Source organism: Magallana gigas, chromosome 9 (genome assembly GCF_963853765.1).
Source record: "Magallana gigas chromosome 9, xbMagGiga1.1, whole genome shotgun sequence".
Lineage (NCBI taxonomy): Eukaryota > Metazoa > Mollusca > Bivalvia > Ostreida > Ostreidae > Magallana > Magallana gigas.
The window spans coordinates 542,963-662,337 of NC_088861.1; the positions used below are offsets into that span (position 1 = coordinate 542,963).

Consider the following 119,375-nt stretch of genomic DNA (forward strand, 5'->3'; position numbering starts at 1 on the left):
AATATCAAAGGAAAACAGTTAGTCTGATTAACAGCTCGATTTGTTTGAACTCTTCCGCTGTGGACCGGAAGTGACGGAAGACAAAATGAAACCGGTTAAACACATCTTCAATCAAATGTCTATCATCCATGAAAGTTTCGTGTCTTGATCAATTATAGTTTCTGAGATCTCGCGGGTACAAATTATGTTTTAAAAAAGCTACCTGAGATGATTGAGATGTCTCACCGGAAGTAGAATTTTTTTGTTGATTTAACATCGCATAGATGACATATGTAAGGATCTATACTAATATCTTTATTTTACGGAAAATAAATTAAATACGTAAAAACAAAAAAAATTGAAGTGCTTCCGGTGACGACTGGAAGTTACGACGAACAAAACAAAAGTGTTTAAACACATCTACAACTATAGGTCTATCATCCCTCAAAGTTTGGATGTTCAAATCTTTATCGTTTCTGAGATCTCGATGTGACAAGCTTTTTGTCGCGGGACAGGAAACGGACGACAGGAAGTCGATTTTGAAAAAATGAAAAACACGCCTCGAGATACGATCATTTTCTATCACTCCTGAAAACTTGAAGTAAATCGATCCAGCCATCTCTGAGATATCTTGTGGACAAAAAATGGGAAAAAAATAATAATAAAAAACATTACAATCTCTATAATGTCTTCCGTTGGAAACGGAAGACCTTAATAAAAAGAAACATTACAATCACTATAAGGTCTTCCGTTTGAAACGGAAGACCTTAAAAAAAAAGAAAATGTACATATATGTATTTTATAATACTTAAATTATCATATTAGGACGATAATATACATATTAACCATAGCAAACTATTTCTATACTCTGTGGATTTCTTAAGAATAATACATAGTTTGTTTAATCGTTTCTTATTTCTCAAACTCAGCAACTGAAGAAGCTTGAAGCAAGAAGGCTTTGACCAGTAATATTTTCTTATATTAATACACCGTAAATGACTGTACTTTGAATATTCTAGAACGAAGAGATATTCATCTTCAATCCTATTAAGAGTACAAAATCTACAAATGCGACGCGACCGTACAGTTTGATTGTACCGATTTTGTTCTATTGCTAGTCTATGTGCAGACAATCTATATTTTGTCAAATAGTGAACAATATTTTCTGATATACATTTCTAAGATAATACTTGAGACCAAAAGGGTCGTACAAATATTCGTATACGTAACATTTAGAGGAACATGAAAAGAAAGCGTCTCTTTTCTGGATAAGGACATCACATAGTCCTTGCTTAATATCTAAAATCAGTTTTCTTTGATTTGGAACACTCTTAGTATTAGGTTACAAAATCGATTATGGACACGTTCAACGTCTTTTCCTGTATGAAAACCCCACACCTTGGTGTCGTTATTAAGGACACTGGCGACATATGTATCAAACACTTTTAGTTTTGATTCAATATTCAAAAAAAATTCCTTACATGTTTTAAGTATACCAAACATGCATTTGCTAACTTGTTGAGCCAGTATCTTCTGTGTTAGATTAAATTTACAATTAAAACTTAAGGTCATGCCTTAATAACTGAAGCTATTTACCGGCTCCACCGATTGCTTATTATCTGTAACTTTTAGGTAGTTTTGATCCTTTTCGGAATAAAACAACTTTTGTTTGAGTCACATTTACATCAATATTCAAACTCTCACAGTAAATATGCAAATTATCTAAGATAGTTTGAAGACCCTCCTTAGACCCAGACAGTAAAACAGTGTCGTCTTCGAACATCAAAAGAAACAATGAGATGTCTTAAGTTGAGTAGGTTCACATACACTCTTAAGGAGATCAGATTCGAAGTCGTTGATATACAACTAGTTTTGAAAGGTGTGAGAATTGCAGAGGACAGATATGTGTGAAGTAATGACATCAATTATGTTCAGCTGACCGGAAAAATAGCTCCACTTCGAGATAAACCATCGAGATTACCGAATTCGAGATATCAGAATGTTTATATAGAGAAAACGGTCGGGACCGACTAAAGACTTCTACATAAGCAGAGTATTCGAGATTACCCATGTTCGAGATACCGATATTTACCTGTATATATTTCTTAAGGTTTTTACTTTATCGTACGGAACACTTACTCTTTCCTCGCAACAAGATCTGTCAAGTATTCAGTATGTAATTACAAATAGACAAAAAGATATCAGGAGCATTTATTATGCCACAGATTATAAGTGTTAATTTTAGGGAATGTATGCAATTTTGATTTGTTCAATATTTTATTTTTTATCAGAACAACAATTGCGCAACAATAAAGTTTTACACAACACTGACGCAGTGTGTGATTTGAATGGAGCCAAACATCTCTATGAAGCTTGCCGAAATGGACAGGACAACATTGTACAACAATTACTAGGGGATGGAGCAGACATTAACTTGTGCATAGAAAACGGAGCCAGTCCTCTCTCTGTAGCTTGTCAAAATGGACATGACAGCACTGTACAGCTTTTACTGAGAAATGGAGGAAATATCAATTGGTGTAAGAAAAATGGAGCTAGTCCTCTTTTTTTAGCTTGTGAAAATGGACATGATAGTACTGTTAAAATTTTGCTTAGGAATGGAGCCGAAATAAATTTATGCCAGGAACATGGAGTTAGTCCTCTCCATGTAGCTTGTCAAAACGGATTTAACAGCATTCTACAGTTCTTGCTGAGTAACGGAGCAGAAATTAATTTATGCATGGAGAATGGCGCTAGTCCTCTCTATGTAGCTTGTCAAGAAGGACATAACAGTACTGTTCAGATCTTGCTAAGTAATGGAGCTGACATTAACATTTGCACAAAAAGCAAAGCTAGTCCTCTATATGTAGCTTGTCAAAACGGACACGAAAGCACTGCAAATTTCTTGCTGACTAAGGGAGCAGACATTAACTTGTGCATAAAAAACGGAGCCAGTCCTCTGTTTATAGCTTGTCAAAATGGACATGACAGTATTGTACAGTTGTTACTGAGATTTGGAGCAGACATTAATTTATGCTCGGAAAACGAAGACAGTGCTCTGTATATAGCTTGTCAAAATGGACATGATAGTATTATACTCCTCCTTCTTGATAAGGGAGCAGACCTTAATGTGCGTAGCGATGACGGAGCCAGTCCACTCTATATTGCTTGTCAAAACGGACATTATGACACTGTATATCTCTTACTTACCAATGCTGCAGACATTAATTTGGGCACATTAGACGGAACAAGTCCACTTATCATAGCTTGTTTTGTTGGAAATGATGATATTGTACAGCTTTTACTCTGTTATGATGCAGACGTTAATTTGTGCAGAATAGGGCAGGCCAGTCCTCTTTTTACAGCCTGTCAATTTGGACATAAACGCATTGTAGAGTTCTTACTGAGCAATGGAGCAAACGTTAATCTTTGCGAAGAAGACGGTACAAGTCCTCTGTGTGTAGCTTGTTTTGATGGATATTTTGAAATAGCACAAATCTTACTTGAAAAAAGTGCAGACGTAAATTTGTGCAGGAACAATGGAGCCAGTCCACTCTTTATAGCTTGTCAAAAAGGACATGACAACACAGTGCAACTTTTACTAAGTAATGGAGCAGATGAGAATTTATGCATGGAAAACGGAGCCAGTCCACTCTTTATAGCTTGTGGTAATGGACATGACATCACAGTGCAATTTTTACTTAGTAATGGGGCAAGCGTCAATTTATGCACGGAAAACGGAGCCAGTCCACTTTTCATAGCTTGTCAAAACGGACATGACATCATAGTGCAACTTTTACTAAGTAATGGGGCAAGCGTCAATTTATGCATGGAAAACGGAGCCAGTCCACTCCATGTAGCTTGTCATAACGGACATGACAGCACAGTGCAGCTTTTACTTAGTAATGGGGCAGATGAGAATTTATGCATGGAAAACGGAGCCAGTCCACTCTATATAGCTTGTGATAATGGACATGACAGCATAGTGCAACTTTTACTTGGGGCAAGCGTCAGTTTTTGCTTGGAAAACGGTGTACTTTATATACGCTATCAAAAAGGAAATGACAGCAAAGTGCAACATTTACTTAGTAATAGGGCAGATGTGAACTTATGCAAGGAAAACGGAGCCAGTCCACTTTTTATAGGCTGTCAAAACGGACATGACAGCATAGTGCAACTTTTACTTAGTAATGGGGCAGATGTGAACTTATGCATGAAAAACGGAATCAGTCCACTCTATATAGCTTGTCAAAACGGACTTGACAGCATAGTGCAGCTTTTACTTAGTAATGGGGCAGATGTGAACTTATGCATAGAAAACGGAGCCAGTCCACTCTATATAGCTTGTCAAAACGGACAACATAGCACTGTTAAGATTTTACTGTTAAATGAAGCTGATATAAATGTATGTATGAAAGATGGAGATAGCCCTCTTCATGGAGCATGTTATGATGGACATACTAGCATTGTTAAAGTTTTACTTAACAAAGGTGCATACATCAATTTAAACAATATAAGAGAACTAAGTCCTCTTTTTATTGCCTTTCATGGAAGACATTACAAAACCGTTCAATTTTTACTGAAAAACGGCGCGGACGCTAGCCTTGCTAATGGATGTGGAATGATACCTTCTTTAATAGATTGGTTCGATGAAAATGATAGAACCGTGCAATTTTTACGGCGCGAAGACAACATCATCAAAAACATTCATGATCCAGATTCGTTTTTTTCTCTGTTTGTGTTTTGTCAAGTGGAAAATGCGAAACGAATAATTTATGAACTATTCCGTCTTTAACTATGCTTTCATATGTTTACAGTCAAGTCTTCATATATATGCCAATGAAAATAAGAAAGCAGATATCACATTGAATAGTGAACTTATGATTGGACTACTTTATAAGATATAACAATCATTGATGTTTCCTGTTGAATTATGATTGAAAAATTTGGTTGTCGATATTTCATTTTCACATATTTCAAAGTGCATTTCGCATATTCATATGAAATAGTTTAATCCATAATTGTAAACATCAATATAACTTATCGCCTAATATCAACGCACTTTGAAAAAAAAAGATTTGGGGCCATACTCAAAGCGTTTGGAAATCCCAAATTCTACCGCTCTACTTTTTGGGAACAGAAGGGAGTGGCAACCAGATAAAATTTATTTTATTCATTCTGAAACATGTCATTATCATATTTGCAATATCCATGAACATAAAACATACTGGAGTAAACGTATAAGTACTGAAAAAGAGAAAACATCAATTTTAGATGTGATACAGTCTTTGACTCAACAACAGTTTTCCCCATGATATGATGCAAAATATTTATATGTCTAAGCATAATCCATTTTTAGAATTCGAACCAACAAATCATTGTATTATAAAAAGAAAGAGAGTTACACGTACAACTGTTAATTAACTGTATATTAAAGCATTACCAACTCAAAGTTAGCATTAGGTTATCCAGATATTTATTTTCTTAAAATGTTGTGCAATTTTGTTTTTGTCAAATCCAAATGTTTTGAACAAAGTATTAGGAGATCCTTGCTAAAGGAGTACATTTGCAGTAAACATATTCACTAAGTAAAAAGATTTTTTTTAAAATGGGAGGAATGTTCACGGCTAAGTACAATTATGTAATTCAATTCATTTTCTTTTTTTAATATCTATCTTATATTTTTTATACTTTATCTGCTAAAATATTCATCTATTGCTCTGCAAGTGTAAATTGTTAAACCACATGAGCTTATTAGAAAACTTTTTTCAGGAAACTGTTAATGTATGAGCTTAAAAACCCACTCTCTACATAATTAATCATTGAGCTAAACTAAGTAAAAATAATGAATATTTTTGCTAGTTATTCTCGAAATTTAAAAGAATTTGGACCGAACCCTGCAATTTTTTTTTCAAAGTGCGTTACAATCACCATATCAACGTCCTATGAAAAAACTTAAGTGCCAACTCATTGCCAAAATGAAGGTGGAATAACACATCATCACAAAATGACTGACCTTTGATCGAAAGAACATTTCGTTTTATTAAAAGGATTTTATCGACGGCAACATGCAACTTACTCAATAGCTGAGTGTATAAAGTGTCGGGCTTGTTATCCGTACATCTCGAGTTGGAATCTAACATGGCTTCTGGTTTACTGTCAGCCGAGAGTGCACGGATAGTTTTCGTGGAGGCGAAAGTTAGTTGGTTTGTGAACTTATGTAAGTAGTAAAGCTAAGTTGAATAATTGTATATATCATATTGTACATAAGTTGTTGAACTATATTTCAATAAGCATTGAAATCAACAAAAAGCATGATGCCTGCAACGTTGAGTTGCGGCCATGAGGGCTGATCACAAAATTACCCAAACAATATAAAAAAAAACTACCGCCGTGAAAACACAGCAACTTTTCATGCATTAGATGGGCAGATTAAACCCCATAATATCATCAAGTTCGTACATGAACATTTTGGAGCTGTATCTATGTTCGCGTTAGTCCCAAGATCAGGAAATTTATATGAAATCGCCTTAGACGGTTGGGCCCCTCTTCAGTATCTTTTAGAAGGAATAAAAATAGGAGACAAAACATATGAATGCAGAGCAAAAGTTCAAAACTCAATAATGGCCAGTTTTCTACATCTCCAGCATACATTGAAGATCATGAAATTGAAGATGCACTTCAGTCAATGAACATTGAAATATTATCTCCAATCCAACGGCGATATTACCCTGGAACAAATATCGTCGATGGACAATTACCACTAAATATGCAGACCTCACCGTACACAATCAAATTCAGAAAAGAATACTACAGAGTTATTCACAATGGGCAAATTAAAGTGTATTCGTTATGTTATTCGCAAGACCATCTGTTTACGGTTTGCCCTAAGTTTGTCTGCTTTAGATGAAAGAACAAGGACACTACTTAGAACATGTAGGGTGAAAAAGTGTTACGATTGTCCTGAATGGGGAGACGAGTTTTCGTGCGGGTCAAGTCAACACGATTCAGGAGATGACGGTTCTGTGAAAGAGGTAAGTTAGGAGAACGGCGCACAGCATTACGAGGCATAAGAGAGAGAATCGGAACCAGAAATGGAAGTAAACGAAACACAAAAGAAAGTTGAACCCAAATTTGATTCACAAGTGAAAGAAAATAGTGAAAAGATCAGTGAACCCGTTGATAGTGCCGATAGCCATCATGACCATACCACGCGGACGAAAACAAAGTCGAAGGAGAAAATTCAGAAAGTTCCGAGTCTTCAGGACAGGACGACGAAATCGTTAACAAAGAAAAAACCAAGAGAAAGGAGAAAGTAAAGAAAGGAAAGGCAAAAAAGATTCGATAAAATGAATAAAATTATTGTAACTTTATCACTCATATATCTGTAATGTTAGTTACGTTATGGAACTGTAATGGGTTATGTAAAATGAAAATGATATGTACATGTAGTTTATTTGTTGAAAAGAAATTTGATATTATTTGTTTACAAGAGACACATTGAAAAGATGAATTTATTGATAGGTATAAACATTTATGGAATGGTGATATTAATTACAATAATTATGACAGTTTGTCAAAAGGGTGAAGCATTTTGAATAAGAAATGATCTAAAAGAATATGTTGAATTTGTCCATGGTTTTGTTCGTAGATTTTTGCACATAAAATATAAAGATAATAAGGAAACATTTGATATGATAAATGTATTTGCACCAAACAAAGTTGCAGATAGATCATCATTTTTTAAGAATATTTCAGATATAATCCCAATGTCTAACAGTCTTATGATACTAGGGGATTTTAATAACACGCTCAGTGAAATAGATCGTTGTGGAAAAGCTGTCCATACGTATGACAAAGGTTATAAAGCACTGTTTGAATTTGTGAATAAACATAGTGTTGATGACATATGGAGAAATAATTATAATTGAGAGAAAAAAATCTAGAAAAATGGTGATTGAAAATACACAAGTTCAAAGTAGAATAGACTATATTTTAACATCTAAGGATTCGAACAAGTATGTTAAAAAATATCTTTTATGTTGAAACTACTTTGAGTGATCATTCAATAGCTGTGCTTTATTTTAAAAATGATGATTCTGAAAGAGGTCCTAGAATATTTATTCTAAATAATTTAATTTTTAGTGATGATATATACAAAGAAAAATTTGTAAAATCGATGGAAATAGAAAAAGATTGCATATTATACGACACATCACTATTAGTTTGGTAGGATAATTTAAAATGCAAAATTAAGAAGTGTTCTCAGAGTTATAGTGAAAGAAGGGCTAAAGAATGCAACAACGAATATTTTACTCTACAAAGCAAAATAAGGTTATCTGAGAATATTGCAAATTGAGAAAAAATAGATATTGAAAAATTTGAAGCGTTGAAATGTGAACTGTCAGAGTTTAAATTAAAAAAAATGCAGAGATGCAATTTCAAGGTCAAAGCCTCAATGGGCCAATGAGTCTAATAAATATTTTTTGAATTCGGAAAAAGTTTGACAAAAATCAAATTCAATTGAAGAATTAGTTGATGATGATGTAATTTGAAATGATACAGAGGCGTTACAATGAAGCGCATTGAAGTGGTAAAAGTTTGTATTTGAATGGAATGTTCTGAACTTTGTATCAAACGTCAATTGTTATATAAGACACGCCCATTTTTTTTAAACGAGGAATGTACAATTCAATGTTTTGAAGTGTACACCGTTTAATACTATAAAGGTTATTTCATAAACAACATAAAAGACATAATTGCATATGATTAAAAAAACGGGATGCAGCTTTTGTCCATATTTCCAGGGTCCAACAAGAAATTTGACACCTTTTATCTCCATATGTTACATGTAACGCACCGGATCGGTTTTATGTCGATTCTAATACCCATTTTTTTCTTTCAAAATGAAAATGATTTTAGAATCATTTGCATTTCAAATATCAAACATAACCCAGTTATACATGCCAAAATGTTCTAAGATTCTATAGTTAATTCGGTAACTAATAGATAATGGCAAAAATAGAGTGACTGGTAAAGTACTATGGGGAGTATTTTCCCGAAAAGAAATTCAAAGTGCGAGCGTGTTAAAACCGCCTAAAAAATATGGAAATGGTAAGTCCAAGAAGGTACATATACATTGTGACGAATGCTATTTTCCTCGTTTCAAAAGAAATGGGCGTGACTTATGTAGCAACTGACTTTCAATACAAATGGTAGAACATTCCATTCAAACGAAAAAAATTACCACTTCAATGCGCTTCATTGTACTAGATATTCAAAACATTTTTATTTCTAAATTATACTTATTTGTCAATTTTAAAGATGAAAATAAGGAGCATTTTTAAATCATTAATTGATAAAAAAAAAAATTAGATGAGAATGATTTTAGTTAAAAATGTAAAAACTGTATCAACAATGAAGAAATTATAACAGCAGTTTCAAAAATGTCCAATAACAAAACTCCAGGCTCAGATGGATTAACTTTTGAATTTTACAAAATGATTTTGCCATATTAAAATGATATTTTGTTTAAATTGTACAAACAAAAGAATCGTTATCACACAGTATGAAAATGGGTGTTATTACTTTATTATACAAGAAAAGTGGAGACAAAAAGTGTTTGAAAACTTATAGACCTATTAGCTTACTTAATGTTGATTATAAAATTATTGTTATTGTTATGGCAAATCGATTAAAATGTGTTTTACCAAATATTATAATATCAGATGCTCAAACATATTGTATAATAGAAAAAGATATTGCAGATACTGTTGTTATTGTTAAAGATATTATTGATTTAGTAAAAATGGATAATTTAGAACGCTACATTGTTAAAATAGAACAAGAAAAGCCTTTGGTAGAGTAAGTCCTGATTATCTATTTGATGTTTTTGATAAATTTGGGTTGGACCTTATTTTAAAAGGTGGATAAAGATATTTTATCATGACGTTTTTATTGGTGTCCAATGCAATAGTTTTTAACAAATTACTTTCCAGTTAAAAATTCGGTAAGACAGGGTTGTCAGATATCTGCCTTATTATATGTTTTATCAGCAGAATCTTTGTATCATGCAATGAGATGTAACACAAATATAAAAGGAATACATATACAAATGTCTGACAAGGTGGCTTTAATGTTTTAACACGCTGATGATACAACTATGACAATATCTGATACAGGTTCTATAACAGAAGTTTTACAAGTTTTGAATTTTACGGGAACGCACCAGGTCCAAAACTTATTACTCAGAAATCTGAAATTATGTGTATAGGTTCAGGTTGTTTAAAAGATAAAGTGGAAACGCTTTTGATATTTCCGACACAAATATCATGGAAATACTTGGTATATTTTTGGTAGAAACAAGAAAGAATGTAAAGTTTTAAAATGGAATGAAAAAGTGCAAAAAATTAAACAAATTCTTAGTTTGTGGAGACAAAGAGATTTAACAATTTAAGGAAGGGCAGTTGTTATAAATACTATGTTAATGTCAAAGTTGTGGTATACATTGTCTGTTATATTTATGGCTAAATGGGCACGAGATTCAATACAAAAAGAATGTATTAATTTTTATATTGTGCACATAATGTTGAATGATATTTATCTAAAAATGTTATTATTTATATTTTTGTAGATCGAAAGATTTTTTGTCGAAACACATTTTTTAATATTATATGTCAAAGATATGTTCTTTATACGCAAATTCAGAAATATTTTTACTAAGATTGTTTAGTCAAGACTTACCTTCATTACCTCAGTTTTACAACGAAATGTTTAGCGCATGGTATATAATAGAAGATTAAGTGCTATTTAATAAAAAAAAAAAGAAGGTGACTTGTATAGTTTTTGTACTCCAAAAGTTACAAACATAGGTAAAATGTTAAAGCGGAATGATATTATGAAGGCATATCGCATATGAGGTTATACGCATTTTTTTTTACCAAGTTCATATATTGTTGATATTATTCAAGAGTATGACCCTGATGTACACATGTAAATGTACCGGCTATCAAGGAAAATTTCAAAAACTTTTCGAAATCATTCCCAGAGAATTTAATGGCCAGAATATGTAAAAGAAAATTTTCAGGAGATTCACAACACTGCTTTTCTTGCAGACTTGTGTGTAAAATATGAAAATCAAACTATAGTTTTTAGTACATGTACTGTTAAAATATTTTACAATTTACTGGTACAAAAATTGTTTCAACATCCTGTATCAAATATTTTTTGGGGAAAAAATTATTATTGAAGATTCTGATGTTTTTTTCAAAAGATGGAGTACATTATTTGAGTCTTATAAACCACCTAAAATTATTGAACTAGATTTTAAGCTGTATCACAATACAATATTAACATATGAAAAATTGTTGAAAATCGGTAAAACAGAATCAAGTTGCTGTCCAATTTGCTTATTACAAAATGAGGAAATTATACATTTATTTATTGGCTGTATTGAACTACATAAATTTATATAAAAAATGTGTTGTGTATCATTTAGAGACATAATTCAATAAAATAGATGTAAATATTTTCAATACCTTAACATTTGATGAGATGTTTTTCTCATCATAGTCAAAGGGCTAACAAAATGTAATTACATTTTTGTTAATTTCTTTTTATCAATATGTAGATTAAGTATATACACACGACAACAACTGTTTATTAAAAGTCAACAGAAGATGGATGTAACTAAATTTTGTAAATACAAGTGAAGACAATTTATTTCATACAATCATTATCAATTGTGTGTCAAGGAAAACTGAAAAAATATTTTCTCCAAATTATTTTTATACAGAAATCCTCTAGTTAAAGAAACGGAAGGTTTGTTGCTATTCATCTTTTTAATACTTGACACTTGACGTCCTTTTGTATCAATTTGTTTAATAGACATTGCTGTTTTTCAGAATTGATATGTACAGTATGTATAATGTTGAATATCAATTAAAGATAAAAAAAAAAAAAAAAAGTGTCGAGCTTGTTATCCGTACATCCCGAGTTCGAATCCAACAGGGGCTTTTAATGTGTTAGTTACTGCATTAAATTTTTTGGATATTCATTTTTATCCCCAAACTGCATCTTTTCCACTTATTTGACATATGTACGGTTTATTAAGGTCTTCCGTTTCCAACAGAAGATCTTATAGTGATTGTAATGTTTTAATAATTATTCATCATTATATTTTTCATAATCAAATAGTTTACTGTTAATTTTTGTGACTTTTTTCAGTTGTGCTATTCCATCTTAATGCTTTTTGGTTAATGTTATATAATTTACGTTGCAACAAACCAATTACTTAATATTCATGATATAAAATAAATTTGTGTTTATATTAATTACCTTTCTTATTTGTATTTGTGTCTTATGAATATTCAGTAATAAATGTATTCAAAACGCGTGATGGCGTTTATATTGTGCTCATGCGCCATGAAAAGGCTATGTGTTCACAGGAAATTGAACGTCGCAAATTTTAATTGAAACATATGGGGAAATAATCACTGAATGTAAATAGTTCCTCTCAAGTTTGCAATCTGTGCATGACGTTCAGTGTTCAATAACACACGCCAAACCTGATAACGGCATATAAGCGAAGTAAACTTCATCATGCGTTTTGAATAGATATACTATAGTAGATTGAATAAAGTGCTCAAACTCAATTACCAATTCGATGTCCTTTTTGAAAAATAATCGTTAGTTCATATCTATTCTATCTAAAGATGAGTTTTTTTTCCAACAAAGCTTCTGGCACTATATTTTTTATCCACTGATGCTTGCTAAATATCTAGTTGATATGGCTGTTCCATCTAGTATACAAATCATTGACAATAAGCGTATAAATGGCTTTAAAGTGACGATACAATGATATTCCATATAAATAATCATAAAGATAAATATAAGTTTTGAATGTTCATATTTGGATATCGTTCGTCCTATAACACACAAGGCGGTGCACTGTATTCTTTCAAATGTAAAAAAAAATGCATGGCTGGATATATGCACGTGGCCTTTATTCTTTTTGTTGCAGGATTGAAAATAAAATAATTGATTTTTTCCGTTTTATTCACTAACTATTATTGTATTAACCATAGATGTCCGATCTAAGGTATCTGCCCGCGAGGCATGATCAACTTCAATTTCAATTCTTTTATTCACTCAAGACCAGTTCACTGGTATTTGAGGTTAAAAATCAGTATATACAAATGTACACAAAAACGGTCAAGGATCACATGTACAGTAAAAGTGATAATGATAAAAAAAAAGTTAGGTTTACAATACAGTAGGTTGTAACGGTTTGTTTATGGAACAACAGAATTTGAAAATTTCCTAAATATATTTTGAACAGTTTTTTTAGTTTTTCTATATTAAAAGTATTCATTAGCTCGGTATATTTTATAATATTTGGGTTTTCATACTATCTCTTGGACAGAAGCATTTTTCTATCGATTACAAAATGTGTACATTCTAAAATATAATGAAATTTATCCCCAATGCTATTAAAGTCACACATTGTACATTTTCTTAACCTTTTTTCAATATTGTGCCATCTACCTGTTTCTATAGGGAATGGATGATTACATGTTCGTAATTTTGTAAACGTGATCCCTAGATCTGTTGGTAAAATCAATAAGTACCTACTAGATAGAAAGAAAGTGAGCGCACAAGATTGTAAGTTTGCAGGAATCCTCGACACGAATCAATTGGGATTTAAGGTGGCAGGGGACAGTTTTTTTGATACAATTCATTGTAGCCAAGGGATGCATGTCTTCGGAACTCTGTAACTAGAATTTCCTCAGTTCCCATTCAGCACAAATACCTTTAATTCACTCTTTATAAGGCCAATCACCAATTTCTGAAGAAAATTACTAATCAAAACCTGTAAAATTCTCTACATACTGGTTTTTATGAGGTTTTGACCCTTTCATATTTTGCTAATTTTTCATGATTTTTCAGCTTTTTAGACCTCCCCCAGCTAATTCCCTGCAGAGGGTTGACCTTCCGTACCGCGTGCATGTTGCGCTATCACATATCAGAAACTTACCGGTGTATAGTTTACAATGTCCCATCCACCTACTTTTCGTGTTATTTTACCTCCCGTCTGTAACTTGCAATTTCACTGTGTAATGTCAGCACAACAGTCATAGCCGCAGGTTTCGCATTTTACTTCTGATTCTCATGTACCTTACATAAGGGGCCTACGTATTGCATATCAATTTCAACAAGAGACACCCCTCTAACTAATGATAATCATTAAAAATCATTTCATGAATTTTAGCAACACTCATAAGCCTTCAAGTACAGCAACTCTCAATTTTACAAAAATATTGACCGGGTACTTTATTCGAAACTGTCCCTTGCTACCTTCATGTCTATAACCTCGAAAGGCTATGTACAGGTTTCAACAAAAATATATTAAGTTGAGAGTCGAAGTACATGGCTATTCCGGTTATTAAAAAACTCACAAAGCTTTCAAAAAATGGCAATGAGAGGTTAACCGATAGCTAGTTAGAAATGTTAATGCAAACATATTTTAACGAAGTTAAATTGTGTATATCCTAAAAAACTAATAATAAGAAAAGAATTTTAATAGTGTTCATACAGCAGATCTAGAAATCAATAACAAAAAATTAAAATATACCGGTATATTATAATTCAACATCATGTTATAATAACAAACATTTAAAACAAAAAAGTTAATTTTTTTTTTAAAAGACCACCAGTTGCATGGATTTGAACCCAAAACACTGAATGTATTGTTCACTAATCCAGGACGAAGCCACTGAGCCATGCGAGACTTGTCAATATATATATGCTCTATAAAGTACTGTTTGAAACAACACTGTCATATCAATAGACTTAGTTTTTTATCCTTCAAAAAATAATTTGAAAAAGTACATAATTAGTCATCTCTGGGTCATCTCTCGATCTTTTTTTAAAAAGCGACATTTTTAATGTTGAAAAATGTTATCTTTACACGTTTCAAATTTGTGGAGAGAAGACCCAGAGACAACAAAATCATTTAAAAACAGTTGTTTAAAATAAGTAGGATTTTGCATGAATTGCATCGTGTTGCTATATTTAGACCCATATTATAATAAAACCTTTTGCATTTCAAATATTTTTCCACTCTTTCCACATCCAACAGAAACCAAATAACGGTTATATTTCGAAAAATATTCAAAATTAATTGATGAAATTTTCACTCTCCTTGTGCGCCCAGATTCCTGCCGAATCTACATCTTATGCGCCCGCATTCTTTGTTTTAAATTTCTATTATAATTTATACATCTGATGAGTTATCTACTATACATCTCCAATCTTATATTAATTGATTTTGTAATATTTATAACTACATATTCTTTGATTTTCCCATATATAGGACAGCCAGCATGAGTTGAGTATATCATGTATACATTTTATCCATGATAGATGTATAAAAGATCCATTTTGGTAACATCTATAAAAATAACAATAGATTACACTAGTGAGTTTACAATCGTGGGCTGTCAAAACTTTCGCCCAGTACATTATCATTTTAATTTAAACAAAGAGTGACAATGGATACCTTCCAGTTTCTTGATACACCATACAATTTACAGTACTGGATTAAGAATCAATTTCAAAATTGTTAAATGTACCTTTTCGTTCTGATCTTTGTATAACTGATGCTAGAAACAACGCGACGCGATCGGAAAAGTCAAACCAAATCGGTTTTAGTAATAATATTAAATCAAGAAAATGACGTTCCTCTCTGACACACGTCCTTCAGACGCACGCACATGCATGATTGTTTCTAACAAGGGAATCAGAAAAGATTCTAGGTGTGCTTGTTTGAAAAAAAACATTAACAAAAAGGCAATATTACTAAAACCGATTTGGTTTGACTTTTTCGATCGCGTCGCGTTCAACTTTTTCAGCTACGTCATACATAAACAATACCCACACCTTAACCACAGTTTTTTTATTGGTGGATTCAGCTTACCGCTGATTGGCTGCTGGTTAACTAAGACTAAATTATGCACGGACAGAACAACAACATATCAGAGAATGAAAAATTCACATGGGTACTCGTGACTGTCGAAATTGGGCTATTTTTCGAAAGTGTACACTTGTGATAAAACAATACATACGGTACATAACATATATAGCTGTAGCTCTGTGTATAAATTTTGGGTTAGAAAATATAAAGCTACAGTGCATACAATACTTACATGTACAAAAAAACTTTACGGCAATTTGCCGCGTATAAAAATAACACTATTTTTAAAAAATATTTACATCATACCATACCACATTTTGTGCAAATAATCCATTTAAATAATTCTTCATTTAGTTTACTACTGTTAATAATTGTAGCTTTACCCGCCCCAAACTTTCTCCTATTAAACAACCTTTAACCGTACTCGGAAAGCGGAACAAGAACTGTATTTTTTATGTATGTAAACAAACCAGTGTTCATGTATGGAGCGGGTGATCGGGGGTTCAGAGACAGGTAAAATAAAGAAATCTGCACTAAATGGTTTGTGGATATTTTAGTATATATATTTACACCGAAAGTGATAGGGCAACAGAAGAGAAACGAATCGGACACTTGCCTAATGAAGACGCACATGTACAAACCTCCTTGCACTCTCCACTTCCGTCTCGTTCTTTCACACCATCGTTCAATACTTTTATTGACTGTCGATTGCCGATCGAAAGGTGTAGAAATCGAGGAATTCATATATACCTATCACTTTGACTGGCAAGTTAGTAGGTAATACATGTGCATTATACATTTACGGTATTTACATGAAATGAACGCTTAGCACATGCAACTTTTAAATATTATATTTTTAACGCCGTACTCTGGACCGTAGCTTGAAGCTATGGTTTAACGCCCGTTTACAGAGAGAGAGAGAGAGAGAGAGAGAGAGAGAGAGAGAGAGAGAGAGAGAGAGAGAGAGAGAGAGAGAGTTTAGCACAGAATTTAAACATACGGGATAGTCGATTTTGAATGAATAATATTGGGGGGAAATAAACTGTTCTGAGAAATCCTTCAGCTCTGGCATTGCACAAGCGTATACTGATAACTCGGCCTAAAAATAGGAGTTAACCAATCATATAGTTTTCACACCGGCGGCGTGTATAATTTATGCATGACGTAGCTGACAGAAATGATCGTGACGCTATAGGAAAAGTCAAACCAAATCGGTTTTGATAATAACTTCACGTCTCACATAAAACGTGTATATGGTCCCTTGCTTTTTTATTAAAGATACCTATCAATTTTCTTTTCCATGCAGTTTCTGAATTTAACTTGTATGATAAGTTGGTCTTTCGGAAAAGAGCCGATATGCTGCGCCTAATGATAAATGCATGGAGCGCTTAAGTAGCCTCTACAAAGTATTGCACCTGAATTTTAATTAAAATAATTAAAATGTGAATTCTGTAATATCTAAATATAAGTAACAGACATATCCAGACAACAGATATGCGGACTTTTATTATACACGACAACGTTAAATTACTGGCCTCGCCGTCACCAACTTTCCTCAAGTCAATACTCAGCCTCAAGTCTGAGTTTTTACCTCAAGTTTATGCACTTTTCTTTTATGGATTTGAGTTGAGGATTGAGTCGAGTGATTTGAAAATTTTGGTGGTGGTGGGGCATGAACATTGAAATGCATTAAAAGTATGGATGAATAATATTTGTGACGTCATAGAGCTTATGACGTAACAATTAATATACCTACTTAAAGTTATCATCATGGCAGCGAATGGTTTAATAAACAAAGAAAAACTTAGAAAAACGCATCTTTGTTTCGGAAACGATTCCCCGAGGAAGATTTCTTCCTACTGGAGAGACTACGGTCCGGACACCCGGATCCCGTGTCCTCTCCCACCCATCGGTCACCGGCCTCAAACACCTGTGGAGGTAAGATACAGCATACTATGTAGATTCAAATTTTTTTGGTCTCAAATGACAAATACCGTATATATAAAAGTAAAACTCTAAAACGAGCTTGGTTTCATGAGAGTTTTATATTGTAAAATTATATATAGCTTGGACATTTCTGTTTATTGCTTAATAAAAATTAATATTTATTGGTTCGGTAGCTAGCCTGCTATCATTTTATATTTATTAGTGCAGTATTCGTAAAATCTTTGTCAGTGTCTTGACGTTTTAGTTATTATAAAATTATAGAAGATATTGTGTTTTCTTCTAATAATTGAAGGGATAATGATTAATATCTCTAATTTTTTTAAAAGGAGAACGATACTAGTAAGTTGAAACAAATTCTTGAGAAACAATGCAACGATATTCAAGTTCTTCGTGTAAATATTTGTCATGGTGTTCAGTTCTTTGAAAATATGTTACAATCCACAACAATTGACAAACTTGGGACAACTTTATCCGTTGTAACTACATAGAAAAGCATATATATCATGCATACTAATGCATGGAAGACTGTCCCTGTATCTAGCGTGCAGGTTTTGCATCTACGCCTGTACATGTAAGTATATAATAATTGTTCGTCTTTATCCTATCTACAGGTACTACCGGTCAGTGACTACAGCGCGGACAGTAGATTCCTGACCTCCACCAAACAGCACTACTCCCTCTATAACAAGGAGATCTCGGACAGGATCCGTCAGCGCTGTCTCCAGAGCTCTGATATCAACAAGGCTCTCCACGGGGGTAGGAGTGTCACTAACTACCAAGAGACGCTCCCCCCGGTCACCAGGCACAGACTGGACTACCGACCCCTTATCTTAGAGGCCGGCCCCAGCAGTCAGGGGGTCATTAGAAGAGTCAGGGACAGATCCGGGCCCATTCGGTAAGTTAGTCAGTACGGTTGGAGTTTTTGAGGGTTGAGGAATTCTTGCAGGTACTTGTACAATATATATCAAGGATGTTGGCGCAATAAGTATGCAATTTTTACAATTTTTAATGCTTAAGGTAGCTCGGGGGTCTACCTGCTTGTGAGAAAACCTACCTTGAAAATTTGTCCACGTGATCCATAGGTTTTATTGTTTTATTTCTAAAATTTATTTAAGATTCGTCTGTGCGGTAATAATGTTATCGTGTTTCAAATACAGTGTCATTAATAAAATCAAGCAACGCCATTTCAATGAAATATATAGTAAAATGCACATTTTAACCGAGAAATGCATTACAAAACTTTGCTCCAAACTTTTAAACGATTCAGACGAAATTAATCATACTCAACACAAAAACAGAGGAGATAATTATGAATCGATTCATAAAAAAATATCAGTATGTGTTCTCGGCCAATTTTTGTCAAAAAAAAATTTAAAGATTTAAAAGATTTCTCAAAACCTTATATTTTCATTACGACGTTAGCCTGACGTCATCATTTCCTTACTTCTTAGAACACCAAAATTGAAATGCATTTATTGACAAGACTATCTGTTTAACACATTTTAGAACATGTAAATGCTTATTAGACATTATTGTGAATGTTATCAAATGCAATTAATGTAAGGCTGTAAGATACAGAAAATTGCTAATTTTGTTTTTATGAATCAATGCAAAAAAAAAATGCCAGGCAACTACTGACATTATAAGTAAGTAATCGAATAAAACAGTTATCTCAAGCCAAAAGAAATTTAAGAATTTAATCGGTAGCACAAATTACGGAAGTTATAATTGTAAAAAAAAAAAAAGGCGAAGTTAATTAATGCATACATTCTATTTTAAAACATGACTTTAAATGGAAGATTTCTAACGCACACTCATTCTTTATCTTTATAAAACAAAATGTGACAATGTAATTGACATCTTTAAATTTTCAGCACTTGATATTATAAATCTTTGTATAAACAGTCATAAACCGCATATAAGCTTTTTAAAATATTTCCTTTTATACTTCTAAATATCTCATTTGTCGTTTTAAAATAAAATTATGAGTCTACTATGACGGTCAACTCTTTACGTCGATTCCTATTGTGACGTCAGCAAACCCGCGAGCTACGTTAATTATATCAATATGACTATTGCTTTAATTCATTATAATTCACAATTCGTTTGCGTTAATTGTGACGTACATGTGAAACAGGGATTCGCCGTGCAATGAAAAAAAAAATCATAAAACACACATGGAGAACCATTTATACAATCATGTATTTGTTTCGGTCAATGTAATTAAATATCAAAATGTGATAATTGGAAGCAAACCTCATCCTCCAGCGGTCATGATCATTTTTTTTCAGGTTCAAAGAATCTACCATTGCAACTGAAGCTATGCACGCTTTCCAGTGGCCAAAAGCTCACGCGCTGCCGCCATGGTTACAAAAAAGAACCGTTCATTAGTTCTTTTTAATCAGTACTACTATATTTTTTAAAACTGGGTTATTTCACAACAAGCTTAGTAATACATATCTTCATTTAATAATCGATACTTGTAAAAAAAAAATGCATGTAAATGACTAGAATTCAATATACATTGATTTACATAAATCCTCGTCGAGTCAGGATTTGCATTTCGTTTTTTTTTCTTTTTTTGTGATGACTGTGTGCATAAAACAGTTCTAATCGATACAACTCGTTGTAGTTTGTTTATCAGACATAACAAAACATACACAGACAATTTGTAGTACCCCTTTCAATAATAGATAACTAAGTCACTGTTTCCGATTGTTTCCATAGCTCAACGTTTTTTCGTAACACCTCGTCAAAGTAGGAATCGGTTTCGGCGTCGGCTGTTGGCGACTCGTAGGACAGAGATCTCGCGCGATTTAGCGTGATCGAGAAGGCTGGCGGGAAATGGCCACTGAGACTCAGGGAGAATAAACTGTCGTTGTCGTCTGCAGATTCCTCGGAAATATCTGGAAAAAATGTATCAACGATAATTGCAAATTTATCTCAACATTTTGGTTCAACTTACAATTGCATGTTTTTCCCTTTATAAAACTTGAACACATCGAACACTGCTTTCTAAACACGCAGTTATTCTCTCCTCGTTTCCACAAAAGATTATGGCAGTTCTTTATTCACTTAAATAAGTACATCCAAATATATTTTCTATTTTATTGTAAATATAATTTTCTTTATCTGGCATTGAATTTTAATTGATTTTCATGAATCACATCCTCCAGGAAACCTTTGTTTAGGTTCAATAGAGTATATAGTTGCTGCAATTGCCAAGAAGTCGACAAGAATCAATATAAAACCGCATCTTATGCAAAAATATCATTATGACTTTGCATGCGAACCCAGGATATGATTTACAATGCACAAACGAATTCGCGTATAAACTCTCGATAAATATCAGCGATTAAGATTGATGTTAAAGAAGTAACTGTGACTCATCAGTCCTCAGCAGCAGTATGATCTTTAATACGTTATGTATTAGAATCCTCCAATAACTATCGCGGTCAGTTTACAATATTGTCTTACAAATATTCTAAGATGTTAGGAAAGTAGCGAAACCCTAGATTTTGGTCATTTTAAAAACAAAGGTTTCGAGTCACAGTAATCTAGAATTTAAAGAGACCTCTCAATTGTAAATAGGCGTTGAGTGATAAACACGTGAAATGAATTTCAATCCCATCTGCTTTTGCCTTTAAACATTCTCAAAAAACTTAAACCATTACAAAACGATATTTCATGTAAACTTAAAGCAATTTGAGCTGCATTTTTCATGTTGAATTTCTTTTTTACTAAAATGTTTTTTTCTACTAAAATGACAAAAATATCATAGTTTTTAAATTTATGTTAGCCATATTTTGTGGAAAAGGCCGTTAAGAAGCCTTATTTGGAGCAAAATTGTATTATTGTCGTCCTGTACAAAAATTGATTTGCTTTAAATTCCTTAGAAGAGAAATATTTCCTTTGACAAAAATTTATGATTTTTTCAAACCTTATTTATCATAAAAGTTTAAGTTATATGCAAACTTATCATACTAGCAGGTTTTTGCAGCAACATAAAATTCTAGAAAATACAGCTCATATTGCTTTAAAATCTTAATATGTATTTTGTGCGTTTGTTTGTTTACGTTCTGGAATAGACTCCAGACAGCTAGAGATTAGACTTACAGTAACTCCGATTTCGAAGTTCCACAATAATTTACAAACAGACCTACCATCGAAACTAGAGGTGGCGCTACTAAGCAGACTTCCGGTTTGGTTGATCCTACAGTAGTATGGCACACTCTGTTGTCTGACCAATGGCGTTTTACGTATTTGCGGTAAGTCGGTTACAGACACATCCACCCCACTATCGGGGCTGACGTCAGACTTGGTGTTCTTATCCACCCTTTGGTAAAACGTTTGTATGACCTCACTAATCTGAATCAATTGTTTCAGCAGCTTCACATCCTGCTTTCGAAGTGCAACCTACATGTAAAATACAATAGTGTTAATATATTTAGTTAGGAGTTACTATACATCAAAATTCCATAATGAAGTTAAAGTTTCTCCAAGCTATACGGCTCATAATGCTTGTGTTTAGATCTTTGTTTGGTTTCTGGGGTGCAATGCGGATGAGATACAATTTACCATAATTATATCAGTGGCGTCGGAAGCAAATTGAAAGTGGGGGGGGGGGGGGGTAGACAAATCCTCAGAAATCTTGACAAACCTAATTCCCAAAATCATGAAAATCCTAATCCGGGGGGGGGGGGGGGGGGGGGGAGTTGTTACCTATGGTTCCAAAAAATCTCAAGCTTCTCAATATTTCAATCTTTTCAAGAACAAGAGGCCCATGGGCCACATCGCTCACCTGAACAACAGTTCCTTGTAACATTCTATTTCCTAGCATATGTTATTTTTATTTTAAACTTTTAACCCCTTTCTGGGGCCCCAGTATTGGTCTGGGGTTTATGGTTGGCTTTAACAACTACACTAGTTGAGGACCCTTGCATTGTATTCTCACAAACTGTAGCATTGTAGTTCTCAAGAAGAAAATTTTTAAACATTTTCGATATATATTTCTATGTTAAACTTTGAACTCCACCTGAGGCCTCAGTATTGGTCTGGGGGTCTTGGGGCCCCAGTATTAGTTCGGGGGTCACGGTTTTACCAATTTAGAATCTACAATAGCCAATGATGCTTGCATCTCACTAACTGTTGCAATGTAGTTCTTGAGAAGAAGATTTTTAAACATGTTCCCTATATATTTCTATGTTAATTTTGAACCCCTTCTTGGGCCCCAATATTAGTCTGGGGGTCACGGCTTCCACAATTTAGAAACTTTACAATTTGAGAATGCTTGCATAGTAATCTCACAAATTGAAGCATTGTAGTTCTCCTCCATTAGATTTTTAAACATGTTCCATCCTATCTTTTTATGTGAAACATTGAACCCCTTCTCCTGGAGCCCCAGTATTAGATCGCTTCTATAATTTAAATTTTTCATTATTTGAGGATCCAAGTAAAGTAATCTCACAAAAAATGACATCGTAGTTCGCGAGAAGATTTTTTAAACACATGTTTCCTATATATTTCTATGTTAAACTTTGAACCCCTCTTGATGCCCCAGTATTAGTCCGGGGGTCATGATTTTAACACTTTAGAATCTACAATTGCCAAGGATGTATGCATAGTAATATCCCAAACTGTTGCAATGTAGTTCTTGAGAAGAAGATTTTTAAACATTTTTCTTATATATGTTAAACTTTGAACCCCGCCTGGGGGCCCAGTTTTTGCCAGGGGGTCACTATTTTAACAATTTAGAATCTTCACTATACATACAAGCTTATGTATAAATATTGGCATTTCTGGTGCAGTGGTTCTTGAGAAGAAGATTTTAAAACAATTATCATATTTATTTCTATGTTAATCTTTGAACCCCGTTTGGAGCCCCAGATTTAGTACGGGGGTCATGATTTTTACAATTTAGAATGTTCACTATATATACAAGCTTTTGTGTAAATATTGGCATTTCTGGTGCAGTGGTTCTTGAGAAGAAGATTTTTAAACATTTTTCCAATGTATTTCCATGTTAAATTTTGAACCCCACCTGGGGCCCCAGTTTTGGTCCGGGGGTCACGATTTTTACAATTTAGAATCTTAACTATATATACAAGCTTTTGTGTAAATATTGGCATTTCTGGTGCAGTGGTTCTTGAGAAGAAGATTTTTAAACATTTTTCAAATGTATTTCCATGTTAAATTTTGAACCCCGCCTGGGGCCCCAGTTTTGGTCCGGGGGTTACGATTTTTACAATTTAGAATCTTAACTATATATACAAGCTTTTGTGTAAATATTGGCATTTCTGGTGCAGTGGTTCTTGAGAAGAAGATTTTTAAACATTTTTCCAATGTATTTCCATGTTAAATTTTGAACCCCACCTGGGGCCCCAGTTTTGGTCCGGGGGTCACGATTTTTACAATTTAGAATCTTAACTATATATACAAGCTTTTTTGTAAATATTGGCATTTCTGGTGCAGTGGTTCTTGAGAAGAAGATTTTTAAACATTTTTCAAATGTATTTCCATGTTAAATTTTGAACCCCGCCTGGGGCCCCAGTTTTGGTCCGGGGGTTACGATTTTTACAATTTAGAATCTTAACTATATATACAAGCTTTTTTGTAAATATTGGCATTTCTGGTGCAGTGGTTCTTGAGAAGAAGATTTTTAAACATTTTTCCAATGTATTTCCATGTTAAATTTTGTACCCCGCCTGGGGCCCCAGTTTTGATCCGGGGGTCACGATTTTTACAATTTAGAATCTTCACTCTATATACAAGCTTTTGTGTAAATATTGGCATTTCTGGTGCAGTGGTTCTTGAGAAGAAGATTTTTAAACATTTTTCTAATGTATTTCCATGTTAAATTATGAACCCCGCCTGGGGCCCCAGTTTTGGTCCGGGGGTTACGATTTTTACAATTTAGAATCTTAACTATATATACATGCTTTTTTGTAAAAATTGGCATTTCTGGTGCAGTGGTTCTTGAGAAGAAGATTTTTAAAGACATGCACCCTATTTTCACTGTTTCGTAATTATCTCCCCTTTAAAAAGGGTTGAACCCTTTATTTTAACAATTTAGAATCACCTTTTCATAAGGATGCTTTGTACCAAGTTTGGTTAAATTTGGCCCAGAGGTTTTTGAGAAGAAGTCAAAAATGTGAAAAGTTTACAGACGGACGGACAGACAGACAGACGGACGGACGGACGGACGGACGACGGACAACGGGTGATCAGAAAAGCTCACTTGAACCTTCGGTTCAGGTGAGCTAAAAAGTGGGGGGGGGGGGGGCTGAACCCTCTTTTATGCTATGTGCCTAATGCCTATGTCTAACTTTGCAAAAAAAGTGGGGGGGGGGGGTGCTAAGCTACCCCCCCCCCCCTCGGTTCCGACGCCTATGAATATTGGCCACCCGAAGAATGAAATACATGTCGTAATTGCAGTTTATCCCCCCTAATCTCAGCGAGATTCGTCGAGACTGAAATTTTTTTGACGGACGTCTCTTCCGGAAGAGACGTCCGTCAAAAAAAATTCAGTCTCGACGGATCTCGCTGAGATTATATTCCCCCCCCCCCCCCCCCCCCCCGTGTATGGTATCAATTGCATTTGGGTGGACTGAGACAATGCGAAAGGGTTACTGGCCAAACACCTAAACACCTGTGACCAATGAGTTATGTGCTTTTATATACAAAATTTGCCACATTATGTAATGCTGAAAAAATTATACAGTTTTTTAATACTTATTATCAAGGAACAGACGGGTCTTGTTCAAACTAAATTTGAAGATAAATGAACTCTTGAACTGAAAATGTAACTTGATGAAATAAAGAATTTCAAAAGTAAACTCCTGTCAATTTACTATGATAAGGTACAGCTGTGTGTGTGTGCGTGGGGGCGTGGGGGGGGGGGGGGGTGATGTGATCATGTTATTTACAATTCGTGTTATTTTCATTATAATATATTATTTACATCTACCGAGTATGCTTAGTTATCTTACGAAAACTTAGTATAATTCATAGCTCTGTAGAACTAACAGGACTGAAATCTACATGCCCCGTTTATCGACTGGTCGCAACCAACATGTAGAGCGTCCTAAGAAAAATCACGGAATGCACGAAATAATCATGATGATGTCACACTCAAATTCCCATAGGAGATCGACGATTTGGCTGTTTCTTTTAGTAACGTACTAATGTATATTAACAATAATTAAGTTAATTTCACTTACTTTTCACAATCAATTAATTAATTTGTTAAAAGAAAGATGTAAATATAAACAATAAAGTTAATGCTTTCTTTGATGATTCATGCGGGTTATGAATGTACATAGCGATCATTGCAAAAAATGTCGCCACCTTCATATCCCGCATGAATCACCAAAGAAAGCATTTTATTGTTTAACTATAATATCTAAAAGACAAGAATCAAAATTTTGAACTGAATTGTAGAATGTACATGTATATACACATAGTATATATAGCACATGTATAACACATTATTGTGGACTTTCCATAGAATCGGTTTTGATGCGACATTTAATAAAACTCAGTCTCGGAGATATTTTGAACCAATTACATGGTTTTGAAATTAAAACAATAGTATCATCGATCAAAAAACATGCAGGGACACGTAAAGCAGTTAAAGGTGATGAAACCGTCATATATTTCTAAAATAAATAAGAAAATACACATTATATTTATACAGCTGAAATGCATATTTGTTTTTGTTCTTACCGACGGCTCTCTGTATACATTATGAAAAAAATGTTAATTTGCTTTAAACTATCAAAATAAAACGCAGTCAATGGTGACTGTAAACGCGTGATTTGTGGTTTTGGATACACCAGTGAAAAATTATGAAATATTAATTAATACACCCCACACAATTTCCGTAAAGAAATATAATGTTCATTCTTTTCAGTATAAAACACTAAAATTTCAGATTGAAAATCTATTAATTCTTGAATTATTTCGGCCAGTCATACAAACCATCGGACTTCAAAAGATCTAATCAATCTTGGTTAAAAAAGGGTTTTTATACAATGTTATGTACTTTTAGTCACAGAGTCAGAAAGTCCCTCCAAATAGCCAAACAATAATGAACACGTACATGATTGTAAAGGCACATTGTAATTTGTAAACACATTAAAAACTAATTATACTATTATAAATTAAAGTGTTTTACATGTATATAAAAAGGAAGTCCCGTTTTAAATCTAAAGTCTAATATATTACTCACCAGTTCCGACTTGATTTTCTGTAAACTACAGTTCACCCTGTCTACAATACACAGGTAATCCTTGGCCACACAGCTGACCGTCGCATCTTCCGGTGAACAGCTGACTTCCGGTCCAATGTCATTCATAGCGAAAATTCGTTGTTCATGCAGGGAAACAAAAAACTACTTGTTTGCCTCAATCAGTTGCTGGTATAATGTGTCACGCTGCTCCAACCAGATTCTTTTCGTATATAATCCTCATTAAGTTAGTCTGCCGTGTTCAACACGCAGCGGCACCCATTTTGTCTGTATTTGACATATCGCCTCCCTAAAAAATCAATACCAGCAATGAATGTATGCCTGAACGACCATCGATTTCATTCTTTTACGTGTACTTTTTTTTCCAAAGAGTCGAAGACAAAAGATTGGGCCAGGTATTATCGGGAGATCACACGTGAGTTGTGCTAATGGTGAACACAATTAGTGCGCAGCGAGGCGCCATTCGCTTTTAAATTATTAACTGCTTTTTAAAGTCTGATGATGGGAGTTGGGATAAAAGCTACGTTTCACTAGTTATCCGATTTTATCTGTTGCTTCTGCACATCCTGACATCGTTAATATAATTTGAGAGAATATTGTTTTCCGATTTTTCTGCACTCAACTGTGGTATATAATATAAACATCTGACATTTTGCGCTCACGATTTGGCCACACACTGTCTGAGAAACACTTTGGCGTTTTCAGCAACGTTAGCGATGTTGGAACAGTATCAAACGACGACTTTTTTCTTGATGAGCTTCATTCTCAGATTTTTTTTGGAATAACCTACAAACATGATTGTATTTACTCGCTCGACTTATTTTCCCCTGTTTTGTTACATTATTAGACAATGCCAAACAATGTATGAACGCGGATATTACAAAAACAAAATTCCAATTATATTTCACTGACAAAATCTTTTAAGACAACAAAATTGCTTCTTAAAAGTGAAACTCAGTCTGGTATTTATCCGGCGATATATCAATTGATTTAATTAAAAATTGATCTATTTTATTGATTGTCACCACTACATAGTTTTTTCATCATACCATGTATCATTTGAACATAATTATTTTCCTCCTCTTGTTTAGAAGTCAATACATGTTTGTGTGAAACATAAACGTCGTACGTAATCTATAAATCTAAATCAATATGACAAAAACAATACATGTCAGAATACATACTTCAAAGATTATTTGATGCAGCAGATGTTAGGATATACCGGAAATTTACCTTGGTAAAACTCGGTATAACCCAGACCTTTTGTAGAAACACAATTCTAGCCATCTTACATATATCACAATAATCCCTTAATAACCCATCGCTTCAACACATAATATCAACCGAAAATCTATTATTTTAAAATTTCACACTTTAAATGCGGTAAAAAAATCTTGTCTATATATTTTCCCCATTAACATACCTTTGGATTATCGTCGAGTTCAATCTCCCCTCTGTATCGGCCCGGTCATCTTTCAGTGTGACGTATATACCCCATAATGACTCCTCCTCGCGTTATGTACGTGAGTATCGGCGCTCCCTCGGTAGTTGATAAAAACACAGGGGTTAAAATCAGAGAGGGGAGGGACAGCTTATTGACACAGATCTTCTTGTCCCGTTAACAAAAGTCAACACACTCGACATCAGTGTGTCAATAAAGATGTTTACTCGGCTACTTCTGATCAAATATACACTGTAAATGTCATTGTTCTTTTCAGTATTGAGAAAGTCACTTTACCATGGATGGATAATATAATTTTAATAAATGTACAATGAGTTGATATACAGTCATAATTCAAGTAACGATACCATTTTCTATCAAATTAATGAAGTTCTAAAAAAAAATGTTTATCTTCCAATGCATGATGAACATAGAACCATTTTAACAAGTCCTTGGACTTTCGGTTGAACGTAACTATCTTTTTCTTGCGTCAAAACAAGTTAAAAATGACGCGTTTTCAAGCGAAATATGCACCGATTGCGTAGTCTTAGCTCAAAAGCCAGACAAATCTTGTCGATTTCAAAGAGCCATGGTTGAGTGGCCAGAAATGAAATAGAGAGGCCTACGTCACATTGCTGTTTGACACAACTACCCAAAGTCCAAGCTCCTGTTAAAATAGTTCTATTAACCAATATCTGTATCGGAGTATACAATAAAAGTACACGCTATTAACACCTAAATATCGAGGTACGTAAATGTACATTTCAATACTTTTTTGTACATTACATTCTTGTATTGCTCAATTTTCCGCGTGTTTTTAGAGAGAGTGAGATTTCAAAACAGAATTACTTGATTTCTCGCCCTCAAAATATATTACGTTAAACTTATCATCACAAACGTTATATTGTATTCTGTGCACTATATTTACAAAAATATTACTGTATACGCCACATAATAAGGTCGAGAAGATCAAAAGAAGAATTAATGGGTTATGTGATACTTGTCTAAATATGTATTCAAAAGCTAAGAGTAATTCTAATAAAAATTGAGAAGAAAAAATATTCAGGGTAGATAGTTTTCCAATTCACAATTCCAATACTGAATCTCAAGAACTTTTTAAAACGTGTATTATTTACCTTTAAAATCAAATAAAGTTTTAAGAAGTTTCTTTTTGGAGGACATCACCAGAGTCAGAAAATATAAGGTCAATATAATGTCTGAGGTGGATATCCATTCCTAAAACCAGTTTTACTTATACAGTTCAAGTCCTCTACTTCTAACCTATTACAACACATTTAAAATCTTATTTTCTCATGTTTTCTCAAATTATGTATAACATCTCCTTACAATTTATCTGACAGAGATATTTCTTTGTTTGAATTAATAAAACGGATTTTACAATTATTAAACAATGAATCAACAACAAAACAATTAATGGAACACAAAACCATAACGTATATAAAACTCAAACAAATAAAGTCAACTTTCTCAGATAATTTATTATTGTAAAATTTAAAATAATATTATATTCAATTTTGTATTGAACAATACAATAGATTAAAATTTTGTTTGCTATGTACTCTTTTTGAATTTGTAAAATTCTTCTGTTTATAAACTTTTTGACAAATGATATGTACCATGTTCCCTCTATAACAGAGGATCTCTTTTTATATCCAGTGTCTCTGATGATTAACACAGGTATCTTTATAATAAATAAATGTTAGATCCAATGACTATTTCAAACACAGCAATTGTTTTGCGACTAGAACAGATTTCTACACAATGGACAGGTCGAGTTGTGGCTTGTCTGAAACCATTTGTACTGAAAGGCAAGACAACATACTACGATTACTGTGAATCATGTAACTAATCTACATATAGGATGGATCGAATAGATAAATTAAACAAATAGATTCCTATTTGATCTTCCATGCATCCTAATCTCCTTATCCTCATCACAAAAAAGCAATAAACAAATGCAAAAACAAGCTCAATCTTCCCCATGCTCGGATCTAGAGGGACCCCCCCCCCTCCTTCCCTTTGCAAAATTCAAATTCCTTTAAATTACATTATAAAATTATCAAAAATATTTCTCAGAACCCCGCACCCCTCTTGACAAAATCAAATACCATCTGGATTCCGCTGGAAAAAATTTCTTGATCCGCGCATGTTCCCAATAAAAATATTGTGTGGTACAGCTCAAGAGAGACAACTCCTGACTTACCAGACAGGCTGAGTGGAACTTCTTCTTGCAGGTCCTGCACGACAGCCGAGGCAGCTGGAAGTTTGTGCCATGAAGCACGGAGAAACAGATCATACAGTCATCCACCCCCTCAAACCTCTTGTCTATGTTCCTCCTCCATATCCTCAGTCCATCCATGATGCTGCCATTCTGTACAAATTAACGAACAACCAACTCTTAGACACATGTAGCTCATACATCTATTCCTTCAAACTTCTACTTAACATCTACAGTGTGACTTTTATCATCCTTTAAGGTAATAGACACTCAGATTATACAAAAAGACATAAAATCTTGCCAGAGCTTTGTATATAATTATATAAATATATAAATTAAAAGTATAGTATACCGTTATTCTCTCTCTCTCTCTCTCTCTCTCTCTCTCTCTCTCTCTCTCCATTGTACCTGGTGCTGTAGGAATATGTTGAGTTGCAGCAGCCACTTGTCCCACTGCTGGGCGGTCACTCCCACTTTCTTCTCACTTGACACAGTGATGTTTCCCAGGGGGTAGTTCTGAGGGAGGGTGATGACCACCTCAATACACACCTCTTCCAGGGTATGGATTGCCACCACTTCACGGGTGGAGGGCCGGGTCTTTACCTGTTGGTAAATGAAGGAAGACTTACATAGTTGTATAAATTTATAGTTATCAAATCTTTATCATGTTTATCTACATATGAATCTTCATGACATTCATCAAATCACAAATTACAGTAGATTAAGAAACTAGGCAAATTACTGTAAAAACTGGCAAATCTAATACCTTTCTAATATGACATACTTCGAATTTTGAACACAAGCTTTTTAAAATTAATGTACTGTTTCTTTTGTTTTGATAGCTGTCTGATGCGATCTGTCAATTTTTTTTTAATTTCTCGTACATGTATATGTGTAGCTTACAGCAAATAATTTCTAGATTGGACATCCTTTCAGAACTCTTAATGTAAAAAGTTGTTAGAACTGCATTGAAAGTACTATTTTCCATGTTGTCACTTACAGTGAAATTCACATCCTTCTTGTCTATTGTATCCAGGGAAGAAATCTCCTCTGTACACAAAACAGGGCTGACATATTTACTGGTAAATCTGAAATATTTTTGCAATACAGAAGCATTTGCAGCTTATAGTAATCAAAAATAGCAACTGCCCTCTACCAATCAACATGCCTATATAATTACTCTTGTAGTAAGAATAGGCCAACAGGCCACGGCAGTCACCTGAACAATAGTGCAGAAATACTTAAATATTAATTTTTTCTGTCATAAAACATAGACAATGATGTAATCTCTGTATGTTGACATAGCTAACACCTACAAAAAGGTATAGTAGGATACGATATATGATGACACCAATCTTTACCTGTCGACGTAACTGACAGATTTCCTGTCCTGATCCTTCCACCACAGTCGTACCAGGGCGGGGGTCCTCTTGAGGGCGTCCTTATACACACTACAGGCCAGCTCACACACCTCTAACACACCGGGCTCACCTACAGAAAGGTATGGGAAGATAATAATTATTCAGATAAACATAATTTAAGAAAAAAGACGTTTTTTTCTATTCTGGACCTTTTAGAATTTCTTTCAAGTTGGATCATTTAGAATTTCCTTTCTTTAGTTTTAAAGATAGAAAACTTTAGTAACAATATTGTCATGATTCACAGAACTCTACAGTAACCTTTGATTGTTATATTTTGCTTGGATGGATTTACACATGCAGAGCTTGTTAAGAAATACCAAATATGAATCTCTATAGGTATAATGTATTTTTACATGCCTATATAAAAATAACTGTAACAGTTTTAGCTACTAATTAATTCATTGTCTGACAAACAATAATCTCACCTGATGCATAAAGACAGAAAGCTTTCTCAAATATGTTAGTTTTGTCCTTGTTCAATGGAATCTCTGGCATCAACCGGAAAATTACTGACATAAACTGGTCAATGCAGCCCTTCTCTTGTAGATAAGCCGCATACTTGGACCTTAACTGTAGAAAAAGAGTCACATATGATGTTACATCTATTGTTTTATTTGAACATATATAATTGTTTAAGAATCCCCTATAATTTCTACTTCAATTTTAACATTTCAATATCAATGAATACAAGAAACACTCATCGTCTGGTCATATTTAAATAAATCAATCATTTTAGAGTAACAAAACAGTGTGAAAACCTTATTCTTATATACAGTCATGTATGTGTAATTTATAAAACGGAATTCATTTTTCTAGTTTTATGTGATTATTATGAAAAATAAAATCATTTACTGCAACTTACAGTAATTTATCATGTTTCTGTCAAATATAGAAGAATTGTTCCAAATCAGTCTATAACTAGATATCATTAAGGTTTTCAGCATTCAAAATCAGTCTTGAAGAAATTTACACTATGCACTTTCGACTCATAATCCCCAGAAGAGTCAGATGTTCTATTTCTTAATTTTAACTAGAGGAAGTGGGTTTTCCTCTTATACCTCTGCTGATGAATGCCTGAATGAGGTCAGTAGGAGTTTCCATGACAACAGATATGCCAGTACATGTTGATAAATCTCTGAGAAAGGCTCCACAATAAACTTCTGGTCGATGCTGAGGTCCAGTAACACACTGCCCAGAGTGGTGGACTGTTTGTTCTGTATGATCTGCATCAGACAGGCAGGTGGACTCCTGTAATGGTATACAGTAATGTAAATAACATTGTAAACATGTACAAGTTCAGGCAAGCACAGTTAAATTGTCCACTCTTCATATTGTAGTTATATAGTCATCCCTCCCCTAGCCCCCCCCCCCCCCCACCCAAAAATAAAATGCACTTCTACCATCTCCAGTATAATTTACGCATCTCTCCCTATACTATATATACATAATACACTGTACATACAATGTACATATACCTAGTTTACCACTTAATTTTTAAATGTACATAAAACATGTACCTAAACATCTAATTTTCCATTTTAGATTTCATCATTGACTCTTAGTACATGTATATAGTTCTAACTTATACACAGCCATAGATTTGCATTGTATTTACATCAATCTATATTCACAGTACACATCTAGTTCCCTATCAACAGGAACTTAGATTTACTCACTGAATTATATACTTAATATGGTAATGTGCACACATTAATGACATTTACTTTGACGTCTGTTCCTCCTCTGTATCACTCGTCTCCTCCTTGTCATAACCAGGTAATTCTGGCATCACTCTGAAATAGTGAAACATGCATTTTATTATACAAAGTGGTCGTAAAAGATTTTTAGAAGAGCAATATTTTATATTTCATGCTTCATTAATTCTCTTCTTTTATCAGGTGTAATTTTTGGAGGGGATCAACAACAACAAAATTGATTAAAAACTTGTTTTGCAGCTGCAGTTTTACTTTAAAAAAAAACAAAACAAGAGCCAAAATGATGATAGGTATATTCCATGCTTGTAATTGCATTTTGATAAAGTACATGTACTGCATGGAGGTTGTTGCTTTACCTTCTGAGAATATGGAAAGCCGCAATCTGCACACTTCTGTGAGGGAACATCAACAGTGGCGAGATGTGGTTAATGAGAGACTGAAGAGTGTCTGGCAAGGGAGACAACTGATCTGCAATCAAGTAGGCGGGTAATTTGTGAGCAAGCACCTGCTGCGTGGGGCAGTAGGAGGCGGCACTGGCCACAGCCCTCAGTAAACTCTCCAGGATTCCCTTCAGGGGCCTCTTCTTCATGTTGTCTTTATACAAAATAAGTTAGCTGTTATGGTAAGCAATATGGCCACAAAATAAGCATTCGTACAATCAGTTTCCACAACCGTATTAAATATAAGTAAATGTACATGATACTGCACATGTATATCTTTAAATAATTCATAATACATGTATTTTGATTCCAAACCTTATCTTAAAAAATACTATGAAGATCAGTGAAATGGCAAAACATTTATAAAATAGAATCAGTTTTATATAAGATATGAAGCACAAAATTCTTTTTAACATTAGCTGGTTGTATACTTGTATGGTGTAACATATAAATGAACAGCATATCTCACCAGTAAGTCTATGGAACAGTGGCAGCAGTGAAGAAAATATCCCCTCGCTGAAGAACTCCTCCCACTCTGTCAGCAGGTTCTTGGGGCAGACATCTTGTCTGATTGGGAACACGTCCTCCACAGTGTGGGCGACCTCCGACACCAGCTGACACACAGACAAGGTGAATACCTGTACTGGGACCGAGCTCATCAGCTGCGACTCACTCTCATCTACAGACTATGATGAAACGAATTCCATGATATTTCATATTGATGTAATGTTTTTTAATAATTTTTAAATCTGATCCACGTTTAAATTTGATTTTCTTACAGTAACTTATACAGTAGTTCCTATATTTTTTTCTTTCCAAACAAATGTGCCTGTTAAAGCTTACATGCAACATTAATGTCATTGAAGATGTTTTTCTCCATAAAATATTAAAATTAGGGCTATTCACCAAGGTTGTCACTTTAAAAAAGATTATGATAGATTATATATTAAATCATGAAGCAATGGTGCTAATAGCGAAACAAAAGATAAATAGCAAGATTAAGTTTAGAAGAGCTCTGTTTAAAAATATAACATAATATTCAAATATCAAAGCTTCAATATAGGATTTTTTCTTTAACAAATGATAGTTTATAGGTAACCAAGATATGTTTGAATATTTATGGAAGATCTGATAGTGAATTTGTTGACCACCCAGCCATGATAATTATTTCCCTCTACCTGTATAAGACTGACAGCTGTACACAGTATGAAGTCCCAGGCCTTGTCTGATAACTTCTCGGGGAAATTTTGCACCGCCCTCTGTAGGAACCGGACAATTTCTACATTTGCAAGAACCCTAACTCCAGCCACATCAGCCAGGTTACTAGGAAAATAAACAAATATTTAAACATATAAATTAACTTCAAGTTAAAACTAAAAGTGTACTTTTTTTCTTAAACAAGTATAAATTTGTTTGGAAGAACATTACCTATATATTATTACAGAGGCACAAAATCTTCACATTTTGATTTCTGTCTTCATTTTTAACATTATCTAAACATTTAATTTTACACAACAACAGCTTGTAAGACCAGATCTGATTGGTTAACGGTCACATTTTAGTCTAATACCCACCATTCACACAGCAGCAGGTCGTCCATCTGATCTTTCCAGGTCATGATCTGAGTAAGGACGCTTGCACCAAACTCTAATATTTCTTCGTTTGCTTTACACCTCAGTATTGCATTAAAGACTCCAAGTGCTGATATTCCACCTTAAATGTTTGAACTAAATGTGTTAATACCATATTACAAGTCTAACTAACATCTGAATTCTTTATTAAACTGATTTAGGAATACTACTAGTTCATTCAATTTTCACCAGTCTGTATTTTTATAGTCACTGGGAAATTCCTTTGCTTTGTAAATCTTTTTGATATAGCTCAATGTGATATTTCCAATAAGAAAGAGTTTTTATGAAACTTTCTTTATAAAAATGTGTCTTTAAAACAAAATAAAAGCTGTTTTCTCCAAAAATTTGATTAAAACACATTTGAATTATTGTATGACCTTAGTTATGATTGGAAAGCAAACAACATGGTATTTCTGTTTTAAATGTATGAACCCTCCATCTTGCAATTCTAGATGTACAAACTTATGACCAAATTTTAAGTAGACAGTTATATACACACTCGGCTACAAAAAATTTCTTTGTCTCGCATTTCCTGTATTTACCATTGGTTGCCATGACATCTTGACTTTCACAGCTGATAATTCGGGCCACCATCACCTCTGCCAGGGAGGTGAGACCATTAACACTCAGATGAGGAGCCACTGTCTGTAGAATCTGTATGTTGGCCTCAGTGAGCTCAGAGAACCTGCAACACACAATAATGACATATTAAATATAGTTAACTGTGCAAGTTATATTTTTGTAAAATTATCAGCAAATTTGTAATTTTCCTTTAAAGCTGAACAGTAAGTAAATGTAAAAAGTAGGCAGGTACCATGTATTTGAATACAGTAGTAATATTCCTTGATTCCGTAAGTACAGTGAACAATGTCTTGTAAACACAAATGTATTGCATGAACATGTATATAAATAAATTCTTAACCTATTACATGTATTTAAAAGAGCACAAATATGTTAACTAGAGGTACTGTGAGCAAGCTCACAATTGATACCCCCCACTAAGAAAAATCAAAACTCATGTATTTTTTCTATTATAGAAAATATTGAATGAATCTATTTCATCGTCCATTTTCTATAAATAACAACTGCTCTATTTTTTAAAACTGTTAATGCTTATATGAGTACACAAACCAATTTCTATTCTTTAAATTCCATTTTAGTTCAAGTTAACTGTTAATGCATGAGGACATTTGCATCCTTATGTTAACAAACATGACTCGAATCAAAAGAAATTCCACATATCAAGCAGCCACTTTATATAAACATTTTGAATTATTGGTATACTGAGCCCGATTTTTTTTTAACAATGACCTTGAACTTCCTCAATTGACCTTTGGTCAAGGTCATGACATACTCTCAGGTTATAAGCATTCTAGATGTGAATTAAGAACTTCCAATATTTGTCCATTAGAAAGATATGGACAGGACACGAGTTTTATACTTTTCTGCAAGTGACCTTGGCCTTGCCCAAATGACCTTGGGTCAAGGTCATGACAAACCCTTAGCTTATAAGCAATCTTTGTGTGAACTGAGAACTTCCAATGTTTCTCCATAAGAAAGATATGGACTGGACAAGAATTTTGCACTTTTTTCTGCCATTGACCTTGACCTTGTCCAAATGACCTTGGGTCAAAGTCATGACACACCCTTAGTTCATAAGCAATCTTTGTGTGAAGTAAGAAATTCCAATGTTTTTCCATTAAAAAGATATGGACTGGACACGAATTTTGCACTTTTTCTGTTCTTGACCTTGCCTGAATGACCTTGGGTCAAGGTCATGACACACCCTTAGGTCATAAGCATTCTTTGTGTGAAGTAAGAACTTCTAATGTTTCTCCATAAGAAAGATATGGACTGGACATGAATTTTGCACTTTTTCTGCCAGTGACCTTGACCTTGCCCGAATGACCTTGGGTCAATGTCATGACACACCCTTAGGTCATAAGCAATCTTTGTGTGAAGTAAGAACTTCTAATGTTTCTCCATAAGAAAGATATGGACCGGACACGAATCGAACAGACAGACGGACGGACGGACGGACGGACGGACGGACAAGGTGATTCCTATATACCCCCCCAAACTTCGTTTGCGGGGGGTATAATAATTGTTTACCTTGCTTTCAAAATTATTATGAGCTTATCAGCTTATTATTTGCATTAAAGTAATTTACCTCTCTATTAAGGTGTAAACATCCACTTGGTCCTCAGAGTCTGACCATTCATCAGGCAAGACCTGACTCAAACACAGACTCAGCAATCCATCCTCTATACACCTGTAAGAGAGCCAGAATATCTCATTGTCACTTTCTTTCTTTCAATATCTCTAATATTTAATAAACCACAGTGATTTATTAATTGAGAAACCAATAAATAAACTAAATTCACATCCATCATGAAACTCTCTCAGCAACATGTACAACAATTTGATCAGTTTTAAGTCATTCCACTATTTAGAAGATTTCTGCAGTCAATTTACTGTAGGAGTAAATGTACGGTATTTATCATTATATCAGTACCTGTCCATGATGTAGTTTATGTGTGCATTTCTCTTTTCCCTTGGCATTCCTTGTACCAGGAGTTTTATTTTCTCTTGTAAAATATATATGCCACTCATTGTGTCAGTAAATCGGATTAGCTGAAAACAGAGTTTGAATTGAATTTCATCATAATTGTTCATATACACATGTACATAACTGGTATGAACAAAAAAGATATTAAATATATTTAAATATTGCAAAATTAATACAGATTGAATTCATTGTGGGAAAGAAGAAAAAAATAAATTAAATACATTTATATATAAAAATCTGTTGAGACATAGATCATTATTGGATAGAGTTTATTGTGGGAAAGTGCTGGTTGTACTATATTCCTGTTACCAAATCTTTAATTTTATAAATCTAATCAAGAGAAACCAGTAACAGAATTGTGTCCCATACCAGTCGTTTCTCCATGTCTTGGTACACTTGCACTAAGGATGTGCTTTGTAGCACACTGAGTAGAACCTCCTGGTTGTCATAGCGATGTGCTGACATCAGCAACAGCTCGGTATTAAAGAGAGTTGTGTACAGAGTCTGAATGAGATTGAGCGAGCTGTCTGGTCGGTTAGGAAACTCACAGAATGATAGACGTCCACTGGCCAAACAGAATTCTGCCATCTGAAAAAAGAAATAAACAAAGTATACATATGATGTTGATTAGCTTAATATTTCACAAATAATACATATTGCTCTTACTCTTTGTTACTCTTTGATACATGTATAACTGATATCAATAATCCTTAAAAACACACAGAATCTCATTTTAAGATCTATTTGGTTGTGTATTTAGCTGGGCATGAAGTCCAGAAAAACCCCATGATTTAAAATCTATATCTTATCCTTCACTGTGGTGAATTTGAACTTTGAAAGTGAAATTGAGGAAAACCAAAATGTGCATCCCATCTAAATATCTAAAAAAAAATTTGACATGTATATTTGCTTACCGACTTTGTCATGTTTGGCTGAGTTTTAACAAAGAGTTCACTGAGGTACACAGTGACTACTGGGTTCTCATCATCAGCGTCTTCACTTGGGACACTTCTCTTTATCACATCCAGTAATTTCTCAGCAGAGTGGAATAAACACTGAAATCTATATATAATAGATAATAAAAACGTTCTCCCATTAATATGTACATGTATAGACACCAACAAGCAATATCAATCTAGAAAATTCATAATACAATGTTGATAACCTGTATTAACAACAATGACTGGTATTCATGTCATGATCATTGAACATTTGATGCATACATGTATTCTAATAGCAACATAATATTGTGATTTAATGTGATTTTTTATAAAGCACAGACTTACGATGCCATGTTTTCAGTTTTGACAAGCTGTTTGTGTAGAACATCCTTGAATCTGTATAGAATAGAGTCCCCTGTAAGATATCCCCCTGTCTTCTTGACAACAGCACCAATCCCAGAAGTCCATGCTGTTTCTGCTTCCTGCTTTGTCGAATCTTTTTAAAATAAGATGCATACCGTCTGATATTCATTTTATTCATTAAAGTTTAAGTTATTTATGTCTTATTCTTGATACTAAAGTTACTTTTGTTTACTAACATTCCTTTTCAAATCATACAATGTAATTTTTCTGAAATGCAATACTGGACTGAAAATTTATATTTATGGATATGATTCACCATGCCAATAGCTGTTTAGACTGTGTACAAGTTAAGAGTACCCAATATTTGGAAGGACGGATCGGTGCAGATGGTGAACAGGGACAGCAGCAATTCTTCTCCTGCGTGTAGCATGCTGGAGTCCTTCAACACAGAATAAGATTAAAACCAATTAATCAAAAGAAAAACCCAGTACCTAACTATATATAACTAATATATAATATATATTAAATCTATATCCAGTTACATGTATCTATTAAGAAAAGAAGCTGAAATATAGTAGTACCATAAGAACAAGTAAAACATGGTTTTTCAAAAGATCATTCTCGAACTACTTCAGGTTGTTTATTTTACATTTACAAGTATACAGTATTTACATACAGTCAAACTTTGATATCTTCAACACTGATATCTCAAAGTGATTTGTAAGACCCAACCACTTATTTTTTTAAGTATTTTACTCTTGATATCACGAAAACTCAGATATCTCGAAGTTTTTAAACAGTCCCATCTAGTTAAGATAACAAAGTTTGACTGTAATAAATTTAAATATTTTTTTACCTTTATATGCAGTATAAAACTTGTGGTTGCCTTGGCAACAAACTTTACTGCAAGATCTGCTTGTTGTTTGTCCTTCTTTAGTTCAAGGTCAAGCAGTGACTTGTGGATGGTCTGTAGAATTCCATGAATTGTCCCTGGTTTCACTGTCACAGTTGAAAAAGCACATTGTTAACAGTGATCAAAAAGCAAAAGTTTACTTTCCTTGATGATTAAAGTTATTAATAACATAAATGTATATATATTCAAAATTACTATTAACAAAATCATATATAGCCGAAACTTGCAGCCCAAAAGCATTAACATACCGGTACTTTCAAATAATAAAGCCAAAACATTTTCTCATCTTAGTTTGAACCAAAATAATGCACTTTTATATAAATAGCAAATACTCAAAACAATGAGATATATGAGGATTTATGTTAACTTATCAGTATTAAAAAAGTGAACGAGTATAAGTACATCTAGAAGCTGGGACTTCCAACTCACTTTGACTGTCCATGGGATTGGAAATACAGATATTTAGATATAACGGTTCAACTGTATGCTAATACTGTACAGTGTAGTTTCCTTATTTTACTAAGTCCTTAATTCCATGAGTCAGTCATTTTACATCAAATTGCAAGATAAAAGCAAGATTTGAAAATCCTGAGATGTGCTTCTTGCAATTTTTAGCGAATATTAATTCCTCGCATTTAATTAGGAATCTGCAGCATTTCACAATGTAAAAATTACATATACATTGTACATGTATATGATATCCTTCTCACCTCTATCTATCCCAGCAGAGAGGACCAGAGTCAAGATATCCCAGCCCTGTTGTATGTGGTCCTCATCTGTGTTCCTCAAGCTCTCCTCACACACTGTGTGTGCCACGGCCATGACCTTCTCCCTGAGGACATCGCTGTGGAACCAGTTGTCTACCCCCACAGACTGCCTCACAATCAGTTGTCCCAGCAGACTGTAGAACACTGAGAAACTGCTAATTGTCTAAAACACAAAATATTCCTTTGTAAGAGTGTATCAGTGATTATTATTTGGATGCGTTTACTATGAAGGAGGCTGGGTGGTCAAAAAATTTCCATCAGATCTACCGTAAAAATTAAGGTAATCACTATAATTGTTTTTACCATAACTATTAAGTCAATGCAATAAAATTTCAAATTTTCTGAACTTTAAAACTTGAATTGTTTCCTGTGTCTTTATAGAGCTCTAATTCTCAAGGAGATTAATAATAATGTGAAAAAACGTCAATGACCACCTAACCCCCTTAAAGTATTGTTCATTTGCTAAAAGTCATTCTTAAACATTATTTCTGAAGTTTTGATAATTGAATATAAACTGGTTTATGAAAAAGTTCTAATCAATAATATCAAACCTTGCAGAGTTCCTTCAGCAATGTGTCTATCACAGATGTCTCAAGCAGAGGAATAAAGCTACATATAACATTTATCAACTGTCCAGAATCACTGTCTTTTAACTCTTGAGACTGGTGTAACCATGGCAAACAAACATTAAACACAAAATAACTTGAATGCGATTGGTCAGTAGATATGTCTCCATGACAACTTGCAATAATATCCTTAATGGTCTCCTCCTCTGGAAAAAATTCAATTAAAGCTGCAAACAGGTGAAGATTTTGCTTATCCTGACTTTTATGAGCCATCCCAAAGGATTTCATTGTCATCAAATGCACAAACTTCTTTGCTCCAGGTGTTAACTCTCTCCTCTCTGGCTTGCTGGTAGAGAGGGAATCCATACTTGGAGTCTCTGTAGTAGCAAATTTCACCTTCACTTTCACATCAGTCTTTGCCTTGAGGCTGCCCTGGGGGTATATCAGACACCTGACAAACTGGACCAATCTATCCGTGAGGTATCCCATTTCCTCGGATAGTCCTGATCCCAGTCTCTCGGACACACTACTTCCAAGGTCCTTCCAAAAGTTGGACAGAATGTCTCCAAACTCCTCAAAGTTGACCTCAGTCTCCATGGCAATCATTAAATTTCCTATCAGGCTGTACAAGGAGGTTTTATGGAGGGCTGAAGTGGCCTCAAACAATGAGGCATTGAGTACTCCCATAACCTAAAGAAAATTCTTGAAAATATAATACAGAAATTTTTCCAAATCCAACTTAGACTTTTGTTTAAAAAATCATTTCAATCTGTAAAAATAAGCCTGTTCAAATCTGTCAAGACTTTAAAATCATGTGTTCATTCATTCAAGAAATGACCACTGTTGGCTGTATAATATTGAGAATAACACATTTTATTTATCATTAATAACTACCGGTACATTGCTATATGTTGTCAACATTATGTTTTTCATATCAACACTAACTTTACATTAAATTTTTTGTCATGTGAAATAATAAAACAAATTGGTTACCTGATCAGAGATCATGATTTCTATAAAACCCCTGTCCTTGCTGGTTTTAAGGGTAGAATTAATCACATACTGAGTACATTCAAAGTACGCTCGCACCAAAGCTCCTAATTCTCCTGCACTAGACTGCACCTGTTCTTTACTTAATCTGAAAGTCAGTGAACCATAAACATTTTTTTTTCAGTTTAGTCATGCTTAATATCTTGGGTTTGTAGAAATCTTTTTAATGAAAAATTAATACTGACGGTTCAGAAACTTGCTACAGACTAAATATTAAATGTCAGAAAATCATATCCACGCCTAAAACATGATAGTTCGGTCTGTAAATAAGTGAAATATGGAAAATATAAACAAAAAGATCTAACTGATTTGAAATCAATAAATGGAAATAAAATAAAGTTACCCTGATTTCATGTAGTTGAAAAACTCAATGTAGAACTTGTTGTTCTCTCCCAGTAAGGTTTGAGGAACTTTGCTGAGAAATGGCAGGAGATCACCTCCCATCAATGAAGCATTCCCATAGCAACCATTTTCTAGATATTTCCTGAGTTTGGGCCAGAATGCTTTCTCCACATTTATATGCTGCCAACAGTCCTTTCAAACAGAAAATGGTGACTTTACTTTCATTTTGAAAATCATTGTAATGATAAAAGCCATTCAAAGACAAACTATAGACTATAATATCATTATAACAATAACACAAGGCACATTCAGCTGGACAAGAAACACATTTTGGACATACAAGTTGAAAAATAAAAAACTTTTATCAAAACCTATAATTTATCATATACATGTTTACATTCAGTTAGTTTGGTTGTTTACATTTAACTATGTGACTGTATGCATACCTGGTACATGTACTTAGAGATGAAATTAAATGTGACCCAGAAGATCTTGCTTTCTTTAATAAACAAACTTTATAAAGGTTGACTATCTTAATTTACACCTCAGCATGTACCAGTTCTATATCAGCAGAAAATGACTTAAACTTACAGAAATGATATAAGGTATACAGGGAAATATTTGCACCCGTTTTATTTTTGCCCTTTTTGCCCTCCTTGTCTATGGGCAAATTTTAGACTAAGCGAATTACAATGGCTCAAATTATCTCTTTTTAAACATAACTTTGTATGGGTGAATTCAAAACGTGGTGAAACTGTTTGCAAGTGAAGAAGGGCGAAAATAACATGGGGCAATAAATGACTCTGTATACAGTAAACAGTACTGCAAGATTTACAAAGGTAAAGACATACACAGTAGTGCGAGACTTACATCCACATAGCTGACCAGGGACAGAGCTGATTCCCACACACAGGGGCAGATAACTGCATCTGTCTCATCAATGTTGTGCAGGATGTGGGTGGACACTTTCTTGGAATGCTGGGTAGCGATGTCAGGAAGTGTCTGACACAGTCCCGCCAGACAGGAATAAACTGCAGCTCTAACCTAAACCAGAGAAATCAGTCTTTATCAAAATTGGTCTTTTTTACTTGACACCTATCTTTGATGAACAGGTAAAACAGTAAAGCAAAGCTTCTTTTATACATCATTTACCCTTTTGTATAAATCTTCTGAACTTGAAAACTTCCAAAGTTTAGTAATGACATTCAAATTGTACATATCACTTTTCATCAGCGTTTATTCTCTCCTACCTCTTCATTTTAAATCAAATGGATATCTACCCATTCAAAAAAAGATATGTAATTTTATGAAATCCATAATGTAATAATACATATGTTTTCTATAAATGTATATAGAGAAAAGTAAAAAACACCATACACTAATGACTTGTGATTTCCCATGTTTCCAAAATTTGGGATCCTTTAGTAGATTGTCCATAGTCTCCGACAGAGAAGAGATTTCATTGGATGGGAGAGAGGTCAGTAGTTTTCTGATGGCCAATAGCGATGAGGTCATCACCCTGTTGTATTTGTTTTCCATGTCTTCTTTTTCTGTAGTCCTTAAAAATAGTAATATCCATTTACAAGTAAATATAAATCTAAATCAATCCCATGTTAGATAATGCACACTGCAATAAGACAAAATCAATATTTATTTATTCCATCTCTTATTTTCACACTGAATATTAAATGTTTTTTTATCTTAAATCATTCTCTTAATTTTGTTATTGTTGTTGTAGTATAAGGACTCTTACTTCGGATCGCTTAATGAGGTTGGGGTCTGTCTTAATATGTTGTCGATAAGAAACTGAAAATCAGAATAAAACCAATAAAAACTTATCAATTAATTAATTCTTCAGGAAATATTCAGCACATATTCACATTTCAATCAACACCAGAAAAATTCATGTATATTGCATATGTAGAAAGCTACATAAATATTTGCCATTTTAAAAGGCAGAGCATTAATTAAAATACATGTACACTCACTACAGAAAATAGCACAATCTGGACTTTATTTACAGCAGATAAGAGAAATTATAATCCAATTAAAAGTATATAATGTCAATTAAATCCACTATATTATGAAGTCCTCTTTGAGGAACACACGTGTATATGTATATTACAAAGATTTTTAATTATTTAAAGAGATAAATGTGAAAGAGCATCAATTACAAGGAACATGAATAATTTAGACCAAGGAAAGATTTAAAGAGAATTATATACCTCTGCAGATTCCTGTTTACAAAATACCAGAGCATCCACCTGTTTGACCGGAGGGAAGGCGGTCTGGAAGGCTTGCTGGGCGGCAGAGGCTACCGTAGGGTAGGTATCACACTGACTCAGCAGCCACGCCCCCATCAAGCTCTTTAGGTGGGGGGCTAGGTTCTTTCTCATTCTCAGGACCAATGTGTTCATGGAAGTCTGGGTCATCTCCCTTACCCTGTGGTCTATATCCTTAATAATAATGAAACACAATTTAAATGTCTAGGTTTTGGACTAAACATAGTAGCAGCTAGATAGTTACATTTGTCTTTGATCAAAAAGAAAACCCATAATTGACATTTGTATAGATATTCGAAGTCACGTATGATAAAACAACTACGGTAAATAAATATTTTCAAACACAGATGACATAGATCAAGACAACTTAATACTACTACAGCAGAAATTAAATTATATACAAAGAAGTCATGATAAAAAAGGTATAATTCTAAATAATATGTTTTACGGTGCTACCGTTCTGGCGAGCGCAGCAAGAATTACACATACCTTGCATTATTGTCAACCTAGTGTGAATTTTTGAGAGAGTATTGCTCTACAATAGGTATGCCAAAAGTACTAATTTTAATGGTTATGATACATACAGCGCAACCCCCTATCCTGAGAGAGAGAGAGAGAGAGAGAGAGAGAGAGAGGTCCCTGTTTATCGGTGTGTAATTTCCCACTTAGTTTTAAATTGAATGGTCTGACGATATGCAATATCTACATACATTTTTTAACTGTACGAAGGTATGGAAGCATGTAACAAATCTTTTGAGTCTCACCAAAGTATATGCGGTACTCAAACGTGTCTTCAAACTTTAAGACACCGTAAATTACAAGTTAAAAGTCAGCCATTTTTGGCATAGCATCACGGGTGAAAACATTAGAGAGCATTATGGGACGTAGACAAAAAATTTTGTTTGATGAACTGTAGGTCTAGCGCGTTCTTTTTCCCGCGCACACTGGTTCTTAAGAGCTCGCTTCGCTAGCCGGCGCGCAGAGCTGCGCTCGCTATTAATCAAATCTCACTATGGCCATTTTGTTGTAGATTCGTGGCCAAAATGGGAGCACAGCCTTTACACTCTCTTCATCTTTCTCTTTACACAGACTGCTAAATTCTTGTAGAGCCTAAAATGTGTAGATATGCCATTTATTTATTGAGAAAATTGGAAACATTGGAAACATGTTGATATTGAATAGGGGAACGTAAATGACTTTAACCTTTTGTATTTTATATGCAAAAGACTGTTCTTCAGATCTAGAGTTAAACAAATTCATATATTAAAGTTTATGAATAATTTCACATTGTTTTTATAAAAATTTTTAGTTTTGAATCCTATTAAAGGATATTTTATTGGTCATGACTAAGTAATGCTGCATCTGTTGCAAATTCTTTATCCCTTATGAAGAAAACAGAGTAAAAATGAAATTGACAAAATCAAGCATATCCTTTATGAATTCAACGATTGTTGTTTTTTTTTACCTTGACTTTTGTTGTAGCATCTTTTTTGCTGAGCTTTCTTAGAACCATTCGTATGTCTGCATCCAGACTTGTGTCTACATCATCTAAGCTCTGACTGACCGGTACATACCCTGGACTACCGGTCTGGAAACCGAACCCAATGAATCCAGTGGGCGCTGTACCAGCCTCGAGCAGAAGCTTGGCTGCTTCACTACTGCTGGAGGGCTGAAAATAGTTATAAATTTAATGAAAGAAGAGTGTTTAATGATTTGTGAATTTCTGTTTATGTATCTAGATTTTTAATACATCTCAACAAATGCTCATCACTAATTCAACTCTGGAGACCAAAATAATCACAACAGGTCAAGAAAGTTTCATTATTCAGAAAAAAATTTCAAGTTTTACAAAAACCTTTATTGGGCTTTATAACCTTTTACTTATGGTTCATTTGTACAATGTGTTTATTTATTTGACTAATTATTTTGGAACATCAAGATATACAATTATACATGCTATAAACCGATAAAGTTACCTTTGCATTTCCCTTGGTTCTCTGAGACTGTTTTTTACTACTATGTCCCGGCATTTTGTGTGGAAGAAATTTCTATAAATCTGGTTCGTACACCGTGGAAATTAAATGAGTTACAGTGTACATGTAATAAAACGCCGTTCAACAGGTTTTCGGCTGGTATTGATCACATGTTGTGAAACATCTGTACTGGTTCTAAATAGAAAGTACGCAACTTTAAAAAGTTCTGAAAGCCAGGAAATAATTTAAAGACAACAAAGAACTAAAATAATCAGAACTTTCTCAGAATCAGTTCAATTAAAGACAATCCATCACAGAAACAATATTCTCATCGTTCATCATTCATATTACCATGTGGATATAAGCGGCCAATAAAACCGGAAGTGATGAGAGGATTTATTAAGTCGATGAAAAAATAAGTCGGTTTAAAGACATCTAAAATAAGAATACATTTTAAATAAAACCTTAATGAAATAAAACAACAGCTGGATGTAAGCATAAATCCACAAAAGTTGTTGTCACCCGTGATGATATGTAATATATTATACATCGTTAGGACTTTACTGGGGAAAAGAAATTTTCAATAGATTTCAGTTTTGTGTCTTTTAAATATTATGGGTTTTTTTAAAAGAATAGTTTTAAATTTACAATAACATATGCATGTTTAAACCAATTTAACCTTTATGTATGTACATGTAGCTAAAAAGGGATTTTTTTTAATAAAGAAAATTCTTGTAAAAAAAATTGCGATAAGAAAATAAATCTCTACAAATGTTCTTCCATTAGCATTCACCTATATATACAGTCTATGAAAATGCAAAATAATTTTGTACAATTTAGGAGCATGTAATTGATTTTACTTACAGAAAAATATATGACTTGGAAAGGCACTAAAATACGTATTTTGCGTTTTCAATTATTACAGGGACTTTTGACACGATTTGACCTCAAATTTTTCAAAAAGAACTATATATGATATGAGTTAAATTTGGCCCCCATAATTTGCCATTTTTTAAGTGTTTCGGGTACAATAAAATGTTAGCTTATATTTTACAAGAGTTGATATAAAATATATTTATCAACTATTTATTTGATTTATTTGCACTCACTGGCAGAATGATGCCAAAATGATGATGTTCATTTTAGGGGGCCATTTTAGGCCCATATCATACATGTATATAGTCCTTTTCCATTTTTAAAGTCTGGAATGTTTTTTTTTTTATGTTTTGTCAAAATTTGAAACCCAAATATCGAGTTAAAAGCTTTAGTTACAGATGTTATTTATGATTAAGTTTTTGTTCTGTAAACTAAGCTCGAGTCCTGTTATTGTTTACATATGAGTTGTATTTAACGGCATAAGTTCCAATCTAATGTTGCTTTTTTTATTGTCAAAATTAGTTACGAACACTTTGAATCAGTTTATCCTGTTTGCAACAAGTATAAGTTTGTCAAGGAAATGGTAATTGCCTAATATCTCTATTGTAATACATTATTTGTAAACAAATATGACCCGAGTTTGTTTGTTTTTTTTATACATAACGTCTTCTTTCCAATGTAATTTCTTGCTTGTAACTTGAAATTTTCTAAATTATTATATATATAACATTTTCTCTCTTCTGTTTCTCGCTTGTAACTTGAAATTTTCCAAATTGTTAAATGATTAATAACAGAAACATAAAATTCTGCTACATGTATCTGGTTTTTAAAAGGGGTCATCTCAAGATGTAAAAATGCAACAAAATTTGCTTTTTATTTGGAGCATTACAAACGTAGATTGGTACAATGAATTCATTCAAAAATTCAAAAAATAACTCTGAGGATAGAATATAAAAAAAATAATAGTAACACAAAAACTCCGTTTTCTATGCAAAAACAGACACAATGAAAACTAAAGTCGGTTACATTAGAACATTCCATTCCTACACCTATTTGCATAGACGCGATTTGATACCCTCAAATTTTCAAATTTGATTTCTTTAATGCCTAGAGTTGTTTACATGGGCACTTCTCTCGTGCTTCACAATGTCAATAATACTAGTCGAATTACTTGTACGCGTTCATTTAACGCTTGAGACAATGCATGTAGTGTTTTTTGGTGATCAATATATTGTTATATATATGTGATCAATAAAATGGTTATGTTCATAAAGACAAACTTCTCCATGAGAAAAGATAAAGCTTCACACATTGATTTTTGAAGAAAAAAAATCGTTTCGTTATATAAAAGCAACCGTGAAGTTTGGAGAGGATGAGAGCATACCAAAAAGAGTCCAAGCTATAACTGAAAGCATGGTCAGATGTAAGCGCGCTTACTTGCGTGTTGCTGCAGTATGTGCAGGAGCCCTATATTTGATCTATATATTTGGGATGTTGGAGAAAACTTCAAGGATTGTCCGCACTGATGCTAAGGATTTAAACGGGACAAGTAATACATCCGTGCCCATCTGTCCGATGTTTTCACCATACCTTAGTAAGTAAAGAAGAACTATAATGATCTTTTCAAAAAGATTATTATTCTAGAGTTTTTGCTATATTAAAAGGTTTTAATTTTATAAGTAAGTTTGCGCTATAATTCAGTTAATTTTTAAAATTTTAATCATCAAATCAAGACCAAGCTCAGTATAGTGCTTCCGATTGATTACAAAGTGCCAGAAAAAGTTAAAGATAATACTGTTCATATTTTTGTTCGAGCTTGTACAAGGAATGCAAACTTTTTGAAATGGATATTTTCTTGACGTAATGGACATTAAAAACTTTATCTGTAATAATATCATTATTGTTGCATGTTATGCCAATCCCACCATCGACTATTCTTAATTCATCGCTTGCCTGGTTTCTATGCACGGCCTAGAAAAGACGTTGCTACTTCCGTAGGATGAAAGAATTTGCGATGAATGTTTATGGTAACCGATAACCATAACATTTTCTTTCAAAGAAATGTGCAACAACCTATAATCGAAGCCCCCCCCCCCCCCCCCCCCGAACCTTCAAAAACGGTAATCCCGTACCCTAACATCTACCCCTCGCAGACTGAAATGCTAGATTAGATGCATTTTGGTTGGAATTATTGCTATCTGTTTTTTCTAGGTGCACAAGAACATTTGTAGTTGATATGAAATCATGGATAAACAAACATCAAAGGTACATGGTAGTATCCCAGTTAACACAACAACGTTTTCACAACGTTTTAAAAACGTTGTAGAAATGTTACGAAAACATTTTTAAAAACGTTATTACAACGTGAATCTGTGTGGGGTTTTTTACGTTATAATAACATTTTCTAAAAACATTTTTAAGAAATGTTTACAAAACATTTTTAAAAACGTTATTACAGCGTAAATCGTTGTGGTTTTTGTTACGTTATAACAACATTTTCTAAAAACGTTTCTAAGAAATGTTAACAACATGTTGGAGAGAAACATTTTCTAAACATAGTATGTTATCATTTTGGGAACGTTTTTAAAATCATTTCATTTCCTTATGAAACTTTCTTTCTACTTTTAAAACCTAAGGTTTTTAATACAACAGTTTTAAATGTTTTATATAAAAGACATGAGCCTTAAACATTTTCATACACAACAGAACAACATCATTTAAAATTTTCCAACTGTATTATCACAGAACTATACTTCACAAAATGAACGATAGAAATCCTTAGTATAATCCATTGTCATTAGATATCAAAACTTCACAGCATCTCAGTGGTCACAGTTTCACAATTGTCTGAAAAGTTTTCACACATTTCGATCGTTATAGTTGCAACAGATGTGTTTCACTGAATTTCTTAGCCCTGAAACAAAAAACAAAAATAAAACATCTGGTCGGTGGAATTGAATCATTAAAATGCATGGTTTATCATGTGATGCATTTAGCAAGTTCAATCAACAATTGCATGTAGTTTATATAAAAAAAATACATATATAATGCTGGGGAAAAAATTTCAAATACCTATATGCTTGATACCCCATGAAAGTAATATCTTCGGCTAACATCAACACAATGAAACAAAACTTCTCACTCTGGAATGGTACACTGTAGTCAAGCTCTGGGAGCAGCCCCTAATAAATGGTAAAATATAATTGTATTCAAAAGTTGAAAACAACATGGTATTGGAGTTGTATATCGCTAGCATATGTACACATATATCGCCAATTAAATAACACAAGCAAGTATATAGATATGATATGGCTTAGCGCAAAGCCGTTAAATGTACATGTGCACACTATCCAAGTTATTATTCTGCATTGAAAGATAAAATAATACTTACATTTACCGAAAATATCCCCCATTCCAAATCCTTGCTCTTTGTAAAATGGCGTGGGTATTTCAAAAATTCTGACCCAGTAAGATAACAAATAGCGCGGACACAGTATAACTGGGATCGGCTGCTTTCACTCTGGCCATGGCATCCCGCTGTGAGATTCAATTAACTCGCAGTAAACACATTGAAAGGGAAAACCCAACGCCCTGCACTCTAAGTATTTCATATATTTTCCATAGTTATATGCATGTTTAATCAAACTCATGCTCTGTTTTTTTAATATTTAAATCTAAAAAAAATACAACAAACAGTATGAATATGAAAATCAATTAATCTGTTTTTTTTATAATGATATTTAATATACAGTGTTCTAAAATGTAATTATTGCTTAACTTTTATTTTGTGCGTAGCATGCATAACTGAGGTATGCCAATCTTTAGCATTTAAAAGAGAAAAAAACAATTCAATTATTTTGATGATTTAAAAACGTTCTCCAAACATTGCCAGGTAATGTTTTTATTATGCTGTCGAATAACATTTTCATTCTGTATTATAAGCAGTTTTCTGACGATAAAGAAATATACATTTGAAATACCAATACAATGAAAGCAATTTTGGTCTGGCATTTCTAATTGACAGTGTTATAAAAATCACAAATAAAACATTTTTATAACATATTCTAGAAATGTTTTTATGCTAAATAACCATAACATTTTTAATAATGTTTTTACAACGTTGTCAAAACTAAATGGAAATGTTTTTAAAATGTTGTGTTGATAATGTTTTCTTATAACACCCTTTCAACAAAAATAAAAAGTTTTTAAAACGTTCTAATAATGTTTTTATGAAAACGTTCTTGGAAATCAACCTTACAACCAGAATAAAATGTTTTGAAAACGTTTTGTGCTACCTGGGATATGTAGTCAAACTTTCGGTTATTAAGTAAAGGCATGATCAACTCCGACAAGGAACTGTATCGTTTTTTTTCCATAAATTTCATTCAAACTTCTGTTCTTTTCATTGCACACTAATCCATGGAGATGGCTTATAAAAGAAGCCTTCTTCTTCATGATAATTAGTTTAAGTTCTTTCTTTTATCCTGTCCGCTCCATGTCCATCAAGTTTTACGACAATTTCCTGCTCCGGATTTAGTTTTTTTCCATTGTTTTCCTCCTCTTGCAATACTTGGTCATGACTGATGACAAATATAACTTGTGGATCCAAGCAGACGAAATTGTAATCAATAAATTCCTATGCTAGCAACAGGTCCCTAATCAAATTTATTTGATGCGTATCGTTTATAAAGATTCAGCCTGCTAGAAGATAGCCGTAATTTGTTTTTGACATGTCATTTCCATTACGATATGTAATCTTATCTCAGTTTCAATTTCTATCGCTTGGATGATCCTGATCTTAGCTGACCTTTGTATTGATCATGTACGGATGAAATTGGTAAGCATTAGCTTTAGTCGAATCATGTATGGATGATATCGGAAAGCATTAGTTTTGGTAGTGGTCAATGGTCAAACAGCATGCATTTATATAAAACCAACTAAAAAAGATGTTACAAATTTATTCAAGTTGCCTTCTGGGAACTACTCAGCTATTAAGCAACAGAACATACAGTAATATAAAAAATACACACGCAAACAAAATATTACAAACTGAATGAGGCAATAAGGCCTGCAATATCTAGAAAAGATATGTAGTAGCCGATGGCTTAATGGTCAAACATCATGCATTTACAATATTTGATATCATACGAATATTAATATACTTGTATAATGCACACATATAGTTTGATAAATTCATTTTTTTTTAGTAGAAAAACTTTCATTCACAAAATTATTCCCACGTAATGGTTTGGAGAAGTATTGTACATTTCATATACTTCTTCCTATTGTTTACAGAGGGGCTTAGAAAATTAAACCTGGATTCATGTGTCATGGATGAGTGCAAAATCGGTGACAAACATAGAAACATCGCATTGGAAAACTGCAATATGGGGTATTGCTCAAACTTAGACTGTAAAATTGCGAGCTGTTCCGGCGAAATTGGATCGCCTTCAGTAACATACACAAATCAAAGCAAACATAACATCACAGAGTGTGAAGAAACTGACATTTCTTTCTCTGGGCACCATCATGCATTATTGGGCCAATTTGGAGGACACTGGAAACCGTCACATTGTCAGCCATTACGCCGTATAGCTATTATCATTCCGTTCAGGGATCGTCATGAAAACCTCTGCGTTCTCTTGAAGAATCTGATACCAGTTCTTACTGCACAATTAAATGAATTCAGAATTTTTGTCGTTGAGCAGGTAAAACTTGAAATTTTGTAGACGTCAGATTACTAGTGTTATATGCAAACGTGATTAAATTGTATGAATTCTATCCATCTATCTATCAATCCATTTTATCTATCTATCTATCTATCTATCTATCTATCTATCTATCTATCTATCTATCTATCTATCTATCTATCTATCTGTCTATCTATCTATCTATCTATCTATCGGTATCCTTTTCTTTGATTTAGGTCGATGAAAGTAGTTTTAACAAAGGAAGGCTAATGAACATTGGGTTTTTAGAAGCAACGAAGATGTTTAATTTTGATTGCGTCATTTTCCATGACGTAGATCTGTTACCAGAGAATGACCAGAATATTTACCAATGTACTGACCAACCGCGCCACCTGTCGGTGGCAGTAGATACTCACAACTACAAGTAAGTACTTAATTGTAATTAAACTTAAATATGCAAGTAAGTGAACTTTTTATAAATGGTTTCTTTCGAAAATCTGACATCTAACACCGAAGCGCAATCGGTTAGAGCGTTCGATCACTATGGATCTGTAAATCATGAGTTCGAATCCCTATGAGGATTTAAAATGTTTACCTTTCCAAAAACCATTTGAAACGTATTTTTGGGTAAATGTTGGAGAAAATTCTAAACCAGTCAAAGTATTTTTAATCATAATGTACTTTAATCCACATTAATATCGACAGATGTCCCATACCACTATCGTACTAGGATTTCACTCAATACAATATTTCAGCTAATTTGATCCTCGGGACCTTATTCGTCCTTGACCATACACCTGGCGTTGCCTGTGACACGTTATATAACCCAGAATTATCTCCTCCTCTACCCGGGGAGCAGCCCTTTTCCCTTTATAAAAAGAGGAGGCAAAAGACAGCTTCCAGTTGACTAGTTCTTTTATTCAAAGTATTTTAATTATAAATCATTCCGATTAAATTCCACAATATAATATACTGTATAACTAATAACAATAAACATTGATTTCAAAAACACTGAAAATAAAATATTATATTAACTTGAGCCCTCTGAATCATTCTGTCCAGCCAATGCACTTTAACCAATTTCTGTAGTATTTCGTTATGATACCACCTTAAGATAACTGAAAATGATTAGTATTACTGCGATTTGACCACATGCAAATATTGTTAAAGAATAAAATTAATCTATCTCATTAAAAAAAAAAAAAATTTCATTACCGCGATTTGATAATGTGTGCATTCATTGACTAAAGTAAAAATGTAGAGTATAAATAATAATATGGAAAGTGGAAAGTTATTTATACATATTACGCAAAAAGAAAACAACTTCCCAAATAATCACCCTTTAGGCAGCCATAATTTTTTGCAAACTATTTCTTATAGAAATAACGAAAATATCAAAGTAAAAATTGCTGTGCAGATGCTATCATCTCTGGTCGGCACCTTGCTTTTCCGCTATTACTATATGCAGTCAAAGTCGACATGAAAATGAAGGGTACAGTAAAGCAAATGCTCTATTTACTGGTAGACGTTAATCAAACATAAAGGAGCAATATTTCATTTTGACACTGGTGCTCAAGCAAAGTCATTCTAGATGCCAACGGCCCTGCCTAAGATGGAATCTGATGTTTTCGTCACAAACTAATGTGAATTTGCAGTCAATAGCTATAACAAAGGGAATATCTGACGTCTTGGCTGCGCGTTTACATTTTAAGAGCATTACTTAATTACCCTAGATGATATCTAAATGTTCACCAACGTCATTTTTCTCACGATATTATTAAGAACCAAATGATAACCAATTATATACTATGCGATATATCAACATGGCGTGTTAGACTAGTTAATTTCCTTGAAGTTCCTAGTGATCTGCGTTATAGTTTAAATTTGCAAAGAAACAGAAAACTAATGTATATTTTTACTGAGAGGTGCAAATTATTACGGAAGATTTATAATTATAACAGCCCTGGAGACCTTCATCCATCAATGTTACGGTAAAATATATGTATAACCTGTTGTTTTCGGCTTTATCGCAGGTTGTCTCAATGTTCTATTCCTAAAGACATTAAAGACATAAAATTACTCTAGAATTCTGAGTTACAATTTGATAAAAGCAAACAATTTTTTCACTCAGGAGAGGGGAAAAGAGGTTTTAATCAGTCTGTCTTTGTCATAATTTTGAAAAGAAACAGATACATGGATCTATATTGTACAATATATTAATAACCTCAATCTGCAGTATACGGATTCTTTCATCCATTATTCAATGGGTACACTTGAGCTTAAAACGTTTGCCATCTGCTACATTCCGTATAATTTGCTGTCTGTTTGTCCTATTCTTAATACACCAAGTTCAAAGAGGGAATATAGATCATGTTCTTTACCAATTCTAATCACGGTCTTTTGGGTTCGTATTTTTTAGTTAGTCAAAACCCTCACGTCGAAATTAATCAGCTTGAAAATTCGCGAGTCACTGGAGAATACAAATAAGCGGACTATATAATCAGCGATGATCCGTTGCTCCTATTTCTGTGCTTTGCTTTATAAGTTTATTGTTGTCTGGCCATTCTGACCAGGTTTTAAGCGATGGTTTCCTTTGGGAAATCTTAGTAATTGCTATAATACACAGAAGCAGCAACTTTTTTGCTAAACGTGAGAAGTGTTTTAGGAAAATCTCGCGTTACATGATTTAATGTAACGTGATCAAGTTGATGCTGAACATTTTTTAAAAGACGAATGCATAATTGAGTCTGATTATTTCAGAGTAATTTTGTATAATGGGGAACTTATTTCATGGCAGGCATGGTTTTAAATGGTTTTAGGCGATGCTTGTTCTAGAATCATACAAAGAGTATTGAAAATTGTTGTACCAGATACATAATCTTCTTTCGTTAGAAGACGACCGAAAATGCTTTAATTAGTCTTCTATTTGAGTGATAAGGAGAACAGACATTGTATATTGTGTTTGTTTCTTGGCATCTATAGTTGCATCATAGGCGCCTTGCGTTAGAAATGTTTCCTTTAGTAATAAGATTAGTATTATTGTACGGGGGTAAATATTATTATAAAATTAAATATTATTTTTATGTCAGGCGCCTGTGTTCAATATTAACTAAGATGTTATTGATTGAGACCGGTCTGCATACATTAAAATCTAAATTCCCTACTGGATTCAATTTGCTATTTAGGTCTTTCACAGAAATGATAGGAAGTCTTTTTTTTAAACAAGCGGCAAAAGATTTATTGTAATGCATGATTGTTAGAATTTAAGAGTAAAATAGCACATGCCTTTATGCAAAAAATATTAAAGTATTTTCACTCGGGATCGAGAGATGGATGAAAGGAGAACTTTGAGAACTTCCCACGATTGAAAAATATTTGCAGAAACCATTCATTAGTAAAATATCCACTTTACTTGCATTTCCTTCAGGCTGATGTATCAGTACTTGGTAGGAGGGGTACTAGCATTTAGACCCAGAGACTTCCGTCACGTTAATGGCTACTCCAATGAGTTCTGGGGCTGGGGAGGAGAGGATGACGACATGGCGGTCAGGTAAGAGAAACCGCGCTATCTTGTGCTGTCTGTTTAACCTGGTACCCCAGCATGTCACGCCAAATTCATTAAGGTGGGTTAAACGGAGTTTTAGTCGATAAACTATGGTTTTCGGCTTTTCGCAGTCGCAAATGGTTGTTTTCAGTGTTAATGATAGTTTTAATTATAGTTTTACACTTCTCAAACATAGTTGCTCGTATTAATAATGGTTGACTATGATGTGAAATATAAATTAACGGCCTTAACTAAAGTTTAACAGATGATAAAAAAAGTTTATCGACTGTTAACTATAGTTTAGAATCAGAAAACCGTACTTATATGTTAAAAGTAAAATCTTTGTAAACAGAAACTTGTCTATCTGGTTTAATTGTATTGTTATCTGTGTCAGAAAACTAAACCTACAAACATATTTTTAAGTTGATTGTTGGGATAAGAAAAATTATGGCATTCAGAGATACAACTGAGAGAAAAGTCGGAAAAAGACTTATTTCCCCTTGCACTATACTCGTTCACTATAATTTACGATTCGTCAACTATAGTTTCCATCTGTAAAACCATTTTTTTAAAAGGTTGTTAACTATAGTTTACGAATGAGTTTATCTGTCTGCAAATAACTTTAACAATAGATTTTGCTGCTAAATACAGATTCACATCTGTAGACTATAATTCACATTCATTAACTATTAGTAATAAGTCATTAATCATAGTTTCACAATCGTAAAACTATATTTATCAGATAAACTATGTTTTGCAATAGCAAATGGTTAATTCCAGTGTTAATTATAATTTTACACTTCTGAAACATAGAATAAATCTGATTATCGCGTTATTATGGTGTACAGATGTGAAATATAGAGTTTAAGGTCGTGACAACTGTAACTAGATGCTGTCATTAGACAGTAATACCCGCACCATGTGTTTGCCCCTAAATAACACTGTTTTGTACCAGTTTAATTAAAAATGAAGGCTATATGCAAGCTCCGGTAATACAATTAAAATTTATAATTTTCATATGATAATACACATCGTGACATGAGCAGCACTTTATGTGCAATATGGGGTAGAACTGTTTGCATTGAATTTTCAGTTAATCAATAATCTTAACATTTTATGTCATAGAAAGTATAATGGTCTATATAATTATTACAAACAAAATTGAAAATTAAATTATGCCCCCTCCCCGTGGCGGTTGCCGGTTTTAGATTTGCTTCTGTGTGCCTACATGAACATCATCGTGTGCACAGATTTAGAGAAGGGGTGGGAGTGAGGGGTCCAGACCCCCCCCCCCCATGAAAATTCATTTATATCAATTGTAAAAGTACCAAAAATACACCTTGGACCCCAATGCTCTTACAGACATGTAAACGCTCTAACCCATTGCGCTTCAATGTTAGGTAACATTATTTGGGGGGTAAATATTTAATCAATATTTGATATACTTTATTGTTTATCTCAATAGAAAGTATACATGTACATCACAATATGCAGGTGTCCTGCACCACCTTAAAGCTGTTATTTACCTAATAAAATAGTGCAAGTGGATTTGAAGAATAGGTCATAAAAATACATGCATGTTACAAATGAATGATCTTTGTCTGAAGTTACGTACACAACACAGGTCTGCATGTCTCATTAGCGCGTACTAGTTTTACCCAGCTCTTCGATTAGATGGGTTCACGTGTATACATACATGGGTGTTGCTAAAACGCGGAACGGAAAACGGAACGGAAAGCGGAACGGAAGGGAAAACGGAAAATCTTATCTAATGTTATTTACCTCATAGATTTGTTAATCATGCTAAAACGATATACTTTATGTACCTTTTTATTTTATTTTTTGAAAGATTAGCAATATTAGATTATTTATTCAAGAATATTTATTACCTCAAAATTAACAGTACATGCATTGACCACTATATTCTGTCCCAAAATATCCTCGATTCACTTTTTGCTGTATATTTATATATACCTCAGGGTTTAAGCGATTCTCTTTTAGAAGCATTACACATTCTCATTATTCGTTCTTTAAAACGTCCTCTCTAGCTTATCAGCTGGTATAAATACACGGCTAAAAACAAAGAAGTCTACGGGGTTTTGCATTTCAACAGACCCGGATTATAGTGTTGAAAAATTGTGCAAGGTCTTCTGAGTGACTTCCAAATGGAGAAAAGATGTCAACATTTTCCATTATAAATCGTCCAAATGTGCTGCATGAATGTTTTGGGATCGACAAACTATAGTCCCAATATATAATCTTAAAATCAAATTAGGCAACGTCTAGAGCTATCTTTTCGGATCATATGTTTATAGCTGCTGGAAAAAACAACTGCTTAGTAATGCAAACGTAAACAAAATTGCATTGCTAAAAATACTAGTTTCACAAATTACTAGTTTCACAAATTACCGGGTATATTTTAATGTTTTCTGTATTTTAATTTTTAATGTCGTCAGTCCTACGGTTTTTTTTTCTTCCATCTCAATGATACTGTATCGTCTGTATGATAAAAGATCGTCTAGAACACCGACAATTCAATTTTGATGTAAGTATGTACATGTACATCATCATATTTGAAATATAAAAATGTATACATTTGATTTTTCCGTTTCGTACTCAACTAAAGCCGAATGAATACAATGCTATAATTGATAGACATTCATATGAATATTAATAAGATAACAACATGTTGATAATCATTCATTAGATATAAATAAAAGATACAAAGTAAATCGTTTCTGGCCAGTCTATACCCTTTTTAAGCGATAAACGTGATGCTATTTTCCATTCCTTTCCGCTTTCCGTTCCGCTTTTCGTTCCGCGTTTTAGCAACACCCATACATACATGTCTGTGTTTTCCGTATGCAGAAAAGGATTAGGCCCCTAGTTAAGATCAGCTAAAGGAATTCATTATTGTGTTTTAATTGGATTATCATTATGATGTTGACCAATTTAGGTAAGCATAATACATGTAGTAGCAGTAGCGCAATATAATGAGATGCCAGCATGCATATATAAGTTCTACTTTCACTTTCTAAATGTGATCTCCCTTTGACAGCATACTGTATCATCATCTTTTAATATTTAAATAAGCTTATCATTGTTACCTATCCTATCGCATTTGTAAAGTTTCTGTCATTTTAGTTGCAAAAGTTATTTTTTTCATTTGTCAGACTTCATGATCATGCACTATTGAGTTGACCCCATATTGACCCTGTATAAACAATTTCTTATTAAATTTGTGTATTAAATGTAAGTAGGTGTAGACACTTATCATTTTTATATGAGTTATAATAGGAACAAAGGAGTATTTCTTTCCTAATGTATTATAATGCATCAAATACAATGTAGGTCATGATCTTATGGGACTGTTCTGACCCCACGAAACAGGAAAATACAAAATATCTTCTAATGTCATTATGCATGCATGATGCATCAAATGGTGTAAAGTACATTAATGACCCCCAGGTGTTGTCTTTAACCCCCCAACCCCCATAATAATGTATTTTATCTTATTCATATGTTATACAGTAGTGTTTGATCCATGTGGCGGGTAATTCCTAGCCTAATGATATGTCACTGCTTTGTTTAGGAAACTTTACAATTGCCCCAAATAGGCGATTAATACACATGGAAGTGATGCATATAACATTTTGTTAATCCAAAATGTTAATCACAAGAGGAAAAAGCAATCAAGAAATGATTTAAAATGTGCTTCTGTACACATGTAAGAATGTATTAAGAAGACTGAATCTTTTTAACCAGATTAGATTGGGGGGGGGGGGGTGAATGTGGATATAAACATTTATAATTTGAATAATTTATTGTTATTAATTTTAACTTGTCAATGAATACTACTTATTGATCCCAAGGTAGAAATATGACCTCTGATCATATCTCATTAGATCATTTGTCAATTATGCAAGGTGTAATATAATTTTTTTAAGAATAACATTTTTTACCAGTTTATGTAAGTTTTTAGACACCCAAATTATATTTTGATAGATCATTCAACAAGGGAGGGGGGGGGGGGGGGAGAACAGTTTATATTTGAGTTTGTTTGGGAGTGGGGGTTCCAAGTCATATATTTGACAATTTTTTAATGTAATTTAAAATAAGACTAAGCCATACTACAGTCATGAACATGAATAGTATAGAACAAAACAAAAACTAATACATATACATGTATATATACATAGGAAGTATTACAAAACAGATGATTGATCTATATCTGGGTTCTTAAATTGATCGATCATATATCATGTACATATTATATTATTGTTTCTTTGTTCAAGGCATTTAAGATGGTATGTAGGTCATGATCCCAAATGCTCTTCCTGAAATTATAAAAACCATCCCCACCTTAATCCAAAGATATTATTCCTCCTTAGGTCATGCAGGCGCATCAGATCATTATGGCATGTAAGTCATGACCCAAAGGGGTCATCCTGACCCCCTTAGAATCAGAAATTGTCAATTATCTTTAAATTATTGATGTTTGATGATCCTATCTCTATTTAATCTTTATTATTAAGTCTCCCGAATGAAATTTGAAGACTTATTGTTTTTGTACAGTTCTTAATACATGTATTATTATTCTTCATCTTCTTTTTCTTCTTTCCTGCTCTGAACTTGTTTCTCAGAGATGGCTGAACAGAATTGTACAAAACTCTAGGATTTGATAGGCCTGCATATCTAGTTGTGCACCCTGGTTTGATTTTTCTCATTTTGGGTTAGACAACCACTTTTCGGGGGAGGAGGGTGTCAAAAGGGTGTGGGGTCTGACATTGAACCTTGTAGGAAGAATCGTAGACTCTATTGTAAATGGTAACTTGAAAACGGACAAAGATAATAATATAGGGTTTTCATAATCATATATTGGCTGTTACTGGCAATATATAGGGTTTATTAGATCTGACCCCTGGGGTCATCCCCACCCCCCAGGAATTTGAAATTACTATATATCTCAGAAACTGTTATAATCATGACCCCTAAACCATATATACTCATGTTTCTGATGTCAAGGGGCATCAAATGTTATGTAGGTCATGGGCCCTGTGGGTGGTCCTGACCCCCTCAAACAGCAAGTCCCTTAATATCTTCAAAACAGTTGAGATCCCCACCCTTAAACCATATATATTCTTGTTCCTTGTGTCAAGGGGCATCAAACGGTATGTAGGTCATGGGCCCTGGGGTGATCATGACCCCCCTTGAACAGGAAGTGCACGAATATCTCGAAAACGGTTGAGATCCCCACCCCTAAACCATATATATTCTTGATCCATAAAGGGCATCAAAAGGTATGTACCGGTAGGTAATGGGCCTCAGGGTTAAATTTAATTTTTCAAAACCGTAATGCACATCTATGGAACAGTTCCTATCATATCCCAAGATATGATGTGTCTATCCATTAAATCATAAAAGGATTTCTAGGATCTATGTTTTTTTAAGTGATAAACGTCAATTTTCTGCTACTTTTTGACTCCCTGGATGAAATTTAAATTTTGAAAACCTTACTGCACATCTATATAACAGTCCCTATCATATCCCAAGATATGATTGTCTATCCATTAAATCATAAGAGGAGCTCTTGGATCAATGTTTTGTTTTTTAATAATAAACGTCAATTTTCTGTTACTATTTGACTCCCTGGAAATTTAAATTTTTAAAACCTTATTGCACATCTATAGGACAGCCCCAATTATATCCCAAGAGATGACGTAGCTACTCCAAAAGTTGTAAGAGGAGTTCTGGGAACCATATTTTTTTGGCCAAAAAACGTCATTTTTTGTTGCCCACTGATCCCCTTAATAAAAAAAAAATTCTGGAACCTGATCACGCCTCAATATGACACCCCCAATCATATTCTAGAAGATCATTTGGCTACTGCCAAAAAAAAGTGACGTTTTTGAAACCAGTTTTTTTGTAAAAAAAAACAAAAAAAACGCCATTAAATGACCCCCAGGACAAAATTGAAAATTCCGAAACCTTATTGCGCATCTATAGGATACCCTAAAACATATTCCAAAAGATGATTTGTCTACTGTTGAAAATGTAGGAGGAGTTCGAGGAAGAAGGTTTTTAAACGTCATTTTTTACCAATTATTTGACCCCCAGGACTAACAGAGAATTTTTGAAACCTTTTTACAAAACAACATGATACCCCAAATCAAACTCCAAGAGTTTAGTTTGCTGGTTTATAAGATGTAAGAGCAGTTTGAGAAAGTAAAACGTGACAGACGGACGGACGGACGGACGGACGGAACAGGGTAACAACAATATACCCGAACTTTCTTTAGAAAGTGCGGGTATAACTATAGTTTCTTAAAGCTGAACACCGCTCGTAAATAGGCACCGTCACACAGGTACCTGGTATATAAACCCTTCGATTTCGTTACACCCGATTGCACATCTGAAACTCGTGGCCGACGTGTAGTGTTCCTTTCGTTGTCTTCGGATTTTTATGCATTTAATTGTTATTTATGTGCATATTATGTCTGTAAATAATGCAATGACCAGTTCATTTGATGTTAGTACTCTCCTGGTTTGAAAAAAGTGCGTAAAACTTGACAATTTCATCGCGACCGAGTAACATGGCGAGGCAAGATGTACGTCCACACAGGTGAGACCTCTACAGTGATATACTTTGAACTGTTAAGAGGTCTATGGCTTATATAGGGGTGTAGGAAGAGCGGTGCTGAAAGAGAAATATGGCGGACAGTGCCTATTTACGAGCGGTGTTCAGCTTTAAGACTGTATGATGGCCGTGGCCATTTTAAGACTGTCGGGTATTGATCTCTATCAGACAGAGAACTCTCTGAGGACCCAAATGCAAAAAGGTGAACTATCTGGATTTTTTCTTTACTAAATAATAATTTATAGCTCAATAAATCATATTCCAAATTTTAGGAACATCTAATGGTGAATTTCTTGACCATGTAGGCTCCTTTAAAATAGATAAATTCAGCCTTTCGGACCGAATTTATAAAACAAGTATCAAAGTTTTATAAAAATTGATTTTTAATGAAAAATGTGGCAAATATATATATATATTACATGTATGTTGTCTAAATTAACTGCCTTGAAATCTATTACTTAATACACTAGTGATGGATTTTGATATGCCATATCGTTAAAGAATTGTCTATTCTGGACTGAAGATAACACGCCCATCTGCTGAAATTGCCCGATATACCATGGCTAACCATACGAGAAGTAAAAAGTGGGCTAAAAGGTTTGGCATTATTAAATGTACGCTAAAAATATGTGCTAAGTTAAAGTCGTTTCACTAAGGTTTTATTGTTTAGATTAAAATAATTTGTCAATTTTCCTCTTTTTTTTGCAGATATATTCTTTTACGGAAATCAAAGGAAAGAATGAGAACTGATGGACTTAGAAACGTGCCTTATCATATAGTCTCTGTTCAGCTGTATACATTTTATACCAAATTTGAAGTCTTGTTTAATAGGTCGAAATATTAACTATATATTTAATTGCATAATCAGAACTGAGTGTCCCTACATAAAATTTTGAAATCTGATGTTAATTTTTATTTTTGTTGTACATTGTATTACTATTCTGCACAGTACCACCATGTTTCGTTTTCGTCATCAAATAATACCAACGCAAACAAAAATTATACTAGTAGTCGTTGTCCGCTAGTGTAACCGACTGACTGTTTATGAAATTCATATTTTTCTAAACAACATATTTAAATGTGTTTTTATGTGAGTCAACAACGTTTAAAATGTTGTGAGTTTAACCTTAGATTATATAACGAATGTCGAGGTATACAAACCAGCCAGAAGAATCAAAACGAAAAATCAAAAGTTTAGATTTAAAAATTGCCATGTTTTCCCCATTAGATGTACATGCCAGTGTCTACTACGTATTTCATTGTTTTTTAGAAACACAGAAAAAATCATGATTAAAGCATCAAATAAACGATACTAGATAGTGAATTGTGTCATGTATCTACAAAATACGCACTTCTTAATGTATTGCCGATTTTCTCCAAGTTAAAGCTTGGAATAATTTCTCAATTTTTATGTATCATTATCATCATTATCGTTGTCGTCGTCTTTTTTAAAACACTGATCAAATTTTGAGAAAACTAAATCGTCTTCCAGTCCTAAGTAAAATTCATATAAATTTGTACGAATTAAAGTACACGTCCTCTTACACTAGGAGATGATTGGGGGGGGGGGGATTTGGTATGCGAGATCAGATCGTGTTTAATGTCAAAATGGATATTTTAAAACTTATCAAATTATCAAGGCAACAATCTGGAATGAAAAGTGTTCATATGAGTTTAAACTTTTTGACACAATTAAATCGAATAAATTAAGAAAGGAGCCCCAAGAGAATTCCGGTTTGTTGAGTAATAAACTTAATCCTACATTGTATATTTTTGAATGAACAGGTTTATTGAGGCGTCATTGTTTTACTAGATTTGATTTGATTTGAACATATTTTATTGTATACATACATTTAAGATACATATACAAATGGTTTGGACACAAGTTCTGACAACTTACTAGGTCTTTACTAGACGACCGCATATCTTTGTAAAACTCGACAGTTTTTGTTTTATTTACCAGAAAAGACTAAGTAAGGAACATTTATAGTTTTGTAAGAAAAAAAGTTATTTTTATGAAATAGATATGATTTCACACATAAAGTATTGTTTAAAAAAACATTTGAGCAAGTTCCTGTTAAAAAAATTTCCTTTAAATATTCCTTTAACTTTATTTCAAATTATCGACAAAATATCTGAACTATTTCATATTTTTAAATTTTATTTTTGATACATGTATTTGATAATAAAACTATTCACATAAAAAGATTCATTAATAAGATAACTAAAATTTAACCTCTTATCAAATTCAGTAATTTTCAATTCACTTATTGCAACTTGGAAACTGAATCCCAATAAAACAAAATATTTTTCAGACATTATAAGACTGTGCCAAGTTATTCCAAAATAAATAAATATGCATTGCTGATATTTTCATCCTCTTCCTTAGATAGAACAAGCGAAGTGGGGGATTTTGTATATGGTAGATTACAAATTTTTCTTACAGGGAAACTCTTTAGGTAGCCTTCTTCATCTTCAATAGTATCGTAGATACTGTCTTTCTTGGAATGGCAAACATTGAGAATGTCTCTATTTTCTTTTGCTGACTCATGCACAAGTTTGTCAACAGAAGGTATATACATTTGCTTACTTGTATTTTGAGAAGAATTTCGTCTGAAAAAGTAACAAAATACGAAATCATTTGATAGCTAGTTTTGATAAAAAGCGGCTCTTAATTCACTTAACCAAGTCTTTTTTATCTTTGACCAAAGAAGCCAACTAGCTTTAATATATCAAATGAAAGAAATAGAGAAATGATGAAATTAATGCAATCATAAGTTCTGTCCACAAATAACAAAAAATCTACTTTTGCAAAAAGAATTACACATTCATTTTGAAATTCAATAAATATAATCAGATTCATATGTCCCTCCAGAGTCATGTTTGTTAAAAACCAAATAAAATATCAATATTAAAAGTAATAAACTAGTTTGTACAAAAATTATATAAGAATACTGCAGATACTTAAATTTTTTAAAGCTAAAAACTCTCAAGACATCTACGTTTGAATTTACTTGTATAAGTTATAGTTCGAAAACGAAGAGAAGAGGGACTTCCTTACAACTAAAAGTTGTTCATGACATGCCATTTTAATATAAATGATTTTACTGGAAAAATTGATTAACTGATGTTTTCAAAAGTTGTTGTATCCCAACTTTTCATTATTACGTTCTTTTTCCATGATTAATGAATGGTACTAGACGGAGTTAAGGTATGATTTAATTATATATCTACCAATTCATAAGCATTTTTGAAACCAATATATTATAGCCTTCAGTTTTTCTTAGAGCTTTGTGAATGATATTCCAATACAAAATTAAGCCTTAGACACCCTAACATTTTGTGGTTTCTCTATGGCTCTCACTGGTGTCAGTATAACTAAAAATTAAAAATAAAATTATCATTTAAGCTTACATCTACCCTTCGAAGAACTTTTCAATATCAAACCCCTAAATTGTTAGTCCTTTTCACCTCACTACATGTAGTAATATATACCACTCAGCCGCTTATAAGCGAAATAATTCTAAAATATCTCGGTTTAGAATTATATCAATTTTTAAAAATGACTATATGAAAGTTACCTTTTTCGTCGAAGAAAAATCATCAGAGCCAATACTAACAGAACGAAAAATATCACAGGAAGTATTACACTTGTTGCAATGATCGCTGCATTTTCACTATCTGTATCTGAAAAATATGCCATTGATAAGTGTTTGTTTTTTACCTCTAATTTACATTTTTGATTATATTGTTCATAATATTTATAATGTATAAGTAATTATTTTACTAAGTAATAGCAAGCTTTATGTCAATAATACTATTTTAGGGAAAATCTCATTTGAACATTGTTTTGCGTATACGTATTGCCAAGTAAGGAAGTTGCCAATTGTGTTAATGTTTTTAGTAATGTAACTGTTTATGAAGATGGCGCTGTTATTATAGAAGTTGCATTTGTTGAACATCGTATTGATGCTTCAGTACTGGTTCTTGTTGATCTTTGTGTTGACATGAAATAGATGTTTTTGTTGTTAACTGAGTTTTTGCCCTATTTTGGTTTAATGAATTTATAATTGGGTTAATAGTTTAGCAGTTGTATTTGTTGATAAGTGTGGTGTTATATTATCAGTTGTGCAGTGTTCTTGGTGATTGAGTTAATGTTTAAGAAGTTGTAGTTGTCGATGATTAGGTTGTATTTTTAGTAGTTGTAGTTAGTTGTTGAATGTTTTGTTTTGTAGGTGTTGATTAAATGGTAAATGTTCAGAGGAGTGTAGTTGTTGGTGATTGTGTTGGTTTTCATGTAATTGTTAATAATTGGGTTGATATTTTAGCAGGAGTAAAGGTAGGCAATGGCGATATTTAATTGGATGAAAAAGTCGGTGCTGTATATAGCGATGTAGTTATTGATGGAGATTATGAGGTTGTCATTAAAGTTATTATCATTGTTGATAATAGCTATGATGTTTTAAGGTAGATGTTATAGTCAGGCACGTAGCATCAGAGGGGGTAGAGAAGGATATTTTTCTCAAATTGACTATATAAAAAGTGAATTGACATGAAGTTGCTCCCTCTCCCACTTTTAGGTTAGCATGAACAGGATTGAAATGAAAGAAAGGAGATTAACAGTTATATGTATAGGTAGAGTACGCCCCCCTAACGGGTAAGGATTTGTCACGCATTTAGAAAAGTTGTTAATTTCCTGTTTTCCCTTTTTTTTGGCTTGTCAAGATTTTTTGGATGAGCACGTTCCCCCTTTCAAAAACAATGCTATGTGCCTAGTTGTTGCTGGTTCTGTTTTGTCATTTATAAGAAAAAAATGTAGTAATAATATAATTGTTGCTGGTTATGGTTAATTCAAGTGTAAATTTATTTAATGTCTTTTTTACCCAATTGCTCTTTATTTGTGACAGGCGTTGTCTTTGGAATATGACCAATCGTTGTAGATGGTTGTTTTTGTGAACTTTGTGTTTCTTTACCTAGTGTTCCAATGGACTTAGTTGTTATCTCAGTGGTAAAAACTAAAAAAAAATACTAAGAAGAATTAGGCTTGCTGCAATAATACAATACTGTATTTTTACTCCCTGTATCTGAAAATATTTCATTTAAAATGTGTGAATTCTTCTCACTCTATGCAAGCTTAGTGTCAAAAAATTGCTTTCAGAACAAATTTGATTTTAACATTAACATTGTGCAGGATAAGTATGCCAGTACCAGCGTTGCATTTTGCCCCCCGCTTAAGACGCAGTTTCGTAAAAATCCATATACTAAATGATAGACCTTTGGCTTTAAAGTATAATTGCCACATTTGTTTTTACTGTGTTTTTACTGTGTTTTTACTGTGTCTCGCCTATATCTAATTTCCTACAGATGTTTCTTAAAATCAAACTGGAATCATATTTTCTATGAAAGGAGAAAGGGATTTCCTGTAGGAAATTGAATTCGACAGGTAGATTTTAAAAATCCTATGTTCAAATCTTACTGGAATTTAAATTTCAAATATCCTGAAGGAAAATTGTTTTTTCCTGAGGGAAAAATATTTTCCTGTAGGAATTTATTTCATAAAGGTAAATATCTCACCTGACAGGTGGAATACCTAAACAACAAAGGTGGTAATAAACTCTTAAAGTAATAATCTATCATAATGCATATTTGAATTCTTCGATACATGCAGCTGAGACGGGTGCGAAAATGCCACCTTGGCAATGGCATAATCATCTGGCACAGAGTTCATTGATTAACAAACACGCTGTTGTTTGAGTTGTTCCAGGTAAAGAAGTTGTCAATGGTGTTATTGGATTTGGTGATGCAGCTTCTGATGGAAATGTGGATGTTGGTTCAGGAGATGCAGTTGTTGATGATTGGGTTGACATTTCAGTAGGTATTTTTTCTGCCATTGTGACGGACAACGTTGTCTTCAGATTTTGAGCAATATTTGTAGCTGACTGTGTTGGTAAATTGTAAATTTCTTTCGTTGATGTTCTAATGGACTCAACTGTTTCCTTGGTGGTAGAAACTGGTGCTAAGGATGTCAGAAAAGACGTTTCCTCTCCTGGAGCAAAGCATTGTACTTGTAACCGGGCACTAGAATCATCTAGGTAAACATGAAAGAATAATAAAATAATTTATATATCTTTAAAAATGTGACACAACATATTCATTGATAAATTCGTCAATATGTATCATATTTTGAGTAAATGATAATTTCGACATTTCAAAGTAGATTTACCTGATCGCAGGCCAATGCAGTATCTGTCGTCGTTTGGATAAAACTCTTTAACAAATGAGATATTTCCAACAGTGTTATTTTTTAGCTCCACATTTCCATTCAAAAAACACACATTTCGATTCATTCCAGATTCTTGCGTACTGTCGATGATAACATCGATTCTAGATCCACAGCCATTATAACCAGGTTCCAGGGAACTCTGTTTGAGTACGTAAAGTCTAGCTTTCTCTTTGGTTATAACAGGGGTGAGGTAACAGGTACAAACATTGATACCATCCACCATTCTCTCCCCTGCTTCAGTGACGTCAATCACAACGTGATTACCGAAGATTGAAGTCGGTTTGCACATGGTGGCCACTGTTAAAGCAAATGGTACAACAATATAGGTACATGACAAATATATTATAAAAACATAATTGATTTAAAATAATTGCTGAAATTTAAAGTAATTTTTACAAACATACAAATATTTCTCTATTTGCATACTTTTCTTACCCGGAAGAGGTGAGGAAGACTGAGCGCAAAAACTCAACTGACCAGCAACCCCTGAAAGTTGCAGATAAATATATTTTATTTCATTTTACCAGTTATGAGTGTATGAATAAACAATTTAAAATTCTGATTTAAAAAAATGAGTATGCTACTTATTAATATAGGAAATTTTATATTAAGCTTTTGTTTTCTGGTATTCGTTTAAGTTTTGTTAACTGCACTTTTCAAAAACCTGTGGATCAATCGCGAATTCAACAAAGCTAAGTTTAGATTAAGATACTTGTATGTATTTAATAGAGCTTTTTTCCTTGGTACATGTATATATCTTATCTGTAATTAGTTTATTTGTTGTATCATAGACGTATCAAAGAACACATTCTGAATTAAATCCCCTTCGACTCATATGCTGAATCGTCCAGGGAGTTTTATTAAAGGAATACATTTACAAAACTTTTAATGACGTACATGATATATAAATTACGGACTCACTGAACTAAAAACAATTGATGCATATATACTGAACTGTTACTTTTTTTTTAGACATTAACTAGTAGTGGATATTTGCTGTATGTGTTAAACGACGCTGCATATACTTAGATAAATAATTACATGTATGTCTATAACGAGGAACTGCTTCGATTATTCTTCTTTACAGAAGAATATAAAAGGAAGGCGGGAATTACAATGTAAGATTTATATATATCTCCCGATTGATAAACGATTTTGAAATAAAACGAATATATGAATTTCATTGGAACATATGTTCATTTTGTTTTTTTTAACTGTTAAAATTTTTCGTGATGGGTATTTCTATAATTATTCTGCAGACCCATGCATATGAATACATTTATCAAAACCGTGAAACTGTCTTTTAAAAATTAAAATAAGCAATAAGAAAAATATACATATAATGTGATTTCATTTACATCACTTAGGGTTTATAAGTTACTCAGTCTATTTACGGTCATAAACGAATTTCCGATTCTCTAAAGAGCAGCAACTAAAGAAACATTTAAATCTTGATTGGAAAATATCAACAGATATAAATTATCTTCTGAGTAGGCATTTATGCATGACTTTTAAAAGCAAAATTGTTACAAAGTGTCTTTTACTGTATGTCGGGCATTAAATTATTTGTTCAAGTATCCTGTTGATTATTCAAATAACCATTACGGCGCATCTTATCAAAAAAACGACTTGAAAAAATGTTCCGATCGGTTTCGGTATTTTTGTACTACTCATGAATGTATAAATTTTCAGAAAATTACAAAGTTCTCCATTAAATAAATCTAATTATTTCATTAAAATTAATAATTACGTATAACCTGTCACATAAATACATTGCAACGGGTTGCGGGGTCAGCCTTCTATACTATTGCGCATGCGTATTTACTGTAAACAAAACACATTCAGGACTCGCGAAGATTATCCTGTACATGTTTGTTGATAAAAATATGTCTTATCTACTTCTCCCATGTAATAGTTGTTCAAAGTTTTAAATAAACACAATTATTATTTTGTAAGCATGTATTTTCAGTGCTTATCATAGGAGTTGACTAGAAGCTAAATTCATTTTTGTAAGTGAGGCCCCTTGAGGGGTTATTTGACTCATTAATTAATGTCTGTTCATTTTAAAATGAACCGAAATTGGAAAACCATTCATAGATTATCGAGAAAGTGATCATGTGTTCCGTTTAGAGATTCCTTTTTACCTCGTATACCACGATGATCGGAGTCGGGTGAATATCTTTTAGTTTTCAGCACGTGTCAATTATTGTCAATCAAAATCCACGTGGTACAAATAAACGATATAAGATTATTCCGGTTTGTACGATTCTTAAATTTTCGGAAGCTCATAATTACATTAATTAGGTACGTGAAAGGGATTTTTATCTATTTCAACTGTTACAATCAACGTTATTTCTTATTTCCTAACGAAACAATGGGTAAATCTGAAGTTATTCACGTATGTGTTTTCAGCTGCATGCAGTCTCTTTTAGGAATGAGTCTTTTCTGGTTTTCGACTTGTCAAACGTTTGGTGAATTGTCCATTAAATCAATATGAAAGGAAATCAAAATAGTATATTTTTCTTTCTAATTAACTATCATACAGCTTTGGCGTAGAAATAGTAATCAATGTTTAAAATCTAAGAAGGACTATATATTTGGCGGAATATTGGCGTAGGAAAATATCACGTTTCGCAATTTAGAATTACTGTAGATAAATTAGTCTGTTTTAGCATTTTTAAAACAATAACATAATTGTTGGATTTTTAACAAATGTGAACTAATGATATAATACTTGGGTTAGATTTTGTCTTTAAAATAAGATTTGCCTAACAAATTGCATTTTTAAAAGCTTTTTAAGCGCCCATTCTATACATTGATTTGTGTGAAAAAATATTGCTAAAATCAGTTTTTCTCTCTTATTAAATGGTCAATATATTTTTGCCAATTTATATCTTTATATGAAGTCATAATTATTTGTAAAACTTAGAAATATTTAATATTGGAAGCATAAAAAAATGCGGGCTAAGCAATATCAATTTTAGTTTCAATATTTTTTCCAATTTAGTAGTATAACTGATAGACATTCTGATATCCCATCATTTCATTGAAGAATAGAATCATCATATCTTAAACAGATGTCTACATAACTGCAATAATGTACTGCATTTATTTTTATTATCCTTTACGTTGAGGAAAAAGGTAAAGACCTTGACTTGACCTTTATGCGAAACAAGGAGGTCAAATTTGATTAAACTGATAGAATCATTTGTTTATATGATCTTCTTTACTGTGTCAAACTTTTATGAATTTCTTATTATTAGAAGTATGTTTGATAACAAGAAGAACTTCTTCCTTAAGCTTTAAACATAGGGAATCACATTTTACAACGCTCACCGAGACTAGGAATCATCTTTATGTGACATTACCTTTATGAGACCACCTTTATTATAGTATATAATATAGAAAATGATCTTGGATATTCATGGATACTGTAGTGTGGTTTGACCCAATATCCTTTATCATATGTCGAACTATTTTTGACACAGACCCTCGCTTTAACGCTTCAGTGACCTATTTTCAAAGATTTGCTAGTACTTTCAACATAACTATATCTACTACAAAAATTAATATTAAATAGATTTTGTCAAAGATATAAATTACAAATATGAAGGAAAACACATAACTGCGTAGCACAGGCGTCGGAACCGGGGGGTGAGGGCTTAGCGCCCCCCCCCCCCCCAACACACACACACTCTTTTGCAAATTTATACATAACCGTACCCAAAAGACCCTTTTTTCTTCTTTGTCAAGATTTTATTTATAAGTTTAGCCTCCTTCCCACTTTCAATTTATGCTAACTATCAAAGAGTTCATCCAGACGACGCGATGAAAATAGAGCGTACTGGTTGTGTTAATATACAAGAACTTACCGAAAAAATGTCTATTAAGACTTTTATTCCACCGCCAGTAAGCATCCATAATCACTTTTTTCGATTTCGAATCATTGGGCAAGTGTCTGTTTTATAAAACATCAACAACTCTTCCTCGTTCGAGTCAATTCAAACTAACGAGCATTCCCAACTTTGTGTATGTCAACATACTTAATTATTCAAGTCCTCTGATCAGTATTTCCCATTAATCAAGTGAATAAGCTCTAAGAAAAAATATTTAGAGCTAAAGAATTATTTAAAGGTTTATTTCAGTGAAACTTTACATAAAAACAGTTAGATTTATCTCAGAAATGACGTTCTAAATTGTATTGCACAAGGTCACAATAACCGCATAATATAACGTTGCATCATCGTTTTTAATCTTTGAAAAAAATCAATTCGGGTCATATAAGGGACTGTTTCAAAAGCTTCATGATATAAACAAATTGTATGATATAAATAGAACATCTTTAATTATGTGATTTTATATTTGCTTTGTCCAACGAGTTGAAATAGTTATATTCGCTCGGGTAGCCTCGCGGATATATACACCATTTCAACTAGTATAAAATCGCACAATATAGATATCCTCTATATATCACACCCCTCTCCGGCTATCTTCGGATTTTATATCACACCCCTTTCCCTTCATCATCGACTATTATGACGTAGAGTTCGGTCTGCGTCGTTCAACTCCAATCTCCGAGTATGACGTCAAAAAGTCACGTCGACTTAAACCTGGTTTTCAAACAGCTGGCGCAAAAATTTCATAGAAATTTATCAGAGATGGAATATATAGACACGGAGCGATTTGTTAACAATAATCATTCATCACATGATGTTTTTTATTGTTTCTTTAATATTTTCTATAAGTATATGATATAAAAATCATAACAATTTTTATATCGGATCCTATATTAGTCCTCGGTCGTTTTATATCAGCCCTCTAGTCTGACGGCTCTCGGCTGATATACCGCAACCTCGTGCTAATATAGATTGCGATATTAAAATTGCCACGTAATAATCTATATATATCATACTTCAAAACCATATGATACAACCTTATGTGACTCAAAAATATATTATATACTACAATTTATATTATACAATACAATATCATATGATAAATATTATAATTATGTAACATACTATTATATCATATGATATAATTTTATATATTTCAGTATCATTTGATACATTGTTATGCGATACAAGAATATAAAAAAAAATTATATCATACAGTATCGTATCATAAAATACAATAGTTTATATAACAATACCATAGGATACAATATCATATCAATATATCAAAATAAGTTGATACAATATCATATATTGTATCATACAATTTTTCACAATATAATATTATTGGATAAATATTGTATCAAATCATACAATAGTGTATCATATCATACTATATTAAAGGAATCATATTATATAATTTAACAACAAACACATCTATCAAGCAAGTTTGAGTAGGGGAGGAGGGTTTTTTTTAGCATCCTTGATAATGGAGAACAGGCTCTGTATCTAAAGCTACTTCTGCGATTCATATAAATTATATCTTAGTTATTCAACCATGCATGTTTGAAAAAGTACTATTCTCTATCAAACATGTGACATATTCCAAAAAAGTAAGCTTTCTCCAGCATTTATGGCTCTGGTTCAGCATCCTTGGAGTGCATTAGAATTCGGTGAAGATGCATCATCTATTCAAATTTGATAAAGAATGAATTATTAATGACTAAGATTTCTCTATCAAAAGCACCTGCTCCAAAAACTTTAACCAGCTCCAGAAACCTTAACCTCATTCGGCACCCGAAACCTATGGCTCTGATTCAGCATTCATGCCTGTCAATAGTGTTAGTATCATAAGACGCACAATCCATGCAAGTTTAGTTAGGCTAGGACCAGTGCAAACCAAGATAATAATAATCATTAGAGGGCACCTGTTCCAAAAACTTAAAACAGCTTAAAAAACTTTAACCTCCTCCAGCATCCGAAACCTTTAGTTAAAATTCAGTATCAAGCCTGTCAGTTCATCAATATACGCACTATCCATGCAAGTTTGGTGACGTTAGGACCAGCAGTAACTTCAAGGGGCTATCAACGGGCACCTGCTAAAAAAAAATTAACCTGCTCCAAAAACATTAACCTTTTCAAGCAGGTGTTATTCATAGTCCTGTTTCAGCATCCCTGTTTTTTAGACCATAAGTAGGTCCAGATGCATCATCCATGCAAGTTTAGTGAAGATAGGACAAATAATAATTTAGATACGGGACCTGCAACAACACTATTACATGGTTCGAACGCCGACACCGGGGGTATAGCATAAGCTGCCCCGACTCCGTTTCAGTGAGCTAAAAAGTGTAAAGAGATTAGTACAGTCATGTAGTATTCCCTACACCAAATACATTTACATCGTCCCTCTAATAACCCGCGTCCCTAAATGACAGACCAACCCTATATATATATATATATATATATATATATATATATATATAGCTTCTGAAGATTTTAAGATGAAAGCGCTTAAGCTATATTGAACGTTTTTCGTGTTTTCTTATTTAATTTTTATCTATAACTCGCCGACCACTGTGGATTTTATTGTGTTTCAATATATATATATATATATATATATATATATATATATATATATATATATATATATATATATATATATATATATATATATATATATATATATATTCAATAAATCCTTTTTCTTGGTACAGGGGATGAATAAACACAAAAAATAAGTCCAATGCTCAAACAGCTTTTATCTATAGCGCTTTCGCCCTACCGGGCTCTTCAGCAGATTTAAAAACAAAGTAAGCAAGAACTTTTACGGTTTACCAAAAATCCACAAGTCGAAACAAATTCAAACTGGAATACAAAACTTATGTGAACCTTATATTAAAGTACCGCGTCCAACAGACTTGAAACTTCGTCCAATCGTGGCTGGTCCTTCCTATCCAACACAAAGACTTAGCAATTTCCTAGACATTATACTTAAACCGCTCTGTAAATTAATACCGAGCTATATTCGGGATGACATGGACTGTTTAAATCATATACCAAATACCGTCAAAGATAATACACATCTAGTGAGTTTCGATGTAACTAGTTTATATACAAACATACCTCACAACCTGGCGTTGAGGCCATTGACTACTGGATAAACAAAAATGAAAGCATTCTACAAACAAGATGTTCGAAAGAATTTATTCTTGAGGGAATTACACTCGTGCTGGAAAATAATCATTTTTTCTTTGATGACAAATATTTTCTACAGACAAAAGAAACAGCCATGGGAACAAAGGTCGCCCCCACTTACGCCAATTTGGTTCTTGGTTACCTCGAAGAAAAGCTTACTTTAGAGTGAAAAACATCTTTTGGAGAAGAAAATGCCCTATACATCAAAAACAACTGGAAACGCTACCTAGACGATTGTTTCATTTTTTGGACAAAATCACTGGACGACTTACAAAATTTCCACAAAATTCCTAATTCTCTACATGACAGCCTACAATTTACAATAGAAATTAGTGAAAAAGAATTACCCTTTTTGGACATTTTAGTGATAAAAGATGGAATGAAAATTACTACGGATCTTTTCTACAAAAAGACAGATTCTCACCAATATTTGATTTTTGATTCATGTCATCCTTCTCATACAAAACGAAACATCCCTTTTAATATGGCCCGGCGAATCTGTACCATCGGTGTAGATGAAGAACGGAGGAAAACAAGACTGTCCGAACTGAAAACATTTCTTACCAGACAAAAATATCCTATACAGCTCATCGAATCAGCAATACGCAAGGCGACAGAAACACCAATTGCAGAAATTAGATCAATTAAACAACGTGAGGAAAGCAATACCAAAATTCCCTTTGTTCTCACCCACAACCCGAGGAATCGCAACATGTTTAAATCAGCCAAACAGTTTTTCCCTATTCTACAACAATCAGAAAACTTACAAGAACTGATCCAGCCTAATGATATTCTTCACAGCAGACGGCAACCTCCAAATCTGAAGAACATTCTTACCAAAGCCAAATTCACTTCAAACCCCGTAACACCAACTGTATCTAAATGCGAGGATCCACGATGCGGGACATGTCCTTTTCTACAAACCGGCCCATCCATAATGTTCAAGAACGGTATGCATTTCAACGTTAATTCAACAATGAATTGCAAATCCAAGAACCTGATTTACTGCATGACGTGCCCTACTTGTGGTGACAACTATATAGGACAAACTGGAACCAAACTCGCAGATAGAGTGCGCGTCCACAAGCAGCATGCAGATTAGAGACCCATCTGTGAGGAACACACCATGCAGCGGCCATTTCGATATATGCGGAAAGGGAATGTTTTATATTTTCCCTTTTTATAAAGTGAACGAAAACAATGAACAATTGCGTAAAGCTAAAGAAAATCATTTTGTTAAACTGTTTAAACCTAAGTTAAATTCTTAATATTTTGTATTTTTAACATCTGCATATATATACATGTATATAATTATGTACAAAAGACACTGGACTTTTATCATTATAATTGTGTTGACTCTTTTTATGCACTGTATAATGTTTTGACGTCACTATGTTTTGACGTCATAATCACGTCTTCAACAGTTTGTTTGTATAACGTTGCCTACCTAACGTCACGAGATTGGCGTCATAATGTTCTTGCTTACTTTGTTTTTAAATCTACTGAAGAGCCCGGTAGGGCGAAAGCGCTATAGATAAAAGTTGTTTGAGCATTGGACTTATTTTTTGTGTTTATATATATATATATATATATATATATATATATATATATATATATATATATATATATATATATATATATATATATATATATATATATAAAAACGAATAAGTCCTTGGTATAGGTAACGATATAGAAAAATGTTTTCAGTAGACGATAACACAATAATCCATTTCTTTCAAATTTAATCCAGAGCGCTTTCGCCTGATCGGCTCTTCAGTGGATTTCAAATTATAACAGAAATAACAAACGTTGACGTCGTTATTATGACGTCATAAAGTAGACAACGTCACGAACAGTGTAAACAATATTTGGAGATGGCGGCAAATATTTTTTACAAACACATGTAAACGTAATAAAATATGTACAAATGATATTGTTTTAAAATAAGAGGTTATTGAAATGAAAGCTAAATAAAGTCAATGCAGAATAAATAATGCAATTATCGATTAAGTTTAGGTTTAAATTTTTTTATGAAATATTGTTCTTTTGCAAGTCGCAGCTGATCACTTTCCTCGCGGACTTTGTAAAACGTTTGAAATTTTTCCATTTTACAAAGTCCGCGAGGAAAGTGATCAGCTGCGACTTGCAAAAGAACAATATTTCATAAAAAAATTTAAACCTAAACTTAATCGATAATTGCATTATTTATTCTGCATTGACTTTATTTAGCTTTCATTTCAATAACCTCTTATTTTAAAACAATATCATTTGTACATATTTTATTACGTTTACATGTGTTTGTAAAAAATATTTGCCGCCATCTCCAAATATTGTTTACACTGTTCGTGACGTTGTCTACTTTATGACGTCATAATAACGACGTCAACGTTTGTTATTTCTGTTATAATTTGAAATCCACTGAAGAGCCGATCAGGCGAAAGCGCTCTGGATTAAATTTGAAAGAAATGGATTATTGTGTTATCGTCTACTGAAAACATTTTTCTATATATATATATATATATATATATATATATATATCAAACATTGCAATAGCTCTCAAATTGACATATACCTGCCTAAAGGGAAGGATAGAGATAACCATAATGCACAGGGAAATTCACAATAATGGAGCTCCATCTCTGACCCAGCCGGCGCTTGAACTCACAACCTCTTGGGCCTGTTTCTCAAAAAGACCTACGTCCAGGCGTAAGCTTAGTCCGGACTAAATCAGGGATTAAACCTCAAAACCAGACTAAGTTGCGTTTCACAAAAAGGTGGAAAGTCCTTAGTCTGTGCACAAAAATGGCAAGAGTTTTGTTTTTAAGGCAAAATAAACAAAGAATTTTAATTTTTGGTTTGTTTTACGTGTTATTAAGGTTAATATTCTCATTTATTGAAATATTTGTACATGTACGTAGAACTTTAAAAAATACCTATTGTTCGATGACTCTTCCTATTTCTAAATAAAGATTAAATCAATTTGATAAATAATGGGCTTACCTTATTTAACGCATGTAATATACATAAGATTACTACACGTTAATGAAATCTACTTTAAGTATGAAGAATTAAAGATAAGTATACCCTGATAAATGATATAAACACAATAATTTAAAAAATGCTATAATTTTAAATTAAACAAGATAGATGTATATATAAGTAGGAATCGATTATTGATTATTAGATCCATACTCAGTAAGCATAGACTAGAATTTAATGTTTCTAATCAAATTTGAACCTATGAAACTGATTTCAAAATATTGAGAATACTCCTTTGAATATGAGCAACGCAAAACGTTTTCAGTTTTAATTTGTCCTTGTGTGTAGTTGTTTATTCTCTACCTATATTACTTACAACTTTACAACACGTATACATTCTCATTTTCATTTTTTTATTCCTAGTATCTTTACAAAACAGTATGAAAGCTATATGTTTTTTAAATGTTTTTGAACTCGCATTTTGATACATGTACAATCAATTTTTGTTAACAAATTACTTAAAAGTATGTTTTAGAATCGTGCAGAGTGTGTATCAGTTTTAGATATATTGACAAGCGTATGTCAAGGTTCTTGAAGTTCAAAAATTTCACATGCAAACCTCCTTGAACTTTCGGAAATCAAATTCATAAATCGTATTAATTCTAGGATTAAGTGATCAATTGCCTTCATATTAAACATCGATTGTAATTCTTTTAAATAGGTATGGTTTACAAGTACTATCAATGACCTTCGTGCGTATGCATATGTGCTGTTTATTTGTATCATTGAACGGAATTGATCTTCATTTACTTGAATTCATGATAGTTTTTTTCTTCATATTTAAGATGTATGTATATCAAGGGATGTTATTTTTTATTTCAAAGTTGTCGACTTGCAATACAAACGCGTTGTTTTAGCAGTTTTACAACCGTGTGCATTATTTACACATTCATCTAGCTTGCATTCGGCATACTTATTAAGGTCTTCCGTTTCCAACGGAATACCTTATAGTGATTGTAATGTTTTTTATTATTTTTTTTCCCCTTTTTTTGTCCACAAGATTTCTCAGAGATGGTTGGACAGATTTTTGTGATATTTTCTGGCATGAAAGATAATGACAATATCTATAGGCGTTTTTTTCATTTTGTCAAAAATCATTTCCGGTCGTCCGTTTCCTGTCCCGCGTTGAAAAAGCTTGTCACCTCGAGATCTCAAAATCGATAAAGACTTGAGCATCCAAACTTTGTGGAATGATAGACCTATAGTTGTAGATGTGTTTAAACTATTTTTTTTGTTCGTCATAACTTCCGGTCGTCACCAGAAGCACTTCAAAAATAATAACTGTTACGCATTAAATTCCTTTTCCATAGAATAAATATATAAGTATAAATCTATACATAGGTTTTGCATGCGATGTTATATTAACAAAAAAATTCTACTTTCGGTAAGATATCTCAAATATCTCAGGTAGCTTTCTTGAAACACATTTTGTACAAACGAGATCTCAGAAACTTTGAAACACATTTCGTACCCATGATATCTCGAAAGTATTAATGATCAAGCCCAAAAACTTTCATGGATGGTAGACATTTGATTGAAGATGTGTTTATTTTTTCTTCCGTCACTTCCGGTCCACACAGGAAGAGTTCAAACAAATCGAGCTGTTTATCAGTTCAACTTTTTTCCATTGATATTTGTAGTGTGCTGGATGAGAAATGAAGTACAAAGGGCAAGTATACAAGAAATATTAAATACAATTTAGATTGAGCACTTCCGTTTGTCCGTTTCCTGTCCCGCGTTGAAAAAGCTTGTATCAACAAGATCTCAGAAACGGTAAAGACTTGAACATCCAAACTTTGAGGGATGATAAACATATAGCTGTAGATGTGTTCACACTATTTTGTTTTGTTCGTCGTAACTTTCGGTAGTCACTGGAAGCACTTCAAAAATAACTACTTTTTCGCATAAAATTCCTTTTCCATAAAATAAATATATAAGTATAAATCTATGGTAGCTTTTTTGAAACACGTTTTGTACAAACAAGATCTCAGAAACTATAAGTGATCAAAGCACAAAACTTTCATGGATAATAGACATTTGATTGAAGATGTGTTTAACCGGTTTCGTTTTGTCTTCCGTCACTTTCGGTCCACACACGAAGAGTTCAAACAAATAAAGCTGTTTATCAGTTTAACTGTTTTCCTTTGATATTTGTAGTGAAGTCGATGAAAAATTAAGTAGAAAGGGCAAGTACAAAAAAAATATTAATTACAATTTACATTGAGCACTACCGTTTGTCCGTTTCCTGTCCCGAGACAAAAAACCTTGATTCCTGGAGATCTCAAAAACGGTAACGACTTGAACGATCAAACTTTGTGGGATGATAGACCTATGTATGTACATGTGTATACACTATTTTGTTTTGTTCGGCGTCACCGGAAGCACTTCAAAAATTTGTTTTATTCATTTTACATAAAATGAAAATATCAGTATACAATCTTACATATGTCATCTATATAATGTTAAATTGGCAAATAAATTTTACTTCCGGTGAGATATCTCAAATATCTCTATGTAGCTTTCCTTTTTACAAATTTGATGTCCGCGAGATTTTCGTCATTGTAAGTGATTGAGACACGAATCTTTCATGATTGATAGAATTTTGATTGGGGATGTGTTTAACGGATTTAATTTTGTCAACTGTCACTTCCGGTTCTTACCGGAAGGGTTCAAACAAATCCTGTTTTTAACAAGTTTATTTGACTTTCTTGGAATTTCATCTAGCCTGATAAACAGTGATGTACATTAAGCAAATGTATGAGAAATACCAGCTTTTGTTTTTATTAATCACTTTCGTTCGTCCGTTTCGGTCCCGAGACAAAAAATATTGTTTCAAAGAGATCTTGGCAGAGACGTGAACAACAAAACTTTGAGGAAAGATTGACATATGATTGTACAAATGGTTAACATTTTTGTTTAGTTCGGCGTTACTTCCAGTCGTCACAGAAAGTACTTCAAAAATTGATTTCTTTTTCATTCTCGTTGTTTTACATGTAAATAACGTCTGGATATATCATTCACAATAATTATCATATCCACTTTTTTTTCTATGTGAGAGAAGCAATGTCTTACAGTTAAATTGATACATGTATATCAAAACGGAAGACCTTTTTGTTGCTTTTGCTACAAGAGTCTAGTTATATTAACAATTGTATACACCACCACCCCAATAACCCAAATGCAGATGGTGAAAAATAAGTATCAAATGTACTTGTTAAAACCGCTAAGATGCAAAATGTCTTATCCAGAGGGGGACAGGGGATTTTTTAGATGCCTTTTCCATTAAAATTTTAGAAACCTTTTATTTATAAATCTTTCTTCAAAATGTAGGGTGTTCTTAGATGACTGGTTTTTTATCTATATTTTATTCAAGATACTGTATACAGGGTTATTTTCGTCCCGTGTAATTTCCACCCTTCTACACTTGCAAACAGTTTCGCTATGTTGTGAATTCGCCCAGTCACGATTGTTATTTAAGCTACTTAATATTAGACAGTGAAAATTAACAAGTCTTAAATTGGCCCGCTGATAACGAGGGTGAAATGATTGAAAATTAAACGAGGGCGAATAATTCTCTGTATATAGTATATATCAATCATTCAACCCCCACCCCAAAAAAAACACCCCCAAAACAAAACAATCAATCGATTAAACCAAAAAACAGGAAAGGGAGTTGGGGAGACCCCGGCCTCAAATGTTGATAAGTCCTGTATATTGTTAATTGTTGACAATATCTTTCAAAACTATTATCATTTGAATCGCAGAAAAAAAAGAATCGTTTCCGTGCCATTGTCTACATTCTTTCAATATTGAAACAGAGTATGGAACTTTTCTTCCTTCTGTAGACATGGACAAAGTTTATGTATATGTTATAATTACTGTAGATATTTTCGATTTCAGTTGGTTGCTGTTTTACTCATGGCCATACTATTGTCTATAAATAATATATAGTTATATGATAAAAAAAAATCAAGCCTTATCCCAGCATCTGAAAGTGTCTAAATATCTATATGAAGCATGACTTATCATTCTGCAAACGTATGCGGGCATATCTACTGTACTCTGTCCCTGCATTCTATAAATATTTGAAGTTTACACGAACGTTGGAGTTAATTTCTATGCATTGTTTCGTTCAATTAATATATAGCATTGTGCCTCAATATCATCTACAATGCATTCAATTGTCATATATTTAGTTTCTGAAAACCTCTTATATATGCCTCTTTCATATTAAAGAGACAGTACGGCGGATCTTATCAAAACACCGACTTGAAAAAAATTTCCGATCGGGTTCGGTATTTTTGTACTACTCATGAATGTATAAACTTTCAGAAAAAAATAAAGTTCTCCATGCAATAAATCTAATTATTTCATTAAACTTGATAATTACTTATAACATATCACATAAATACATCGCAACGTGTTCGGGGTTCAGCCTTCTATACTATTACGCATGCGTATTTACTGTAAGCAAAACACATGCAGGGCTCGCGAAGAATTTCCTGGACAGGTTTGTTGGTTTGTTGATAAAAATATGTCTTTTCTACTTCTCATTGGTAATAACTGTTCAAAGTTTTTAATATAACCACAATTTTTATTTTGTAAGCATGTATTTTTCGTGTTTATCATAGAAGTTGCTACAACCTAAATTTATTTTCATAAATGAGGCCCCTTGAGGGGTTATTTGACATATTTATGTCTTTTCATTTTAAAATGAACCTAAATTGGTAAACCATTTATAAATTATCGAGTAAGTAAGGATGTGTTTCATTTAGAGAATCGCTTTAACCTCGCTTTTCATGATAACCGTAGTGGGACGAAGATCTTGTAGTTTTCAGCACGTTTTAATTACTGTCAATCAAAGTCCACGTGGTACAAATAAACGATATAAGATTATTCCGGTTTGTACGACCCTTGAATTCCCGGAAGCTCATAATTACGTTAATTAAGTATGTGAAAGGGATTTTCATGTATTTCAACTATTACAATAAACGTTATTTCTTTTTTCCTAACTATACAATAGGTAAATCTGAAGTTATTCACACATGTGTTTTCAGCTGCACTGTCTCTTTAATTGTTTTCTATAAAAATTTCATTATGTTAAGAAGTGTATAGGCATTTGTTCTACTATCATTTATAAAAATTTATGAACAACTTGAACTATGCACATTCAATGGTAAAGTATAACATGCGTACTTTCGGGTACATGAATTATGAATTGGACAATTGATCCACCACATATAATCAAAGCCTCAAAGCAAAACAAAATACGATATGCACATATTTCCCATTTATAGCACATGTACTCGAAAGTACACATATAACTAGTATGCTATACAACTGAATGTGCATATTTCAAGTTGTTCATAAGAGTGTATATTAATGAAGGTAGAACAAATGGATATACACTTCTAAACATAATAAAATATTTAAAAAATACATGTAGGCTACAGTTGATATGAAAGAGGCACATATAAGAAGAAGTTTCAGAAACCAAATTTATGACTGTGACAATTAAATGTATTGTTGACGATATTGAGGCATAATATTGTACATATTAATTGATCGAAACAATGCATAGAAATTAACTCCAATATTCGTGTAAAATTCAAATATTTCTAGAATGCAGGGGCAGGGTTCAGTACATATGCAGAATGGTAAGTAATGCTTCATATAGATATTTAGACACTTTCATATGATGGGATAAGGCTTGATTCTTTTTTATGATATCACAATATTACATGTATTTATAGAAAATGATATGACCATGAGTTAAACAGCAACCAACTGAAATCTAAATTATTACTGTATAAATATCACATGAACCTTGTCTATGTCTACAGAGGGCAGAAAAGTTCCATCCTCTGATCCAGTATTGAAAGAATGTAAACAATGACTTAAAAACGATTCTTGATTTTCGGCGATTCAAATGATAATATAGTTTTGAAAGAGTTTGTCTACAATTAACAACACAGGAATTATCAACATTTGAGGCCAGGGTCTCCCCTACTCCCTTTCCTGTTTTTGGTTTTTTCAATTAATTGGTTTTTTTTTCGGGGGTCGGGGGATTGAAAGTAATATATTCTGTATACAGGGAATTATTCGCCCCGTTTAATATTCAACCATATAACCCTCATTGTCAGCGGGCGAATTTAGGACTTGTAGATTTTCAAAGTCTAATATTAAGTAACGAAGTACCAACTCACGAGAGAGCGAAACTGAAAGTGTAGAAGGGCGAAAATTACACAGGACGAAAAAAAACACCCTGCATACAGTATCTTGATTAAAATATAGATCTAAAAGCAGTCATCTAAGAACCCCGTACCAATTTGAAGGAAGTTGAATAAATAAAAGGATTCGAACAGTTTAATAGAAAAGGCATCAAAAAATTCCCTATCCCTCTCCGGATAAGACATTTCCATCTTTGCAATTTTAACAAGTACATTTGAGACTTATTTTTTCCCTATCTGCTTTTGGGTTATTGAGGTGGGGTGTATCCAAATGCTAGCTAGTTTAATTTGTATATGATGAAGACTGTTGTAAAACTGCTAAAGCAACGTCTTTTGTATTGCAAGTCGACAACGAGAGCACAACTATTCTGAATTATGAAGTAATTAAAGATGAATTCAATTAAATGAGTAAAAATAATCGACACATAGGCATATGCACAAAGATCATTGATAGTAAACCATACCTATTTTAAGCGATTTATAATCGATGTTAAATATGAACGCAATTGATCACTTATTCCTAGAAAATTAATAAGATTTATGAATTTGATTTCCAAATATTCAAGGAGGTGTGCATGTGCAATTTTTGAATCTTCAAGAACCTTAACAAACGCTAGTCAATAGACCTAAAATTAATACACACTCTGCAATCTGAAACATATTTTAAAGAAATATTTTAACAAACAAAAATTGATTGTATCTAAATGCGAGTTCATAGACATTTAAATAACATGTAGAGTTCATAATGTTTTGTAAAGGAGTAAAGAAAAAGAGAATGCATATGTATTGTAAAATTGTAAGTAATATAGGTAAAGAACATACAGCCACACACATGGAAAAATTACAATGTAAACATTTTGAGTTGCTCCTATTTAAAAGCGTATTCTCAATATTTTGAAACCAGTTTCGTTTCATAGGTGCAAATTTGATTAGAAACATTAAATTCTAGTCTATGCTTAAGGGGGCTTTTTGATCTTATTGAAAGATCAATAAGCTATTCGTACTTATATACATGCATCTATCTTGTTGTGTAATACATGTTTGATTTAGAATTATAGCATCTTTTTTAATTATTGTGTTTAGATCATTTATCGGGGTATACCATCTTTAATTCTCCATACTTAAGGTAAATTTCATTGACGAGTAGTAATGTATATTTCATTGTACATACATTTAATAAGTTAAGCCCATTATTTTTCAAAATTGGTTAAATCTTAATTTATTTAGAAATAGGAACAGTTATCGAACAGTAGGTATTTTAAGTTATACGTACATGTACAAATATTTCAATAAATGCGAGTGTTTTCCTTAATAATACGTAAAATAACCCGAAAATTAAAATTCTCTGTTTATTTAGCCTTAGAAACAAAACCCTCGCCAGTTTTGTACACAGACTAAGAACTGACGCCTACCCATTAGTAGGCGTAGATTTAAACCTAAATTTAGTCCCGACTAAGTTTCCGCCTGTTTGTAAAACGAAACATGGAGCTTTAGAGCAGCAGAGATGGAGCTTCATTATAGGGGATTCCCTTGTACTTTATGTATATCTTTATCACTCACTGTTGGCAGATGAGATATATAAAGAACAATTTAAAGGGGTTTTAAACTATTTTAGGCTTTGGTCTTTTGTTTGGTATAAATAGATATGTACACTATATTGAATCTTAAGCGGGTGCAAAAATGCCACCTTGGCAATGGCATAATTATCCGGCAGAGTGTTGCAAGTATATTTTATCTTGAAACTATAATCAAGTGAAAAAAACATTCATACTCATATTTTAGAGTTTTCGTTTGCTTTTAAACAGAGCTTTTTTTCGTAAGGAGACCGTATTTGCATAGCTTAAATATAACCATTACCAACTAGCCTTTTGACAACTAAAAGTTAATTACTCTAACTGCTTTCCATTTGGTTTACTGCAATCACCAAAACTTTAAAAGTTTGCATTAATGATTTCATCAATTCGTGAAATAAAAAAACTGACCTTTTGCAAAAGAGATGAGAAGAATGGCGACAAACAGCTGCATCTTTTTTGTACATGTGATAAGGTTAAGACTGGTTTAAAATCTTCACAAAATTTAATTTTGTGAAATTCCTTAACGTTCATACATTCATTCCAGCAAATCAGTCGTTCAGATCTCAATTTCCGTTCCAAATACGCATTCCATTACTTTATGTAGTTCAAAATTATGTTTATTGCGACTGGTCTACATTTAAACACCAATCATGTGACCTTTAACAAGGATTAATAATACACGTCAAATAAAGTTCCATTCATTGAAAACTGCATTATCATAGTCATTGAATAGAACGGTTACACAATCCACCTCATGGGTATTTCTCTATCCATTTGAATAGAACCTATGGCACAAAAAATCAACAAAGATTTAAAAGGTTTGATAAAATACAAAGACCCTTGCGTGATATAATTTAACAACCACCCTATCCTCAACCCCCTTTCAAGTTTGAAAGATATTTCGTACTTTTTTGTAATGTGGTACTTCCAAAAGCATCCATTATTTTGTGTGTGTAACAATATATGAAAGTTAATCTTTTTAGATTATAGTTAATGTTAGAATAAGACGTCGTTCTTAGGAACTCACACACATCCCTGCAAATGTGTTCAGAATGTTTTCTTTATTATTGCTAAGTATGTAATAAATCCAGAAGTGCTCGAATGAAAGTTCACGAGACTTTACCGAGATTTGTTCAGTTCCTGTCAAATTTCGAGCGGAAGTATAAGTGTTCGGATAATATTCTCAAAATACGTAAATACTGGTCATTTTTCATATCACATCCTACCTTGATTTATTGTAAAACATGAAAATTTATTAAGATATATGTCTTATTCCATCATCTAAAGGTTATTTAAACTAAACGATGATATTCAAACCAGAGGTATCGTTCGTGTTCAACCACTTTACACGTGGTTGAAAGTATAAACATTGGGTTGTTTAATAAAATCATAACCATGTTTGAGGCTTTTGGCGTGCAATACCATGCTTTTTTAAAAAAAAGAATGGGTATCTGTTTTGTATAAAAACTTAGTATATCGAGCTATTTTCAAGGAACATCATGCATAAAATATTATAGTCTATTTCACTATTGGTGCTATTACTAGGTTAGGCGCAGATCCAAAATTAATCCTAAAAGGGGTGGCGCTACTAAGCATGTTAATTGTTGCAATATCAGAAAAAACATATATTTTCTATTGTCAAATTTATTTCTAAAACTCGTTTTATACTCTAATTAATGAAGCAAAAGTTTAAAGTCAATAAACGTCTAGATTTTATAAGTGACTAAAAGTACCTATAGATTCTAATCTATAGGAAAATCGACTATAAACACAAAGCACGATTTTTACCGCGAAACTGAAGGGGTCAAATAAAACCACGTTGTCTAAACTTAAATGACAATAACATTCGCAGGGGTGACACCGGTATACTCATTTATGAATTATGCGGTATTTATAGCGTCATGAATAAATGATTTCATTGACATCAATCCTCAGCTTCTGGACATTTGACGGTCGTATCTATATCAAGATGGAGCAAAACGGTGAAAAACTTGAAGTCACCTCTCTTGACGAAATCAATAGACTTCTCAACAGATAAAGTACATATCTTAGACTCTCATTCTGTACTTTGCATGTATACCAATACACAGACAAATATGCTTGCTCTTTGTTTCAAATAGTATTTTTGATATGGTTATTATTATTACAAAATTGTGGACTCATACATCTATTCTCTCTTAAGCTCGGTTCTTTATTCTCGTTGGTATCTTACAGATGTTTGTACATACGTCAGCAATGACTGACCCACATAGGCTACCGTTATGGTACCTAGTTTACCTTTTCATATTATGTTTTCATGTTTCATTTTTGTTTGCAATTTCCCCGTCCCCTTCCCTTATTAGAATCAGTCACCCCTTCGTGACTGCATCTCAGGGGCCACCGCACCTTGTTTTATTTTATTATTTTTTCACATTTTGTTTATTAATCAAATTATTGTTTGCATGCACATACGTAGACAGTTTTGTACTCTTCGCGCCAATTCGTCACAAATCTCCTATTTTTACCTTTCCTTTGCAGCTCAAACATCCTTTTATGCACTTCTTCCGAACCACTTTATTTAATGACAGGTAACACTATTGTACAATACAGAGCCGCAATCGGAATTTATTATTGTAATAGCAGGGGTGTTTTAAAAGTGGAAGTGCTTACTCTCTTCAATGTCATATATTTGTTTTTATTTTTCCTAATGTTTTATAAAAAAGGTTTAAAACATCTGAATATAAAGAAAACTTTAGTTGAAAATATTACATATTTACATTTTTGGTTTCAAGTTCTTTATTTGATCCATATGATTTCAGGTGACATTGAATTAAACCCGAGTGCCACAGAGGGTCAAATACACACGTTAGATATATTTCATCTCAATATTAGGAGTATTCGCCACAAAATACAAAGTTTAGAAACTTTTGTCTGGGATTTTGACATTCTTTGTTTTACTGAAACACATTTAGATTCTAATGTTAGTGATAATGATATTTTGTTGAGCGGTTACTATACTACTCACACGGAGGAGGTATTCTCATTTATGTTCCTTTCTATTAAAGCTTCTCGACGTTTCGACCTTGAACCTTCATCAGTTGAGTGTATTTGGTTAGAAATATGTGAACCCACTTGTAACTTCTTTCTTTGTTGCGTATACCGGCCTTCTAATAGTGATAAGTCCTTTTGGAACAAACTCTCGTGGTCACTCGATAAAGTGTCAGATATTTCAAGTAAATTCCTTATTTTAGGTGATTTGAACGTTGACTTCTTAGAAAATACTCGTTTATATCCCATTAGTGATATCATGATGAATTACGACCTCACAAACACTATCCACGAAGCCACGCGAACTACAGACACGACGAACACCCTTATTGACCCAATTTTGAAAAGCACTGACCTTGTGTCTCTCCACTCAGGCGTAATAAACACAGACAATACATTGAGCGATCATAAAGCTACATATATTTTTCTAAAAACGGCTATCATAAAAAGTAAATGTTATATTAGAAAAATTTGGGACTACAAGAATGCGGATATTACAAGACTTAATACTATTATCGAAAATACCGACTGGGATTCAATTATAAGTAATGCTTTTTCTACTGAAAAGGCTACTGAACTTTTTACAGATAAATATCTGGAACTTGTTAGAGAGTGTATACCTGAAAAATCGGTAACGATTAGACCTAAAGACAAACCTTGGTTCGACTCTGACTTACGTATAACACTTACGGAAAAAAAATAGACTTCGACATAAAGCACTCAAAAGTAATTCTCTTCTAGACTGGGATAAATTCAAGCACATTAGAAATAAATTTAACAACATGAAAAAACATGCACTACAAAACTATCATAACAACATTGAATTACAAATCACTGACAACAATATAAACAACACAAAATTATACTGGAAAATTCTTAGGGACACTTTTAAAACAAAACCACTCTCGGAAATTCCTCCTCTACAATACACAGATAGTAACTCTTGTGCTTTTTCTGATGTCGATAAGATTAACTCACTGAATGAATATTTTGCTTCAATCGCCTGTGTTATTGATGATAACTCTGTATTACCTCAAGAAATATTTATGTGTGACAGTATATTTGACAGTATGTGTATTAATGAACAAGAAATAATTGATATACTATCTATTCTTCCTGTAAACAAGGCCATAGGTGCTGACCTTATTAGTCACAAAATGTTGAAAGCTACTAAACTTACCATTGTCAAACCATTATTTCTATTGTTTAATCGCTCACTTAAAGAATCAATCTGTTTTTCCTATTATGTGGAAACAAGCTAACGTTATTCCACTCTTCAAAAAAGATGACCCTTCGGTGTTGTCAAACTATAGACCAGTTTCATTATTAAGTTGTGTTGGTAAGGTCATGGAACGCATTGTATTTAAACATTTATATAACTATTTTCACAGTAACAATATGTTTTATAAATATCAAGCCGGATTTTTACCAGGCCATTCTTCTGTTTTTCAATTATTAGAAACATATGATGATATTGTTAGGAGAATTGATGACGGGAAATCATGTTGCATGGTGTTTTGTGATTTATCCAAAGCCTTTGATCGTGTTTGGCACAAAGGACTTTTATATAAATTAAAAATGTATGGTACTGATGGAAAGATGTATATTTGGTTCAAAAGTTATTTAGCAAATCGGAAACAACGAGTTATGTACAAAAACTTATTTTCTACTAAGGCACAAATTCATGCCGGTGTACCTCAAGGCTCCGTACTTGGACCACTACTATTTTTGATTTATGTGAATGATGTAGCACACAACATGTCAAGTTTTTGTAGATTGTTTGCTGACGATAACTGTTTGCAGTACTCATCAAAATGTATCAAAACTATTGAAAATTGTCTGAATCATGATCTAAATGTTTTAGAAAATTGGTCGAAGAAATGGTTACTAAAGTTCAATCCCTCTAAAACTAAAGTTATATTTTTTAATACGAGAAAAAACTTAGAACCACCGAAACTTATTTTTCAAGATAGTCAGTTAGAATATGTTCAAACTCATAAGCATCTGGGTGTTACATTTTCATCAAACCTTAGTTGGTCGTCTCACATAGAAATTTTACTGAATAACGCTTATAAGAAAATTGGTTTGCTAAAAAAAACTAAAGTTTAAAGCTAATCGTAAAACTCTTTCACTTATGTACACCTCGTTTATTCGGCCACAGTTGGAATATGCGTCAGTAGTATGGGGAGGGTGTCTTGCTTTTGATTCTGAAAAACTAGAGAAACTACAATTGCAAGCAGCCCGAATTGTTACTGGGCTAACTATTTTTGCTTCTAGAGAATCTTTGTATTTTGAAACGGGCTGGGAACCACTTAATGCAAGACGCAAAATTCAAAGGTTAAATATAATGTATAAAATCCATAATAACTTAGTACCTGAATATCTGTTAGACATTGTACCGGATATGCGATGTAATGCATCTGCTTATTATACGAGAAACTCACAAAACTACAATATACCCGTGAGTAGACTGCAAATTTATAAATCATCAGTTGTTCCAACTGTGGTCAATGAATGGAATTCCTTTCTCTTGGATATCAGAGATTCGAGTTCATTATCCTTATTTAAAACAAAATTTCCAATTCTCCAGCAGTAGCTCCTCCTTATTTCAGTTATGGGAAAAGACGTACTAATATTTTACACACAAGACTCCGTCAAAATTGTGCGCTAAACATAGATCTTTATAGATGTAATATTATATCAAGTCCTCTTTGTTCATGTGGGAAAATTGAAGACGCACATCACTTTTTTTCTTTTGTCCTAAGTATGCTACTGTCAGGGAAGAATTTTTTAATAAATTTCTTAGATTTGGCAAAATTCGTATTCTTGACTCTCGTTCCTTACTTTGGGGAGACGACTCACTCAGTGTGGATGAAAATAAATATCTTTTTTCAATTGTTCAAATTTATATTCAAGGTACTGGTAGATTTGAATAAACACAAATCTGATTATTCTTGTTGATAATATCTTTTTTATCTTTATTTATTTATCTAGTTCATCCTTGCAATCATGTAATATTAGATAACTTTGACTTTCTTAGAATTACTACATTTATCAATTATCTACGTACTGGTGTAATTTTTATTGTATAAGTACAAACTGTGACGTATTTGCAATAATATTGTATTTGTTTCTACATATAGGGAGAGGGCGAATTAAGTTTTTATAACTTGTGCCCAATCCCATTGTAATATATAATGCAATAAAAGATGTTCAAATCAATCAAATCAATTCCCATAGAATGGTGAGAAAGTGTTTCTGAATATTTTTATCTTATTTATATGTTTTATGACTTATTTTGGAGAAATGTAATTCATTTATATTATAAGAGTTACCTTCTGCTAAAATGTTTAAAGTACAAAAAAAGATAATGTAAAAATGTTATCGTGATGGAAATACATGTATTGTACTTATGTATTACTTTGGTATAAATTATATTTTTGTTTTATGATCTTTCAGGGCTTTTACATTACGAATGTTATAAAGTCACTGTGTCACGAATTTTATCTAACGAACCAAACAGGAATCTTTGTTTTCGTTAATTATCAAACAAAGTCTGAAACAATTGATAATGTTAATCATGTGATAATGTTTGTTTGTTTGTTGTTTTTTTTTTAGTTTATTTTAAACTGCTGAGCTTCAGTATATATGTTTATTAATGCATCACAAGACAATTTTTTCAACAACCATACATGTATGATTAAAATGCATTTTAGATCAATTTTAACTGGCAAGACTCATGGACTTTTTTCAACCTTATTTAACTCGCTACCTGAATTTATACCCCTATAAACAAACACAGAACGCAAGTTATTGTTTAAATAACCAAGCTTGTATGGACATCATTTTCATACTGAACGATTCTTTGGCCTTGTTATACTCTGTGTTGAGTCAGTTTTCATTTTCTTAAACAGAAAAATATGAATTCCCAAAGATAGTCTATTGTACGAAGTTTTCTAGAAATTCTGAAATGGTTATCTCCAATCAACGGACGTGGTTCCACATCTAAGTAAATTGTTCCTAATGTTGACAAGTTGTGTCGATTTAAAAACGCAAAATATACTTTTATCTTTTTTCAATAGTCAAAAGAAAAAGTTAAACTATTTTTCATGCTAAAATTTTATTTTTGATAAACATATCTATACTTCAAATTTTTCAAACTTTTTTTTACCTCTACCTGAACATAACTTTAACATATACAGGTTTATCGGCAGCTGTATAGCATGCCAATGTTTACAAATGATAAACAAAACCAATTCATGCGCCGAATCAACACCTTTGCTATGTCATAGCACTTTTTTCTCTTCTATTCACTATATATCTCTTTTAACTGTCTTCTGCAGGGGTAAAGTATTATTAAATAATCCTAATGGACAACAAAGCACTTAAAGAAAACAAGTTAAAAATACTATCAGTAAACTGCCAAGGGCTTAATGACTTCCATAAGAGGAAAGATGTTTTTAGAAATCTTAAAATAAAAAACCACAATATTTATTTCTTGCAAGATACACATTTTAGTGAAAAAGATGAAATGTTGATACAATCTCAATGGGGAACTAAATCTTTCTTTAACTCATTCAGAACAAACTCTAGAGGGGTGGCAATTCTTTTAAATAACAATTTTGAATGTAAAGTACATAACATAGATAAAGATGATAGTGGTAATTATCTTATATTAGACACTACTGTTGAAAATATGCACCTTTTACTGGTAAATATATATGGCCCAAATTCAGATACACCAAATTTTTACTCAGAATTAAGGAATAAAATTGACTCTTATCTTAATACACAACATATTATAATTGGAGGTGATTTCAATTTAGTAATGAATAAAGACTTAGACTATATGAATTATAAACATCTGAATAACCCAAAAGCAAGAATAGAAGTTTTGATATTAATGGAGACATTTAATCTTGTGGACATATTTCGGGAAAATAAGGCAAATTTAAAAAGATACACATGGAGAAGGAAAAGTCCTATAAAACAAGCCAGATTAGATTTTTTCCTTATATCTGAAACTCTAACAAATAGAGTACCACATGTACAATTTGAAAATAGCTATCGTTCAGATCATTCCCCAGTAATTCTTGAATTTAAAGTAAATGAATTTATGAATGGGAAAGGCTTTTGGAAATTCAACAATTCCCTATTAGTTGATACAACATATAATAACTCTATAAAAAAATAATTAGGGAAGTAAAAAGACAATATGTTTGTCCTATATACAATATAGATAATTTAGATAATATAAGAAATGAAGATATCCAATTTATAATTGATGATCAACTTTTTATAGATATTCTTCTTACTGAAATAAGGGGTAAATCCATTTCATACTCTGCTTTTAAGAAAAAAAAATCAAATGAAAGAGAAAAGGAATTAGAAAATGAGATTACATGTCTTTAGCAGAACTTCACGGAAAACTCCTTAGATTTATTATCGAACAAACAAGATGAGCTTCTCAACATAAGAAAAAATAGATTAAAAGGTCAATGTATCAGGTCAAAGTCTAAATGGATTGACGAGGGAGAAAAGCCGTCCAAATATTTCATTAACCTAGATACTAGGAACTACATAAGTAAACAAATACCAAATATTGAAAAAGATGATGGGTCGGTTATTTTCGATCAAATGAAAATATTAAAAGAAACTAAATCTTTTTATGAACACTTGTATAAGAAAAGAGAAATTATAAATGAAGAAAGTTTCCATGAAAAGTTAAAAAAAATTAAGTGTCCTAAACTTAATAGTGAAGAGTCAAATACCCTGGAAGGTCCTTTAACTGATACAGAAATTCTGAATTTCCTTAAGAAAATGAAAAATGAAAAAAGTCCTGGCCCTGATGGTTTTACAAGTGAGTTCTTTAAATTCTTCTGGAGAGACTTAGGAATATTTATCACAAGAGCAATAAACCACTCTTTTCAAATAGGAAACTTTTCAGAAATAAATAAACTAGGTGTTATGACATGCATTCCCAAATCTGGAAAACCTAAACAATTTCTGAAAAATTGGCGTCCCATTACTTTACTAAATGTTATTTACAAGCTAGCTTCAGGAAGCTTAGCTGAACGCATGAAAACTATTCTAGATAAATTGATAAATAATGATCAGACTGGATTTTTGAAGGGAAGATTTATTGGGGAAAATATAAGACTTATATATGACCTTATGTATTATACAGAGCATTACAACATACCCGGCCTTTTAATGTTAATTGATTTCGAAAAGGCTTTTGACACCATCTCATGGAGTTTTATCTAAAAAACACTAGATTTTTTTAATTTTGGACCCTCCTTCAAAAATTGGATAAAAACATTCTATAACGGAATTAAGGCATGTGTGATTCAAAATGGTATAATTTCAGAATACTTTTATCCAGAAAGGGGCTGTAGACAAGGTGACCCAATATCTCCATATCTCTTTTTTCTCTGCGCTGAGATTTTAGGAATATTAATTAGAAATGAAAAAGACATCAAAGGTATAAATATTGATGGGGAAGAATACAAAATATCTCAATATGCAGACGACACATCAATTATAATGGATGGTATACCACAATCATATGATGGCATTCTTAGGGTTTTAGACTTTTTTGCACAAGTATCAGGCTTAAAAATAAATTTTACAAAAACAAAAATGGTTTGGATTGGTAGCAAAAAATTTTCAAAGGATGTATTTCATCATTCACGATGGAAACTTAGTTGGAACAATTTAAATTTTGAGCTTCTAGGTATCAAATTTTCAGTTACATTAGATGAAATGGAAGAATTAAATTATTTACCAAAATTGTCTGAAATTAGAAGATTGATAAATCAGTGGAAGTTAAGAAAATTAACACCAATTGGTCGAATTACGATAATCAAGACACTAATAATACCAAAGCTAATTCATTTGATACAAGCATTACCCAACCCCAAAACTGAATACCTAAAAACTTTTGAACATAATATTTTTCATTTCCTATGGGGCTGTAAAGTTCATAAAGTAAAGAAAAGTACAATCATACAAGATTATAATCATGGGGGTCTCAAAATGGTTGATTATGGAAATTTTATCACAGCACTCAAAGCTACTTGGATGAGAAGACTAATTAAAACTGATACAAAATGGGTAAAGCTTTTAGAATCAATTTTGAAAATTAGTATCTCTGAAATATGGAGAAATGGTCCTGATTATTCGTACCTTCTATGTAAAAATTTAGAAAATTCTTTTTGGAAAGAAGTGCTCCTCAGCTGGTTAGAAATAATTGAACAAACACCACTAAGTAAACCCCAAATTATAAATGATAATATATGGCACAATCCCAAAATCACCATAGACAATAAATCAATATTTATCAAAAGTTATGTTAATAAAGGATTTATTTTTGTTAGTGATCTGCTTAATATAGATGGAACATTTAGAAACTTTGATGAATTGAAACACATTAATCCAAAGACAAATTTCATAGAGTATGCAAGTTTAAGAACTGCAGTTACAACCAGACTACATACACAAGATATACACTTATCAAACCTACAGAACACATTACAATATGGACCAATTGTCCCTAATCATATTCTATTGTTTATTAATACTTGTAAAGGTTGTAAATCCATGTACAACATATTATTAGACAAAAAAAGAGAAATATGTACATCAATATCAAAATGGAGAGAAAGGGGTTATAACTATTCACAAACTTCTTGGAGTAGAATTTTTGAACTCCCTTTTAAGTGTAGACAGGAATCAAAACTACATTGGCTGCAATATCAAATACTTCATAGGATTGTCCCTACAAATAAATATCTTTTTAATATAAAAAAAGCAGAATCTGCTGTTTGCACCTTTTGTAAAAAAGATGAAGAAAGTATTAGTCATTTATTTTATGAATGTAATATAGTAAAAGAATTGTGGTGTGATGTTGAAGAGTGGATTTTTACACAGTTTGAAATCTCGATTACATCTGATATTCAATCAGTTCTTTTTGGAAAATACAAAAATAAAGAAAGTTATAAATTTTTTAACCTGATAGCTCTTATTGTGAAGCAATATATTTTTTCATGTAAATATAAAAGTAATCCGACACCAAATTTTTTTTTTGATCGATGTGAACTCTCATATCATTTCATTTGTTTTCAGTATAACATAGTCTATACTTGTATTGTAATCCACCTGCATAATATCTCTCTCTCTCTCTCTCTCTCTCTCTCTCTCTCTCTCTCTCTCAAAATCAGCTTCACCTCATATGAAATATACAAAACTGTACTATTAAGTAGAAATAGTATAAAGACTATGTAATATGTTTATAAAAATGTTACAATCATTATTATGTTACATATGTACATATGTTGTGAAATGAAAAACCTAATATAAAAAAAAAAAAAAAAAAAAAAAAAAAAAAAAAAAACATATCTATACTACTATATTAAAATAAGAGTACTGTCTTTTGTTTTATATATTTTAAACATCATTGGTACTTGAAGATTACCAATTTGTATTTATTTTTTCTCAATCAAGCTTCGTTAATTAATGATCAACGAAAATTCCTCAAAAAATTCCGGAAATCATCTGAATTTTTTGGATTTTACAATCTTGCGCATGCGCATTACATTCACACTAAACCACGGAGACTCTTTATTTTATGTTTCCACAATATCACATTTGCCTGTATAAACTTGGAAACGATAAAACAAATGCGTGTTAATTTTCATTGGAAATTTTTCTGTTCATCAAAGAAAATACGGGAGATAACTCTAACACAGTGCATTTATTTAAAAAAATCCCGAGAGTTTCGAATGTCAACATGGTGTGTAAAAAACGTTGTTGAAATATGTTGAATTCTGCAATTATAGAATTAAACTTTTTAAAGAAAGGTATTTACAGCTTCAACACGGTTTGTTGTGAACAATTTGACTGTTATTTTCAATGCAACTTTATTAATTTTCTCCAGAGAGATAAATAAAATGTTATCTATGTCTCTGTTTTCTCCAAAATCGTTTTTTTGCTACATTACGGGAATATGGGAGGCATTTTAACTGTGGTGAAGGCCTTTCCCGAGACACAGTTAGATTATTCCAACTCAGCAGAGTGTAGTGAAATTAATAGCTGAAACATTATTTTAGGCTTGAAGTTTGGTTATGCAAATGTCAATTATAATAATATACGGTGTTTCGATGTCTCTTTTTTGTAAATGCCAGATATCATATGCAATGTCAACCCGTGCGTGCACGGGTCAAAGTCTAGTATGATATAAAAACAGTGAACAGAAAAAGTTCTATGTACATTCATAACTGAAACTTACATCTCCAGTCAAATTATGTTATTTTCATTCCACTATTAGCATCATGAAAACTGAATCCCGATAAAACAAATCAAATTTATAGACAGTTCAGAATCTGCGCAAAGTTATTTCAAAACTTCTAGATATCCATTATTAATATTTTCATCCTCTTCCTTTGACAGAACATGCGCAGTTGGGGCTTTTGAATATCGTAGACTACTGTTTCTTCTTAAGTCGGAACTCTTCAGGTAGCCTTCGTTATCTTCGATAGTAGCGTAGACACTGTCTTCATTGGTATGACAGAAATCAAGAATGTCTCTGTTTTCCTTTGTTGAATCATGCTTAAGTGTGTCGACAGAAGGTAAATAATTCTGTTGCGTTGTATTTGGAAAAGAATTGCGTCTGAAAAATAAACAAACATTTTCTAAGTCTTTAAAGGACTTTTTCTGTATCTCCATCCTTTAGATTGTGAACCGTTCTCTCGCCTCCTGGGTTCCTTTTCAAGATTGATTATTAAATTTTTATTACATTTCCAAAATAAATTTAAAATCCCCATCGAGCAGCAAACTGGGCTTCGAATGTCATAACCGATGTTAGGACAAACTTGAATCTACTTCGTACCATGTACAGAAAAACGAATCCATAGTTTTGATTAAACTGAGTCTAGTCTTCTGATCTTTTAGAAGAACTTTTTAACAAACATTATGTTATTATTATGACAAATATCATTTATATTGCTAAAGATTAATAAAAAACATATAATTATAGTTTTAAATCCTGTGTACGAAATATAGCAAATTGAGGCCAAAGAAAAGTTACCTTTTTCGTCGTACAATAACCATCAAAGCCAATACCACCAAAACGACAAAAATAACAGCAAGCAATACACTTGCTGCAATTATAGCTGCATTCTCAGCCCCTGTATCTGAACAAAAAAAATGTTTATTTTCTCTTGCCAACAAAAGGATAAATATGATAACAACAAAAAAGCGTGAAAATTGATACATTTAATTTTAATATGTTCAGTATATACATACATGTATTCTTTACAAGGTTTGGTCACATTGATACCATTGGTGTTTTTTTAAGTTTTGTAGAATTGAAACAATACAGAAAAACAAATATTTTGTGGGTTTTTTTTATATCTTCTATCTATTTGAAGAGTTGCAAACACAATTCAAACTTTATATACTTTTAAAAAGAACTTTGTTTTTTTTTTAAACTAAATGAATGCAAAAGTACAATTAATATTTCTATTGAAACAATCATCTAAAGATACTTTAAAGATTGTTGGCACTCACCCGTTGACGATTCTTGTGCTGGTGACGTATTTGTATTTGGTGACGTATTTGTATTTGGTGACGTAGGTATACTTGGAGTGACAACAAGTTCTCCGTCATAACAGACCAAAAGCAGTTTGGGTCCTAATAACAAAATGGTTAAATGATGCCAAATATTCAGAATTGAGAGTTGTTTTCTTGCATAAAAAGTTCTTTTTATTTATAAACAGGCTTACATTTTAAAAAGTATATCCAGTATTATATTATTACTTGTTTTCCCTTGGACTGAAATGTCACATTTTCATTGGTTTAAACATAGCACGTGATTGCCTCATATATCTCTATATTTGTTCTGTGAGAAATAATATTTAAGAAATAAACAACGTTATTTAGTGAACATGGCGTTATGAATAGCAATTGCTCTGTTGGCATATTCCATGATGCGCGCTAGCGCATCATGGAAAATATGCCAGCAGAGCAGTTGCTATTCATAACGCCATGTTCAATAAATAATCGTTGTTTATTACTTATATTTGCATTTTACCACTCGCAAATACCCTGTATTAGCCTAGACCTTGACATTTAGCTCTTACATCAAAAGTAAGCATTCAGACTGTAATGTATCTTTTTAATTCACATAGATTTGTTAACAGAATCAATGATATGTTATAACAGTAATTCCTTTAAAATGTTATCAAAAACATGTTTTAATATTACATGTAAATACGTTAATTTTAATGGAGTTGGAGAAAAACACATGATGTATCGTATAGTGGTTTAAATCTATAACGTCATGGAAAAGTATATATAACGTTACACCTTTATGACGTCATAGTATACTGACAGAGCAATTGCGATTATAGAGAATTCTACTACAGTTATTGCCGAGATCAAAGAGATGCCGCGGACATTATTCTCCAATATACCACGAACGTCATCAGTAAATTATCAGATCAGAAATACCTATTTGTCTCGCACTGATCATGAAAATACAAATTCAAACCGTAATTTTTTTAAAACCATGTCAATTTCACGTGTTAGTTCCAGTCAAAAGGATGTGTATTGCCTCAAATGTTTATTTTTAAGAGATCAATGCGGCTGTTCCTAGGACCTCCCTAACACATAACACTGTGCCGGATAATTATGCCAGTGCCAAGGTGGCATTTTTGCACCCGCTTAAGATGCAGTTTCGGAAAAATCCATGTAATCCAAATGATAGACCATTGTCTAGAGAGTATATAACCACTTTTGTTTTTAGTGTGTTTCACCTGACAGGTGAGATATTTACCTTTAAAAATTAATATCCCATCGGAAAATGATAATTCCCATAGGAGAATTGACTCTCCTACAGGAAATATTGACAATCCTATAGGATTTTTTAAAAGTCCTGTAGGAATTATATTCCCTATAGGAGAATGGTAATTCCTGTAGGAATTTGATTCAGACATGTAGTTTTCCTATAGGATATTAAGTTTTCCTATCGGAATTGAAATTCCTATAGGAAGTTCTTTTATTCCGATAGGAAATTTCAAATTACCTATAGGAATATTGATTTTCCTATGGGAAAAATTATTTTCCTATAGGAATTTATTTTTGAAAGGTAAATATCTTACCTGACAGGTGAGATACACTGATAACAAAGGTGGTTGTTAACTCTTTAAGCAATGGTCTATCATGTGGCATATTTGAATTTTTCGATATATGCAGCTTAAGCGGATGCAAAAATGCCACCTTGGCACTGGCATAATTATCCGGCACAGTGTTACATTTTCACTGCATGTTTTTACATAAAATATATCACGTGTAGTAGTAATAATCGTATTAAATTGCCCTTAAAATATTAGGAACATGATTCAAAGATATTTTATAAATAAGTGAAGAGTATAAAAAATCCAAAGAAAACGTCTGTCGTCTGCATGTGATTCCTTTGATCGATACACATGTAAACATTACTAACAAAACCGTTGGGGTTACACGGAACAGCCGTCAAAATGACCTAGATCGTCTCTCTATAGAAGAAACGATCTGTAGAAATAATGGGCTGTTAGAAGAATAGAAATAAAGTTCTTGTTATCGTGAATGTTGCAGGATAACCTCCTCGGTCTCGAAATGTTGTTTGAAATATAAAAGCCTCGGCTAACGCCTCGGCTTTTATATTTTAAAACAACATTTCTCGACCTCGGAGGATATTCTGCAACATTCACGAAAACTCGTACTTTATTTCTTAAATAATTGCAGCTCCTCCGTATGGGCTTACAGTGGGAAAGAACAATGGAAATGCAAATATTAGGCAATATGGCCGTCATTGGTCGACGCTTCGCTTACGCATTTCGACATTTCATAGTATTTTATACATAAACTGCATGCCGTAAGTTCTTAAAGTATTTGGAGTAGTTGCCCTTTGAAATTCTTTAAAATTAGAGTAGTTGCCCTTAGAATATTGACGTCACATTGTTTTGTCTGGAGCAGAACAAAATGGCAGCGTCGAAATTTGCTCAAATCTCTGCAGAGGAAAGGGAGAAAACATTTAAAATTGAATAGCAACAAAACATTGTAAGTAAACATGGGTGAAGCAAAGATTTTGAAAGAGTATTTGTAAGGTGAGATTAAAAATTTTGAAGAGTTTAAATGAGTTAAATTGGACGAGATGTAAGGCATCTTGTACATGGCTTTGCGTAGATCATCGCTATTCGTGAATAAATATGTCGCTTGAAAGTCCTCGAGAAAACAAAACAAATGAGTAAGCAAAGCGGAGGCCAATGACGGCCATATTCTACTATTATTTCTCAACGAACAAATATAGAGATATATGAGGCAATCACGTGCTATGTTTAAACCAATGAAAGTGTGACATTTCAGTCCAAGGGAAAACAAAGGCTAATAATATTTCAATAAAAAAAATATTTAAGCATTGAATCATTATTTTTTGAAAGATATAGTCTCATAACTGCAGCGGTGTGTTCATACAAATTTTCATAACGCGCCAGCGCGCGTTACTGAAGTTGTATGCTCACATACATTACTTGACATTACTTCATCCCATTATCTTTATATAGACATCGTTGTGCCCCGCTGAAAGAATTTCAAAACACTTCAAAGTTAAATAAACTCTTAAGATATATTAGAAAAAAATGCAGATCTACCACAAAAATAGAGCGAGTATTCCGTTCTGCCGTGAGTGTTGGCGACTGTTGAAAAAGATACATTCCCCGTTTCATTTTCTTCAGTTAGGAAAAAGTAGGTAGGAGGACTCGAACAATCAATCATTCTCTTGGATTGGAAATCCAGAATCACTTGACTTTTACAATCGTCCGTTTGGGGTACACGGTTAGTCGATATTGTGATGAATTTTTTCTGCTCCACTGTGAGACTACACCTACACTTCACGGCTTGTGTGTAAGATCTGATGTTCAGCTGGATGTATGTACCTCTAACTTGGCCCGCGGAACACACCGATAAACCTAAAGAATTTAAATGTAGAATGTTACATGTATCTGATAAGATAGATAAATGTTATCATATTTTTATAATTATTTTTTGTATCACGATATATATAGTCAAAATTCACTTAACTCTCTTTTGATATATCGATATGATTTATATGCTACAAAAAACCCAAAGGTAACCGTGTAACAGAACACTCCAAGACAAGCATCACCTCTATATGAGACCACCTTTTTCATATTTTATGAAAATCATATTTAATGATCTTGTATCATATGATATAAAATCAAATCAGATGACATGAAATTTGATTATATGAAATAATAATGTATCAGCATATGATGCTATTATTATTATTTTATGTAATATGATACAATATTGTTTCATATGATATTGTATCATTTATGTTGGTATACATGTAAATCTTTTAAATGTTTTCTAATAAATAAAATAAAAACTTACTCTCAGTTGTATTTGATTCACATAGCGTGTCCACTGAAAGAAAATAAAGAAGTTAAAGGGGAAAGATCGAAATTTTCGTCAGTCTTTTATTTTCTAGTTCTATTGTTTAAACTGCTTTATTAATGCATTTCTAATGATCAACCAAAATTTGAATGTCAGTCGTAGAGTTTTAGCAAGATTCTTTTTTATGTGAATATTTCATAACTAGGCTTGTGTCATGTTTTCGTTTACATTGGTTCAATATACCAGTAAAGCTTTTCACGCAAATTCTTCCACCATAAATGCGTGACTATGCCCCTTTCATGCATTTAATTTTTCTTTCAGACGACCAACATTATTTCATTTTTGATTGAAAGAAAATGTTGTAGCTAAGCATACGGTATTGCAACCTATTAAGGCGAAAGTACGATATGAAAATACAAGTAGTTTTTAAAAAGACTCCAATAACGACAATTAGTCGGAACTAAGTCAAAAGTATAACGAGTTGTATGTAGTAAGTCAATCGTACTTACTACAAAATAAGAAAAAATCATAAGTTGTAACTGGCTGTACAAGAAAGAAATATTTAGTCGACAGTTCTTAACTCGTACTTACAAAGTGACTCTGTCACACGTCTCGACTTCTTGCACTGTAAATGTTTTTGAATTTTGTGTGTGTGTGTAAATCGATTGTATAACTTAATCATGCGCGGATCTAGAGGGGGGTCTTGACCCCCCCCCCCCTGCAAAATTGAAATTTCTTTAAATTAACATTATAAAATTACCAAAAATATGTCTCAGACCCCCCCCCCCCACAAACTCAAATAATGGTAGGACCCTCGCCTCGCCCCCCCCCCCCCCGAAAAAAAATCTGGATCCGCTCATGTTATAATCAATTAACTGATGACGTATTTCGACATATTATGTAGTACGCACTGTTTAATTTCGAACAATGCGACATTGTTGATTTGATTTGAACATATTTTTATTGTACAAAAATACAATTGGGATTGGGCACAAGTTCCATAACTTAGACCGCCCTCTCCCAATACAAAGATATAATACAATATACTAGTATGTGTGTACAACATAAATAATGGTCAGTGGATAGAATGGCAGTATACATATATGCAATTGACATGTATATAATTAACAACGGTGTACTAGTAGTTATACGATCAGTTAAATCTTTCAGTATTTTTGATAAAATTATAAACTAATGTAAATAAATGCTTGTTTTCATTGTCACTAATTGCACTGTCACCCCAAAGTAAAACATGAGTATTGACAATGTTAAGATTTACAATTTGAAAAACGTCATTAAATAGAACATTTCTAGCATCTTTATATTTATTACATGTAAAAAAAATAATGGTAAGTATCTTCGAGCTTACCACACGAACAGAGTGGACTGTTGATAATATTACATCGAAATAAATCATTATTTAGTACACAATTGTGACGAAGTCTAGTATGAATAATATTCAAAAATCTATCCCCATATGTAAAAAAAATTAGGTCTAGTTCTACATGTAAGTACATTTTCATTTTTGACAGAAACATGTATTTTTTCCTTAAAAATGCGAACAGAGTCGCTTCCACGGACATCCGTTGAAAGCGCATTCCATTCATCGACAACAGTAGGAACAAAGTTTTAACGAAGATTTATACAATTCTAAACGACATTTTGGTATAGAGTAATTATGTGCATTTCTGGTAGAATAGTTAGATACATTAGCACGCTTATTTGGAAAAATATCCATTACATAACTGGGTGAAAGGTTTCGGTCAATTTTATACATTGTTTTTAGCCTGGATATTTTCCTTCTACTATAAAGCGTTTCCCACCCTGTTTCAAAGTAAGAGATTCCCGAGATGCAAAAATAGGTAAACCTGTAACAATTCTTGCTGCAATCAACTGTATTTTTTCTAATTTGTCAGAATCATTAATAGAACATCCGCCCCATACATCAGATGCATATTCTAACTGAGGCCTTATAAATGAAGTATATAATAGTGACAGTGATTTTCTGTTGAGTTTAAATTTAAGTTTTTTCATTAATCCCAATTTCTTTTGAGCATTTGCTATAATAGAATTTATATAAGATGACTAGGAAAGGTCCTCAGAAAATATAACACCTAAGTGTTTATGGGTGGGTACAAATTCCAAATCGCATCCTTGAAATTTTATCGTAGGGGTTACTGTGTTAGGTTTATTACTAAAATAAACAGCCTTAGTTTTTGAAGGATTAAAATTTAAAAGCCATTTCTTAGACCAAACTTCTAAAGTTAAAAGATCCCGATTAAGATAAGATTCCATATCGTGTACATTGATTGCAGCATGTTGAAGGCTATTATCATCTGCAAAAAGTCTGCAAAATGTTAACATGTTATCTGCTATATCGTTTACATAAATAAGAAATAACAATGGACCAAGGACAGAGCCTTGAGGCACTCCGGCATTAATAGACTTAATAGACGACAACACTGCTCGATACATAACCCTTTGCTTTCTATTTACAAGGTAACCATTAAACCATTTGAACATACTTCCAGTAATACCGTAGGTATGGAGTTTAAATAATAATCCTTTATGCCAAACGCGGTCAAATGCTTTTGACAAGTCGCAAAGAAATTGTTGGACATTGTTGGAATCTTCACTATTCGTTCCGTGACTCTGCATTGCACAGTCAAATTCGGGTCGCACAGCTTTAAAAGGTATTTTTAATGACACCCCACAAGTAAGAAATGTAGAAATATAGCCGCTCCGTGGGATTATAATTTGTTAATTGGCGTTAAAGTTCAAAAATTCGACAATTTTATCTATATTGTAGTCAATGGAAGTTACAAGTCAACACTGACAAAACAAAAATTTTAATTTTTTCAAAAGGCCCTCTACCGAAAAATGTGTTTTATTACAATAAGGTTGCTATAGAAAAATTAAAAACCTGGGTATAATCTTTTCCAGAACAGGATCATTTGCTAAAGCTAAAAAACGTTTGTGTGAACAGGTACAGAAAGCAATGTACAGTGTTATTAGAAAAATAAGACAATTTACCTGTCGATTGTCAGTTTGACTTATTTGATAAAATTGTAGTCCTAGTGTTATTGTATGGGTGCGAAATTTGGGGTTACGAAAATATAGAAGTTATTGAATGTGTACATTTGAAATTTTTAAAATATGTTTTTAACTTAAAAAGTAGTACACCATCCTATATGGTTTACGGGGAAACAGGTCGTTTCCCTTTATGTATCAATGTATATACCAGAATGATTTCCTACTGGTCAATTTTTTTTACAAACTCTGAAAGCAAAATTGTATCTGTTTTATATAAGTTTTTGGTCTTGCAATATCAAAGGGGAAATATGTCAAACTCTTGGATTGTATGTGTTAAAAATATTTTAGATATGTGTGGTTTTTCAAATATTGGGTATGAACAAAACATTGTAAATGTAAAGTGGATTTCTACAATTGTAAAACAAAGGTTATAAGAACAATATATCCAAAAATGGTCAAGTGAAATTAATGACTCGTCAAAAGGGCAAAGAAAGTGAGCGCACAAGATTGTATATTTGCAGGAATTCTCGACACGAATAAATTGTGATTTAAATGTCTATAACCTCGAAAGGCTATGTCATAATATATTATGTTGAGAGTAGAAGTACATGGCTATTCCGGTTATTAAAAAACTCACAAGCTTTCAAAAATGACAATGAGAGGTAAACCGATAACTAGTTATATTGGAAATGTTAATTCAAACATATTTTAATGAAGTTATATTATGTATATCCTAAAAAAACTAGTAATAAGAAAAGAAAATGGTGTTCATACAGCAGATCTAGAAATCAATAACGACAAATTAAAATATACCGGTATATTATAATTCAACATTATGTTATAATAACAAACATTTAAAGCAAAAGAGTTTTAATTTAAAAAAAAAAAGACCACCAGTTGGATTTGAAATCAAAACACTGCATGTTTGTATTCACTAATCCAGTACGAAACCACTGAGCCATGCGAGACTTGTCAATATGCGATGTAAAGTACTGTTTGGAACAACACTGTCATATCATTGGACTTTGTTTTTTATCCTTCAAAAAATAATTTTAAAAAGTACATATTTAGTCATCTCTGGGTCATCTCTCCATCTTTTTTTAAAAAGCGACTTTTTTAATGTTGAAATGTGTTATCTTTACACGTTTCAAATTTGTGGAGAGAAGACCCAGAGACAACAAAATCATTTAAAAACAGTTGTAAATAAGTAGGATTTTACATAAATTGCATCGTGTTGCTATATTTAGACCCATATTATGATAAAACCTTTTGCATTACAAATATTTTTCCACTCATTCCACATCCAACAGAAACCAAATAACGGTTATAATTCGAAAAATGTGTAAAATTAATTGATGAAATTTTCACTCTCCTTGTGTGCCCAGATTCCTGCCGAATGTACATCTTAAGGATGACGTTTACTCAGAATGAAAAAAAAATCCACTGATGATAATGAAAAACCAACTATTATGTGTTATAGACCTTACATGGTTGTGTAATTCTTCTCTTACAAAAAAGTAGGTCAATGACCTACTTTTTGAGTTAATGGCCATTGAATATTTTTTGAAAATTTGAGAAAAATCCATAAAAACTTTAGACTATGATTGAGATTTTCTTAATTGTGAAAATAATACAAATTGCTTAACTCTTTAACAAATGAAATACAGTTTATGAATGGTAGTGACATTAAATAGATACAAAGCATTAAGTTTTCATTCACAATTTTTAAAGATATTCTAGTCCGAATTTCCTCTATCAGTTTTCAAATTACTACCCATTTTTGATTCAATATTACAAAAAAATGAATGATGAAAATGCTAAAACATTATTAGTACTAAACTAAGCATATTGAGTTTTCTCTGCTGGCATAAAATTTATATGAGGTAAATGATCAAAATTTTGAGATATGGTGTCTTGTATCATTTTTAAGCATTTTTCAATATTTTTGTAGTGTGTGCCATGTGATTATCTAAACGAAAAAGCAAGATAAAACCAACAAAAAATAGGCAAAATTACGTTAACTAACAAATAAAATCTTAACTTTAAATATTATAGTACTGCCAAAAATATTTCAGTGGAAAACAAATTCTGAAAAATTTAGTCCGAATTTCCTCTGTTTCGCTAAAAGTCAAGCTTTGTCAGAGCCTAATTCCATAATTTAGTAAAAATATCGATTGTTATGTCAATAATAATTCATTTCATAAATACTTTTTGTATTTAAAACAAATTTTACTCATGAAATTGAACTTTTTAACAATCCGGATTTGAGAACTCAAACCGTGAGTAAACAACGTCCTTAAGCGCTCACTTTCTTTACTATAGCTTTGAATGATTTATTTTTGACGTCGTCGTGTCAATAACTGCCGTCAGGTGAGCAGACACAATGAATAACGCGCGTTAGCGCGTTATGATAATTTGATAATATTAATGATAATTATAATATTAATGATAATTTATAATATTAATGATAATTATAATATTAATGATAATAACTCTCACGACGACGTCAAAAATAAATCATTTAATGCTTATATTTACATTCCCTTACTGAAGAAATCAATTGTTTACTTAAATAAATCGATATAAAGTGCAGATTACGAGGGAGTGAATAAGTAACAGCAAGAACAGCTGTTTTGTAAAACCGGTTTAGACTGGTTTTCACATAGACTGTTTGATATAATAGTCTGTCCTCCATTATTATACTTTTTCTTATCTTCATTGTATATATTGTATATTTATGCTTATTTACTATTTATCTACTACTTATCTATTCATTTATACAGTGTACCTCTGACTTTTGAACTGTATATAATGATTGACCTCATGTACCATTCCATGGTGTGAGCGAAATAAACTGAAAATAAACTGGGGGGGGGGGGGGGGGAACACAGACTGTACAATTTGTAGACTGATAACACAAAAGTGACGCTATCTTTCAGCCAATCAGATTGCTTCAAATTCAGCATTAAAACTGAGGGGCTCCCCATGGGGAAAGCTGTGCATGTTAAAATAATGTCGTTTATATCTACAGATTAAAAGTACATTCGTCTGCATAAAACTATTTATAATTATAAATTGCATTTATACTTTTATCTACATTTCACGGTTTCAGAGTTTTAAATTGTTTTGCAGTATTGAAAATTGTTTTCAGTATTGAAAACAGTCAACGAGGCAGAACGATTAAACTTTACAGCACCAGGAAGTTAAATTAATAAAGCTTCAAAGGTCAAGTCTCTTGTAAAATTTTGATGATGTGTAAAGTACCTGGGCTTTCCACCCCACCCCCGCCAAAAAAATAAACAGAAATGTAAAATTATTCCAAAGCTATATATAAGGTATGAATCTAATGATACATTTGAATTGCAACAAAAAATAGATATATCCTATGAATGTTTTTTTTTTTTGGAAGGGGGGGGGGTAGCTTTGTTGTTTGTTTTTTGTTGTTGTTTTTTTTTTTTGGTTTGTCTCTGGTCTATCCCTATAAATTATATGTTCCCCCATGTAACCTAATTTGAACATATTTTATTATGCACATAAACATCAGAAGAGACAGAATTAAGGTATTGCCTATGTAAGCCTTCTCCATAAGGTAAAAGGTAGGTACAAAAAATGTAATGCAAATCCATGTATAAATACAGCTGTAAAATAAGTAATAAAATGCACAAACTTCCAAATAGAATAGCAATTTGCAGCTTTATGATCATAGGTGAAAAGAATATACATGAATAAAATCGGAATAATCAATGAAATCATGCATGTGCCACTGGTTCAGACAAAATCTGAATTTACATCTATGTATGGCACAGTTGAATTGATTTTACTGAGATATGCATCTTTGTGTACTACACAGTTTCATATGAAAATAAACGAAAGGTTCTTTGAAACTACGGTGATCGCAATTGGCGAAAAAAAGTCATAGGAAAGGAAAGTAAAAGTCGGACTATTATGAATATATGACTTCGGTTTGTAGAGCTATCGAGGCGTCTATTATTATTCTAAGGGGAAAAGGCAATAGAATATGTAATAAAAATCATGCGCAAAAAAGTTTATCAGGTTTTATTTATATAAATGTTCAACAATTGATAGTGGTTGGCACTTTGGCATAAATTGATTTCAACCTAAATCTGTTTCTAATCATTTTAACACAACAAAAGACATCGTCGCATATATAATCACATGTATCTGTACGTAAATTTATTATTTAATTAAAACATATTTTATTGCATTATATATTACATTTGGATTGGGCACAAGTTATAAAAACTTAATTCGCCCTCTCCGTACATGTTGAAAAACAAATACAATATCTTTGCAAATTTATACGTCTCAGTTTGTACTTATGCAATAATAAATTACACCAGTACGTAGATATTTGATAAATGTAGTTATTTTAAGTAAGATAATGATATCTAATATTAGTATTACATGTATGCAAGGATGAACGAGATAAATCAATAAAAATGAGCAAAATGTTATCAACAAAAATACTCAGATTTAAATTTATGAGAAGCAAATAAGGTATCATTTTGATTAAATGTGCATGCATAGTATATACACTACATTAAGATGTATCTCTTAACAAGAAATTAACGTAAATTTTTGTTTGCAGCTTTACAATTTTTATCATTTTTTTTTATTAATTTACACTGTAACTAATCAGATGCGACAAATACAGGTACAATGCGAAGTAATGAATAAACTTTTAAGCAAGCTATGTAATTTTTATATGATAGATCATTCAAATAGGGCAACAATTCATCTATAATTTACTCTTTTGAGTATATCTCAATATGTCTCCCCCTTTATCAATTTTCTACATACATTCAGTATATACATACCTCCAATGCAGAATCTTGAAATAAACACAACCTTCAGCATAAATAATCCAAACCTGGGAGCCATTTTCTCTTTCCCTAACTTTCTCGCCTGAATAATTGTATGGGGATTTACCCTATTTTTACTCAAAATATTTCAATTATCGCTACCAAGCTGTGTATTTAAATCGTTCTACCCGTTCAGTACAGACACACTGTGGACTCTTGATGCCCGCAGGCTATTTTGATCATTATAGCAAGCACAGCTCAGTGGGTAGACCTTTTGACCGAGAAATTTTCCCGAAAAAATTTTTTTCCCAAAAAAATTTTAAATTTCAAATTATTGTTCTTTTAGCTCAATTTTCTATTCAATTTGTAATTTATTTTCTTAAATTATACAACATTATATAAACATTGTTACATGTAATATTGTTTACTTTCTACATGTCAACAGAAACGCACGACATGAGCTTCGTTAACCTATAAGGAAACATACTGTAGTGTAAGGGTGATTTATGGTTTCTCGTACATTTTAGCTCTCATGTGTTAATTTAGACTTTTCCATGGAACGTTTGAGTGAGATATAACGTACAGCTCTTTCTAACTCCCTATAATCTTTAACTTAAAAAATGAAAGAACACAAAATTGACAAAACAGTATAAAGAAAGTAATTACCAAGCAGTAATTGAGTAGCTTGTGACATTCACACAGCATGTACAAAGGGGTTACTTAAAATAAAGGATCATGTCAAAAAACATATAAATGACAAGTATGTCAATTAAAAGATTATGTGTGACTTTGCCTCAGGTAGAATTAAGGCTATGTGGGATATAGATAAGCACATTGTAAGTCAAATTAATTCAATTCAGTTTATTCACTCAACCCATGAAATGGTACATGAGGTTAAACAGAATTAATTTTACATGTACAGTTCAAAAATCAGAAGTACATTTTATGAGTTAATTGATTAGGCAGTAAAAATCGTAAATAAGCATAAATATACAATATGTACAACGAAGAAAGAAAGGAGAAAAAAGAAGAATTATGGAGGACAGACTATTATATCAGACTATATACACGTATTTTGTTAAATAAAAACGTTTATCCATGCGCGGATCTAAGGGGATAGGGGTCCGGAACCCATTCACCCTTGGACACTTTTAACTTATCAAATTCAGTCACATAGTAAATTTATTGAAATGTAGTTCTCGGTTTACAAATCCCTAAGACCCACTGCTTCGAGAAAAATATTCAGGATCTGTGCATGGTTTTTTTTTTTTTTTTGTAAACGCAGCTTTCCAAATCTTCCGAAAGATACAACTTCATACTCGCGTATGAGTATGCCCCTTTTATGTGGCCCGCTCCCCAGCACCTTAAAATATTCAGTGTCACTGGCTCAGCGTCCTTTACAAATATTCAGCTGATTCTTTAAAATCAAAATTTGTGATAAATTGTCGTGCACAAGTTTAGATGTTCAAGAAGCTATAGTTTTGTATTGAGCATCTGCATTGTGTTCGAAAACTTCATATTTTAAGTTACTGGGTGAAACTGATATCATTGTATGCCAGGGATTTATTGGACACTGTTAGACGAGTTGCTCATCGACTATTTGTTACACAATTATCATTTGCATTGTGTGGAGTTCACGTTAAAGCATGTAGTTCTACTGAACAATTGACCAGGGAAAGTTTTTAAAAATTCTTTCAATTAGTAAAGGCGTCTTCTTATAAGACAGTCCTGAAAAATAATTCAAAAAACATTTTTTTTTCGTTCGTTATTAGTAAAGCCTAGGGGAACATTTCGAACTGTGAATGGCTTTTTATTATTTAATTAGTTTTTAAGTGCTCATAATGTATCTAACTTTGAATTTGTTTGTTTTGTATAATAAACAGTTCTATTTGCATTGGATTTTAAAGCAATTTTTCTCTCTCTTGACTGATTAAATCGGTGTTTTGTCGAATGATTGCATCTCCAATATGAACTGTATTTCCCTAAACCATTCCCAGCGTTAATGCTTACCATGCAACGTGCATATTGTTTGATGTTTAATGTATTGAAAAAAAAATTGAACCATGTTTAATATTTTCTCACCAAACACGAAATGAAAGAGAGAGACAGAGAAAATTATAAAATGCAGAAATGGAAAAATGGGGAATAATACTATAATGAAAAATGGGGGGGGGGGGGGGGCATAAGGCTTTAATATTTACATGTACTGTTAAGTTACATATGTAGGCTACATGTAGTACACTGTTAAATACAATCGTACATTCTAAAATATTTCTTTGTATTTTTTTTAAGATATGAACTTGGTAAAAATATAACACATTTTCTTCGAAAGATACTAACCGATCGTACCCAAATAATGCATAGGCGTCGGAACCGGGAGGGGGGGGGGGGGGGGCTTGGGGGCTTAGCCCACCCCAACTTTTTTTGCAAAGTTAGACCTAACAATTAGGCACATAGCATCACATAGAGGTTCAGCCTCTCCACTTTTTCCTAAATTTACCTTAAAAAGAATGAAATAATAGTGATATTGAAAATTGGAGTCATAGGTATACTTGCCCCCCCCCCCCTCCCACGGATTAGGAATTTCATGATTTGGGATTTTTTTTGTAGGATGAGGTTACCCCCCCCCCCCAGTTCCCAACGGAATCGAATTTTCCAGCCCCCCCTCCCCTTAACTTTCAATTTTCTTCCGATCCACTGTAATAAATTCTTATCATCTATTGGATTGGTATGTCATGGATATTCATATATCCAATCAAAGAATTTCTGGCAGAATTATTATATTATGAAAATTGAAGGACGAAATTAACAGTAACCACATTTTAAGCATTTAGATAAACTAGTTGGATATGATTGAACAAATCTGCATAAATGTTACAAGAAAAATTTATGTACATTTACCGAAAAACGATTAAAACTTGCTGAATGACAAACGGATACAAAAATATATCTATATAGGAACAACAATGCAGATCTGGCGAAAAACATCCAAGCCTCGTTATGACAAGTCTTGGATGAATGTAGAATCATCCAAGATATGGTTTCTAAAGCGTAGTTTTGTGCAATGTTGGTTCTTAAAAGACATTGATACATGTAGATGGGTCACACGCGAGACATAAAGTTCAGTGATTGTAGAGCTAGCCACTGCAATCCTTACCTTACAACCTCCTGCATGTACATGCAATTCATTATTGGCAATTTAACTATCTAAATACAATACAAAAAGAGATCAAATATGATGCCTTTATTCGGGTTTAAAAGTATATTCACATAAATTTATTATATTACTCAAGTTGTTTTTTTTTTTTTTGGGGGGGGGGGGGGTTGTATCTGTTGCATGTGAAAGACCATGAAACTCTCTGACAATGATCTTCATAGTTTCAATAAAATTGTTATAAACACAAACATCTGAGACGATATCAAAATAAAATAGTTCACTGATGTCAAACATACATGTATTATTTTTTAATACAAATCACTCACCAGTGTTATATGAATGTTGAACGTACATATATGATTAATTTTTTTATCCAAAGTCTACAGATAAATAAACGATCAAACCATAACTAATACAGATTTGATTATTTCTTTCTTTGTATATGCATCCAGTTAATTTAAAAGATAATTTTTTGGAAATGACGAAATAACAAAAAAAACTGTACTTCTTATTCTAAGATCATCGATATATACTTATTTTGGAAAGTGCATGAATTATGTTTACCTCTATTCCACTTTTTAGAACTCGCTAGTTAGCAACACACTTTAAATCTTAAATTTTTATAAATGCTGTCTGATTTAGAGTTCATTAATATTATTGTATATTTGTTTTCATTGCTAAAAACTTTTTTTTTTACTTGAATCATATTTTTAGTCTAGACCGTTTTATAGGAAAGACTTGCAATGTGTGTCTTCGAAATAATTAAAAATCTGAATAATAAGCTTGAATAAATGCCTTTGAGTTTTTTCTCTTTCATCTAAAACGCAAATGAGGTTTGTTTTATTTAATGATAACCGGTCGGAATAAATTTGACATTTGTCAAATCGGCGAACGGTTATTTATTGTGGCGGGCTACCATCGATCAAAGCTGACAGTTCTGATCACACAGACGAATTTCACCGCTATCTGACTAAAAAGTTTCTTTGGGGGAGAATCTCCGTGTGAAGTTGTGGTTATCTATCCCTGGAGTTACCTAACATTGCTATGGCTAGAACGGGCACCTGTTCGAATCACTATGTACACGCGTGGACATCTCCGAACGGTAAGTAATGAAGATCCTACTTATATTGATCAAAGTACATCGGTTTTGTATTTTTAAAACAGTTCATTTTTCAAAGGCTATCTCTTAAAGTATTAAAAGCTGAAACAGGTTAGGATGAATCGGAGGAAAATCTTGATATTTGAAAAACGTCTCAAACAGTTTAATGATAATATCAGAGAGAGAGAGAGAGAGAGAGAGAGAGAGAGAGAGAGAGAGAGAGAGAGAGAGAAGAGAGAGAGAGAGAGAGAGAGAGAGAGAGAGAGAGAGAGAGAGAACAAACAGAGAGAGAGAGAGAGAGAGAGAGAGAGAGAGAGAGAGAGAGAGAGAGAGAGAGAGAGAGAACAGAGAGAGAAGAGAGAGAGAGAAGAGAGAGAGAGAGAGAAAAGAAAGAACAGAGAGAAAACAGCAGAGAGAGACAGATTGAGATTTCTATACATTGTCGAGAATATAAAATATTAATAAGTCGTTTAAAGTTAAATTTTCTATTTGAATGAAATTTTCTTTAGGTATATAATTATTAAAAAATCGTATTCAATTAGAATTGAAATCGAGACAAACGGAAGACTGTCCTTATTCTTAAACAAATACTCATTGATAACCATGCATTGAAAAACAATGCGATAGGGTGACGTACAGGTATATTTCTCCCTACACCCCCACCCTATATTTTCGTTGATGAACGCTTATATTATATACACGTAGCTTTTTTGCTATCTTTATACTCTCTTTGATATCTAAATAAGACAGACTTCTGTGCACAAGGTGTAATCTATGTGTTCAGAAGAATGATTATAACCTACGCTGAAAGTGCATTAATAATTTTCACTTTCAATTAGTCACTCCTTCTTAAATATGACCGTAAAACTTCAATTCAAACCCCAGTAAGTATTACTCATAGTAAGAGTGATGAACGAGTCATTAATACGTATTTTTGTTCTTTTCTGGATCATTAAAATACAAAAGCGATACCAAGAAAGTAAGTACTTGAAATAATGACATCCGCAGTGCCTAATTAG

At 32.7% G+C, this 119,375-nt stretch overlaps 8 protein-coding genes and 1 long non-coding RNA gene across 13 annotated transcripts; 4 read left to right on the top strand and 5 right to left on the bottom strand.

The window, feature by feature from the left end:
* Positions 1-2,227: 2,227 nt before the first annotated feature.
* Positions 2,228-9,151, top strand: LOC117690653 (ankyrin-1-like). The gene has a single exon (XM_066071381.1). The coding sequence runs from the start codon at positions 2,228-2,230 to the stop codon at positions 4,769-4,771; it is 2,544 nt and encodes an 847-aa protein (XP_065927453.1). The 3' UTR covers positions 4,772-9,151.
* An 8,532-nt stretch (positions 9,152-17,683) lies between these two features.
* LOC117690997 (uncharacterized) lies at positions 17,684-20,449 on the top strand. The gene is made up of 3 exons (XM_066070642.1): positions 17,684-17,887; positions 18,508-18,791; positions 20,188-20,449. Exons 1-3 carry the CDS (start codon positions 17,720-17,722, stop codon positions 20,285-20,287), a joined length of 552 nt encoding a protein of 183 aa, XP_065926714.1. The 5' UTR covers positions 17,684-17,719; the 3' UTR covers positions 20,288-20,449.
* LOC105333527 (hypothetical protein) lies at positions 20,331-28,725 on the bottom strand. The gene is made up of 4 exons (XM_011436552.4): positions 28,567-28,725; positions 27,126-27,432; positions 22,060-22,312; positions 20,331-20,802 (listed from the first exon to the last, which is right to left on the bottom strand). The coding sequence occupies exons 2-4, from the start codon at positions 27,249-27,251 to the stop codon at positions 20,594-20,596; spliced, it is 588 nt and encodes a 195-aa protein (XP_011434854.3). The 5' UTR covers positions 27,252-27,432; positions 28,567-28,725; the 3' UTR covers positions 20,331-20,593.
* A 1,339-nt stretch (positions 28,726-30,064) lies between these two features.
* Positions 30,065-48,180, bottom strand: LOC105333535 (E3 ubiquitin-protein ligase listerin). 2 transcript variants are annotated; one of them, XM_020069415.3, is made up of 32 exons: positions 48,148-48,180; positions 47,800-47,991; positions 47,289-47,492; positions 46,835-46,933; positions 45,767-45,997; positions 45,295-45,347; positions 44,919-45,099; positions 44,412-44,585; positions 43,543-43,733; positions 43,143-43,287; positions 42,135-42,839; positions 41,527-41,746; positions 40,760-40,902; positions 40,261-40,342; positions 39,886-40,036; positions 39,514-39,661; positions 38,969-39,187; positions 38,546-38,664; positions 38,201-38,302; positions 36,573-36,715; positions 35,974-36,112; positions 35,578-35,722; positions 34,869-35,085; positions 34,316-34,553; positions 33,969-34,037; positions 33,303-33,492; positions 32,670-32,814; positions 32,185-32,314; positions 31,824-31,911; positions 31,232-31,426; positions 30,809-30,976; positions 30,065-30,406 (listed from the first exon to the last, which is right to left on the bottom strand). In XM_020069415.3, exons 2-32 carry the CDS (start codon positions 47,851-47,853, stop codon positions 30,347-30,349), a joined length of 5,148 nt encoding a protein of 1,715 aa, XP_019924974.3. In that variant the 5' UTR covers positions 47,854-47,991; positions 48,148-48,180; the 3' UTR covers positions 30,065-30,346. The 2 variants fall into 2 exon arrangements, with proteins under 2 accessions (XP_019924974.3, XP_065926715.1); XM_066070643.1 differs by lacking the exon at positions 48,148-48,180 and having other exon boundaries at positions 47,800-48,134.
* Positions 48,181-50,006: 1,826 nt separating this feature from the next.
* LOC105321977 (beta-1,4-galactosyltransferase 4-like) lies at positions 50,007-65,446 on the top strand. 2 transcript variants are annotated; one of them, XM_066071671.1, is made up of 6 exons: positions 50,007-50,266; positions 53,968-54,380; positions 54,599-54,786; positions 57,790-57,912; positions 65,045-65,157; positions 65,252-65,446. In XM_066071671.1, exons 1-6 carry the CDS (start codon positions 50,086-50,088, stop codon positions 65,284-65,286), a joined length of 1,053 nt encoding a protein of 350 aa, XP_065927743.1. In that variant the 5' UTR covers positions 50,007-50,085; the 3' UTR covers positions 65,287-65,446. The 2 variants fall into 2 exon arrangements, with proteins under 2 accessions (XP_065927743.1, XP_065927742.1); XM_066071670.1 differs by having other exon boundaries at positions 50,008-50,266; positions 65,045-65,140.
* Positions 51,389-52,341, bottom strand: LOC117681367 (uncharacterized). Its single transcript, XR_004596018.2, has 3 exons — positions 52,064-52,341; positions 51,745-51,854; positions 51,389-51,586 (listed from the first exon to the last, which is right to left on the bottom strand). It is a non-coding gene; the product is annotated as an uncharacterized lncRNA (long non-coding RNA).
* A 1,284-nt stretch (positions 65,447-66,730) lies between the features above and the next one.
* LOC117691740 (uncharacterized) lies at positions 66,731-89,405 on the bottom strand. Of its 2 annotated transcripts, none has more exons than XM_034478386.2 (7): positions 89,169-89,405; positions 71,262-71,312; positions 70,767-71,123; positions 70,284-70,631; positions 69,517-69,558; positions 68,125-68,230; positions 66,731-67,156 (listed from the first exon to the last, which is right to left on the bottom strand). In XM_034478386.2, the coding sequence occupies exons 1-7, from the start codon at positions 89,209-89,211 to the stop codon at positions 66,880-66,882; spliced, it is 1,224 nt and encodes a 407-aa protein (XP_034334277.2). In that variant the 5' UTR covers positions 89,212-89,405; the 3' UTR covers positions 66,731-66,879. The 2 variants fall into 2 exon arrangements, with proteins under 2 accessions (XP_034334277.2, XP_034334274.2); XM_034478383.2 differs by having other exon boundaries at positions 66,736-67,156; positions 69,427-69,558; positions 89,169-89,401.
* A 9,312-nt stretch (positions 89,406-98,717) lies between these two features.
* On the top strand, positions 98,718-99,919 carry LOC136271404 (uncharacterized). The gene is made up of 3 exons (XM_066071382.1): positions 98,718-99,338; positions 99,510-99,882; positions 99,915-99,919. Exons 1-3 carry the CDS (start codon positions 98,826-98,828, stop codon positions 99,917-99,919), a joined length of 891 nt encoding a protein of 296 aa, XP_065927454.1. The 5' UTR covers positions 98,718-98,825.
* Positions 99,920-101,029: 1,110 nt separating this feature from the next.
* LOC117691347 (uncharacterized) lies at positions 101,030-114,321 on the bottom strand. 2 transcript variants are annotated; one of them, XM_066071214.1, is made up of 6 exons: positions 114,116-114,321; positions 106,242-106,274; positions 105,479-105,796; positions 102,357-102,479; positions 101,875-101,974; positions 101,030-101,457 (listed from the first exon to the last, which is right to left on the bottom strand). In XM_066071214.1, exons 1-6 carry the CDS (start codon positions 114,177-114,179, stop codon positions 101,181-101,183), a joined length of 915 nt encoding a protein of 304 aa, XP_065927286.1. In that variant the 5' UTR covers positions 114,180-114,321; the 3' UTR covers positions 101,030-101,180. The 2 variants fall into 2 exon arrangements, with proteins under 2 accessions (XP_065927286.1, XP_065927285.1); XM_066071213.1 differs by having other exon boundaries at positions 101,875-101,980.
* Positions 114,322-119,375: the final 5,054 nt, after the last annotated feature.

Excerpts from the sequence above, each read along its gene's own strand:
- LOC117691347 (XM_066071213.1), bottom strand. The coding sequence starts at position 114,179 with ATGGCTCCCAGGTTTGGATTATTTATGCTGAAGGTTGTGTTTATTTCA. Across the intron at positions 106,275-114,115 it reads TTCAAGATTCTGCATTGGAG|TGGACACGCTATGTGAATCA; the intron begins GTATGTATATAC and ends ATTTTCTTTCAG. Across the intron at positions 102,480-105,478 it reads ATACTCGCTCTATTTTTGTG|GACCCAAACTGCTTTTGGTC; the intron begins GTAGATCTGCAT and ends TTTTGTTATTAG.
- LOC136271404 (XM_066071382.1), top strand. The coding sequence starts at position 98,826 with ATGGTTGATTATGGAAATTTTATCACAGCACTCAAAGCTACTTGGATG. Across the intron at positions 99,339-99,509 it reads CATTACAATATGGACCAATT|TGTAGACAGGAATCAAAACT; the intron begins GTCCCTAATCAT and ends CTCCCTTTTAAG.
- LOC105333527 (XM_011436552.4), bottom strand. The coding sequence starts at position 27,251 with ATGAATGACATTGGACCGGAAGTCAGCTGTTCACCGGAAGATGCGACG. Across the intron at positions 22,313-27,125 it reads AGAAAATCAAGTCGGAACTG|GTTGCACTTCGAAAGCAGGA; the intron begins GTGAGTAATATA and ends TTTTACATGTAG. Across the intron at positions 20,803-22,059 it reads CGCCACCTCTAGTTTCGATG|ATATTTCCGAGGAATCTGCA; the intron begins GTAGGTCTGTTT and ends CATTTTTTCCAG.
- LOC117691740 (XM_034478383.2), bottom strand. The coding sequence starts at position 89,211 with ATGCAGCTGTTTGTCGCCATTCTTCTCATCTCTTTTGCAAAAG. Across the intron at positions 68,231-69,426 it reads CACAAATAAAGAGCAATTGG|ATACAGATAGTGAAAATGCA; the intron begins GTAAAAAAGACA and ends CATATTTTTCAG. Across the intron at positions 67,157-68,124 it reads ATTTTTCTTCGACGAAAAAG|ACGAAATTCTTCTCAAAATA; the intron begins GTAACTTTCATA and ends TTACTTTTTCAG.
- LOC117690997 (XM_066070642.1), top strand. The coding sequence starts at position 17,720 with ATGGCAGCGAATGGTTTAATAAACAAAGAAAAACTTAGAAAAACGCAT. Across the intron at positions 17,888-18,507 it reads GGCCTCAAACACCTGTGGAG|GTACTACCGGTCAGTGACTA; the intron begins GTAAGATACAGC and ends TCCTATCTACAG. Across the intron at positions 18,792-20,187 it reads GACAGATCCGGGCCCATTCG|GTTCAAAGAATCTACCATTG; the intron begins GTAAGTTAGTCA and ends ATTTTTTTTCAG.
- LOC105321977 (XM_066071670.1), top strand. The coding sequence starts at position 50,086 with ATGGTCAGATGTAAGCGCGCTTACTTGCGTGTTGCTGCAGTATGTGCA. Across the intron at positions 54,787-57,789 it reads GTAGATACTCACAACTACAA|GCTGATGTATCAGTACTTGG; the intron begins GTAAGTACTTAA and ends CATTTCCTTCAG. Across the intron at positions 65,141-65,251 it reads AGTAAAAAGTGGGCTAAAAG|ATATATTCTTTTACGGAAAT; the intron begins GTTTGGCATTAT and ends TTTTTTTTGCAG.
- LOC117690653 (XM_066071381.1), top strand. The coding sequence starts at position 2,228 with ATGTATGCAATTTTGATTTGTTCAATATTTTATTTTTTATCAGAACAA.
- LOC105333535 (XM_020069415.3), bottom strand. The coding sequence starts at position 47,853 with ATGCCGGGACATAGTAGTAAAAAACAGTCTCAGAGAACCAAGGGAAAT. Across the intron at positions 47,493-47,799 it reads GAACCAAGGGAAATGCAAAG|CCCTCCAGCAGTAGTGAAGC; the intron begins GTAACTTTATCG and ends AACTATTTTCAG. Across the intron at positions 31,912-32,184 it reads TCTGTCAGTTACGTCGACAG|ATTTACCAGTAAATATGTCA; the intron begins GTAAAGATTGGT and ends AAAATATTTCAG.